Source organism: Schistocerca serialis, chromosome 6 (genome assembly GCF_023864345.2).
Source record: "Schistocerca serialis cubense isolate TAMUIC-IGC-003099 chromosome 6, iqSchSeri2.2, whole genome shotgun sequence".
NCBI classification, from domain to species: Eukaryota; Metazoa; Arthropoda; class Insecta; order Orthoptera; family Acrididae; genus Schistocerca; species Schistocerca serialis.
This window is the reverse complement of record NC_064643.1, coordinates 189733172-189855067: the sequence shown is the minus strand read 5'-3', so window position 1 is coordinate 189855067 and position 121896 is coordinate 189733172. Positions and strand designations below refer to the sequence as shown.

Below are 121896 nucleotides of genomic sequence, written 5' to 3'. Positions count from 1 at the left end.
TGAATACCCGGGGACTGAACAGTGCGGCTAAAGCTCTGCGGCGAGAGGTGTGCCGCACAGGGTAGCCGCGCGATCTAGGGCGTTTTGTTACAGTCCGTGCGGCTCCCCCCATCGGAGGTTCGAGTCCTTCCTCGGGCATGGGTGTGTGTGGTGTCCTCAGTGTAAGTCAGTTTAAGTTAGATTAAGTAGTGTGGAGGCTTAGGGACCGACAACCTCAGCCGTTTGGTCCCATAAGACCTTGCCACAAATTACCAATTAATGCGAAATATGTCTGTTGCTTGTGAAAATCAGTTTCGAATTGTGTTCTGACGAGGAAGCGTTGCATTTTGTTTTGTTATTGACGAGAAAGTACAGGCGCCAACGAAAGGATTGGATTTTCAGAGTTCCTAGCATCACGTTTTTCGATCTTATTGCTGTAATCCTTATTTTGTGAACCGCAAACTACAGGACGACATTCTGTCTCAATGGTGAAAATTTCTACGTCGAAAGCCACTTTTGCAGCGGGTGCACAAAATTCTTTAAAACAACGCAGGAGGAATTTCATTTCATTGCCTTGTAAGCTCATTTTATCTTTCTTTTTCATTACCCAAGATTCACTTCCATATGGTAATGTTGGTACTGACATAACTTTATGAAATTCCTCAGGTACATAGCAGGGTACACCAAGCTAGACTACAAAAGAAATATAGATATCAAGGTGTAATTAAATATTTTCGATACAAACGGTAAAGTTGACGAATACCGACAAAACTGGATATCCCATCTGTTACGAATGGACAAATCAAGGTTACCACTACATTTTTGGCGATATACTCCGCAAGGTAAAAGATACATTGGAAGGCCTGCAAAACGATGGATGGACCAGGTGTGCCTTCAAGAGGCTGAGTGAAATCCTAATGCATGACGGAAGAGGAAGAAGAAGAAGACACCGGAAATACACAGGATTTGACAATCACTAAGCGCAACAAGCGACAAACGCAAGCACAAAGTGGCGAGGCGGCAACTGTTTACCGCCGCCATTTGCAACCGCGCTGCAAGATCGCCAGGTGTGAAAGGGTCAAACGTGGCTAAATCGTCGTGATAAGTCGCGGGGAGCGGCGGGTGCACAGCGAGTCGCTCTGTCAAATAGCTACTGTGAAAGACCTTACGCCAATTGCGTCTCATATTAAGAATATTAAGTTGCGCGACCAAATCACGGAAGTGTTAGGAGCGTATGCGCACACACTGCGTCTCTATTTCCTCCGGTGCGCTGCCTTGCCCTTCATCGGCTCAGTCCTAATGTGTGCAAGGGTCAGGTCACGTGGGACGACTTTTCTCGTTGCTGTTTGAATAGCAGCGAGTAATCGCTTCATGTCGCAGAGTACTCACTACTGTTGACTCGACAAGCAGAAAATCAGGGAAGAAATGTGTGCAAATGGTGATGCAAGGATGGGTAAAAACTTTTGGACATTTTTCGGAAATGTGAAGGAACACAAATAGCGATAACTACATGGAGAAGAAAGGGCTCTAAAATAGTTGTAGAAGGTTACTTGTAGAAGTGTATGAAATTGGACTGAACATTCCCTCTAAAAAAAAAATTGAGAACATTAAGGACTTGCTTATTGACTATGTTGTATTACAGTCTGCAATATAACGAAAACAATATTTAGCTCTTGCGTAAATCATTCTACCACTTAATTTGACGAGTGTCTGTTGTCTGCAAGGAATCTTGATAATGGAGAGCAAATTAATACGTCGCAGACGAGAAAGCGCCACCTGGCGAAAATACGAACTTCTGAATTAATTGCAGCTACTTCCAGCAAAAGTTATGGACAGCAGCTTTATATCGGGTTATCATTATTGTCTATTTGGTATTTCGCAAGACACACAAAAAAACACGAATGAAATTATGGCAAAAATTAATATATTAGTAACACCAGAGTATGGTATCACAACTAGTCAACAGCATACCATATAACATAAACATTACTGAATATAAAATTCTGAGCTGTCACTTTCTTCGTTGGCCTTGTGGATGTTTCCCGGTCCTCACTTGATAGAGCCACACCTACACTAGATTTAGAAGTCATCATTTTCTGATGTATCATATGTCTTTTTCGTCGTGAAATAACCGTTTATTCTAGGCTAGAAAGGAAAGCACGCGATGAACTCCTCGATTTCAAAGACACATAGTTGCAGATAGGACTAATGGCATTTGAATTGATGCTGTTTGTAGTGTTAGCCACCGTTACGTCTGTTGAGCGTCACACGTTCGTAATCGAATAAGCAATTAATAGTGAAGGACCACCAACTATGCAGCATGCATGTTGCGTCAGCTCATTGTATGGTAATCAGGATGTGCGTCAGATAACAAAAGGTGTGCATTTAGACTTCCAAATTTAAATACATTGTGGAACGAAACAGAAGTAACTTATTACAATCACATAGTCGTGACCACATTTGTTTATTTTTGTGTTCGGTTTCGATCTTCTAAGGGATCATCTTCAGATTTCACATTCCTTGATCACCACAGGAAATGTTGGCGTGGAGCAGGTCCATCCGTGAAGAAATACACAGATTGGTCTGCTCTACGCCAAAGGTTCCTACGGTCATCAAGGAATGTGGAATCTGATGATGATCTCTTAGATGATCGAAATACGTCATCCAAAAATAAAAATTAACGACTTAAGTGCAACAGTATTAATAGATCGCTGTTTTTCCTGGAACAACTTTCTGAAAAAATTTAATTTCAAGAGGAAGTAGTTTGCCGGTTACTCGCTATTAAAAGACATGAATGTGAGGTTGTCCAGAGAACTTCAGCCAAAAAAACCCCGTCGCGCTCCTCACCAAAAGACATGGGTGACCTACAGCCATCGGACCAATATTTGGATGGTTTATTTGATAGAACTGAAAACACACCCCTACAAATTTTTGATCATTAGAAAACCGACTTACATTCAGAAAAATATACACTATTGTGTCTGGGCATTTGTGGGGATGTAACTATCTTTTTATTGTTCGGTTTACTATACACATATTTTTAATTCATCCCCCTGAACAAAGACGAAAAAGCTGAATGTCCATAATGATGCGCATATAGATACAACAGTGACTGTCTTTGCATAATCAATCTTCACCGGCCAGTTTGCCGAAGTAAGAAAAAGTATTTCCCATTCTGTCACCTGCAAAAGAATCATTTAAAATATTTCTGGTTGTTCTGTCGTGAATGAGAGTTTCATTTCAAAGGAAACTATTCACTGTCTTCTCTTTTTGGAAAATATGAACATGGCTAGCTTTTAATATCTGTGTACATGTCTCAGTACAGTACATGTCCTAATAAATTAAATGTAATGATTTCTCGTAACTGAAACACACACGTTTAACATTATTAGCTGCCCGTAATTACTGATCGTACACAGCTAGTAATGTGATATAATTGGGTACCTAGGTTTCTGTTGTTGATAATATTAATGGCACCAGCTAAAACAGGAAGTGAAAGAAGAAGGTGAAGAACTATTTCATAGTTTCTTTCAAGTAAGTAAATCAGTTAAAAGGATGGACTAAAATCTGTGGAAATGTTGTAAGAGTCTTGACAATATTGCTTGGAGAATGCATGAATGTAGTTAGTCATCGTGAAATCTAAGTCTTAAACATACTTTTCCACTTAACTCTAACGTCCTTCGAATTAATTACGTTATCATCTCAAAACAACTCATTGCTGTTATCAGGTGACTACCAAGTCTGTTCGTTCACTTATCACAAAAGCAAGAATGAAGTTACCAGAGGCAGTGCACTGAGATCCGGGATGTATGACCGAGTTCAGTGTATTTGTTTTCAGGCATCTGCGCAGACAGAATTTAAAAAGTGTGTCCTGAATGCACATCAGAACACAGAGTTTCAGGTAGCACGCAACACAGTGCAATAGACACGTATGTACTGGTCTCTCCATGTGGTGCTTATGAACAACAGCTCACAGAGGTTTTGCTGTGATTAATCTGGTTTCCAATACGTTTTCAGCTCATAAATCGATAAGAAAACCATCAAAACAGCCACAAAAGCTTGGGTTTTCCGTCCGGACAGTGCGTAATAACATCAGCAAAACGTGAGGGGACGCTTACTCCAGCAACAAAAAGGTATCACCAACTTAAACCCGTGTCGAAATACAGATTGATCTTGATCTTTTTAATAGCATGTCACTTCACAGTTGTCAGTTTAACAGTCTGTGGTTACAGTTTGTCTTCGATACAATTTTCTGCCTATAACACAGTGGCAACTTTAGACGTTTTGTAAACACAAAGCAGCTATAGTAGCAATTTTGATTATTTTCACGGCACTTTTAGCGCAGCGACTGTTTGTCAACAAATTTATTGAAAGTTGTAACTACTGAAAATACAGAACTATTTGTGGTCATAACAAAAATGTAGCTATTGCTTATCATGTGTGTTTCGTGAATCTAAAACCTAACTGTTTCCTTTTGTGAAATACATTTCCTCATGGACTGCTTTTATGTAAATATTGTTTTTTTGTTGTTATGGTGATGTATGTACTATTTATGCTTTGTGCTGTATGTATGATGATTTTAAAAGATATCCACGCGCAGCCGTTAGTATCCTGCAGGCTTACAGGGAATCTGCAAATTGTGGGAAGTAGTTAAATTACGTCTTTGGTCGTTATGGGGTTGTTTCAGCTATATTAACTCTTGCGCCAAATTTGCTAGCCATTAAGATTGTTCCAAATTGAGGATGTATAAAATCAGCAGTTGTGAAGGCACTGTTGATATTGAGTTGTATTACTTTTTTCTTTTCTTTTCTCATTGCAATATAGGTACATTCCACTTATCTTAGCCAGCTGACGTGTTCGTTTTGTAATAAGGTGTACTATAACGATTCATCACTTTAATTATGTGAGGGCATATATTGGTTATTAACATGTTTACTTTTGGCTGGGCAATATTTCGATTGCATTAAATATTTGTGGTAACTACATTAAGTTTAATGAATAAAATGAACTGCCATAGGAGGTGGAGAGAGCGAGTGCTAAATCGACAGTCGGAGAGTTGAACAGTAAGTGTGTGTGTGTGTGAGACTGAGCTCGCGTGAACGTGCAGAGACAGTAGCATGTCGAAGTCGTGTCGCAATGAACCGTATGCCAAAAAGAGCAAAACATCTGAATGCTGGATGGACTTAATATTGCTATGAACATTGTGTGAAGAAAATGTCAGATAGCTTCAAATCGTATGAAAGGCTAAAAGCTAAGCTCACAATTTATATGCGGGGTTGCATTCGCTGTTGTGACGTAAGTGGCGAAATACTGATGTTATGTATTTTTCATTTATAAGCTAATGCGGTTTCGCTCGCTTAAGACCATAAAAGTAGTTATTTAAAGGGTGTTCTCAATGTGAGTTCACGGATGTGACTTGTGAGGCAAAACGAGACGCAATACATTTTCATATCCGGCAAGTTGCCGTGGTTCTGCATACTTTAAAAACTGTAAACCTGACATGTGGCGGACGAATCTATATCCTTCGTACATCCATAGTTGAAATTGAGGACAGTGGGACGTCAGCTGATACAAATTTATATTAAAAACGAATACATTCCTCCAGTTGTATTTAAGGTGCCGATTTTATTTTGGCAACTAGTTTCAACGTTGTAACAACGTCATCTTCAGGCCCATACACTTGTTGACGTCAGCTGCGTCTGGCTGATACTAGTAGTCAGTGGTGAGAATACGGACGTGTTCCGTGTGGAAGGTGGTTAGTAACTAGTATGAAGTTTCACTTCACTGACTTCTAGTATCAGCCGTACGTAGTTGACGTCAACAAGTGTATGGGCCTGAAGATGACGTTGTTACAATGTTGAAACTATTTGCCAAAATAAAATCGACACCTTATATACAGCTGGAGGAATTTCTTCATTTTTAATATGAATCTATATCCAGCGGGAGTCAATGGAGGAATGTTATATCCACCGTATGGATTACGCATATGTCAAGGTGCACATGTATATTTTCGTATTAACGAACGATTTACAACTTCGCCAAATGGCCTAGCTCAGATGACGCAGGAAGACATCATCCAGCAAGCACAAATAAGCAACATTATATTTTCGCGTCACTATAAAACACTCTCTCCGCAAAAGCTCTGCAAACCGGCCAAGTAATTGTTAACGTAATTTTAATTACACTGACTTCATCAAATACGTGCCGTTCAAAAAATGTAGTTCCATACTAAACCAAGTATTTATCTTCACTTAAAACTTCCGGGCTGATAGGCCGTGGTCGAAGTACACTCCTGGAAATTGAAATAAGAACACCGTGAATTCATTGTCCCAGGAAGGGGAAACTTTGTTGACACATTCCTGGAGTCAGATACATCACATGATCACACTGACAGAACCACAGGCACATAGACACAGGCAACAGAGCATGCACAATGTCGGCACTAGTACAGTGTATATCCACCTTTCGCAGCAATGCAGGCTGCTATTCTCCCATGGAGACGATCGTAGAGATGCTGGATGTAGTCCTGCGGAACGGCTTGCCATGCCATTTCCACCTGGCGCCTCAGTTGGACCAGCGTTCGTGCTGGACGTGCAGACCGCGTGAGACGACGCTTCATCCATCCCAAACATGCTCAATGGGAGACAGATCCGGAGAACCTGCGGGCCAGGGTAGTTGACTTACACCTTCTAGAGCACGTTGGGTGGCACGGGATACATGCGGACGTGCATTGTCCTGTTGGAACAGCAAGTTCCCTTGCCGGTCTAGGAATGGTAGAACGATGGGTTCGATGACGGTTTGGATGTACCGTGCACTATTCAGTGTCCCCTCGACGATCACCAGTGGTGTACGGCCAGTGTAGGAGTTCGCTCCCCCCACCATGATGCCGGGTGTTGGCCCTGTGTGCCTCGGTCGTATGCAGTCCTGATTGTGGCGCTCACCTGCACGGCGCCAAACACGCATACGACCATCATTGGCACCAAGGCAGAAGCGACTCTCATCGCTGAAGACGACACGTCTCCATTCGTCCCTCCATTCACGCCTGTCGCGACACCACTGGAGGCGGGCTGCACGATGTTGGGGCGTGAGCGGAAGGCGGCCTAACGGTGTGCGGGACCGTAGCCCAGCTTCATGGAGATGGTTGCGAATCTCGCCGATACCCCAGGAGCAACAGTGTCCCTAATTTTCTGGGAAGTGGCGGTGCGGTCCCCTACGGCACTGCGTAGGATCCTACAGTCTTGGCGTGCATCCGTGCGTCGCTGCGGTCCGGTCCCAGGTCGACGGGCACGTGCACCTTCCGCCGACCACTGGCTACAACATCGATGTACTGTGGAGACCTCACGCCCCACGTGTTGAGCAATTCGGCGGTACGTCCACCCGGCCTCCCGCATGCCCACTATACGCCCTCGCTCAAAGTCCGTCAACTGCATATACGGTTCACGTCCACGCTGTCGCGGCATGCTACCAGTGTTAAAGACTGCGATGGAGCTCCGTATGCCACGGCAAACTGGCTGACACTGACGGCGGCGGTGCACAAATGCTGCGCAGCTAGCGCCATTCGACGGCCAACACCGCGGTTCCTGGTGTGTCCGCTGTGCCGTGCGTGTGATCATTGCTTGTACAGCCCTCTCGCAGTGTCCGGAGCAAGTATGGTGGGTCTGACACACCGGTGTCAATGTGTTCTTTTTTCCATTTCCAGGAGTGTATAAAACTCTCCCCTGACGTTTCGTCTCTGACTGCGGGAGACATCCTCGGAGATACAGCGGCGAACTGTTAGCCACGTAGTTCCCTACCACTACTATTTGTAATCCTTGCCTGTTTTTCATTTGTTTGGCATTATATGTACCTCTACGTGTTTTTCTGGGGTACGTGCACCGGCAAGTGTGTGTTCAATAATGAGGGGGAATTTTACGTGTTTGAAAGTTGGTTTTTATGAAACTTGCGCGAGTTGTGGGCTCCGTCATCAGGTTTCTGGCTCCGACCAATCAGTATAAATTATTTTTTTTCTAACTGATGCAACTGACAACGTTACGATGACAGGAACTTACGTTTACGTTCTGACCCTCATTATACTGCAACGTTGGCTTGAGTTTACTTAGATTTTGAATTACCTAGGGTCAGTGTTACCATCTGCTTAACTTATTTTACCAAAGGATTGCGATTTGTAATATTTTTTGGGTTTTGCTTTTTAGTTGTGAACATAACTTTTACAGTATCTGGTATCAAAACGGGCTTTTCCTGTTCTCGAGTGCTTAAAAGTTACTTCATTACAGTTCTGAGATAAATATTTTGGCTTATTCACTTTAAAAATTCGGTACTTTACTCACCATAATGTTTTTTTACATAAGACTCTGGAATAACAAGGCTTGAAGTTTAATATCGTCAGAGCCAGTTCCGTTACACAGTATTACAATGAATGACAATAAGAAGTAATACAATAACCACTGGTATAAACTATTAATTAGGTATTATGTTATTCTGAGATCACCTTTTTTAGAAAAAAGTCTATCTGAATTGCTTTACTTGAGATTTTGCAATCAGTTCAAGAACCTTTACGTCCATAATTCGAACCACATCGCAAATTGGATTGATTCCGTCGACTGAAGGAAACAAGAATTAAAATTGTAAGCCGAGCGTAGGAGGCTTTCAGTTCTAATGCGGACACAACTTTTTATACAGTCCGACGATGATTACTCACTAGTCGAACTGCTTGTGGAAATAAACCAAACTGAAAGTGGAGCTGCTGCATGATTAGAACATATTTGTAGAGTTGTGGAACTCCCATAAGTCCTAAAATAATCGTCCACCAAACAACTACAGTGTTATTTAGCGTTTAAAGGCCATCTTCACGGCCTCTGCCACAGTTAGATACAGCAAAAAACGAAACGGAAGGCTGAGAACAACGCCAATAACGCCTGCAGTAAGTCACGAGGAAAGTAAATATAGGTCACGAAAGCTTACAATATTACTAATTATTAACTTTATTTATCTCTTTTAATAAGCAAATTGATGCCTGTCACTTTCAGTCCCGTGCGCTGATTTTTACCTAATGTCTATAAAAATGGAGTCATTTTGTAAGAAAATACGAAAAACTTTCTTCAGTTACAGGCATATCTTATACACACTCCGCGTCGAAGTTAATAGTCCGTTTATACGTTCTGAGAACGAATAAAGTTACCTAACTCTCTCCTGTTTTGCGTAGAGTTGCGATATAAATGGTTTCCTACTCTTAAATGCATAACTTCCTTTGTTAGTTGTTTATTTATCCAGTTATCATTTTACATTAGTAGTAGGCGTGTCAGCTGAACACAGTAATGAAATGTAATTAACAAGTTGCACGTACAGTTGCAGTTATCTATTGAAATTAATGTTAAACTATTTACCGACATCTCACCAAGAGTTGCCATCATTGGACAACACTTTAGACACTTGATTTGGGACTGACGTAAGGTCCACAATAATATTCCTGCCTCACCATTTAATTATTTTTGTATTCAAACTTGTCTGAGAAACTGAGGCACCATTCCTCTATATTGAACAAGTTTTTAATAGATTGATCTTAACTGCAATCGACAATTTGCACTTTCGTGTACCTGTTGCATACAATACGTCATCTTAAGTGAATTTCACATTTAGAAGGCACTGAAATGAAATCTTAAACGCGTGAATAGTTACTTTCACACGCACGTAATTATTACGAACGAACTTCTGTCAACAGCAGTCATGTGAGGCCACATTCCGTGTCGCTGGACGCTACTGTTATCGCGCGAAATGGCTCCCAAACACGCATGAGTGCGTTGCATATGGCGGCTAGTGCATGGCGTTGTTTACTTCACCTCGCAAGATTTCGTCGGAATTCATGGTGTTTTAAAAGAGTGCCGCATTTCCCTACGAGTGTCAAGTACGTTTAGAGCGTTGTTGCTTCTCGTGTAACACAGTGACAGTGCTCTACCGCCGTCTACAGCGCAAAACTGTCTAAAAACAGCTGTGTGGCCAGTTGGCAACGCGCTGGCACCGTAGCAGACCTTGGATGACGTCAGTAGCTGTGGCAACGGTACCCACCACAGCGGACGCACCGGGATCTGGGTAAGTGCGGCCTTATGAGATCCACAAATGTCTGCTTAACCCTCTGAGTACTAATGATTTCTACAGTGGTTTCCACCTGAAACAACAATTTCATTATTTTGTAGTTTGAAGTACCTGTGCCTTTCACATGAAACCGCCGATGCTATTGCAAGACAGAGACATCTAACGGTACCCTGATACACTTCTAGGAATACAGTGCATTGTAGCAGCAACTTACAGTGTTCAAACCAACAGTCAGCTCGGAGATTGTGCTACGTCATTACAGGAAACTGTGACGTGTTTTTTTTTTCTTTTTGTAGTGATCATATTAAGGAGATGATTAGTATACCTAAAGTTATACAGTGAGTCCAAAAAGTATTCGAGTAGCTGCATATCTTTTAGAAAACAAAGTCTGTGTAACATGAAAGGAAATGTATACAAAATCTAAAGAACCAGTCACGTAAGAAGTACCTCGGTAAGTCATTTTTGCTGAAAAGCAAGGAAAGAAATACATCCAAATCGACTGCAATACAAGAGCTAGTTCATAAAGTATTCGTCCACCATCTGAACATGCCGAAATTCTGCGCGCAGTGATTAAACTATAACGCTGACCCACAGCACACACTAGAGTCAACCCTGCTCGGCCCCATTCTATCGCCTGTTGTGGTTCTGAAAGGCGCTGACACAGTGCAATTAGCGCTATGGGCCGTAAGGGTACTGAGACGACGCTGATCGAAAGGAAACTTACTCTGCGCTTACATAATGAGTTTGAAACTTCTTACCAGATTGGTAAAGTAGTCGATAAACCTAGGTCGACGGTTCAGTCGATAATAGATCGATTTTACGCAAATCATTAAGAAACCAACCACGTACCGGACGCCCTCACAGTTTGACTGATGCAGACGTGAGATTTATCCCGAGGGAAACGAAGAAGAAACCTAAAATAGCGTTCCTAAGTTGACTGGGGAGTTAGATTCTAGGGGAAAGAAGGTATGTGCCAATACGATCAGAAATAACTTCAAAACGTATGGGTATCAGGGCCGGGTAGCGCGCAAGAAATTTTGGGTCAGAGAACAGAATCGAAAGAAACGTCATCATTTTGCGATGGAACATAGATCCAAAAAAGAAGACTTCTGGAATAGAGTAATATTTTCTGATGAGAGTAAGTATAACCTATTCGGGTAGGATGGCAGGCGAATGGTGTGGCGTAAGAAGAATGTGCCAACGGTTAACAGTTCATGTCACACAGACTTTGTTTTCTAAAAGATATGCAGCTAGACGAATACTCCCTAATGGTGTGGGGCTGTATGAGTGCTGCAGGTGTTGGAAAATTACGTTTTATGGAAGGTAAAATGAATCACTGTATACATATATATATATATATATATATATATATATATATATATATATATATATATATATCAACATTTTAAAGGACAATCTGAATCCTAGCGCCGAAAAATTAGGTCTGCAATGAAATTAGATTTTTCAACAAGATAAAGACCCAAAGCATACGGCTCTAAATACAAGGCTGTGGCTCCTATACAATACACCAAAACAACTTAACACCCCTCCTCAGAGCCCAGAGATTAATCCTTTGGAAAGTACTGTAAGATAGCATCAGGATAAGGCACATTTCTAACAAGAAAGACTTAAAAGAAGCACTTCAAGACGAATGGGACAAAATTCCAGCCTCTCTGACGGCAAACTTGGTCAAGTCGATGCCCAGACGACTACAAGCGGTAATAGCTGCAAAGGGAAACCCCACTAAATAATAATTTTTGTAACTGAAATCATATTTTCAGATTGTAAATTTAAAAAAATGTGAATGGACGAATACTTTTTGAAGGAGCCTTTGAATAAATTCCCCATTTTCTCAAAGTTGTTATCGCTATTGATGTATTTATTTCCTTGTCCATCAATAAAAATGACTTACCAAGGTTCGTTGCATATAACTGGATGTTCACAACCAAAGTTCGTTGCATATGACTGGATGTTCACATTTTGTGTTCCCTTCCTTTCACCTGACATATACCGGTACTTAGTGTTTTCTAAAAAAATTACAACTAGACGACTACTTTTTGAACTCACTGCAAGTCCTAGAATGCTTTCGCGATGTCATGCTCTAGTAAAATATTCTTGGTTTACAAGCCGCGTCGCTCTAGCTTCCGATAGCTGCCTATGCCATTGTCTTCTCAGTGACAGTCACCACTGGCTGGGTGTTCTGCTTATATAGATGCAATGTCAATGTCTGGGACCTTCCAGAGAGGAGCCGGAGTCATACGTGCGCAGAAGGCAAGCTGGAAAAGTTAGTAGCGGCTCCGTCCCGTCGCGGCACTGAGTGACGTCACATGCCGCGAGGGGCCGGCGACACGTTTGAAACTGCCGCTGCTACGTCCCTACAAGCGTCAAGCCTACGTCTTTGCTTTCGCTCAATGTCCAGAGCCAGTCCCCATGGCCTGCTAAGTGCGTACTCCTGGTATCTGTTAAAACAGTTGCTGTTGATTCTTATTCGGACCGCTTCTTTTATAACAGAATCCCAATATGATGGCGTTTGAGCCAAAACTCTCGGTTTTCGAGTAGTATTTTATGCCCGGTTTCTAGACAATGTTCAGCAGAGGCCGACTTGTCAAGTTCCCTTTGTCTGATATGTCACGAATGCTCCGCACAACGCTTAGGAGCAGTGCGAATAGTTTAACGTTTTCTAACGCTACCACTTTCGCAGGGGCACTATACAGGGTGTAAATTTTAAGTTGACAAACCACAACAACCCGAAAAATAAGCTTCACACGAAAATATGTGTAGAATCCAAAGCTGATTATTTTCGAAGGGGACGAAAATGATTCAAATGGCTCTAAGCACTATGGGACTTAACATCTGAGGTCATCAGTCCCCTGGACTTAGAACTACTTCAACCTAACTAACCAAAGGACATCACACACATCTATGCCCGAGGCAAGATTCGAACCTGCAACCGTAACAGCAGCGAGGTTTCGGAGTGAAGCGCCTAGAATCGCTCGGCCACAGCGGCCCGCCGAAGGGGACATCTGCTGGTGCTAAAATTAGTCCGCCATCCCAGTCCCCTGGGATGGGGCGGGAGGCAACTTTAAAATTTCAAATGGGAACCCCCATTTTTTCTTGCAGGATATGCGAGGAACTCGAAAACCTATGTTGTTCAAATGGCTCATAGGGCTCTGAGCACTATGGGACTTAACTTCTGAGGTCATCAGTCCTCTAGACTTAGAACTATTTAAAACTAACTAAACTAAGGACATCACACACATACATGCCCGAGGCAAGATTCGGACCTGCGACCGCAGCAACAACGCGGTTCCGGACTATAGCGCCTAGAACCGCTCGGCCACAGCGGCCGGCTACGACGCCTTCCGATCTAGTTTTGTCGTAAGGCCATGCTCTCAGGAAATTGTTAGTTTTCAATTACTAATTATTAATTTGACGATATTATCAATGTAATATGTTCAATAAATAAATACATATATCATAATGGCATCAGTTTCTAACGTTACTTCGAATAATATAGGTACCCGGTGAATTATTTATAATCACACGAAGTAGAATTGCACTTGCACTTTACAAACAATGCTCATTCTGCAAGGGACACAACGTAGGAAACATAGAAATAATCTCACACGACGAGTCACTAAGATAGTCCAAGAACGGATTGTTTTAACTGACCTCCGCAAAACTCGGATGGAAAAACACGACCATTTATACTGTAGGCCTCTTGTACCACCCTCTACGGACTCACTAGCTAAACTGAGACATTTCTGGAGGTTTAGTGCAAGTGGGTGGTACCTGCAACATCAAGTTAACTTTGTGCATGGACCTCATTTTAACTTTTTTACTGATACTCTTGAAAAATGAGGGTTACTGAATCAACCTGAGTCGTACAGTGCTATACAAAATTTTGTTTCCGATCTTGTAGACAGAAAGCAATAGCATTAAAATGACAGGTAGCATACATCTGGGAAGGATAAAGTGCTGAACTCAACACACCCAGAATGAAGACAGATTTTTTTACAACATTTATTCGCTTCAGCTGCATTTAAGCAATATTTACAATAAAGAACTACTGAATTTCTGTGAAGATAATGGAAGAGCGATCTCAAAGTTACTAATGAATCTTCTAAACATTTTACTGATAAACAGTGTGAGCGTTGATAATGACAGAATTTACATGTACCACGAAAATTTTCTTTTTTTCGGCAGATGAGTTAATTACCAGTGTTAAACCTCAGTTCAAGGATGTGATAACAAATGCATTTGGTTAATAATCAGGCACTGACTTGAGGTTGTGGCGTTTATGCCACATCCCTCATACGTTTATTACATTTGTGTTGTTATGTTTTTAATGCACAGTATAGGAAGATTGGGTTACTGGAGGCTAGCGAGTAAGTAGGATCACAAGGCAGACTCGCTGAACGACGCGCCAGTTGGTCACATAGAGTGAGAATGATTGGGCGAGAAAAAGCCTTATCGCACTGGAGCAGAGAGACACGATAGGCATTCACCTACAACGCTGGCCGCCAAGTAGCGAATAGTAATATACAGCTACAACCGTTCTGATAACGCTGCTTGCACTGAGAAATTGTTAATAATAACTTCAATATCACTCAGATCACCAGGAAACGCTAATTACTGATCATAGCTACCGTTAAGTGCTTATTGATGTGAAGGATGGAGCAATCACAAACGCGCCCTGACAGGGCAGGTGTCAAACTGCTAAGATAGTTCACCACTAGATCACGATCGGTTTCGGAGCAGGTAATACATGAATCCGTGTACAAAATCTGCTCTCATGTAAAGACGGAACAGTTTGTTGAAAAATTGCTTCCGATGACGTACTAGTGTGATGTGTTAATCCGTGGCAGTCTACGACCGGTTTTCGAGGTGGCAACACGCAAATTAGTGTGTGAAGTGCAACTCCGCGCAAAGACGGAATTAATTGTTAAAGTTGCCTCGGAAAGCATATTTGTGCGATTTGATGTTGATTCTATGATCGCGTGGGGATTTGTACGGTGTCTTTTGAGAATGATTATCATGCGGAAAATTTGCCATGGGTAATGATAAAAGTATCTCAGAAATTTTTTCTAGAGTTTTTTTGCTTCTGTAAACAGAAACAAAATCCATTTACTGCATGCGCGTCAGAGCATGCGGCAGCGGAGTTAGAAACCAACTGTGACCACAGCTACATCTTTACAAGACGTGAGGTAAGCAATTTGCCTTTAGTTATGCTAGGGATAGTGTGTGCTGACATTATTTACTGTAAGCGCCGTGTTCGTTAATCGTGGCATATCGTTTTTGTGGAAAGTGTTATCTACATCTACTTCTACATCCATATTGATACTCTGAGAATCACGCTTTAGTGCTTGGCAGAGGGCTTATCGAACCACCTTTACAATAAGTGTCAATTATTCGACTCTCGGGACGGCGCGCGGGAGCTCTGATTTTCCTTAAAACTATGATGGTCGTTTCTTCCTATGTAAGTTTCAAGAAAATATTTTCGCATTCGAAGGAGAAAGTTGGTAATTGAAATTTGGTGAGATGATTCCGCCGCAACGGAAAACGCCTTTGTATCAATGGTGTGCATTCCAAAACCTGAATCACGCCCGCGTCACTCTCCCCTCTTTTTTCCGACAATACAAAACGCGCTGTTCTTCTTTGAACGTTCTTGATGTTCTCCGTTAATCCTCTCTGGTAAGGATCCCACATCGCGCAGCAGTATTACGAAAGAGGACGGACAAGCGTAGTGTAGGCAGTTTCTTTAGTAGATTTGTTACATTTTCTAAGTGTTCTGACAATAAAACGCAGTATTTGTTTTTGCTTTCCTAGCAACATTTTTCTTTGTGTTCTTCCCAATTTAAATTGTTCGTAAGCGTAATTCCTAGCTATTTAGCTAAATCTGCGGCCTTTAGATTAGACTGATTTTTTCGTGTAACCGAAGTTTAACAGATTCCTTCTAGAACTCGTGTGGATGACCTCACACGTTTCACTAATTAGAGTTAAGTGCCAATTTTCGCACCATTCAGATATCTGTTCTAAATCGTTTTGCAATTTGTTTTGGTCTTCTGATGACTTTATTAGACAATAAACGACAGCATCATCTACAAACAACCTATGACGGCTACTCAGATTGTCTCCCAAATCGTTGATATACATAAGGGACAGCAGAGGGACTGTAACACTACTTCGGGAATGCCATTTATCACTTCTATTTTACTCGATGACGAACTGTGACCTCTCTTTCAGCAAATCACGAATCCAGTCACGTTAGTGAGACGATATTCCATAAGCACGCAATTTAAGCGACCTAGTTGTTTCACAAGAACGATGTTTCCTAAATCCGTCAATAGACCATTCTCTTCGAGGTAATTCATAATGTTCAAACGCTATATGCACTATGTGATCAAAAGTATCCGGACACATGGCTGAAAATCTCTTGCAAGTTTGTGGCCCCCTGCATCGGCAATGCTGGAATTCAGTTTGGCGTTGGCCCTCCCTTAGCCTTGATCACAGCTTCCACTCTCGCATGCATACGTTCAACCAGGTGATGGAAGGTTTCTTGGGGATTGGCAGCCCATTCTTCACGCCATGCAGCACTGAGGAGAGGTATCGATGTCGGTCGGTGAGGTTTAGCACGAAGTCGGCGTTCCAAAACATCCCAAAGGTGTTCTATAGGATTCAAGCCAGGACTCTGTGCAGACCAGTCCATTACAGGGATGTTATTGTCGTGTAACCACTCCGCCACAGGCCGTGCATTATGAGTAGGTGCCCGATCGTGTTGAAAGATGCAATCGCCATCAACAAATTGCTCTTCAACAGTGGGAAGCAAGAAGGTGCTTAAAACATCAATGAAGGCCTGTGCTGTGATAGTGCCAAGCCCCCTCCATGAAAAACACGACCACACCATAACACCACCGCCTCCGAATTTTACTGTTGGCACTACACACGCTGGCAGATGCCGTTCACCGGGCATTCACCATACCCCACAACGTCTTTCCACTGTTCAACCGTCGAGTGTTTACGCTGCTTACACCAAGAAAGGCGTCGTTTGGCATTTACCGGCGTGATGTATGGCTTATGAACAGCCACTCGACCATGAAATCCAAGTTTCCTCACCAACTGCCTAACTGTAATAGTACTTGCAGTAGATCCTGACGCAGTTTGGAGTTCCTGTGTGATGGTCCACTTAGATGTCTGCCTACTACACATTACAACCCTCTTCAACTGTCGGCGGTCTCTGTCAGTCAACAGACGAGGTTGGCCTGTACGCATTTGTGTTGTACGTGTCCCTTCATGTTTCCTCTTCCCTATCACATCAGAAACAGTGGACCTAGGGATGTTTAGGAGTGTGGAAATCTCACGTATAGACGAATGACACAGCTACCTGTAATCACCTGACCACGTTCGAAGTCCGTGAGTTCCACGGAACGCCCCATTCTGATCTCTCACGATGTCTAATGACTACTGAGGTCGCTGATGTGGAGTACGTGGCAGTAGGTGGCAGCACAATGCACGTAATATGAAAAACGTATGTTTTTTGGGGTGTCCGGATACATTTGATCAAATGTTGTATGTTCCAAAATCCTGCTGTATATCGACGTTAATGATATGGGCCTGTAATTTAGTGAATTACTCCTACTAACTTACTTCAATATCGGTGTGAGCTGTGCAACTTTCCAATCTTTGGGTACGGATCTTTCTTCGAGCGAGTGGTTGCAAATTATTGTTAAGTAGGGAGATGTTCTATCAGCACACTCTGAAAGGAACCTAATTGGTTGTCAGTCTGAACCAGAAGACTTGCTTTTATTAAGTGATTTAAGTTGCTTCACTACTTCTAAGTGCCTCATTTTCGCAGCTGTTCTTGGTCCCAATTCTGGAATATTCACTTCTTCTTCTTTGGTGAATGAATTTCGATATGTTGTGTTTAGTAACTCTGCTTTTGCTGCACTGTCGTCGATGGTATTTCCATTGCTATCGCAGAGAAGGCATTGACTGTTTCTTGCAGCTATCATACATTACTTACGGTCAGAATCTCTTTGGATTTTTTGCCAGGTTTCGAAACAAAGTTTCGTTGTGGAAGCTATTATAAGCATCTCGCATTGATGTCCGCGCTAAATTTCGAGCTTCTGTAAAAGATCGGCAATCTTGGAGATTTTGCGTTCGTTTGGATTTTAACCCAGTGTGTAGTATTTGAGGGTGACAATTTACATCTTTTGTGAATTATACATGACGTACACTCATGAATGCTTTGCAAGGTCTGCAGGATGAGTTTAGTCCAGACATCGCTCGGTTTCTTTATTCAGCTCAGATTATGTTCTCTGAAACACGCACAGGGTAATATTTAAAACCACGTAGCTACAAGATAACAACTGAAACAAACTGCAGATCGGGCGCCGATTGATCTCATAAGGCCCTCTGAGATTTTAGCTATCAACAATATAACTTTTTATGTGTTTTGGCTCAGCAATCTTGAAAATAATTGTGGCAGTCTAACCCATAACTGTTTGAAAGAAGTCCGACACTTAAAAAGCAGTTTTAACACATGGATCTTTAAAAAGAAAAACACAGTTTAAAAAATATTAATTTTTTAATGGCCAGCCATGACTGCACCAATCAGTAAAAGATTTTCAAACAAAATATTGCCTTTTACAACTAGGTTTAAAGTAACTCAGGCATACGTTACTAGCTTCGAATGCTGATCCATATTGAGGACTCAGACCAATACGACGGTAACTAATGTAAGTTAGACAGCATAACGCGCAAGAACCAAAATTAAATCTGAATGACAAAGCATCGCTCAAAAAAGAAGTGTTTCCCAGAACACAACCAATGCTTTAGTCACACGTAATAAAAGGTGCTCACAATATCTTTCTACTCCGGTCCTTGGCTGCATCCACAAACCAAAGCAGTAGATGTAAGAAATGTGCCAACTCTAAAGACGTAAACACTCGACCACGAAGGCAGAGGAAAGCAGTAAGTTTTCAAAACTAGCACGCACACGTTACGCAGTTGAAGATCTCCATCCATAGTACGAGGAACCGTACTTTCAAATCTCGGCGAGCAACTCCTAGTTACCATGTGAAACAGCAAGAAACGAGCGAGTGCAGGATAGAGCAAACGTGCGGTTAAATACACTCACCATCGACTACGCTCGTTCTGGAGGGATTCGACGAATCCGTCGCTATAACATAACGTATAGAGAAGTTTAATGAGAAGCAGATATGAAGCACAGTGGAACACATTTCCATAATTATATTGTGCTCTAATTGAGGCGGACAATGTGAGTAGTTAGCTTATGAGTGGCCCGTCAGATCGTATAGCACACATAATAACAATGAAAATAGTGAAGGGTGCCGTATTGAAGACAAAGACTTACAGACATGGATGAACTTGGAACGCAGCTATTCGGAGAGAATATCGAAATACATCCGAGTGTCGGGACCTGTTAAAGTTAGAGACTAATACGATGTAGATGTTTACACATAAATACCCTTGTATGAGTGTTATCGAAGCTTTTTTTTTGGGGGGGGGGGGGGCAGCGTACGAGGCAATAGTTACACATGATACGCATTAGAGATTAGCAATTTGGCTCCAAAAAGGAGTTGAACGGAAAATACAAGATGTTCTGTTGGTCCGATATAGGGCTACATGAAAGGTTTAGATCAGGTTTTATTCATTAAAGAAAAATCATTTGATTGTGTTGACTTCACTATATACGAGTACTCTTGCACAAGTTAGAGCGTTAAGGAATTGGCGGAAATGTTCCTACCATATTTGTAAAAGAGAAAGAAAGTTTATCTCCATTATCAACAAAAAGAGATCCCGTTCCACTCTTCATCTTAGTCGGATTCTACAGTAATAAAATAAAATAAAATAAAATTTAGCATGTGGACCAGTGCAAACAAAGGAACAGTGGGAGCAATTTTAAATGGCTCTTGAAACGGGCACAAGAGACAGAACACTCACGAGCAGCAGAAATTAATAACTAAATAGCAAATGTGGTCTCACCCATCTACTCCTCAATTCCATCCCAGATGAATAGGTCGAGGGTAGCAGCACTTCCTCCTTCGCCTTTGCTTATTTCCTGCATTTGCTGAAGTGGATCCCGCCTCTCCGCTTTTCTACGAACAGTAAACCAGAACGCCATTATGTAAGGCACACGTCGATAGCAGGATTCAAACTTATTCGATGAAAAATGTAGTACCAAAGTTTGAAAGACGGAGTTTTCACTCTAACGCGATGCTACGCAAATTTTAGGAGAATGTGAAACAGTGAACATATTTGGATGTGGTTAGTTGGTTGTGTATTGTTGTGTATATGCCCCCCCGAAACGGAAAGCTGGATGAAAACAGAAGTAGAAAGCTCCGAAATGTTTAACGATTCCTGGAACGTATAACAGAAAGATGCCATAGACGGGGGCGTGTTCATTGCAGTGGACAAGAATATTGTCTCTATTGAAATTAAGTCTAACTCTGAAATTATCTGGACATGAGTAACCGGCGTAGATGAACTCAAGATAACCTACGAGTGTTTCTACTGGCGACTCGATTCCGCCGTAACAGTTGTAGAATCATTCAAAGAAAGTCTAGACTCAGTAGCGCGGATGTAGCCCTATCATGCAGTATTAGTTGAAAACGACCTTAACCTATCTAGTATAGCCTGAGGCATCTATGGATTCAGTGCAGGTGGTACATACTGATAATCTTGTATATTTTGAACACGTTTTCCGAAAAAGTCTTGACCAACAAGTTCGACAACCAACACGCAATGGAAATATTTTAGACCTTGTACCTAAAAACGGATCTGACCTCATCAACATTGTCAGTTTAGAGATGGGGATTAGAAATCATGATATTATTGTAGCGTCGCTGATTACTGTAGTAGATAAATCCACTAAGATGGCCAGGAGAGTAATTATGTTGGAAATAGCAGATAAGCAGTAGTTGGAATCCTACTTAGACAATGAGTGGGCATCATTTTGTGATCATGATTAGTGCTCATGATATCATTCTAACGATGCTGATTACTACAGTTAGTAAACCCATTAATATGGCCAGGAGAGTATTTGTGTTGGTAATAGCAGATAAGCAGTTGTGGGCATCCTACTTAGACAATGAATGGGTATCATTTTGTTCCAATACAGCGAACCTTAAGGAGTTACCAGTAAGGTTTAAACTGATTGTAAAGCTCGTTCCGGAAAAATGGGTGCCGAGTACTTGGGTTACGGATGGAAAAGATCTACCGCAGCTTAAAAACTGAGTTCGGAAAATGCTGAGACAGAGAAGAGTTTGTTACAACCTAGGGACAAAAGAGAACGAGGAAATGTCGACAGGCAAAATTTAGTAGAAATTTACGCGTCTATTAAAAGATCGATGCGCGAAGCGTACAACAACTTCCTCTGTAATACGTTAATGAAAGATCTTGCCGGGAAGTCGAGTTCTGGTCCTAAGCAAAATCACTAAGCGGGTCGAAGACTTCTATCCCGTAACTAATCGAACAGTCAGATATGACTATAGAAAACAACAAAACGAAAGCTGAAGTTTTAAATTTAGCTTGGCCGTCGCACAGACTTTCCTGCGGAGAACATAGCAATAGGCATCCCTGGTGTTGAGAAGCAAGTCAAGTAAAAGAATAAGCCACCCAGACCGAACGGAATCCCAGTCCGTTTTTAGAGAGATATCTCTACGGCATTGTCTCCTAACTTACGATGCATTTATGGCGAATCTCTCGCCCAGCGCACAGTCTCAAGCGACTAGAAAAAAGTGTAGGTGACCCATGTATGCAAGAAGTGCAGAAGAATGAACCTCAAAATTTTACAGACCCATATCTTTAATACTGGTATGCTGCAGAATTCTTAAACATATTCTAAGTCGGAATATAATCAATTTGTTTGAGGCAGGAAAGCATCTGTCCACAAATCAGCACAGAGTTAGAAAGAACTGCTCGTGCGGAACTCAGCTTGCCCTTTTCTCGCTCGTTATCTTGCGAACATTAGATGAAGCGAAACAGATAGCTTCCATATTCCTTGGTTTCTAGAAAGCGTTTGACACAGTCCACCCCTCCCCCTCGGACATAGTTAACGAAGGTCCAAGCGCACATTAAATTCCCAGATATTTTAAAGGCTGGAAGACGTGTTAAGTATTAGGACCCGACAGCGAGTGTTCACCAGAGACGGGAGTGCCCAAGGGAGCTGTTATGGGGCTGCTCTTGTTTTCTATATAGGCAACGGCCTTGCCACAGTATATACACCGGTTCCTGTCAGATCACTGAAGTTAAGCACTGTAGGGAGTGGCCGGCACTGGATGTGTGACCATCCGGGTCGCAATGCGCTGTTGCCATTTTTCGTGGTGCACTCAGCATCGTGATGCCAATTGAGGACCTACTCGTTGGAATAGTAGCGGCTCCGGTCAAAGAAAGCCATCGCAACGACCGGGTGAGCGGTGTGCTGGCCACACGCCCCTCCTATCCGCGTCCTCATCTGAGCATGACACGGCGGTCGGATGGTCCCGATGGGCCACTTGTGGCTTGATGACAGAGTGCTTGTTTTCTATATACTGTTTACAAATCATCTAACGTGTAGAGTGAGCAGGAATATGCTGCTGTTTGCTGAGAGCACCATAGTGCACAAGGAAGTATCGTCGAGTGACAGCAGAAGAATACAGGTTGAATCAGACAGAACTTCTGTTTCATGTAAAAGCAATATTTGTAGAGTGCTGCTTTAATTAAATTTAATATCTAGGCATTATGTTGTAAAGCGGTGTGAAATGGTGCGAGCACGTAAGGACGGTAGCAGTGAATGGTGAGTGGTGAGTGGTCAACTTCGGTTTGATTGCAAATTTTTAGGAAAGTTTAGCTCATCTGCAAAGGAGAGCGCGTACTGAACACCTTTGCGATCCATTCCTGCGTAGTGCTCGAGTGTATGGGATCCCCACCAAGTCCGAGTAAAGGAAAACACTGAAACAGTTCAGAGCATGCTGCTAGATTTGTCACCAGTGGATTCAGTCATAACGCGAGTATTATGGAGCTGCATCGTGAATGCAAATGGGGAACTCTAGAGGAGAGACAACTACACCTCTGAGGAACTATAGAGAGCAGGCATTTGAGGCTGAATGCCGAACTTTTTTTTTTCCTTTATTGTAATTTTAATCACCTATACAGGCGGGCTGGCAGCAGCACATTACGCTGCTCTTCAGCCTTAAGTGGAACAATAACATGACATAGAGGTGATACAGACAATACAAAAAACGGCGGGCAAAAAATGGAGATACAAAAAAAAAACAATAAACATGGAGCCGTTCACGTTGGACGATAAAAACACTAACACTTGTGGACATGGCGCACAAAACACGGAGAACGGCGATGGCACATGTGAACAGTGGAGTTGTAACTGCACGAAACACAAAACGAAGCACACACACGAGATACTGATGTCGATGATCTCCGGCGCGCGAATGTTCACTATGCGTGTGCGAGTCCGGGGACCTGCCAAGAGAGGAGGAGGAGGAAGGGGAGTGGGAGAGCGAGAGGGGAGAGCAGAGATGCCACGGGCAGGGGAGAAAGGGGGGAGAGAGGAAGGGGGAGGGGAAGCCCGGGGGAAGAGGGGTGGAGGGAGGGGACGTGGGAAGAGGAAAGAGAAGGGAAGAGAAGGGAGGGAGGGTGCGTAAAGGAAAGGCCACCGGAAGTGGGGGGTGGGGCAGGGTCAAAGCTGATGGAGGAGTAGATGGAGGGGAGGAGGACATCATCAGGGAGGGGGAGGTGGCAGAAGCCACCTTGGGAGAGGGTAAGGAGGGTGGAGAGATGGAGACCGGGTGGGACATGCAAATACAGGTGCGGCAGCGGGCGGGGGTGGGAGAGGATCGTGGAGACGAGCGGGTGAGGAGGATCGAGTTTGCGGGAGGTGTACAGGATCCGTATCTTTTCAAGGAAAAGGAGGAGGTGGGGGAAGGGGATGAGATTGTACAGGATCCGCGTGGGGGAGGGGAGACGGATGCAATAGGCGAGGCGGAGAGCATGACGTTCAAGGATTTGGAGGGATTTATAAAAGGAAGGGGGGGCGGAGATCCAAGCCGGATGGGCATAACAAAGGATAGGGCGGATGAGGGACTTATAGGTGTGGAGGATTGTGGAGGGGTCAAGACCCCACGTACGGCCAGAGAGGAGCTTGAGAGACTGAGTCGGGAGCGTGCCTTGGCTTGGATTGTCTGGAGGTGGGGACTCCAGGAGAGGCGACGGTCGAGGGTGACGCCAAGGTACTTAAGGGTGGGAGTGAGGGCGATAGGACGGCCATAGATGGTGAGATAGAAATCAAGGAGGCGGAAGGAAGGGGTGGTTTTGCCTACAATGATCGCCTGGGTTTTGGAGGGATTGACCTTGAGCAACCACTGGTTGCACCAAGCGGTGAACCGGTCAAGATGGGATTGGAGAAGGTGTTGGGAGCGCTGGAGGGTGGGGGCAAGGGCAAGGAAGGCAGTGTCATCGGCAAACTGGAGAAGGTGGACGGGGGCTGACGGCGGCGGCATGTCCGCCGTGTACAAAAGTTACAGAAGGGGGGAGAGGACGGAGCCTTGTGGCACACTGGCAGAGGGAAAAAGGTGTAGGAATCTGTGTTATGGATGGTGACATAGGAAGGACGGCGGGAGAGAAAGGAGCCGATCAGACGGACATAGTTAATGGGAAGGGCGAAGGTTTGGAGCTTGAAGAGGAGACCGGAATGCCATACGCGGTCATATGCACGTTCGAGGTCCAGAGAGAGGAAGATTGCGGAGCGACGGGCATTAAGCTGTTCGGAAAGGAGATGAGTGAGGTGGAAGAGAAGGTCGTCGGAAGAGAAGGACGGCCGAAAGCCACACTGGGTAACAGGAAGGAGGCGGTGCTGGCGGAGATGCTGGTGGATGCGTCGGGTGAGGATAGATTCCAGGAACTTGCTGAAGACCGATTGCCGAACGATTCTACTACCGCTAATATACGTTTCACGTGAGGACCGCGGAATGGACGATTGCTATTATGGTTGAGATCCGCCGCGGTCCTGGATCGGGGGGTGGGGGTGGTGATAGCTGTGTCACAAATACCGGACTAGCAATAGCACTTAGAGTTTTAGCCCAGATCACGGAAGAAACAGATTGCCCCATCGCTTGGTCTAGCAGGCAACCATTGTCAGGGAACGGCCACCAGGCGGCAACAGCGACACACCATTACTTGTGGCATCAACCACTAGATGGCACTCCGTTCTGTGAAATATGTGGCAACATAGTCCGAACGCGTGCAGCTCTCCACCATTTGGCGTCTGTAAAGTACAGCTGTTTCTGACGTACCGATGGTAGTGGATCAAGTCGTCTTGCTGAGGGCCTGAGAGTATATCAACTGTGGAAGGAGTAGACGGACAAATCCTGAACTAAAAATGTAATAGAATTGTCTCGAAACAGAAAATTATAAAGAAATGTATTGTATTTAAGTACCAAATAAAGATTCTCCGTTAGGGTGCACAAATAAGTTTCGTTGCCTTTCCTTGATCACTCTACTGCGTTTAACTGGAAAGATGTAATGTATTAAATCTGAGCAAAACAGTACTGCTTTTGACAATAGCAGATGTGCTGACCGCAAAGTTAAGATGTTTCCATCACAGAATTTGTTTTTTAATCACGATATTTAAAGTTTCAGAATATTTATTTTTTTCGAAGATATCGTTGTTAAGTGCGTACATGAAATTATATTCGTTTACAACTAACAGTAATCATATGCAAATGTGATTATACTTAAGAACGCTTACAGAAATACTTAGAAAGGATGCAAAATCTGTTTCTTAAACATATGTACAGTCTCAAAGTGAAAAATATATTGTCGTTATAACTCACCTAATCCCTATAGATACTCTATGCAAAATAAATAATTATGTCGGTATTGTCAGGACGCGAAACCCACTGCTAGGTGCAATACTTGTCAGTAAATTAACTGATTAAATTTCAAAGACGTTGAGAAGATTTTCATAAGCCATATGAGAAGAGCTGTATAACAAAGAGGAAATAGATGGCATGGAAGGCGAGTGTAAAACCTATGCGACTGCAATACAGTCTGCATTTAAACAGTAACTCGCGAGAAATGTTTCTGTGTTACTTTTCATTTATTTCATTTCGCATATGATTGTGAGAAATATCCCTACAGTAGGAATAAACTTAGTTTGTAGAATTACATAAGCTATTCTACATTCTTCGATTGAAAACTCGGGAGAAACCACAGCCGATCATGAGCTACAGTCAGCTGTGTGACGAATGGATTTCGCGCGCAGCGCTCTAGCCGAACACAAATCAGCGTCGTTCACGTCACCGAAGATACAGCGTTGCCAATTCCGCGACATGGACAGGTCAGTTAGCATTGTAGCGTCACCTGCGACATCTGTTGATCGATGGGAAAACTATTTTTACGGTTGCCTGTTTCACCGTAAGGACGATCAATCTGTTTCTTACGTGATCTGGGGTTTTAGTCTGTAGTAGCTATAGAATACAATGTAGACGGTAATTAGCAACCATTAATATGTTTGGGACAGCAGCGACGTAACGTAATTGGGCCAGCCCAGAGCCAGGAGTACGTCCAATGGGATTAGCTCGGTGGTCAGGCCAAAACTGTAGGTTTATAAGATCTGCTGGCACACAAATAACGCTGTAGAGGTCATAGCTTCTCAGTATACTTGTTGTGTAGATGAGTAGCAAATACTAACTTTGTCTATAGTATTAGCCATTAAGAAAGTATGCAGCTGCAATGGTTAATGTAGCCCCCCCCCCCCCCCCCCCTTCATGGCGGAATCAGTGTACCCCAACTCTCCTTGCTCCTTTCTTGATGGGTTATTTTGATGCCTAGTCAGCAGAATTCCTTAACATCGTTTACATCAATTCTAATGATAAGTGTCACGCTGTTCTCATTTGTGCTACTTATCATTATCTTCAGTCTTTCTTTGATTTCCCTCAACCCACAGACAGTACTCATTAGACTGCTCATTCCATTCAGCAGATCCTGTAATTCTCCTTCACTGAATATATCTATGTTATCAGCGAATCTTATAATGGATATTCTTCCAACTTTTAATTTTAATCTGATTCTTCAAATTTTCTTTCATTTCCTTCATTAAAACTTCGATGTACAGACTGAATAGTGTGTGCGAAAGACTACACCCGTCTTACACCCATTTTAATGTCATAACATCGTTCTTGGCCTCCCAGTCTTAGTGTTTCCTTTTTGCTATTGTACGCATTGTATATTATCCGTTTTTCCCTAAAGCTTACCCCTATTTTTCTCCGAATTTCGAACATCATGCACCATTTAACATTGTCCAACCCTTTTTCCAGGTCCGTAAATCCGATGAATGTGCTTAACTTTTCTTCAGTCTTGCTCCCATTATCAACCCCAACATGATAACTGCCTCTCTGGTGCCTTAACTTTCCTAAAGCGGAACTAATCCTCATCTGGTACATCCACAATTTTCTTTTCCATTCTTCTGTTTATCATTTTTCACAGCAGCAGTAATGCGTGAGCTGTTAAGTTAATTGTACGGTAATTTTCGCACTTGTCGGCTGTTGCCATCTTCGAAATTTTGTGGGTGATACTTCTCTGAAAGTGCAATGGTAAATTTCTAGTCTCGTACATTCTATATGCCAATGTGAGAAGTCGTTTCTTTTGCCCCTTCCACCAACTATTTTAGAAATTCTCGTAGACAGTTATCTATTTCCTCTGTGTCATTTCGTGTTAAGTCCTCCAAAGGTCTTTTTAAATCGGATTCTAATAATGGATCTCCAATCTCTTCCCTTTCTACCCCTATCTCTTCCTGTCTCCATTCATCAGAAAACTCCCCCCCTCCCCCCTCCTCGTACTCTTTACACCCATCTGCTGTCTCCTCTAACAGTAGAATTCCCATTGCACTCTTAATGTTCCCGACCTTGCTTTTAATTTTACCGAATGTTGTTTTGACTTTTCTGTACGCTGAGTCAGTCCTTTCGATAACCATTTCTTTTTCGATTTCTTCACACTTATCATTTAGTCATTTCGCTTTAGCTTCCATACTCTTGCTTTTTAGGTTATTCGTAAATGACTTGTATTTCCAGATTCTTGAACTTCCCTAAATATTTTTCTACCTCCTTCTTTTGTCGATCATCCGAAATATTTCTTTTATTACTCATCGTTTCTTCGCAGTTACCATTTTTGTACCTATGTTTTTCTTTGTAGCATTCGTGATTGCCCTTTCTAGAGATATCCATTCCTCTTCAACTGAAATGCTTACTGCAGTATATTGTCAAGGGGCTTCAAGCTTATCTCTTCACTCGTAAATACTTCCGTATCCCACTTCCCTGCGCATTCATTCTTCCTGGCTACTCTTTTAAACTTCAGCCTCTTGACCCTCTTGGCATCACATCCACGAGAATGACGCCATCACAGTCCCAGAAAATTGTCCACTTTTCCGGCAGAAGGGGTTGTCTTGTATTTCCTCTTTTGTAGTCAGTAAGGATGGTGCGACTTTAGGTAGAGGCATGTTACCTATAGGCCGCCTAACATATGTAAACGATTTATCAAAATTAACTCGCGACCGATCGTCAGCCCAACAAGAGACTGAACTCTTGAAAGAAACTGCAGGAAAAGTTTCGCTATATCTCTTGGAAAGTCAGAGATCAAGACCTGCAACAAAAAGCACCATAATTCATGGCAACGAAATATGATAAATAAAACGTTTTCCACAATTCAAATATGTCGGTGAAACCATTCAGGGAAATGGAACTGAGACAAGAGCTAACGAAAGCAGATGCCAAAAGACGGAAACCACAGGAGTATTTCCCAAAATATCTACAACAATGGATATATTTCCAAGCTCACAAAACTAAGACATTACAAAACAGTAGTTAAACGGGAATTCCTTTATGTATCAGAAACACTAATTTTGATCAGGGAAACACACACTGAAAACAATAAGAAAAAGGAAAGGGTAACTGTAAATAAAGATCTGGATTCAGATCTTCTAAATGAACAATATCGATTGAGAAGCTATTAGGAAATCAAACAAAACACAAGTATCCATAAAGACATTAGAAAACACAGATTAATATTCTAAGGAGACATTAAAAGAATAACCCCAGATGGACTTACGAAACAAACAGCCGATTTTTGTGATAAAAGCAGCAAAGACAATACCGACACAATGGAATGGGTTGTCGAGAACAAAACTTATATGAAATTAGTAGGTATTACTCCACAATATTTCCAAAACAGCGAAGTCTCCTGGTGCAAAATTTACAAATGTCAAGTTGACCATGAGGAAAAACCGAAGAAGACTGGCATAACTTGCTCTGTATAGAGAAGGAAAGCCCACAGGAGGAGAACTAAAGAAACATGGGCACAAAGGAGGACAGAAGTCCACCTCAAAGAACTTGGCTTAGTCCTAATGGGCTTATTCGCAAATAAAATAAACAATAAACAACAATGTAATAATGAGGTTTGCACACAGGGTAAACTTCAGGCAAAGAAATCCTTGAACAAAAGACCAGGAGGCAACATATTAAGAAACTGGAACTTTAAACCAGTGCTGCACTGCGAACGCACAGCAGAACATGAATTTAGGCGCCTTGTCACGGTCCGCGCGGCTCTCCCCGTCGGAGGCTCGAGTCCTTCCTCGGGCATGGGTGTGTGTGTCGTCCTTAGCGTAAGTTTGTTTAAGTTAGATTAAGTAGTGTGTAAGCTTAGGGACCATAAGACCTTACCACAAATTTCCAAATTCCATAAAATTCCACATACACTTCCGGGTGGCGCATTCAGGCAATTCAGTGTCAAAACAACGAAGCAGAGGGCTGACGTATACGAGTGTCTTGAAGGAAAGACCGACACCAGCCACAGTCGAGCATCGGATTAATCCGATGGTGAATGTTGAAAATTTGTGCTGGACCGGAACTCGAACCGGATCCCCCGCTTAATGTGAGCCATTGCCTCACCTGCCTTGGCCTACCTGGACGCGCTTTCCATCTGATCCAAATTCTCAACTTGTCACATGCTAACAGCGTTCTCTGTCCAAACACCTACTTGCTACAGCGACGCCTGGATTCTCGCAAGAGGATATCCCCGACAAATGGACACCACAGATGTGTATATAATATATCTATAGGTATGGTCGTCTTAGTAACTTCATTGCGGATGCACAGCAGGTTCTGAGCCGCGTGCGGGAATACAGGAGTCGTTGTGAGGTAATAGGTGAATGGACAGTGGATTCTGTTAGCGTGTGACAAGTTAAGAATTTGGTTCGGATGAGAAGCGTGTCCAGGGGGCCACGGCGGTTAAGATAACCGCTCTCATTAAGCGGGAGATCCAGGTTCGAGCCCCGATTCATCTGAAACATTCAACGATCACTATGGAACTATTTTGGTGCCCAATAGCGGCTGGAGTCGAAATTTTATACTTACAGCAACATTATCAATCAACAGATTGGTGTTTTTTCTGTCGGACATGTCCAACAGAACAGACGCCACACATACATATGAATAGTAAATACGAAAGTTTCGCTTAAGTGGTTTTGAGCCCAACGCACACTGCGCAACGTCTAGTGAATGCCCGTGCACTCCAATCACAGACTTCTCAAGCAGCAGTAGGCGCCGCTATCACCTTGTCGTCTTCCCACTCAGCTGCCAGCCTCCAAGCGCCTTCCTCGGCCGTTACTCCAACTATAGGACTTGTTCCGCTCCTCCAGCCCACACTACACTCGGTTGTCCCGGTCATCAGCTCGTCAACACCATATGAAGATGGTATCTGTTCTTTCGGACATGTCCGAAAGAACAGATATCATCGGTGACCATGCAGCGCTCTAGAATGAAATGATAATGAAATTAAGACCCTACATAGGCGTTGATATACATCATCGGGGACAGCTCAAAATGTGTGCCCCGACCGGGACACGAACCCGGGATCTCCTGCTTACATGGCAGACGCTCTATCCATCTGAGCCACCGACGGCACAGAGGATAGTACGACTGCAGGGATTTATTCCTTGCACGCTCCCCGTGAGACCCACATTGCCAACTTAATGTCCGCACACTTCATTCGTAGTGCCCCTGCCCACTATACTCATTACTCAAGCCAGACAATCTTACTGAGTCCCGTAAGAGTTCGGGCAATGCGTGTGCATCCGCACAGAAGATGAAGGTCAATGGTCTGTTAGTCTGAAGTATATGTAGATGGTATTAGTAAGTGTAATGCCGCTTAAATTTAGGGGGCGAAGTCGTTCGTGCCTTACAGTGTATAAAGCTTCATCTTATTACATGTCTACAATGCCTTTGGTTCTTAGGACAAGGAATCGCCGTAAAGTAAATAAATCAGAGTCTGTGTCCGTATGGGTTAAAGGTGCGCTGAATTGTGCCAAGATTAAAGTTGTAGTAACACATTACTATAGAAACTGAAAAAAGTACCTGCCCGTTCCATCTTCATATAGTCAAGGCTAACTGGCCATTGACCTTCTTCTTCTGTGCTGGATGCACACGCGTTGCCCGAACTCTCACGGGACTCAGTAAGATTGTCTGCCGCGAGTAATGAGTGTAATGGACAGGGGCACTACGAATGTAGTGTGTGGACATTAAGTTGGGAATGGGGGTCTCAGAGTGAGCGTGGAAGGGATAAATCTCTGCAGTCGCACTATCCTCTGTGCCCTCGGTGGCTTAGATGGATAGAGCGTCTGCCATGTAAGCAGGAGATCCTGGGTTCGAGTCCCGATCGGAGCACACATCTTCAAGCGTCTGCGTTGATGTATATCGACGCCTGTCGGCAGCCTAGGGTCTTGGTTTAATAATCGTTTCGTCGACACCAGTTGCGCTAGCAGCATGCTCCTTTGCTGCTCTCTGCACCCTCTCGCTGGCAGCGAGTAAGGTCCTTCAGCATTATCCTCATCTGCGGAGCACGGCATGATCTCAGCTATGCCGCGATAGTTACGGCACAATTTCCCCCTAGAAATTAGTTGCTAACCATTCTTTTATTCGCCTAAGAGGTTGGGTCGTCTTACTGTACTGCACCATTCTGTTACCATTGATAACGGCCTCAGGTCGGTGAAAGGCAGAGTCTACATGTTTCTGCATGTATTACATACTCAGCAGAAAGTATTGCATCCAGTAAAGGTGTTGCATTACAGGAATACTGGCTGCTTCGTATCATCGCTTTTCCTATTAGTTCCAGACATATTCCATGAGATTAAGATCAGGTGACATTAAGTACCACTCGATATGCAGTAGGGATCCTGAACGTTCGTCGAACCGGGAAGCTAAGCGTGCACCATGTGAACGTGGTTATTGTCGTTTCGTTGTTGTTGATTTAGGACGCAAAACGGATGAGTGTAATGACACAAAACGACTTAACAAATGTGCTGATTTAGAGATGGATTGTATTTATCACCTATGCTGACTGCTTCATGGCACAGATGGTAATTCAACGAATTTCGCGTTTAGCGCGCTTGAGAGTTAAGGTACTTGCGGCAGCCAAAGAAATTGATTGCGAGAATAAACTCTTTGTGGGCGATGCTACGCATTGCTGATAAAGCATCCCTGACCATAGATTTATAATACTTTTTATTATCGCTTGAGATGCTGGAATAGAAAGACGTGTTGTCGGAGTGGACCTAAGGCCGTTTCCTACGTGAGCAACAGAAGCGACCAACAGCGAGCGACTTCTGGATATGCGATACTCCAGCGACAAGCAGCAGCATTGAGCGAAAAGCTCGGGTGTCCTGCGTACGAGCGACCATGTCGCTCTACAAGATGGCTGCTTAGGGTCAACCAGCTGATTCTATAAAACGGCATCCTTAACCGTAGAATACTGTAGCTGGAGAGTAAGGCTACAAAATTAGGTTTACTTAAATATATAAAGGGAAAAGGAAAGCTGTGCATCAAATTTACAAAGGGAGGAATCTCCATGGAGAATTTCATAAATATCACCAATTCCGAAGATCACCAGACACATTCTTCGAATACACGTGAATGGGCAGAAGAGCATTCGACTTTGTCATCAAAAATTTAAATACGAATGCTTTGTACATGATCAAGAACTTTTTACGGCCAATAAATGCGGAAGATTGACTGACTACATGACTAACTACCCTAAATGGACACATTAACACACTGATTAGTAACAGAAATTAAGAGCTAGTTGTTGTGCAGCGGTTGCGATAGTTTACGGTTCTGCCTGTTGGAGAGGTCCTGGGTTCGATTCCAGGTTGTTTTTATACTTTAATTTGCTCAGTTACAATTCTGTATACAAAGTTTTATGTACGGTATACTGTTTAGACTGCATCGCTAAGTACACTACTGGCCATTAAACTTGCTACATCAGGACGAAATGCAGATGATAAACGGGTATTCATTGGAAAAATACATTATACTAGAACTGACATGTGATTACACTTTCACGCAATTTGGGTGCACAGATCCTGAGAAACCACCTCTGGCCGTAATAACGGCCTTGATACGCCTGGGCATTGAGTCAAACAGAGCGTGGAAGGTGTGTACAGGTACAGCTGCCCATGCAGCTTCAACACGATACCACAGTTCATCAAGAGTAGTGACTGGCGTATTGTGACGAGCCAATTGCTCGGCCACCGTTGACCAGTCGTTTTCAATTGGTGAGAGATCTGGAGAATGTGCTGCCACAGCAGCAATCGAACATTTTCTGTATCCAGAAAGGCCCGTACAGGACTCGCAACATACGATCGTGCATTGTACTGCTGAAATTTAGGGTTTCGCATGGATCGAATGAAGGGTAGAGCCACGGGTCGTAACACATCTGAAATGTAACGTCCACTGTTGAAAGGGCCGTCAATGCGAACAATAGGTGACCGAGACGTGTAACCAATGGCACCCCATACCATCACGCCGGCTGATACGCCAGTATGGTGATGACGAATACACGCTTCCAATGTGCGTTCACCGCGATGTCGCCAAACACGGATGCGACCATCATGCTGCTGTAAACAGAACCTGGATTCATCCGAAAAAAATGACGTTTTGCCATACGTGCAGCCAGGTTCGTCGTTGAGTACACCATCGCAGGCGCTCCATTCTGTGATGCAGCGTCAAGGGTAACTGCAGCCATGGTCTCCGAGCTGATAGTCCATCCTGCTGCAAACGTCGTCGAACTGTTCATTGTAACGGCCCCCTGCCTTAGTATGATGAAAATTCAGTTTTATGTTAGTAAATAAAATGTCACATGCTTTAGGAGAATATAACTTCTCATCAAAACATTTCAAAGATGTTTACAGGGTGGTCGTCACAACGCTGAATAATACTGTTTCAAAGGTAAAGTTTATAGCTCTTCACTTTTGTTGTCTAGGGTATTATATATTTATAAGAGGTCCGGATTTAAAAAAAAAAGGTAAGGCTGGAGACACCTAGTAGTTTTATAAAAGTCATCACACGTTTTTATTCCTCTTTAAAAAACACACGTAAAGTTTACATGGCATCTCTGACAAAACAGTTACATCTTGTGCATCAACCTCTTTGGTTCTGCGATCCAAATATGTTTACATACAATGGAATTAGCTGGCACTAAAAACACTGACCGACGTGACTTTCACAACTACACTGAGCCAACTTCCTACCAGTCTTTGACAGTGCTCGTATTAACCTTCCAAAGAGATCAACAAATTATCTCTTTTTTTAGAGTCAATTAAATTGTTATTAATTGAATTATTTACATGAAATAGTTACAAATGATTCTGGTGCTCAGGTGTTTGTATTAAAACCATAAATGGTGCATTTTACAAATAATTACAAGTGTCAACCAAGTGAAATAGCTGGATTACAAAGTGTTGAATATGACCTTTCTCATTTGCATAATAATGGCGTTAAAAAGTGCAAATCGGTAAATTACGTGAGTATACAGTACAAAAGTATTATTAAACTTATTTGTTTTTCATACTAAGTGTAGTGAATAATCAGGTTTTCCTGGCAAAATTTTGTAACATGCAATTTCTTAGTCACCTACGTTGACACTTGGAATAAGCCTATGTGAGCAAAACATAACAGTTCCTAATGAAATATTCGTCTTAAAACAGTTTAAATAAATGTACCTTGCTTTTTCAATCTCTCTTGGATCGAAATATTATATATTAATGACATTGAAAAACATTGCATCATAATTACAGCCACAAGAAATTTAACTAATTTGAGTTTAATTTACTGAAAAATCGTAATTTATCCTTAGTATCGTATACTTCCATACTTCTTTTCCCTCCTATCCGGATCATTACATCGTGCAGATGGTTGTTGTCTTGCAAACGTCCCCATCTGTTGACTGAGGGATCGAGACGTGGCTGCACGATCCGACAATCCTTGATTGTCGATATATCCACAGCCTCAAATAAGTGACAACTTTTCAGTGGATGGAGAGCCATGACATACCGCTACCACGGCAACGGACGCCGTGGCCAAGGCAAAGATAACACCATACGAACACACCAGCTGCTACCATGACGACGGCGTCCTCGCTGCACGAACTAGAGGGCACTTGATATACGCTTCATAATCCATGGCAACGGCGTCCTCACCACAAGGAGTAGAGGGCTCTGTAGTCCTTCCATATTAGCTATTTTAGTAAATTGACTCAAGCGTTTTCTACGTAAATGTACGAATAATTTAGTAATAAGAGATCTAATACATAAGTAGAACCTGCTTCCAAGAACGTAACAACACCAGTGCACGTGCGCTGCGGTTTCTGACCAATCATTGCGTTTGTGTTTGTTTAGGCCAGGTTTATTCTTATGGTGGACAGATTATAGCGCCAACTGCCGATTACGTCAGCATTTCCCTTCAAACGTCTCCGCCCACCGTAAAGACCACTCTTGTCATTTAGTTTATCATTTTCAGCAATTGTTTTCAAAGAATGCTGATGTGAAGAAATAGCACACTAGTTGAATTAAAAATGGTTTTTTTAATGCTGCTAGTGTACTATTTCTTCACATCGGAAACCTTATTATTCCATTCACACCTTCACCCCCCAGTGCAATCAGGCTTACTTTGTGCCACATATACTTGCTTCACACAGTCAAAGAGAAAGGTTGGACGCGATGAAAGTTCAAAAAGTACTAGGACTCCTTGTCATAGTGAAAGTAAAATTATGTTCTGCTAAAATATAAAATATTTACCAAAAATTGTTAAAAAAATATAAAATAAAGTAAAAATATCGGCATTCGATACTGCCATTCTGATATCGATATACTGGAGGAAAGTATAAAGACTATATACGGATACGCTTAAGGAAAAATATCGATATTTCATAAATAGCTCTAATTCGGAGGATGGAACATTCTGCGACGATGGGATTGTTTGATCTGCATTTGCTTCAGTTTCTACAACTAGTGTGTCTCCGAGTTTCTGTTTCAGGCCATCATCCAGTCGATCTACCTTCATATTCAGTTCCTCATACACATTTCAACAGCTACTTTGTAAGTATCGTTTAGTCCAGCAGTGGTACGTTCTACCACCAGCTTACTGTCACTCACTAGCACAAAACAACAAAAATTTTGTCATTTCGTAAGGCAGGTGTGACGCTACGGAATAAAGAGGAACACTTGGCCAACGCGAATGACGACATAAGCTTTTTGGTTCATGTTGACTGTAACCTGAATTGGTGGACTCAAGTCTTGGTACAGAAATCAACGAAAGATCATCGGACCATATCCAACCTGTGCTAACATTTCACACACTGCCGGCTGAATGCCTCATTGAGCTACCGGTGCACTAGACGTTTAGCACTATTGGAAGAGAGGCCAGATCGAGAGTCTTCAAACCAAGCTAAACGCCCACAGATAGCTCCTTGGCGCACTGCAAACGTTCAGCTTCAGTGCCGCTATGAACATTGGTCTTATGAAGGGTATCCGAGTCCAAGGGACCTTTGCAAACAGTTCTCTTGCTGATGGTCGCTCCGAAACTGGTTGAGATGGGCCTGCATTTATTGAGAACGGCAATTCATGTCGGTTTTGAAACCGATTTCATTGACAAGACGTGACACTCGTCTCCACTCCCCGTTGGTTGGAATCTCTTCACGACGACTTGTAATACGTCATGTTCCATGTCGTTAAAGACAAGTTGGACAGTTAATTAACTTCGTTCATAGGTAGTTTAAAACAAGTATGAAACGTCCCCTTAGAAAAATTATACAAGACTGTGCTTAAACTGACATACAATACTTTTAGCGCAACGCAATCTGACTTTCAAAAATCCCTACAAAAGAATAGCCCTAACTAACATTAACCTATACGTTTCACAAATCACTTACCTCACAAAAGTCTTGGTTACTGAAACTACTGCAACACAGCGAGCGCCACTACTACCAGCTAAATAAAAGATTCAAACTATGGAAGGCACTAACTATTGATAGGCATAGTTAGGAAATGAAAGATTTTAATAGAGAACAAACAATGTATTTACCTTAATAGTGTTGAAAAATCATAATATACATAGCAGTTCATGACATCCAGTCTTACAAATTTCAAAACTCCGCCATTTCTCTCCCCACATCCACCACTGCTGGGGGCTCACCTCCAACTGCCCAACGCTACGCGCTGTTAACAGCGAACTGCCCAACACTACAATGGCAGACAACAATGCAAACTAGCCACAGACTGGACACAGCACAGCCAGTGATTTTCATAGAGAGCGGTACGTGGCGTTACCAATATAAAAACCTAAACAGCCTACTTACATAGCCCCATGCTCGCCACAAAAAATTTTACAAATTGTTTTTGGGCACTGGCCAATACATATTTGTTAAAATTTTTCACAATTACAATGACAGAGAAATCAAATGCACACACTTATTGATACAATGTTGGTCATAAGCTAAAATTTTCTCACAGTCCATAAAGACAGTAAAATAGCAGTGTTTTTCTCAAAGTCTGAGCAGTAAAAGAAAATGCACACGGAAGTAATGGATTTCCATGCAGTCTTGAAGAAGTAGTGATGTCCTTCCAACAGAAAGACAATGCTGACTCTTGACATGCAGACAGGTAATGGGCCACAACAGAGCAAACCCACCGCAGAGTCAGTCGAAGCTTTGAGGAATATTGGTAGGTAGGTCATCACAGAGTAGACTCACTGTAGTCCTGGTAGAAATTACGGTATTCGTGGGCCATCAAAGATGCAGACCCACTATGGTCCTTGTAGAGATAATGGTATTGGTGGGCCATCAAAGATGCAGAACCACTGTAGTCCTTGTAGAAATAATGGTATTGGTGGGCCATCAAAGATGCAGACCCACTGTAGTCCTTGTAGAAACAATGGTACTGGTGGGCCATCAAAGATGTGGACCCATTATAGTCCTTGTAGAGATGGCCAACAGCCATCTGTTGCGACTGTGCAGGTGCACAATCACCATCGAAGAGTCTTGTGGAGAATATAGCAAGTCCATAAACCACCACTTGTGCACTCACAAAGTTTTTGAATTGTCCTTAGAACCAGCAATGCTGTTGACCAGTCCCTTGCTGAATTATCAACACATGTCCAAACACTAACAGTCCTCTTTTTTTCACATATTGTGCATATACTATGACCAACAGAAATGTGTGTAGCGAAATGAATGCTTACAAGTTACTTCATTTGATGAACTGGTGTCAATTACAATTTTAAATTTACGACATGAGAATACAATTACAAAGGCACTAAATACATCATTAAAGAACAGAACAGTACACATAACATTTGTAGTACAGAGGCTTTACAAAAGAATAGAAATAAACATGTACATCAGTGTTACAGGAATTATGACATAAGTAAATACATAAAAGATCAGAATAACTTTTGAAACATCAACTTCACACATGAGCATTAAAACAAAACAGAATAATTAATGTCTAAACATCTTTACAAAGTAAATAACATATTATCAGAAAAATTCTACAACGTAACTCTCATCAGATAAACACATAAAGACAGGAAGAACACAAATACCCAAGGGTACACAAACACATAGTGGGATAACACAAGGAAGGGACAGGGTTTGTTTTACTGCAGTATTTTGCAAACAAAACTTTCTTTACTTCTTGGAGATCTCCCTTCGTTCTTCATTATTTCCAAAAAGCCCTATCCAAACATGATTTCTGTGTTTTGTTCACATCCACTTTCAAAAATAGTTTTTCTCCACTGTACACTACTTTTTTTTGCCAAACCATTTTCTTATAGCTTCTCAATGCATTTCTTCCAATTCATCATAGTTAGTTTCTTATATAGTCTACCCCCTCTTAAGCTGACTTAAATCTACTGAGCTCAGATATATATACCAAGGGACGAGGCAATGCTGCAGCACATAACAAATTAACACAAACAGCAATGACAAAAAAATTCAAATTGGCAAAGCAAGCAGCACTAAAATAAATTAGCAGGGCAATTGCAATATCACAACTAATATAAGGCAATGTGCAGCAAACAATAAAAATAAATCAGTAGTAAAACTGGCTTAACCGAGTAAAACAAAGTCAAATTCAGTAACACTATGCCTGGCAAACAGCAGCAGCAAATGAAATAACTTATACCTAAACATGACAAAGCTCAATCATAAAAAATATTGCACTAAAAATGGCCATGTCTAATACCTATGACACATCTTAACACTAGAGTGATGCATCGCAAAAACTTACTCTGCAAGAAAGTTACCAAGTCATTAAAAAAATTATTTATGCAATTACTGTGAAGGGAAATGTCTATTTGTGCTCTCTTTTCTAAGAAAGTATATCATAAACGTATTCTTTACTGGGTCTGTAGACAGAAAATAGTTATATTAGTACATCTATTAAATTTTATAATAACCAATGCTGCAGTGCAGCTAGAAACTAGATATTAAAGAAAATGAGCAAATATGTACAAAGGAAGGCATGAAACATCATTCATTAGCCATATGGCATTTCATAAGGTAGTAAAAAAAAATCTCTCAACTAGAAAGACAGTAGTCATAATCAGGTGTATAGACATAAAAATATTTCTCATCATTTCATTAGGCATTTCAGTAAATATCATAAATTAAGAGCTCCACAGTGTTATCATATGTTTTCAAGTTTGAGCGTGTCGTATTTGCGATGCTTTCTACAAAGGAATGTCAATAGCGAGGATACTGGCCCTTTTTTTTCTCTACCTATGCCTCTGAAAGGCACACACTAATGGCTTTTTTCCAGGCAACTGTCACACAGCTGGGTGCCCACAACTCATTACGTGCAGGTGGTCACTTAACTTTCTTACTGAAATATTTACGACACCAGTTTGCATTAGAGTGAAAGTCTCATACAAAAAATTTCACAGGTCGAGAATTTGCGTTGCAAATGTGTAGAAACAAAATCCTATGAAAGTAACAGTATTCAAAACGTTTTCGTCGGCATTGTGATACATTCACGCATTTACACGCATTTCATAACTCTTAAAGCACGATTCTTGGTTTCTAACATCCTATTCCACAAATCAGAGTCCCTAACCACTACTCATTATTCATATACGTATTCGTCGACTCTTCTTCAATATTTCATCATAATAAATACGTAGCATAATCAAATTCCTCATATACAGTAGCATCTTCTTATTGATCATAAACATACCTAAACAGCATAATAAACATCGTCATCGTAAAAATAACATCATAACACCTCAGTCAAATCTCAAAAACGTCGTAGCGTTCCACAATAATGTCAAAGCCTAAAAAAAATCTCTGCCTATTTCAATAGTGTCATCTACCTCAAATGTACTTTAAAATCATGCTCCCTTACCAAATACATCATTGAAAGCTCTCATAGTATCACAATGGTTCCAAAAAAATATGAACAGTTCACAAGGTACAGACAAAATACAATTTCATAAGTGTGAAGTTACCCAACTGTGTAATTGCGTAAATATGTGTCACTGATGTAGTAAAAAATGTTTATCCCTCAGTTAAATGATCAGATAGCTGTGTAATTTGTGTGTTAGAGAAATATGGTACCGATGTGTAAAGTTGTATAAGCAAATACCATATTAGCTAGGGCTCCTTGTGCTTGCCAAACACATGGTACACAAAATAAGCGTGTACCCCCTGAGGATTAATGTAATTGTACCCTAAGGTGTTACAGATTACAGCAATGGAATGAAATGTATCACGGAAAACCTATGTATCATTGTACAAATATCTTTAAAAATAAATGATTTAAGTACAAAATTAATCACTCAAATACGTGTCCTGTAGCGCTAAATGTTCGTGTTGCTGTAAGATAATCTCTGTGGAAGTGTCGTAGTTATTGTCCTCCGAAAACTAAGTGCTGCAGAAGTCAATGTACTTACCTCATGATAAACAAAAGTGAAATGCTTTGCGTATAGATATCTTAGTTATTATGCTTATTGCTGTGATGAAGAAAGTACTGTGCTGTAACGTATTGTTGTGCTACGAAAAAGGCTGTCACATTGTAGCTATACCACAAAAGTTACTACTAAAACATGTTTTACTTTCCAGAATAATTCAGAAAACTGTGCAGATATGAAACAGAAACACCGCAAAAGCAACATTGTAAATTGTCACTCATTAGTAGCGCCGTGATAAAATCGTGTAGCTGTCACATAAACTAACCACTGTGTCATCTGGTATCTCACAGAAAGTACTTTAAATCCAGAATGTATTTTCAAGTAAACCAAAATGTTGCATTAAAATCTCATTAGCAGTACTGGTAAATGTTCTAAGTATGTGAGCCTTATAGACGTTACGTAATCGTGCAACTAACAAGCAAGAATGTACACACACAATGACACTGTGTATGTTGTTTCTAACCAGATAATAATGCCGAATCTGTGTGTGTGTGTCTTTTCACGCCATTTGCTTTTGATGTCTTTCCAAATCGGATCTTTATCTTGTTCATGAGCAATGCCCTTTAAAGATATGGAGATGAAGTTTTCAAAGGCGACTTTCTGAATGTAAAGAATACTAAAATTTTTCTCGAGGTTTCCTTCTGCGTTACTTTTCTCAAGCCCAGCCGGTGCACGTGACAGTGCGTCCGCAACAATGTTCTCCTTGCCGGGAATGTAGACTATTGTGAAGTGGAATTCTTGCAGAAACAATGCCCAACGTTTTAACCTGTCATGATTTAATTTTGAAGACATAAGAAATTGTAATGCACGATGATCACCGTATACTTTTATGTGCTTACCAGAAAGAAATAAACGGAATTTGTTAAATGCCCAAACGATAGCTAATGCTTCTAATTAAGTAATGAAAATTTTTTTTCAGATTTTGTTAGCACTCTGCTAGCAAAAGCAATGGTTTTCTGAACAGTAGTGTCATTTTCTATGGCTTCTTGAAATTAATGGGCACCAAGACCGACTTTAGAAGAATCCGTGCTAAGGCAGAAATCTTGTGACAGATCTGGATGAGCTAGTATTGGCGCGTTAAGTAAGGCTTCTTTCAAAGAATTGAATTCCAACTGTGCTTCTTCGTCCCAGTTCCAAATAGTATTTAATCCAGTGAGAGAACAAAGTGTTGGTGTAAGTAGAATTTGCATATTCAGAAAACGACGGAAAAATTTATGAGACCTAGAAAACTGCGGACTTGTTTTTTTGTGGATGGAACTGGAATGGCTCTGATTGCTTCTAACTTTTCAGGATCCGGCTGAATGCCTTCAGAAGAAATAATATGACCCAAAAGCTTCACCCTTGTCTTACCGAATTCATACTTTTCCAAGTTGACTGAAATTCCAGATTCTGCAAAAATATGTAACACGCTGTTGTGGATGCGATTGTGTGTTCCCATGAGGCTTCTGTTATCAGAATATCGTCCACATATAAGGTGATGTAACGTTTTAAGAACTTAGGTAATATGGAATTTAGTCCGCAAATGGATGCTGTCGAAGAAATGTTCAAACCAAAAGGAAGTTTCCGAAACTGATAACAAACGCCGAAACAAAGGAAAGCTGTGTATTTTCTACACTCTGGATGAAGTTCGATCTGATAAAAGCTGGATCTCAGATCAATGGAAGACAACACTTTTACACCATTAAAATTTTGAAGAAGTTCTTCCAACGTTTGCGGCCTGTCTGTTTCAGGAATAATGATAGTTTTGATTTGTCTCGAATCTAAGACAAGCCTGATCTATCCATTTTTCTTCTCAGCAACATCTAATGGATTGTTGTATGAGCTTACTGCAGGCTCAATAATGCCCTCATGAAGCATAGATTGTATTTCTGTTCTAATACGGTCCCTATAAAGCGTCGGAATTACGTATGGTCTAAACAAAATTTAGTATACTCACGAACATGAAATTGGTATTGAAATCCCTTGATTGTTCCTGTTTTGTGAGTAAAAACTGTGGAATGTGCTTGTAAAATCTCAAAAACGTCTTGCCTATCAGTGTCATTACAATTCTCAATTGTTTGAATTTTATTCAGAATTAACTCATTAGTATCAAATGTGCCGTCGATATCATCCCTGTCAGTACTTGCAGAGCGATTGTTAGTGTCAAGTTCCGTCGAATATTCCGAATTGTTGTCTAACAGAAGGAAAAGCCGATTAATTTCTTCGTCATGGTTTGAGAGCCAATCTTCAAATTTCACAGCTATTGACTTATTTTCTTTCTCTAAACTTATTTCAGCATCGTGAAAGTTTGAGATTGCTTTGTATTCATTCAAAAAGTCTACTCCCAATATAATTTCCGTCGACAATAATGGAACAATAAGAAAGTTCATAGAGAAGAATTCTAAGTTGGTTTGTTGGCGCACATCTACACTTCTTCCAAAGATTCCACCTTGTAATTTAATCTTACGTAACGGAAGTGTGGGACAATCATTCGATTTGTTGCATTTGATAAAGGCTGTTTCACTAATTACTGAAATGGGACTGCCAGGGTAAAGTACTGCCGTAAATTTTACGTCATTTACTGTAATGTGAATCACAGGATGTGCAATGATGTTATGTTTTACGTCGTGTTCCTGGAGTAAGATGTCCCTAATGTCTTCCATTTTTACGTAATTACTAGCTACGGCAGCTGTGTCGTCAGTTTCAGAAGTACGTTTTGTGGCTGCCAGCGGTATGAGTCATTGCCTATTTTCTCTTTGTTGGCGTGTGTCGTTATTGGGATTTGGAGACCTAACTTCTACAAATTCACCTTGTAGAGAGGGCCCCGCCCTGTTTGAATTCCGCCAGTTCTGATGCAATTCAGGTCTGTCGTTACGATCATATCGTCTGACGTCATGTCGGTAGATTCCATAGTTTCTTTCTTGTCGGTCACGTGGTGGAGAATTTCTCCCTGAATCGTAACTGCGGGCTGGACCGTTGCGTCTAAATTTATTCTGTCTCCCTTGACAATAATTATTTTGGTTCCCATATTGTCTGTTTCTCTGATTGTCTCTGCGATAGTCACTACAGCAGAGAGGTGATCTTTCCCTGTAATTATTACTAGTCTGCCAATTGTTGTCATATGTGTGGTGTCTGTTTTGGTCACGATTTGTGTTGTGAGAATAGTCTTTTCAGGTCCAGTTATTATTACTTTCATCGCGGAATTGTGACGGATGTGACCTGTAATTTTTGTGTTCCTGTTTTCGCGTTCTGCGATTGTCAGCGTCAATTTCCAATTCTTGTAACAGTCCCTGAAAAGCTTCAATGTCATCTTTGCCACGTCCTGCCAAAATAATATGTCGTAAATGTTCAGGTAGTTTGATTAAACAAATGCTGATGACTTCTGAGGGACTGTATGGGTTTGACAGGTACTGATTCTTGTGCAACATGTCTTCAAAATATTTGACAAGACTGAAAATTCAGATTGTTCGAAATGTTTCATCATTATGATGTTATGTTTTACTCGGTCTTGTGTAGCTTGAGAGCAATATGCTGAGAGGAAGGCATGATAAAATTCTACTTCACTGTGGCAATCGTGAATGACCGATCGCATTCTTTCAGCTGGTTCATTCTCTAAGTAGTCACACATAAATTCTAATCTGAGCTCTAATGACCAGTTGGGAGTAAAACAATGAGAGAATTGATGGAGCCAGGCTTGTGGATGAATGTCGTTGCCAGAATTCTTAAATGTTTTGAATTTACGTGTAGTAATGTACAGCTTGTAGTCAAAATCATCGTGTCGGTGAGTAGCATATCGGTCATTGTTACGTCGTGTCGGCAGTTCCATCTCAAAATTCGGTGCACTTTGCCAATTTCTTTCATAATTTCCGAAATGCCCTGTGTTATTATTTTGTGGCTTTTCCGTATTTCTAAGTTCCTCTGCCCACGGAGCGCGAGTGTCCTCTGAAATATGTAATTTTTGTATTATTTGTGCCAACTGATCTTGTACTTCCCGGATTTCTCTTTTGTATTGCGTATTAATTTGATTCTGATTTTGTTTGAATTTCTTAATTTGTTCATACTCTTCTGTGTCAGTGATGGCTACAGGTCTTGTGTCATTCAGATCATCATCTACCTTTGTAGATAAGTTAGTGAACTGATCTGAAAGTTCTGCTACTTTATCTGATAGTGAAATTATTTCCTCTGTATGTTTTTCTGAACCAAGTTTCAGAGTGTCCATTTGTGTTGAAATCGTATCTACTGTGTCCTTTAAGCTTTCCTGAGTGTTTGAAAGTTGCGTAACCGAATCGGTAGATGCAACTGAGTCAATTTTAGCTTACAAGGTGTCGTGATTTTCACGAACAATAGTTTGCGGTTTTTTATGGCTGCTTCGTGATTCTGTAATGCATTTTCATGACGCGAAAAAATAGGTTAGAAATGCTCACAAATTTGCGTTTTTACGTCATTACAGACTTTTTAACATTTCGATTCAATGTTATGTAACTCATTAGTTAAATCTTCACGTGTTTGTTCAAGTGTGGTGTCTAACTTGTTCCATTGTGTCTAACTTTTATAGCTTTTGCTGTGTTTGTCTCTGATTTTGTTCCATTGTGTCTAACTGTTGCTGTGTTTGTCTCTGGTGTTGTTCTATTGTGTCTAACTTTTGAAGATTTTGTCCCATTTGTTTCTGATTTTGTTCAAGCGTTGTGTCTAACTTTTGTAGCCTTTGTCCATATGTTGCATTAACTGTAATAACAGTCCACTGGTGTCTGAAACATGTTCCTCAGTGCTATTCGGCAGTGCATTTGGACCGGCAATATTCGCATTTTGAAAAGCAGAAAATGTGTCTTGACTTATTTGAGGAAACGGTGAGGACGCAAAAAGTGAATCTACTGCATTTGCAAGATTGTGTCTTGTCATTTCGGAATCCTGAGGCGAGCTGTTGCCGACAGATCGATCGATAATGCTTCCCTGTACACTAATTGTTTCACTGCCTACACCATTATTTGCAGCCCGTTCCATTTCCCTATGCACAATTACCAAATTACTACTTTGAACATTAGTTAATTCATTACATGGTGGCGCTAACACACTGCTTTTGTCTTGACTGTCATTTCTCAGTTTACTTTGGAGCCTAGTATTACGTTTTTCGCATGCCATTATTGTCACAATATTTCACACGACAACACAGAAAAACACAATATGAAGAGCAAAAATAAGAGAACACATTAACATAGCACTGAAAATAATATCTAGTTAATTGCAAGCGCAGCTGCGAAATACTTGGTGCAAATCTACATGCATGTGACAACTGTTTTACTGTACAACAATGAAAGACTGCAACTACAAAGGAGATTCTCTCTACAATTACGCGCTAGCAATAAACAATAGCTACACTTATTACACAAACTACAAGAAAAAAATCAAAAGATTCCAGTGAGGTATCCTCGGCTAAGGGTCGACATATGAAACGTCCCCTTAGAAAAATTATACATGACTGTGCTTAAACTGACATATAATATTTTTAGCGCAACGCAATCTGACTTTCAAAAATCCCTACAGAATGGCCCTGACTAACATTAACCTATACGTTTCACAAATCACTTACCTCACAAAAATCTTGTTTACTCGAACTACTGCAGTACAGCGAGCGCCACTACTGCCAGCTAAATAAAGATTCAAACTACGGAAGGCACTAACTACTGATAGGCATAGTCAGGAAATGAAAGATTTTAATAGAGAACAAACAATGTATTTACCTTAATAGTGTTGAAAAAATCATAATATACATAGCAGTTCATGACATCCAGTCTTACAAATTTTAAAACTCCGCCATTTCTCTCCCTACATCCACCACTGCTGGGGGCTCACCTCCAACTGCCCAACGCTACGCGCTGTTAACAGCGAACTGCCCAACACTACAATGGCAGACAACAATGCAAACTAGCCACAGACTGGACACAGCACAGCCAGTGATTTTCATAGAGAGCGGTACGTGGCGTTACCAATGTAAAAACCTAAACAGCCTACTTACACACGGAAGGTCCTTTCTTCTATTATTTATCTCCACGTCGACTCGTCTGATTGATAGTGCTGGTTCATACGACAGATTGGCACATACACAACACGTCACCGTCATCTCTTCCGTCAGCTGTGTAGACTCACATGTCCGCCCAATATCTGTCTCATACTAGCGCTCCATAGCGGACAGCGTCTAGTATTTTGCCTATTGAACTAAGATTTTATAGTGAAACGAGACGAAATGGGTACGCTTGTCTGAACATCTAACTGGGGTGAAATTACATTAGGTGTTCCACAGGGTTCTATCACGGATCCCCTTCTGTTCTTAATATTTTTGAATGACCTCTCTTCTTGTCTGAAACAAGAAGCTAAACTGACACTGTTTGCTGATGATACAGCCATCATTATTAATCCAGTGAAAGAACCTCCAACAGAAAATGATACAAATAATGTCTTTGGAAAAGTTATTGGTTAGTTTTCTGCTAATGGGCTTGCTCTAAACTTTGAAAAAACAAAGTAAATCCAAATTTCTACCGCAAGAAGTAAATTTCCTTCAATAAATGTAACACACCAACAGAAGTCAGTATCCAGGGCAGAACATACTAAGTTTTTGGGTGTATATATAGAAGTGAATCTTAATTGGAAAATTCATACTTTGGATCTCCTAAAGTGACAAGGTTCAGCAACTTTTGCAATCCGAATAATTCCCTATTTTGAGGATACAGATATTGGCAGTCTAAAATACTTTGCATACTTTCATTCTCTGATGTCATATTGAATAATATTTTGGGATAACTCAAGATTTAGGCAGCAAGTATTCACTGCTCAAAAGAAAGTGGTAAGAATAATATGTGTAGCTCATATTCGCACATCTTGTAGACGTCCGTTTAAAGGGTTAAGAATTCTTACAACAGCTTCACAGTACATTTACTCAGTAATGAAATTTGTTCTCAACAGCATGGATCAGTTTAAAAACAACAGTGACATTCATGATTATAATACCAGAAGAAAGAAAGACTGGCACTATCCTCTACTTAAGCTAGCTTTGGCACAGAAAGGGATAAAGTAAGCTGCTGTAAAACTTTTCGATAAATTACTAGATGAAATAAAATATCTGATAGATAGCAGTAATAGTTTCAAAAATAAATTGAAATGATATCTCCTTGACAACTCCTTCTATACCATAGATGAATTCTTGAATATGAATAAATGAATCTATAGGTATATTATATGCATTCTATGCCATTTAAAGGAATGGGGTAGGTAACACAAATTTTAAGCTTAAAAAATTCTTGATTTATGTGTGCATTTCTTATGCACCCGACACGTTCCACATCATAACGGTTACCGTTAGATTTATCAGTGGAACACTTAACGAACTAACTAACTCTGTGGGTGAAGGTATGCAAACAGGCATCGGCCATATCCCAGTACACTGGTCGTAACTCAACAGTGTCTGAGTGAAACGAATGTTTTCAAAGAGCATGGAATAATGGAAGACGTTGTAGAGACCACGGGTTGGAGAATTTAATTGTTGTCACATACAGGAAGATTCATCCTATGATGCTCGAATTTTCTCCCAGTGTCGAATTTGGACAGCAGTTTTATGAGTGTGGCACCATGCAAACTCGTTGCGCTGCGATTTTGTCGTTCACTGACGAAGCGACCTTCAACAGTGAAGGTGTGTCCAACGCTAACGACTATCATAATCATATGGGCTGGCGAAGAACCTCCACTCCCTTACGAAAGAGTTAAACTGGAAACATTTCAATTAAATTTATAGGCTGACACACTACACGTTCTAAACAAGAAGGAATACAGCTATACGCTGTCCTCGGTGAAAGTGATGGAAAACTACGACACCTACTTCGCGCAATCTGTCTGTTGCAGTGTGAAGTAAACTTACGTTAACGGTATGTACTATGGACAGTGAAATTTCACCGTACTATCGATTAGTCTCAGTGATCAAAGGTAATTATCGAACGTGTCACTTCAAGTGGAATCCGCGTTGATAACACGCAGCGAACTTTGCTTCAGGCAACAGAGTGAGCAGAGTCATCACAGTGGAATGGCGTCTCGAGAGCCCACGCTGATGTAGTCAGCTGTAAATTTACTTCCAGGTAAGATGACAACGAATTACCGTCGTAATTATAGCGTTTTTGCTGTTCCCTTCACTAGGCACTATATAGTCTTCCCTTGACATCTGTGCGACAGCTCAAGACACAGAAGAAAGAGACGATACTGGATGCGAAGAAATTTTCTTGTCTTACATTACAGATTTTGAGTCTGTCGTTAATCAGACCCCGCTTCCCGACATTAAACTCATATATTTACCTGTCTCCGTCATACTTAAATGTCTGTACCACTATCACGGCCGCACGATATTGCCCTGTACTCGTTTTAGGGGGTATTGTTACAATGTCAGCTGGAAAATAGTGTTTGAAAACTCACAAAGTTTCTCGCAGTAATTACAACGGAATCTGGGATGGTTTCTTCAACGCCATGACCAGTTTCTTCTCTCCTTCCTCGTCCAACCGACTTTATGTACCATATATAACGACCTTGATAGCCTCCCTTTATTTTCCTTCTTCACGTCCTATTTGTTCTTACAGTTTCCTAAACTGATGATTGCGAGCACAGAAGTTTTATTATAGTACTGCGAAATTTAGTGTGAAACATCTAACAAAGTCAATCTGTTTTTATTACTCGCTATCCAATTTTCACACGAAAAAGATCTGACTGTAGTACATGACTGGATCTTTGATGTGTTACAGTAACGCTATAGCCGGCCGAAGTGGCCGAGCGGTTAAAGGCGCTACAGTCTGGAACCGCACGACCGCTACGGTCGCAGGTTCGAATTCTGCCTCGCGCATGGATGTGTGTGATGTCCTTAGGTTAGATAGGTTTAAGTAGTTCTAAGTTCTAGGGGCTTATGACCACAGCAGTTGAGGCCCATAGTGCTCAGAGCCATTTTTTTGAAGTAACGCTATAGTACTCGATATATTTTAACGATCTAAATTATATCTTTGGGAGCTCCTTCACACTCTTCACGGATGAGGTACATAAGGAAACCATAAATCCAAAAAACTGTGATGTATTTTGGGACCCCCTGAACAGGATCGATACATGCCACTGTTGACCATCGGTCAGAAAATGAAACAACGGTGCGTAAATTGCAGGAAAGAATTATTATCATCATTCTATGAGCAGTCAAATGAAAACTAGACAGATGAAAATAGTTCGTAAAATGTTTGCTATTTCAACAATATTTTTCATAATTGTTAATACATTTATCCCACTTTGAGACGAGGCGTCCAATTTCTGAATCGAAAAACATTTCCTGCGTCCTATCGAACAGGATTGTACCCAGGTGAGCAACTCTTCGTCCGCTGCACATCGACGGCAGCCAGTGTCTTTCTTCAGGACTCTAAAAATAAGTAAATATTGCTTAGTGAGGAGTCGGGACTGTTTGGAGGATGCGTAAGGAAGGGCTTCCAGCGGAACTTCTGCAGCGCAGTCAAAACAATAGGCTCGGCAGCTCTGGGAAAGTCATGATGAACTTCTTTGACTGCAAGGACGTGCTTCTCATTGACGTTTTGGACCACGACGCCATAATTAAAGCACAGAGGTAGGTGCTCTCTTTGCAAAAGCTGAACCGTGCCATCAAGGTCATATGCCCAGGAATGTTGACGGAAGGCCTCATTCTGTTGCCGGCAGTGCCCGCCCACAGTGTCAAGATTGTATTGATTACATTGCAGAAGCTCTGCCGGGAAGCTCTTACACTTTCTCCGTACGGTCCCGATCTCTCCCCATGCGATTTCCATATTTTTGGAGCCCTGAACAAAGACATTCGTGGCAGTCAAATAGCTTCGCATGAAGAGGTGCACGCCCGTGTACATTCATGGTTCAGTAGGTAGCCGCAAACATTTTTCCATGAAGGCATCGGAAGTCGTGTCTCACGGTGGGATAAATATACGACAGTAACAGTTACGCAGATTAATTTTGAAATAATAAACAGTTCACTTATTTTTTTACATCTGTCTTATTTTCATTTTAATGCTCCTTATAACTTTGGTTAATACTGATCACTTAAAATAACTAGAAGCAGACAAAACCATAATATGTGTATGATTACGCGTGTTGCACGAGTAGTACGGCTATAAAATGGTAATTATAGTGGAAGGCACATGCCACAATAGGGCAATATCCAAAGCAAATGTAGGTTAGCCACGGACGAAGTAATTTCATACTAGCAACTCTCGAGCACTGGTATGCACTCCGATGCACTTATCGGGTTGGATTAATGGAAGAGACACTGAAGATCCAAGGCCAATGGTAGTTTAGCAAGCGGGAAACTATTAAACAAGTGGTCATCATCCCACAGTGGCAGACGCCTTAAGTGCTGCATGTCATATTACAGTGCTGTTAGCTAATGAAATTCAAATTCAAAGGTTCAAATGGCTCTGAGCACTATGGGACTTAACTTCTGAGGGCACCATTCCCCTAGAACTTAGAACTACTTAAACCTAACTAACCTAAGGACAGCACACAAATCCATGCTCGAGGCAGGATTCTAATCTGCGACCGTAGCGGTCGCGCGGTTCCTGACTGTAGCGCCTAGAACCGCTCGGCCACCACGGCCGGCAACAAGAACAGAGAAGCTCATATTACATCGTTCCACATATATCTCGTGAAATTAGCATGATTTATAGATGACGATAGTTTACTTCGCAGTTAAAGTACACTCAAACATCAAAAAACGACGCACCACGAAGGAATTACCCGAATTGGAAACAAACTGGTAGGCGTGACGTACTTCTACACACAAAGAAATGATTGCAGATTTAGGGAAATTGGATGACATATTCAAGAGAAAGAGATTCCGAAATTGAGGAACTCAATAACGTGTTGGCCCACGTTTGGCCATTATGCATGCAGTTATTTAGTTTGGCATTGATTGATAGACTTGTAGGATGTCCTCCTAAGAGATATCATGCCAAATTTGTTCAACTGGCGTGATAGATCGTGATAATGGTGGTTGGAAGACCCTGACCATAACGCTTCAAACGTTGTTATTCGGGGCGGGATCTGGCGAGACTATTGGATACGATAGGGTTTCGCAAGCACGAAAACAAGCAGTAGGGACTCTCGCCGTGTGCGGGTGGGCATGAAATGTAAGCCCAGGATTACCTGCGATGAAGGGGAAGAAAACGGAACGTGGAACATCATCGACGTATCGTTGTGCTGTAAGGGTGCTGCGGATAACAATCACAGAGATCCTTCTAGCAAAAGAAATTGCGCTCCAAACCATCACTCCCGGTTTTATCATGTTTTTTTTCTATCGGGACACCGTTGGGCTTAGCGACAGGATTTGTTTCAAATAGGAAAGGGTACAGCAGTCAGTCGCAGTGATGTTTTTTGCATATCCAGATTTTAGTCACTTACATTTACTGCACTGCAGGAGACCACACATTGACCGAAGTATGGATATGCAATAAACATCATTGCTGCTGACTGCTGTACTCTTTACTACACCGCTTCTGGTTGTTGGGCAGTATGGTGAGCAAAATTCAGGTTAGTATACTTCTGCTGTCCGGGGCATCCCCTGACACATCTTCGTTGGTCATCAGGCCAAGTTCGAAGCGATATTGAACACTGAGGACAATTCTATTGAAGTCAACGAGATTCCAGGCCCCGCCGACCAACGAAGACGAGTCTGGAGCCGACCGCGGTGGCCGAGCGGTTCTAGGCACTTCAGTCCAGAACCGCGCGGCTGCTATGGTCGCAGGTTCGAATTCTGCCTCGGGCATGGATGTGTGTGATGTCCTTAGGTTAGTTAGGTTTAAGCAGTTCTAAGTTCTAGGGGACTGATGACCTCAGATGTTTAAGTCACATAGTGCTCAGAGGCATTTGAACCATTTTTTTTTTTCGCTGTCGGGAGGATGATGGTTCAAACCCGTGTCCGACCATCCTGATTTAGGTTTTCCTTGGTATCCCTCTATCGTTTAAGACAAATGCCGGGTTGATTCGTGTCTGGAGACTCCCTGAACAGTGGTGGAATACCAACCAGACTGTCGCCCATCATACGGCCCGACAACGAGGAGCGATGGCCTGGGCTGCTATTTCACTTCATGGCAGGACCATTTGGTTGTCATCCGCTACACTCCTACAGCACAACGGTTAGTCGACGACGTTCTGCGCCCCGTTTTGTTGTTCTTCATGGCAAACCATACTGTGCTTACGTTTCACCACGATAGTGACCCGCCTCCGTACATCGAGATGTTCTGATACTTGTCTTCGTGCTTGCCAAACCGTACCCTCGCCACAAAGATCGTTAGATATGTCTCCAGTTAAGAACGTTTGGAGCTTTATGGGCTACCCTCTCCTACCAGCTCGGGATTTTGCCGATCTGACGTGCCAATTGAACAGAATTTGGCACGATACCTGTCAGGAGGATATCCAGCAACTCTGCCACTCAGCGTCAAGCCAAATAACTGCTTGCATAAGGGCCAGAGGTAGACGAACGCGTTATTGCCTTGTTAAATTTGTGAAGGTCTTTCTCTTCAATAACATGTCATCCAGTTTCCCTGAAACTGCAAACATTTGCTTGCCCGCATATGTATATATGTCTTTCTTTTGAGCTTATTTACTCTGCTAGAATAAATCAATGACTGAGACACTACGAAAAATTAGATAAACTACGTCTGTTATCGCAAGCAGATGATGGATTTAGTATCTGTTAATATATGACAGTCATTCAGATTTCCCGTTCATTCCGAGCGTTGATATGGAGGAATGCTCGGAGATGGTTGTGATTCAAAACGCAGCCATTACTTGCTTCCGCAGAGTGTGCTGCTGCCTCTTCTAACGTGTTACGTGGGCCCATCCACTGTGTCCATGGCTCCACACTTGCCCATAAAATCCCACTACTTCGTAAAGTCTTTGTGACGCCCCACCGATAGGGTTCACCTTGTCTGTGATTACGGTTTTCGATCCGGATTGCTCCCTGACCTGTTGGCGGTCAATTACTGGTTTCTGGCTAGCCGTTCTATTCAAGAACTCTGATAGCATTGAGTACAGGAACCTCCTGTTTGTTCCACCAGTCTCTACGTCACCGGCAGTTTAAGTGATCGTAAACTGCGTTTTGCACGTGCCAAGTAGGACAGAAAAATAGGTAGAAGTAAAAGATTAATCTACCAAAAGGCTGATAGTGTTTGGAGATATTAAGACTTACCAGTAGTAGTTCTTCCCTGCATATAACGAGACATCTGCTGTAGACTAACGCTGTGAAAATTGCAATACCTATGACGAACTGTGGAAATGAAGGAAAACTTACTGTGGAGAAAAGTTTGTCAAATGGTTCAAATGGCTCTGAGTACTATGGGACTTAACATCTGTTGTCATCAGTCCCCTAGAACTTAGAACTACTTAAACCTAACTAACCGAAGGACATCACACACATCCACGCCCGAGGCAGGATTCGAACCTGCGACCGTAGTAGTCGCGCGGTTCCGGACTGAGCGCCTGAACCGCTAGACCACCGCGGCCGGCAAAAGTTTGTCATCAATGTCAGATTTGATAGAAACAATACGCACATTCTCAGCAGTAGCTTCTGGTGTAATGCGTACTCGACAGCTGATAGAAAACATCGATGCACAGATCTCACTGCAGTTCGATTCTCTGAAGTTGGAGCGTATTATGAATTTATCACTATCTGTAATCGCAGTTGTATAAGCTGCTACCGGTGACTGATCACCAAAAGAGAGGCTCGTTATAGACTTTGAATAGCACCTGAATGATAAGTGTGAGAGCACGTGTAACAGACAGCGTGCCGCAACGGTTTGCAGTGATACTTACCCACGCTATTACGAGACTATTTAGAGCACAATCACCACGACCGGCAGCCATTTCGCAATTATTGTAGGCCAGCTGGTTGCTCCAGACTTCTCCACGATTTCCTGTTTCACGCAGTTATGTTTTTCTGCATGCTTTACAATTTTGTTTACTCGGTTTCCGCCATACTTGTTTAATCTCTTAGAATCCACCAAAGAACAATTTTCTTGGTTATATATCCCATACACATGATTTTTATTACATTCATAACAATGTCATTCACCACAGTCTCTTTCCTGATGCAGTTATTTGTTGTCCGACGCTCCTAGTATTTTCCAACATGCAACTCTCCATTGCTCAACTTCTAACGCTTTTCGTGTTAGTCTTGATCGCCGTAACTCAGAACTGATAATACATATCCTAATTAAAAACTCAGTTTCGTTCACCGAAACCTTCCTCACCAATTCCAATCTCACGTTTTTGCTGTCAGTCCAATGGTTATCTACAGCTGATAAGCAAATTTAAAATCTAATCCGAAATTGTTTCCTCTGGACATCTGATCTACTCCATAAATAAATATTAACATTTGCGTTTTTAAGCTCTGCCTTCTGCAGAGAGACAATGTATTTCCTTTCATATTTACCACAGAAATTTTCGATACTTGCTTCATCTTCTCTAGACCTCTGTTTAATTCTGAAATTACGTTAATTCCGAAACTCGTTTGAATTTAAGCGTTTTTATCTGTTCTGTCGTGGATCATTGGTACGTTTTGTGATTTTATTCTACGTTTTTATACATCTATTATACATCACCTTCACCTTTTATCGCACATTTTCATCCATAGAACGAAATGATCTCCTTCATCGTATGACAACATTTGATAACAGCTGACGGTGAAATATAAAAAGTGCTGGTGTCTACAATAAAATGACAAACTTTGTTGTAAAGTCCATGATTGTGAAACAGTAACAATGCCGTGTTGCTACTCCTCATGATTTGTGCGCGTAACATGCTTGGATACTCCTTAGAATGCTGTGTAGAATGTGGCGGACACCTAAACGTCTCACTCGTCGACGGCGGTGACCCTTCTTAGTTCGTACATTCTGTAAGGAGGGTTCGCACGAAGAAGTTCATTTGAAGACAAGCATACTGTTGTGTACATAGTTCCGCGTAGTCAGCGCGTACACAACTTTCCCACTAGAGCGCGCCCCGCTAAGCACAACAGCGCAGGCGCAGCGCTTGTGCGTCTCCGCTCTACGAGATGGCGCTGGCATAAAGACGGACCAAATTCTGCTTCCGCCGATCCGCGTATTAATATGTAACGCAGCCAATGAGATTGCTGCTAACGTAGAACCTTTTCTCCTCGCGGATCACACTCGCGCAGTGATACATGAACGCACGAGGTATTATAACGAGTGTACAGACCTCTGCATTAGTCTGTACGAGTCTGCATTAGTCTGCATTTGTCTGTACCAGTCTATAGTCAAGTTTGTCTGTGCCTAATAAGATTATCATATTCCTGTACATAGCCTTGAAGATAAATGTATAGATACTTTTGTCAAGTATCAGAGATGTGTGAGAATAAGATTAACGTACAAAGACCAAAGGAACCTCAGACCAACATCAATACATGTTACTGGCCCAAAACATGGGTGTCCCACCTCCACGCTGAATCCTTGAGACTGAATGCCTGAAACATGCAGTGGTGTGTGTCCGCCACTACACTATTCTACAACGATCATCAGGCGTCAGACATATCCCGCTTCCGTCGGCGATAAGAACTGGACACCATTGATCCAGCTTCCACTCAAGGTACTTCATTGCCCTCATTTTTTTGTACGGGTGTTGCTATGCCCCACTCGTGTTCTACGTGGTAGACGCCAAGGGGTGACAATGACAGCATTGATCACGTGGACACGATTGCATCCAAACAGTCCTTCCATTTTGCTCCAAAACGTAAAGTTCTGTTACAGTGTCCTCATTACCTACAGGTCGTGGACAAAAATACATCACATTACCATACCTAATACGATGTAGGGAACAGTTTGCTTTCAAAATAGCTTCAAGTCGTCACTGAATGGATAAATACAGGTCCTGTAAGGTTTGCAACAGAATCTTATACCATTTTTCCTGCAAAATGGTGGCACGTTGAGGCAAAGATGATGGAAGTGGATAGCGATCACGCACTCTTCTCTCCAAAGTAGACGAGATAAGCGAGTCAGTACAGAGGGCTAATGACTGTGGTGCCCAGGGTGCTGGCGACAATTCACCCCGTGCTCGCAAAACCAGTCCTGAATGTGAAACGTCCCCTTTGAACAATTATGAATGATAGTGCTAAAAAAACAGCTGAGTAAAACTAAACGTACTCAGAGATTTCTCTCTTTACTTATTCTCATCATCACTAAACTGACATACAATATTTTTTAGCGCAACGCAATCTGACTTTCAAAAATCCCTACAAAAGAATGGCCCTGACTAACAATAACCTATACCTTTCATGAATCACTTGCTTCACAAAAATCTACGTTACTCGAACTACTGCAATGCAGCGAGTGCCAATACTGCCAGCTAAATAAAATATTCTAGCTACTGAAGGCACTAACTACTGATAGGCATAGTTAGCAAATTAAAGATTTTGATAAGGAACAGACTATCTATTTACATTAATAATGTTCAAAACTCATCATATATATAACTGCCAATTCATGACATCTATCTTTACGAATTTCCTTTTTCTAGAGGACACACGCCCAGATCGTCCGCTTATAGTAACCTCTCAAAACTCTGGCATCTCTCTCTCCACATCAACCATTGCTGGTGGCTCACCTCCAACTGCCCAACGCTGTGCGCTGTTCACATCCAATAGCCCAACAATACACTAGCGAATATTCCAACAATGAGTCCAACCAACCACAGACTGCACACAGCGCAGTCAGAGATTTTCATGCACAGCACTACGTAGTATTACCAACATAAAAACCTAAACAGCCTACTTCCTAAACAGCGTACTTACAGCCTACTTACAAATGATACTAGTTGTCTGAATGGGGGCCCTGTCGTCCCGGAACACAGCTGCAACATTGCTGAACAAACATTGTACCAAGGGATGGAACTGATCAACCAAAATGGTCACATAAACCTGGGCAGTAAATTATGCAGAGTAACCGTGAGACTAATCGAATATTAACATATGGCTGCCCAAATCATCACTGAACCCCAACAATGTTTCAATCTTGAAACGTATACTCGGCCAGAAGATTGAAACAATGAGAAACAAGACACATTCGATCAAATGACATTCTTCCACTGGTCCATAGTTCACGTTTTATGGCTTCCGGGCACTACGGATTCCTTTTACAGGCTTGAGTATCAGTAATAACTAGTTTTGGATTCCAGTTCTCCTGCAGTTCTTTGCTTGTGGAGCATATATATATTCATATATATATATTCAAGAATGAGATTTCCACTCTGCAGCGGAGTGTGCGCTGATGTGAAACTTCCTGGCAGATTAAAACTGTGTGCCGGACCGAGACTCGAATTCGGGACCTTTGTCTTTCGCGGGCAATTGCTCTACCATCTGAGCTACCGAAGCACTACTCACTCCCCGTCCTTACAGCTTTACTTGCGCCAGTACCTCGTCTCCTACCTTCCAAACTTCTCAGAAGCTCTTCTGCGAACCTTTCAGAACTAGCACTCCTGGAAGAAAGAATATTACGGAGATGGTTGGTTGGTTGGTTTGGGGAAGGAGACCAGACAGCGTGGTCATCGGTCTCATCGGATTAGGGAAGGATGGGGAAGGAAGTCGGCCGTGCCCTTTCAGAGGAGCCATCCCGGCAATTTCCTGGAGTGATTTAGGGCTGGCTCTGAGCACTATGGGACTTAACTTCTGTGGTCATCAGTCCCCTAGAACTTAGAACTACTTAAACCTAACTAACCTAAGGACATCACACACATCCATGCCCGAGGCAGGATTCGAACCTGCGACCGTAACAGTCGCGCGGTTCCGGACGGAGCGCCTTAACCGCGAGACCACCGCGGCCGGCCAGTGATTTAGGGAAATCACGGAAAACCTAAATCAGGATGGCCGGACGCGGGATTGAACCGTCGTCCTCCCGAATGCGATATTACGGAGACATAGCTTAGCCACAGCCTGGAGGATGTTTCCAGAATGAGATTTTTACTCTGCAGCTGGGTGTGCGCTGATATGAATTCTTTTGTTGCTGACAAGATTCGCGAGTGGGACACACAGTTCTGCAGTGACTTCGGTAGCTGTCGTCCTCGTATTTTTCATAACAATCCTATTCAGTGGTACTCCATCGCTGTCACTGGATACAGATACATTTACGCGTTGTAACGTAGCAAATGGTGTCTATCCGAACTCCCTGTATGCGGTAGAAATCTTTGATTACGGTGCCTCTTGAATCACCAAACGCTTCGGCCAACTTGGTTACAGAACTAACCACCATAAGAGCAACGACTATTTGCCCACGTACGAATTACTTTGATTCCGACGTAATGGATCCACAACTACGCGGAAAACTGTTCTGACCCTGACTGACACTTGCAACGTGTTTAAGACATTGCATAGGTGCCACACATGGCCGAATACAACAGCGCAATGTGCAGTCTTGGCTAGTATCTGCACTTATGTTCAAATATGCATTTCTCGCTGTGCTTCCTGTACATACTGTATTTTGTAGGTACCGGTCATCTCTGCAGCTAACAAATATGTTCTTCCCTAGTGCCATGTGTCTCAGATTAACGTTCAAGATATAATGTGACGTAGCTGTAGTGTTCGCCAATTCGTCGGGCAACTTTGCGTGCAGACGACCCTTCTTGTACTAAGTTGAGAATGCGTGTACGATCTAAGCTTCAAACAACGTCTCAAGGCATGTCGACAGACTGAACAGTACACACAGCAAGCGTTGTCCTGTTCACAAGTATTGGGAAAGAGATTTACATAATAATAACAATAATAATAATAAAACGCATTCCGAGACATGTGGGTGGTGAAGTGCTCGTTTGATCATTCTAAAACTCTCTTCTTCTGGAGCTTATAGAACTCGGAATAATATTACACTACTGGCCATTAAAATTGCTCCACCACGAAGATGACGTGCTACAGACGCGAAATTTAACCGACGGGAAGAAGATGCTGTGCTTTGCAACTGATAAGCTTTTCAGAACATTCACACAAGGTTGGCGCCGGTGGCGACACCTACAACGTGCTGACATGAGGAAAGTTTCCAACCGATTTCTCATACACAAACAGCAGTTTACCGGCGTTGCCTGGTGAAACGTTGTTGTGATGCCTCGTGTAAGGAGGAGAAATGCGTACCATCACGTTTCCGAATTTGATAAAGGTCGGATTGTAGCCTATCGCGATTGCGGTTTATCGTATCGCGGCATTGCTGCTCCCGTTGGTCGAGATCCAGTGACTGTTAGCAGAATATGGAATCGGTGGGTTCAGGGGGGTAATACGGAACGCCGTGCTGGATCCCAACGGCCTCGTATCACTAGCAATCGAGATGACAGGCATTTTATCCGCATGGCTATAACGGATCGTGCAGCCACGTCTCGATCCCTGAGTCAACAGATTGGGACGTTTGCAAGACAACCATCTGCACGGACAGTTCGACGACGCTTGCAGCGGCACAGACTATCAGCTCGGAGACCATGGCTGCGGTTATCCTTGACGCTGTATCACAGACAGGAGCGCCTGCGATGGTTTACTCAACGACGAACCTGGATGCACAAATGGCAAAACGTCATTTTTTCGGATGATTCCAGGTTCTGTTTACAGCATCATTATGGTCACATCCGTGAGTGGGGACATCGCGGTGAACGCACATTGGAAGCGTGTATTCGTTATCGCCATACTGGCGTATCACCCGGCGTGATGGTACGGGTTGCTATTGGTTACACGTCTCAGTCAGCTATTGTTCTCATTGACGGAACTTTGAACAGTGGACCTTATATTTCAGATGTGTTACGACCCGTGGCTCTGCCCTTCATTCGATCCCTGCGAAACCCTTCATTCCAGCAGGATAGTGCACGATCGCATGTTACAGGTCCTGTAGGGGCCTTTCTGGATAGAGTAAATGTTCTACTGCTGCCCTTGCTAGCACATTCTCCAGATCTCTCACCAATTGAAAACGTGTGGTCAATGGTGGCCGAGCAACTGGCTTGTCACAATACACCAGTCACTATTTTTGATGCATTCGGGAGGACAACGGTTCAATCCCGCGTCCGTCCATCCTGATTTAGGTTTTCGTGATTTCCCTAAATCGGTCCAGGCAAATGCCGGGATGGTTCCTTTGAAAGGGTACGGCCGACTTCCTTCCCCTTCCTTCCCTAATCCGATGAGACCGATGACCTCGCTGTCTGCTCTCCTGCCCCACAACAACCCAGCCCATCCCAACTGCTCTTGATGAACTGTGGTATCGTGTTGAAGCTGCATGGGCAGCTGTACCTGTACACGCCATCCAAGCTCTGTTTGACTCAATGCCCAAACGAATCAAGGCCGTTATTACGGCCAGAGGTGGTTGTTCTGGGTACTGATTTCTCCGGATCTATGCACCAAATTTGCGTGAGAATGTAATCACATGTCAGTTCTAGTATAATATAGTTGTCCAATGAATACCCGTTTATCATCTGCATTTCTTCTCGATGTAGCAATTTTAATGGCCAGTAGTGTAGATGTTTTCGTTGCGTATCTAAGTGGCAGAGTACGCTAAATTTGACGCACAAAAACATCAGGAACTACTTGAAAAACTAAGCGTGAAATTTCAGGCAGGCAGTTGTTAATCGAAACAAGCTTGGTTGCTAGATGGGCAGTTCGTCAAGATTACTGATAACTAGCTTGTTTCAAAACACTTGTTCGACCTACGGTGAAATACTGTCCACTTGACAGCGCCATTTTGCTCGCAAAGTGGCTAGAAATACTGACACATAATAGAAGGTTATTGTAGTTGTGATTTCCAGTCCAAAGAATGGTTACATGCTGGTTTCAACACTAGGCTATCTTGTGCAAGTCTCTTCACCTGTGCATAACTATTGAAATCTTCAACCATTTGAACCTACTTACTGTGTTCTAGCCTTAACCTCCCTCTACTGTCTAGAAGAGGGGTCTCCAAACGTTTGAGCCTAAGGGCCACACTGGCTTTTCCACCAAGCTGCAAGAGCCGTGGCCTAGCTGCATTTTGTCCAAGTTTTCTTGTGGCCTAATACCCCAGTACCGCTGGGAACTTCGCGGTACAGTTGAGAAGCTTTTGTGGCGCTTACCACTTCTGCCATTCTTTACGAGCTGATGTTGAGTGGCACTGCAAGTAGGCATTACGCAGTGAATTGTTTTTTGTTTGATCTTGAGGTGTGGACTTAATTCATTTCAGTTACATTGGTACAAAGAAATACTATATAATTTTTTCATAATGCGGAGCCACAGTCATAACATATTTCTTTAAAGTCAGTACTGCGATTAGGCTGATGTTTATTTACAGTGTTGCATTTACATTTACACAATCATGTTTAGGCTTCAAAGTGCCATTATCAAGTGTTTTCTGAAAGCAAGTTAGATAATAACAGTGAAATACATAACAAGTGATATAATCGTATAACAATCCATATTTGTAAAGTTTACTTACCAGTGTTATAAATTGCCTAAGATGGCTTTCATATGTGGTAGTTGATCCAGTTGTTAACATTACTATGTCATCTTTACGTCATATAAATAAGATGTCACTACTATAACATGTAAATAAGATTTATAGCACCAGGATTACAGGCATATATATCAATACCACGGTGTACTCACGTCTGTAATTATATCTCATCAACCATTAACAAATACTGTGATATCCCCACTTTGTATATTACGTCAAATTTAAGTGTACTGTTTAACTTGGAATCTTTTGATTCTTTTATTTGCTTAAATGCTTTTATGTACATGACATGTTTCACCAACCTGTGTTATTTGCACTTGTTCCTAAGTAATGTTCCAAGACGTATAAGCCAGGAAGTTGTTTTTGAAATGATTATTCGAGACTGAAAAAATACCACTAAACAGATTCTTTATGCGAAGTAATGCTCGTTAAGCAGGTTAGTTTCTTCCTTTTTTTTCGCTCGTTGTGTTCATCACTCGTCGTGGAATGTGCTCGATAAGCAAGGTTTGAAAGTAATAAAAAAATAAATCACGACGGGCCGGATACCACGCATGTCTGGCCCATTACCGCGGGCCGGTTTGATGGTGTTCGCGGGCCGGTATTGGCCCGCGGGCCGTAGTTTGGTGACCCCAGGTCTAGAGTTTATATCCCACCGCCCACCGATACTTGTTACAGATGCCAAATTCTATCACGCCTCAGAATGAGTCCTTGGCCCACATATTTCATTTTTCAACAATTACATTCAGCGCCTCCTCGCTAATTGTCCAATTTAACTACCTAATATTCAGCAATCCTTTGTAGCACCGCATTCGAAAAGTTTCTATTCTCTTCTTGTCTGAACCGTTTATCGTCCACGTTTCACTTCCGCACAACGCTACCCTTCACGCAAACACCTTCCGAAAAGAAGTCATAACATTGAAATTTATATTCGGTAGTGTAGTGGAACAGGAAAATGACAGGGCTGGGTTGAGTCGTCAGTACAGATGGGTTTTGAACACACATCATTCCAAAAAATTTCATGCTTAAAAAAGTAGCACCAATGAAAAGAATGCTCAGTGCAATAACAAATTTGACTTGTACGATATTGCAGTGCCTGTGTTATTAAAAAGAACGATGAAATTTTCCTTTGAACATTCGTGCATGTAAAGCTGGAAATCCGGGTTCGGCTCCCGGCCCGGTACAAATTTCCATTGCCGCTATTCCCTTATACAGCTGGTGGTTGGTCGTATTCGCAACTGCGAATACATCTCGTGTATTTCATAACGGCTGTAGTCACCGCAGCGCTTGTTGCTTCGGACATGCATGCATGAAGGAGCATTGGGTATTACTTCTGAACAACTCAGACATTGCAATATCTTATTTATCCGCCCACGCCAGGTTTCAACATTCGATAAATTCAGTTCTACATAAAACCTAAAATACAATTTCAGAAGTATTATATGGTGTCTACGGAATCAACTACCCATCTGTGCTATTGTTATAAACATGTCTTACGTGTAAAAAATACGTATGATCAAATTAGTTTAGCATCAAAGAGTCTGTTGCTAGTGGTCGCGATCGGATTTGCTCTAATAATCGATAGTCAACTACGAAATTATATTATTCCACCTATTAAAAGACGTCATTGCTTTGTTACAGATTTCAGAGATACTTTACCTCTTTTTAGTAATCTATAACTACCTTCCAGTGAAAGACTAAAACAGGTACACAATCGGTCTTGAACAGTAAATCTGAAAACTCTTTAGGATGTAACTGTGGTGTAACGACCACTGGTTTTAATACGCGCAGACTGATGTTGTAGAGCATACTTATAAGTAACTGTTGTCATACTACATCCGCAAATGGAACAACAAGAGACTTTAAAACATGATGTAATGAATAGCGCTCTCTACCACTTCATAATGATCAGCGAAGAATGGATGAAAATGACTGCAACAGATATTTCAGCAAGTCAGAGCTCAACCACGTATGTCCTCTCCTAGGAATGTTTGGTGAATATTTATTTTCTTTTGTTTCAGATGCAGGGATGACGGGAACAGCGACTGTGGAATATGAACTAGTTCCACCCGATGGAGGGTGGGGCTGGATGATTGTTTTAGGGGCAGCGCTCTCCAATGTAAGTAAATAGATTTACTTTAAGACTGCATGACAAGGTCTGTAAGGGACAACTATGAAAGAATCTTTAATTCAGATAATTAAGGAGTAAGACCAATTTATTTACACACCCACCCACCCTCCCACCCACCCACACTCACACACACACACACACACACACACACACGCACCTACACACACACGCACCCACACACACACACACACGCGCACACGGAAGGCTTCCTTCCTACTGAAGGAAGGCCAAAATTTTGACTTTCCTGCTTTAAGCCATTGTTCAGTAAACCACAATTAATAGCAGTTTAAATTTGTTCAGTATTTTGTTTACTCTTAACGCATCGATTACACGCTAGCATGACACTGGGAGTTCGTTTCTCTTGTTTTTGCCTATTTCCTTCATAATTGTCGATCACTACAACAGCACGCAAGAAAAGCTCACTGGGGTATTGTGACTTGACTCTTAAATTCACTGCGCTTGTATTCTCCCACGTAGCAAAAATTTTCGTATCGCAAACCTGAAGGTGATGTGTGTCGGTAGGCGATACATCCAAGTATAAGTGAGTTCAGGCACAATACACCAACTAAGATCTCTCAACGTTAAAATTACTGCACTGATACTGAAAAAGTTACAATCGTGTTACCACTAGCATTTTATCAGAAAGCCTTCTTAGAAATATGTGCCCAGATCTGGAACAGATTGATTAACATCGGGGATAGGCTACAACCCTGTCTCACTCCCTTCCCAACCACTGCTTCCCTTTCATGTCCATCGACTCTTATAACTGCCATCTGGTTTCTGTACAAATTGTAAATAGCCTTTCGCTCCCTGTATTTACCCCTGCCACCTTCATAATTTGAAAGAGAGTATTCCAGTCAACATTGTCAAAAGCTTTCTCTAAGTCTACAAATGCTAGAAACGTAGGTATGTCTTTCCTTAATCTTTCTTCTAAGATAAGTCGTAGGGTCAGTATTGCCTCACGTGTTCCAACATTTCTACGGAATCGAAACTGATCTTCCCCGAGGTAGGCTTCTACCAGTTTCTCCATTAGCCTGTAAAGAATTCGTGTTAGTATTTTGCAGCCGTGGCTTATTAAACTGATAGTTCGGTAATTTTCACATCTGTCAACACCTGCTTTCATTGGGATGTGAATTAGTATACTCTTCTTGAAGTCTGAGGGTATTTCGCCTGTCTCATACATCTTGCTCACCAGATGGTAGAATTTTGTCAGGACTGGCTCTTCCAAAGCTGTCAGTTGTTCTAATGGAATGTTGTCTACTCCGGGGGCCTTGTTTCGACTCAGGTCTTTCAGTGCCCTGTCAGACTCTTCACGCAGTATCATATCTCCCACTTCATCTTCATGTACATCCTCTTCCTTTTCCATAATATTGTCCTCAAGTACAGCGCCCTTGTATAGACCCTCTACATAGTCCTTCCACCTTTCTGCTTTCCCCTCTTTGCTTAGAACTGGGTTTCCATCTGAGCTCTTGATATTCATACAAGTGGCTCTCGTTTCTCCAAAGGTCTCTTTAATTTTCCTGTAGGCAGTATCTATCTTACCCCTAGTGAGATAAGCCTCTACATCCTTACATTTGTCCTCTAGCCATCCCTGATTAGCCATTTTGCACTTCCTGTCGATCTGATTTTTCAGACGTTTGTATTCCTTTTTGCCTACTTCATTTACTGCATTTTTATATTTTCTCCTTTCATCAATTAATTCAATATTTCTTCTGTTACCCAAGGATATCACTAGCCCTCGTCTTTTTACCTACTTGATCCTCTGCTGCCTTCACTACTTCATCCCTCAGAGCTACCCATTCTTCTTCTACTGTATTTCTTTCCCCCATTCTTGTCAATTGTTCCCTTATGCTCTCCCTGAAACTCTGTACAACCTCTGGTTTCGTCAGTTTATCCAGGTGCCATCTCCTTAAATTCCCACCTTTTTGCAGTTTCTTCAGTTTTATTCTGCAGTCCATAACCAATAGATTGTGGACAGAGTCCACATCTGCCCCTGGAAATGTCTTAAAACTTAAAACTTCGCTCCTAAATCTCTGTCTTACTATTATATAATCTATCTGATACCTTTTAGTATCACCAGGGTTCTTCCATTTATACAACCTTCTTTCATGATTCTTAAACCAAGTGTTAGCTATGATTAAGTTATGCTCTGCGCAAAGTTCTACCAGGCGGCTTCCTTTTTTATTTCTTAGCCCCAATCCATATTCACTTACTATGTTTCCTTCTCTCCCTTTTCCTACTCTTGAATTCCAGTCACCCATGACTATTAAATTTTCGTCTCCCTTCACTACCTGAATAATTTCTTTTATGTCATCATACATTTCATCAACGTCTTCGTCATCTGTAGAGCCAGTTAGCATATAAAGTTCTACTACTGTAGTAGGTGTGGGCTTCGTGTCTATCTAGGCCATGATAGTGCGTTCACTGTGCTGTTTGTATTAGCTTACCCGTACTCCTATTTTTTTTATTCATTATTAAACCCACTCCTCCATTACCCCTATTTGATTTTGTATTTATAACCCAGTATTCACCTGACCAAAAATCTTGTCCCTCCTGCCACCGAACTTCACTAATTCCCGCTATATCTAACTTTAACCTATCCATTTCTCTTTTTAAATTTTCTAACCTACCAGCCCAATTAAGGGATCTGACATTCCACGCTCCGATCCGTAGAACGCCAGTTTTCTTTCTCCTGATAACAACGTCCTCTTGAGTAGTCCCCTCCCGGAGATTCGAATGGGGGACTATTTTACCTCCGGAATATTGTACCCAAGAGGACGCCATCATCATTTAATTATACAGTAAAGCTGCATGCCCTCGGGAAAAATTACGGCCGTAGTTTCCCCTTGCTTTCAGCCGTTCGCAGTACCAGCACAACAAGGCTGTTTTTGTTAGTGTTACAAGGCCAGATCAGTCAATCATCCAGACTGTTGCCCCTGCAACTACTGAAAAGGCTGCTGCCCCTCTTCAGGAACCACACGTTTGTCTGGCCTCTCAACAGATACCCCTCCGTTGTGGTTGCACCTACGGTACGGCCATCTGTATCACTGAGGCACGCAAGCCTCCCCACCAACGGAAGGTCCATGGTTCATGGGGGGAGGTCAGTACATAAAGGGATATGAAAATATAATAGTTGTGGGGGACTGAAATGCGATTGAAGAAGGAAGGAATGGTAAAAATGGTTACAGGAGATTACGGGATTCGTAGTACAAACGAGAGAGGACAAAGACCAATTGAATTCCACAATAAATTCGAGATGGTTATAGCGAATACTCTGTTCAAGAACCACAAGAGCAAGAGGTATACTCAGAAAAGGCAAGGAGATACAAAGAAGATTCCAGTTAGATTATATTATGATCAGGCAGAGATTTCGAAATCAAATACTGGATTGTAAGGCGTACCCACGGGGAAATATAGATTCAGATCACAATCTGGTAATCATGTAGAGCAGGCTGAGGTTTAACAGACTAGTAGTGAAGAATCAATGCACAAATAATTGGGATACGAAAGTGTTAAGGAAAGAAGTTCTCTAAGGCTGTAGATACTGATATAGTGAATAGCTCTTTAGGCAGTTCAGATGAAGAGGAATGGACATCTCTAAAGTGGGCAATCACAGAAATGGGAAGAAAAAACAAACGCAGATGGAAGGTAACTGCAAGGAAACCACGGGTAGCAGAAGAAGACGAAATCGCTGCGTGTGCTGAAGTCGAGAAAGAAATGATTGTCAGAGGGACCGACTCAGCATATACAACAGTCGAAGCAACCTTCGGTGAAATTACTAGCAAGGATGGTGATATTAAAAATGCAACGGGAATTCCCTCTTAAATGCAGAGGAGAGAACGGATAGGTGGAAAGTGTACTTTGAGAAGCTCTTCTGTCAGGTAAAGGACATATCTGAAGCGTGTCAGATGATAGAAGAAGAAAAAGGAGACGGTAGGGAAGAGAGAGGGGATCCACTAATACAATCAGAATTTAGAAGAGCTTTGGAAGACTGAAAATTAGATGAGGCAGAAGGGATAGATAACATTCCATCGGAATTTCTAAAATCAGTATGGATAATGACAAAAATGCGATTATTCATAATGGTGTGTCGAATGTATGGGATTGGCGATATACACCATCTGACTTTCGGAAAATCATCATCTTTCCGTAATTCCCAAAATTGCAAGAGCTGACAAGTGCGAGAATTATCGCACAAACAACTTAACATCTCATGCATTCAAGCTGCTGACAAGAATAATACATAGAAGAACGGAAAAGAAAATTGAAGATGTGTTAGATGACGATCAATTTGGCTTTAGGAAAGATAAAAGCACGGAGGGGCAGTCTTGACGTTGCGGTTGATACTGGAAGTAAGACTGAAGAAAAATGAAGACACGTTCATAGGATCTCCCAGCCTGGAAAAAGCGGTCGGCAGTGTAAAATAGCGCAAAATGTTCGAAATCTTGAGAAAAATAGGGGTAACCTATAGGGAAAGACATTTAATATACAATATGTAACATAAGCAAGAGGGAACAAGAAGAGTGGAAGACCAAGAATGAAGTGCACTGGTTACAAAGGGCGTAAGGCAGGGATGTGTCTTCCGCCCCTGCTGTTCAATCTATACATCGAAGAAGCAATGACGGAAGTAAAAGAATGGTTTAAGAGTGGGCTTTGAATTCAAGGCGAAAGGATATCAATGTTAAGATCCGCTAACGTCATTCCCATTGCCTGTGAAAGTGTAGAATTACAAGATAAAATGAACAGAATATAGAGTGTAAGCTGGAGAAAGACGAAAGTGCGACGGTCACTGATGTGAGGACATGAAGCGAGTAAGGAGACTCGTGGCTGGCTGTTCGAATATGTGTTGTAAATACATACGAACAATTTAATAAACCAGAGTTTGTGTACAACTCTCGTTATTTATGTTTATAACAATACGAAAGCGTTGTAATTTGTAGGAGACCGGTTAAAAAACCCTTTGTGTTTTAACTTAAGCTTTCCACTACTGTTCGTCAGCGGTTGCCAGAAATGTCCTGAAGCAACCACAATGAATATGCATTTCGCTTTATCGCTGAATAAATAGTTATCAAATTGATCTTGTGAAGTGCTGCTTCAGGTACAACAGTGAAATTACTATGACTATAAAATTCACTGTCCTTAGGACTTCCCGCGGAAAGTCATAAATTAAACGAAGTATTTTCTTGAATCGACTGTGTTTTCTTCCAGCTGAGAAAAGGTAATTATGGAGTGATGTGAACCCTTAGATGATGAAGGAAGGAGGGAATGAAGATTTGGCTTTAATGTCCCGTCGACGACGAGGTCAATATAGGGGTAGCAATCTGAGACGGGGGAAAAGATGAGGAAGGAAATCGGCTGTACTCCCGTATTATTTTCAGAATTACTTTCACGGTTTGTAGCTTCAAAGCTTTAGAAACTATGGAAAACTTATCTCTTTTGGCCAGATGAGAAGCGTGAACATCGAAAGGACATGCGTTCTCATTATAGGAGCAATCTCACCGAGGGGAATTTGTATACTGCCGCTAATCGATCTCTGACAGGTCTTCGGCAGTAATCGGGTGACACAGACCCTCTTCATAGTTAATTTTTTCCGTCATTTATGACATTGTCGTTTCCTGGCGTCAAGTGGAATGTAAGACATTTAATTTCAATGAGATATGAATCGTCAGTTTCTCATGGTATAGCCGAGTAGATTTTTACTAGGTTTTTACAAAATATTACCGATCTAGATGTGAGTAAAGGAATTCAAAACTAAATGCTCAACACCTGTTGAAATTTTTTTAACATGGCATTCCCTGAACAATTTGCATACCCGTCCACCAGTGACAACTTTTCCATTGTTTTGGGTTAATTTTTTTAGAAAAACTTATATGACTGACATGATGCGAAGGAAGTATGATTGTACAAGCGCTACATGATCAAACCAATAGTTTGTAGCGACGTTAATTATCCCAATTGTTCTTCAGAGACAATTAGCAAAAGATTATGGTGTAATGTCGCCTGAAGTAACCTAATACGGCAGTTTCTCTAGGATAATTTCGGATATAAACTACCTAAATTATGGATAAAATTCGCATTATATCGTGACATCTACGTTCCCTTCAGTCAGAGGCCTTAAGCAGTTGGAAGCAAGTTGATATCACGAAGAACGATAACTTCCACACTCAATTTAGATTAATGTCTCAATAAGTCTAGAACCCTTGATTTGTAGTACATTCTGTGATCTACAGCAAATTGTAAGGGGTGCTCAAAGGAAGAGACACGGAACAACGCTATGATAACAGATGAAGTCTTTATTCAAAATTAATCACCAGAAACCTGTGTACAATTATCTTGCTGTTTCACGAGCCGAAGTATTGGCTGGTCTCATACTTCCCGTGGCTGTGACAGGAGCCAGTCCGCGACAGTGTCCAGTTCTTCGTCCGACTTGAAGCTCTTCTCATTTACAGGTTTTTTTCCTTCTTCTTTTGCTCACGAAACAGATTGAAGTTTCAGGGAAACATGTCCGGGCTGTTGGTGGATGCTCAATCTGCTCCCTCTAGATCTTGACCATTACACTATGTGTCACATTCGAGACGTGTGGATGCGCGTTATCGTGGAGCAGAATAACCCCTCCCTTGTGCAGCCCAGCCGTTTGCTCCTGATAGACTTGCATAGGCTACGGAGACTCAAGGAGCATCGAACCTTGGACATGGAAAAAGACGGGGAGCGTCACCTAGCCTCCTGAGTGCACAGTTTCAGATTTTTCAGTTGGTGATGACGACACCACAGTTGCATCTCTAGATGTATAACTACGTCATCCGAAAGTGGCACACGCAAATTTCATCCGATTTGGATGTTACTACGTTTCGAAACTTTTCATTTGAAAACTACTTTTATCTTAACGCTGGAACTGCGTTTCAGTACACTAATCAAGACAATCACCGCAGGCTGCATTCTACGTCCGCCGCTTCCCCTCCCCAAGTTAATAATAAAATGCAGACGATAATAATAATAATAATAATAATACACCCAGAAACTGAAAGGATGCCACGCTGCTCCCATATGCAGAACGTAGAAGCCGATGGAGGGAGGGGGGGATGGGGGGATACTAAAATGAAAATAATAAACCACTCTCCAGAAAAAGTTATAAAGTCCCAGTTTAAGGAGGGCCTGGACTCCTGTTTAGTAGTATATACTCGTATTCCTTAAATGTGTTATTTTTCTCCTGTATACTAAGTGAAGCCAACGGCCTTGCTGCAGTGGTAACACCGATCTCCACCAGATAAAATGAAATGTCGTGTGGCTAGGGCCTTCTATCGGGTAGACCGTTCGCCATCCAAAAACGACAGAGCTTAACTTCGGTGATCTCCACCAGATCACCGACGTTAAGCGCTGTCGTTTTTGGGTAGCACATAGATGGGTGACCGTCTGGGTCTCTTGGCAAGTGGAGAGCACTCAGCCTTTGTGAAGACCATTGAGGAGCTACTTGACTGAGAAGTAGCGGCCCCGGTCACGAAAACTGACAATGGTCGGGAGAGTGGTGTGCTGACCACATGCCCTACGTAACCGTATCGCGAGACGCCTATCGGCTGAGGATGACATAGCGGTCGTACTGTACCTTTTTGCCTTCCGAGACCTGATCGGGTGGATGACATGAATGCAAAAAGTCAGTTCACTAATTTAAGCCTTATCAGATGCTATATACTTTCATCTTTGAATCATTATCTCACGCACACAAGAAAGGTATCTGCTGTTACAAGTTTTTAACATCGCTCGAATAATCGGCAAGCGCAAACGACAGACTTCTGCTATCACTGGTGCTGCCTTGTACTGTTTGTCTCTTAACTTACTGTAAACTGTTACAGTCCACGTTGTAAGGCTAATTGTGTTTTATTATAAACTTATTTTGTTTATATCTCTGGAGTGTCCAAAATTTCGCAAAACGTTCCGTATGACTCTGTCACTGGTCTACACTACTGGCCATTAAAATTGCTACACCACGAAGATGACGTGCTCCAGACGCGCAATTTAACCGACAGGAAGAAGATGCTGTGATATGCAAATCATTACCTTCTCAGACCATTCACACAAGGTTGGCGCCGGTGGCGACACCTACATCGTGCTGACATGAGGAAAGTTTCCAACCGATTTCTCATACACAAACAGCACTTGACCGGCGTTGCCTGGTGAAACGTTGTTGTGATGCCTCGTGTAAGGAGGAGAAATGAGTACTATCACGTTTCCGACTTTGATAAAGGTCGGATTGTAGCCTATCGCGATTGCGGTTTATCGTATCGCGACACTGCTGCTCGCGTTGGTCGAGATCCAATGACTGTTAGCAGAATATGGAATCGGTGCGTTCAGGAGGGTAATACGGAACGCCGTGGTGGATCCCAACGGCCTCGTATCACTAGCAGTCGAGATGACAGGCATCTTATCCGCATGGCTGTAACGGATCGTGCAGCCACGTCTCGATCCATGAGTCAACAGATGGAACCGTTTGCAAGACAACAACCACCTGCACGAACAGTTCGACGACGTTTGCAGCAGCATGGACTATCAGCTCGGAGACCATGGCTGCAGTTACCCTTGACGCTGCATCACAGACAGGAGCACCTGCGATGGTGTACTCAACGACGAACTTGGGTGCACGAATGGCAAAACGTCATTTTTTCGGATGAATCCAGGCTCTGTTTACAGCATCATGATGGTCGCATCCGTGTTTGGGGACATCGCAGTGAACGCACATTGGAAGCGTCATCGCCATACTGGCGTGTCACCCAGCATGATGGTATAGGGTGCCATTGGTTACACGTCTCGGTCTTCTCTTGTTCACATTGACGGGACTTTGAACAGTGGACGTTGCATTTCAGATGAGTTACGACCCGTGGCTCTACCCTTCATTCGATCCCTGCGAAACCCTAAGTTTCAGCAGGATAGTGCACCACCGCATGTTGCAGGTCCCGTACGGGTCTGTCTGGATGCAAGAAATGTTCGACTGCTGCCCAGGCCAGCACATTCTCCAGATCTCTCACCAACTGGAAACGTCTGGTCAATGGTGGCCGAGCAACTGGCTCGTCACAATACGCCAGTCACTACTCTTGATGAACAGTGGTATCGTGTTGAAGCTGCATGGGCAGCTGTACCTGTACACGCCATCCAAGCTCTGTTTGACTCAATGCGCAGGCGTATCAAGGCCGTTATTACTGCCAGAGGTGGTTGTTCTGGATACTGATTTCTCAGGGTCTGTGCACCCCAATTGCGTCAAAATGTAATCACATGTCAGTTCTAGTATAATATATTTGTCCAATAAATATCCGTTTATCATCTGCATTTCTTCTTGGTCTAGCTATTTTAATGGCCACTAGGGTACATTGCTCTTAACATCTAAAACTGGAAAGCAAACACTGCGACATGGAATGAGAGAGATTGAACACACCGAATTATCTGAAAGTGTTAAAAGCTGAAACACGAATAAATACTTTAGAGTAATGCTTTGAATCAATTGTAGACAAACGCACTGTAAAGGGAGATTGCGGCAGATATCTAAATTATTTAAAGCAAAGCAAAATAGGTCTACAAACACAGCACTAAGCCAGGCACTAAACAAATCCGGCTCGAAATGAATAACTGTCAAAGAAATAGTCTGGTGGTCCAAGTGTTGCTTAAACTGGAATTATTATATGTTCTTCAAAATTATCGAAAATACATACTGCTGTTATCTCATTGATCTATTACTTCACATGATTTGAAAATATTACACTCTTGTACGCAACCAATCCTAAATAGTACTATTAGCTACGGTTCTAAATTTCTAACGCATAATTATCTCCTTAAGAACCGTCCAGTGCGGTGTATTCCGCAGACAGCTCAGGGACTATCGTATAGGGTATGGCACTTAAAACCGGCCCTTAACATAACTGACACTCACATTCCGTTAAAATTAAAATAAACCCCTCCACGATTCCCAAACAGAGGTCACAGTTCGCTGTCATCTCAAAGAATGTTGGCCCCATAACACATTTATCGGAGATGACACACCAAACACCAATCTTCTCGTTAAGCAAGGGTACCTGGTGGATCGCGTGTGGATTTTCTGTCGACCAATACCGGTTCATTTGGCAATTTATGCACCCAGACAAGTGTAACCATGACTCGTCACTCATGACGAGGATTACTGTTACGTAATTGCTTGCATTAAGGCATGTTGCTCTTCACTGACAATAATCGAACAAATGTTACCCATTTAAATTTCTGCAAGTATTTGTGTGCAGGGATCTGAACCAACCGCGCCAATTAATTTACAAGCAAGCGTTTAATGGGAATGCAATAACCCATCAATCATGGTTGTGACATTTCGTATTTATCTAATTAATAGGGTTTTTATAACCGATTTTCAGAATCTATAACATAGAGCGTGTTCTCTCTGTAATAGCTGCTTCTATTACATCTCATATCCTACGCTACATAACACCGTGTATCACACGGTGACAATTCTTGGCAGTGATTTGATGCAGCAAATACTTTAATAATTTTCTATATGTCATCACGCACCTACAGTAAGAGGAAAGGAAATATTTTACGATTCTTTGGTTTGTTTTGTATTCTTAACTTTAATGTGGGTATGTATTGTAATGTGAACGTTCTTTCAACCGAATAATGCAAATGGCGTGGTTACGTAAACTTCATCGTATGAAAAAAATAGCCAAATTCATATGAAACTGTGCTACTATTTCCAGTTAACTTATATTAAAAATAATTATAAAACCAAAAATTGTATTCTAAAGGAGTTATAATGCAATGCTTAAAGGTAAATAATTTTATTGCGTCCTAACAATGATGTTGAAATGGCCCTAATAAACTTTCGTGGCACTGAATTACAAAATAAATTTGGTAAGGTTATGGTGAAAAGTTGAACCTTCAGAATGGTATAAAAAGACTAACATTTAAAATCTAAATTATAAAAATGATTTTCATCATTTGCAACAAACCTTACAAAATTCATTTCTAATAAAAATATAGCTCTGTCATGTAATTCGTTAATGAAGTGGTGTAGGAGTGGTGAATCTAAAGCTCACAGTCAAAGGCTCCCGTACCAAGAGGCAATGGAGGCCGTGTACCCCCTCCTTTCCCCACCCCTGGCTCTCACGGATTGGGAAAATATACTGCAATCAGGTGTTTTTCCTTTCAAGAAAATGAATTAAAAATTGGTATTTCGAAAATTTTTAACAGGGTCAAAACTGAGTTTTTTTAATGGTTACTTATAAGTCGATATTTTTCTTCCCAAATATTAAAAGTACTTCATACTATTTCATAGCCATAGGTTTGCCCTCCCCCTCCCCCCTTCTAAAATATCTTATGGGTGGTACAAGCCGCGTGAGCAGCTAATTCGTGAGCAGCTAATCATGTCTCGAAAATCAAACTAACCGTATTGAATCAACAATGAAAAATCACCGAAAATTTACCTATCTCAAACTTATCATAAATGACGCAGGAGCAAGCAGCAAGCAATGCAGCGATATCGTTACCTGAATATCTTCACATTTCTGAAATCAGTCTTTACTAAAACTTATTTCCAAAAATCAACATCCTCTATGATTGCATCTCCGTCTTCTGCAAGTTATTCCCAGACCGCTAAGCAGCGTGACCAAAACCAGACTCTCTCACTTAACACTCGCGAATGCTGCACAGGCAACGACAGTATACTGACAACCAAAGATCACATTGCTTGTACGCGGAATCTCTGTGGCGTAATGTACAGATTATTGAAAACTGCTGTTTGAAAAAAACATCCCTTTGATATTTTATATCTAGGAAACAGGATTAAAGAACTTCCTACGGCGTGGACGGGTGAGGACAATATCATCCTCGTCCAGTGGTACTGGGAATTGCGTATTATCTGCATGGCATCGGATATTGTCATCACGCCATCGCCAGTGTTAGTTCGTTATCGATACCCTGGGGGAGCTGGAAAAAAAGGTGAAACATTATACTATGAGCGATTCTGAGAGGATGTACTTCAACATTTTTTTAATAGCTCTGTTGGTTTATCGATATACCCCTGTATACTAATGAGTATTAGAGTATTACTTTCGTTTGTATCCATTCCTCAACTATTTACTTTTCTTTCTGTGATGACATAAGCGCTAGTGCTTTCTTACTATCTCTCTTTGTTTTTATGAGTTTCCTTGCTTTTGATGATGCCATTTACTTGTTTTCTATCAGTTTCCTGATTAAATCTCAACTATATTTTCATTCTTGTGCTACATTATCTACTTTTCCTCTCCCTCAGCATTTGGTAATCTATTCTTCTTAATATTTAATATCTTGCTGTATTTTTTTTTTTCAACTTCATACATTAGTGCGTGAGTGAGATTCATTGTTCTCGGGTAAAATGTGTGTGTCATATGTCTTGACTATATGGATGTGTGTGTGAAATAGTTCTCCTTCAGCACTTTTCTCATGAGGACAATGAATTTCGTCTTTTTTGTTTTTTGTTTATTCTGTTTTCTGAGGTGTCTGTTCTGTTTCATTTAACATGCACCACTGGATTGTAACCTTTTTGCTATCTGCAAGTGCAAGTTCTATAGTTTTCTGCTTCAAATTTTTTGCATACTGCTTCGTAATTTCATTATCTAACCAAGATCTCTGTGCTTATTAACTAGTTTTATGTGCTTCTGGAGAAATGTTACAGAAGTTATAGCTACAAAAAGTGATTTTTAGTTACATGATCTTGAGTACACTGTTGTTTAATTTTAATACGTTTCTTGTGCTAAAGAACTAGATGATTTCTTTCTTGCATTTGTTTAGGTCAGGGATGAGAAAAGCGTGACCGTCCGCAATAATATTGGTAGTATAAGCAACTATTGTTCCTCTGTCGCTACTTCAATTATTTTTACCAGGTATATAAGAACAAATGTTAACCTCAAGTAGACCTACGACCGAAACAAACAAAAAATTTCCAGAATGAAATTTTCGCTCTTCAGTGGAGTGTGCGCAAATATGTATCTTTCTGGAACATTAAAATTGTGTGCCGGAACTGGAGAAGTACGACTCACGATCTGTGCCCACAGATTTACTGCCGCAGTAGCTCATCTCCTACCTTCTAAACTTCACAAAAGTTCTCCTGCGAAATAAAAAGCTATGTTAGCAATTCAGCAATACCTATTACGTTACTAACGTAGAACATTATGCATTGCCATCTCCTATCTGAAATGTTGGTCGATGCAGTGGTATCAGTCCTGAAACGTTTCTAAAAATGCCATACGACGCTAGATCAACTTCTGTACACACAGTTTATTGATCAGTATTTGCAACAACATATGCTGCCAACATCGTAGACAACACAATGATCAAAATTCAGCCTGTTTTACTTGTTATATATTGGCTTCACATCACATAACTGTAGTAAATACTAAGTAAACAAACGGTTTTACATTTTTCTCACAAACATCTGAAATTCACTTCCAGATATAGCACCAGTTTCAAGCAATCAAATAGAATATCGGTTTAGCTGTCGACAGGACTAAAGACTAAACCTTCTTTTCATCGAACGTCAAAATACGAAATAATCCTACTACCTGTTTGTGACGCCTACATTGTCAACATACATATGCTTAGGTACACGCTGTTCACAACAGCTTTATCGAAAGGAGAAAATCTAGCAGAACAGCCAATTATATTTACTCATAATTGCTCGTAGTATAATATTTTACATTTGTATCTTCCTCCCCCCCCACGTACTGAAAACGAACCAACGTTGGCGATGCCTACTTGGACGAGTTACTATCTACATCTACATCTACATGGTTACTCTGCAATTCACATTTAAGTGCCTGGCAGAGGGTTCATCGAACCATTTCCATGCTACTTCTCTACCATTCCACTCTCAAATGGCGCGTGGGAAAAAGGGACACCTAAATCTTTCCGTTTGAACTCTGATTTCTCTTATTTTATTTTGATGATCATTTCTCCCTACGTAGGAGGGTGTCAACAAAACATTTTCACATTCGGAAAAGAAAGTTGATGATTGAAATTTCATAAATAGATCTCGCCGCAAAGAAAACCGGCTTGGTTTCAGTGACTGCCACCCCAACTAGCGTATCATATCAGTGACACTCTCACCCTTATTGCGCGATAACACGAAACGAGCTGCCCTTCTTTGCACTTTTTCGATGTCCTCCTGGTAAGGATTCCACACCGGGTAGCATTATTCCAGCAGGGGACGGACAAGTGTAATGTAGGCTGTCTCTTTAGTGGGTTTGTCGCATCTTCTAAGTGTTCTGCTAAGAATGCACAGTCTTTGTTTCACCTTCCCCACAATATTATCTATGTGGTCTTTCCAATTTACGTTGCTCGTAATTTTAATTTCAAGGAATTTAGTCCCACTGACATCCCTTAGATTGGTGCGATTTATCGTATACCCAAAATTTATCTGATTACTTTTAGTACCCATGTGGATGACCTTGCACTTTTCTTTGTTTAGTGCCAATTGCTACTTTTCACACCCTTCAGAAATTCTCTCTAGATCAGTTTGTAATTGGAACTGATGGTCTGATGATTTTACTTGACGGTAAATTACAGCGTCATCTGCAAACAATCTAAGGGGGCTACTCAGATTATCAATTAGACCATTTATATAAATCAGGAACAGCAGAGGGCCTGTGACACTACCTTGCGAAACGCCAGATATCACTTCTGTTCTACTCGATGATATACTGTCTATCATTACGAACTGTGACTTCTCTGAGAGGAAATCACGAATCCAGTCACACAACTGAGACGATACTCCATATGCAAGCAATCTGATTAACAGTCGCTTGTGAGGAACGGTATCAAAATCCTTCTGGAAATCTAGGAATATGGAATCGATCTGAGATTCCTTGTCGACAGCACTCATTACTTCATGGGAATAAAGAGCTAGCTGTGTTGCACAAGAACGATATTTTCTGAATCCGTGTTGGTTATGTATCAATAAATCATTTTCCTCAAGGTGATTCATTATGTTGGAGTGCAGTATATGCTCCAAAATCCTACTGCAAATTGAGGTCAGTGATATGGATCTGTAATTCAATGGGTTACTCCTATTTCCTTTCTTGAATGTTGGTATGACCTGTGCTACTCTCCAGTCCTTAGGAACAGACCTTTCGTCAAGTGAACGGTTGTATATGATTGCTAAGAAAGGCTCTATTGTGTCTGCATACTCTGAAAGGAGCCTGATTGGTATACCATCTGGACCGGAAGACTTGCCTTTCTTAAGTGATTTGAGTTTCTTCGCAACACCTAAGGTATCTACTTTTATATAACTAATGCTACAGCTGCTCTGGTTTCGAATTCAGGAATATTTTCTTCGTATCCTTTCGTGAAGAAACTACGGAAAACTGTATTTAGTAACTCCGCTTTAGTGACGGCATCATCGGTAACATTTCCATCGCTATCGCGCACTGACGGTATTGACTGTTTTTTGCCACTGGTGTACTTTAGATACGACCAGAATCTCTTTGGGTTTTCCACCACATTTTGAGACAATGTTTCATTGAGGAAACTATTAAAAGCATCTCGCATTGACTTCCGCACCAAATTTCAAGCTGCCGTGAAACTTAGCCAGTCTTGGGGATTTTACGTTCTTCTGAAATTGGCATGCTTTTTTCGTTGCTTCTGCAACAGTGTTCTGACGTGTTTAGTGTACCATGGTGGATCAGTCCCGTCTCTTATTTACTTATGCGGTTTGAATCTATCTATTGCTGTCGATACCGTATCTTTGAATGTGAGCCATATCTGGTCTACAGTTACATAATTAGCTTTCCATGCCATAGCAAATTCTGCAATCCTGTTTCTACGAAGTAAAATAGGGACTGGAGAAGTGATGCAGGAGAAGGGGAGACGTGAGACAGAGGGAGGAATGATGACTGGAGGGCATAGTTGGGGGGAGTAGAACGGAGGAGGAGACGTCATAGACAAATGTGATCAAAGTCGCTATTGCCCTCCACTCATGATCAAAGTTTCTATTGCCTTCCTAGTATTATCTAGTAAAACTAATTGAGAAGCTGCAGAAAGTTTCCTATTCTGGCTGCATCAGTGCATCCGAACGAAATTCAAACATAATTAATCTATTACCTTACAGTAACATAAAAGTAATAAAAACTGAAATTAATTACCAGTTTCCAATCTACGTACACACTGTTGTTGCATATTTTTACGCCTCACAATGTATTCTGTTATATGTCATTAACATTTCCCGCCTGGGACCGTCCTATTCATGCTTTTTATGTTTGCTTTTCTGTTATAGCACCTAGTTTTCATTAAAGCTTTAACTTAAGCTACAAAGCTGCGAAGTACCCAAATTTCTTCTGGCAGTATCCTTTCTTGTAACCAATGGTTGTCTGATAAAGTCGTCGCACGTCTGTTTGCTTTTTATTGTGCATTTCTTATGTTTCCCGCTCTCCCTTCCAGTATTTTCTGTTGATGGTCAGCCGGACGTCACCCACTTCATTATAATGTGTTAAACATCTATGGATACATGGTTTTTAAAGTTTACCAGCAAAATTTCTCACATATACGTGTTACCTCTAATTTCTTTCATTCAAGACTCCTATTTCGTCATAGGTACGCTCAAATTAGGATCTATACGTTTCTTGACATCCAGAAAGCTTTTGGTGCAGTTATGCATCGTCGTCTAGTAAACAAAACACGCCCGTACAGAATAACGTAATGCCTACAAATAAGGAAAGGAAAAAAAATCTGTATGTCGTTTGACTACGCAATCAGTTATTAGCAACCGCGCTCAGCCATAACCGTAAAGTATCTAAGAGTAATCGAATCGGTAGTTAGAAGAAGGGAAGAGATACAAAACCTCCCTTTGTGGGGAAATACGAAACACACTCTCTTGATTTTATTCAAGATCGTTTTAACCAAATACTTATATGAAATTCTTCACATAAACCTACTATCTCAGTATCTCGGAATGATGAACTGGATTGACCTGAAGGACTCACTCACCCCTGATTTTAATCAAGTTTGTTTTAACCAAATACATAAATGAGATTTTGCGGTTGGATTCAGAAGCATCCGGCCCGCCTTACATTTCAAGGCGGTCGGTTACTCTGTACTGTCAATTAAACAAAAATAAATTAATTACTTATCGAACGACCCTCGTATTCTATGTTCGTCTGACCACAAATGGTTGCCTTCTTTCCTTTTGGCATGACCGATGCCCACTACAGGGTGTTCCAAAAAGGTACGGCCAAACTTTCAGGAAACTTTCCTCACACACAAAGAAAGAAAATACACTCCTGGAAATGGAAAAAAGAACACATTGACACCGGTGTGTCAGACCCACCATACTTGCTCCGGACACTGCGAGAGGGCTGTACAAGCAATGATCACACGCACGGCACAGCGGACACACCAGGAACCGCGGTGTTGGCCGTCGAATGGCGCCAGCTGCGCAGCATTTGTGCACCGCCGCCGTCAGTGTCAGCCAGTTTGCCGTGGCATACCGAGCTCCATCGCAGTCTTTAACACTGGTAGCATGCCGCGACAGCGTGGACGTGAACCGTATGTGCAGTTGACGGACTTTGAGCGAGGGCGTATAGTGGGCATGCGGGAGGCCGGGTGGACGTACCGCCGAATTACTCAACACGTGGGGCGTGAGGTCTTCACAGTACATCGATGTTGTCGCCAGTGGTCGGCGGAAGGTGCACGTGCCCGTCGACCTGGGACCGGACCGCAGCGACGCACGGATGCACGCCAAGACCGTAGGATCCTACGCAGTGCCGTAGGGGACCGCACCGCCACTTCCCAGCAAATTAGGGACACTGTTGCTCCTGGGGTATCGGCGAGGACCATTCGCAACCGTCTCCATGAAGCTGGGCTACGGTCCCGCACACCGTTAGGCCGTCTTCCGCTCACGCCCCAACATCGTGCAGCCCGCCTCCAGTGGTGTCGCGACAGGCATGAATGGAGGGACGAATGGAGACGTGTCGTCTTCAGCGATGAGAGTCGCTTCTGCCTTGGTGCCAATGATGGTCGTATGCGTGTTTGGCGCCGTGCAGGTGAGCGCCACAATCAGGACTGCATACGACCAAGGCACACAGGGCCAACACCCGGCATCATGGTGTGGGGAGCGATCTCCTACACTGGCCGCACACCGCTGGTGATCGTCGAGGGGACACTGAATAGTGCACGGTACATCCAAACCGTCATCGAACCCATCGTTCTACCATTCCTATACCGGCAAGGGAACTTGCTGTTCCAACAGGACAATGCACGTCCGCATGTATCCCGTGCCACCCAACGTGCTCTAGAAGGTGTAAGTCAACTACCCTGGCCAGCAAGATCTCCGGATCTGTCCCCCATTGAGCATGTATGGGACTGGATGAAGCGTCGTCTCACGCGGTCTGCACGTCCAGCACGAACGCTGGTCCAACTGAGGCGCCAGGTGGAAATGGCATGGCAAGCCGTTCCACAGGACTACATCCAGCATCTCTACGATCGTCTCCATGGGAGAATAGCAGCCTGCATTGCTGCGAAAGGTGGATATACACTGTACTAGTGCCGACATTGTGCATGCTCTGTTGCCTGTGTCTATGTGCCTGTGGTTCTGTCAGTGTGATCATGTGATGTATCTGACCCCAGGAATGTGTCAATAAAGTTTCCCCTTCCTGGGACAATGAATTCACGGTGTTCTTATTTCAATTTCCAGGAGTGTATGTTATGTGGACATGTGTCCGGAAACGCTTACTTTCCATGTTAGAGCTCATTTTATTACTTCTCTGCAAATCACATTAATCATGGAATGGAAACACACAGCAACAGAACGTACCAGCGTGACTTCAAACACTTTGTAACAGGAAATGTTCAAAATGTCCTCCGTTAGCGAGGATACATGCATCCACCCTCCGTCGCATGGAATCCCTGATGCGCTGATGCAGCCCTGGAGAATGGCGTATTGTATCACAGCCGTCCACAATACGAGCATGAAGAGTCTCCACATTTGGTACCGGGGCTGCGTAGACAAGAGCTTTCAAATGCCCCCATAAATGAAAGTCAGGAGGGTTGAGGTCAGGAGAGAGTGGAGGCCATGGAATTGGTCCGCCTCTACCAATCCATCGGTCACCGAATCTGTTGTTCAGAAGCGTACGAACACTTCGATTGAAATGTGCAGGAGCTCCATCGTGCATGAACCACATGTTGTGTCGTACTTGTAAAGGCACATGTTCTAGCAGCACAGGTAGAGTATCCCGTATGAAATCATGATAACGTGCTCCATTGAGCGTAGGTGGGAGAAAGTAAAATGAGCTCTATCATGGAAATTAAGCGTTTCCGGACATATGTCCACATAACATCTTTTCTTTATTTGTGTGTGAGGAATGTTTCCTGAAAGTTTGGCCGTACCTTTTTGTAACACCCTGTATACCATTACCTTCAGCCCATACACTGTCATGCTAAGGATGAGTATAGACTTAAATATTGTCCATCTCCTTATCTTCCATAAGCACACAGCAAATTACCAGTAGCCCATATAATATTTCTCTTGATGGATTGATATTCACGATTATTTGAGGTAACAATTTCGGGAACAGTGAAGTTATCACTGATTGTAATTGTATATAGGAATTCTTTCGGTTGGAACGTTATACAACAGAATACATACTGGGGTATAAAATGCACAAGAACAGCGAACACACAGAACTGATGGGAAATGGTTATAAATTTTTATTTTTATCGTCTTCATGTTGGTAACTTTCTTTAATTACAGTGCTTTCATACTAGTGAAAAGTATTAGGAAAGAGATTGTAAACTCTGTGACTGGTGGTCTCTGTGTCCCACACAGATAGTTACAGAGATAGTTACCCTTCCAATTTACATCTCTATAATACTTACTTGTTGTAACGTTAGGTCTTTATTATCTGAGTAACTTTGGCTATGTACATTCGTGTCATGTTCAGAACCAGATGATATTTCTTGTTTTCTTCCAGATGACTGGTCAGTGCCTGGTAGCCATATTCAGCATACTGTTTGGTGACAAGATGCTGTCCCTAGGATTCAACACAACGAGCGCTGCCGTCATCATGAACACCATGATGGCAGTCATGCAGTTCTCTGGTGAGTGTGCAGTCAGCTTCCAACACTGCAGCCATTGTTACTTAGTGGCAGAAATTATTTTGGAAAGCTGTTTCACTGAGTCTCCAGACTGACGATACTACGGCGATATCTGAAAAGAGAAAATGTGAAATGTCAATCTAAAGGCATTTGACTAATCCACGTTGATGAACATGGTCAGTAATGTGGAAAAGCAAACTTCACTTTCCATGATATCTCTATTTGTACAGATTGTGTTTTCATAAAACGATATGACCTATTTCGATTGTGCTAGCAGTCGTCTTCAGATTATAAAATAATGTTACGGGGTATTCTCCGACTCATCTTGTACAATCAAGTAAATTGTCGTTAGATAAAGTCGCTACTAGGATGCACAACATGTAACAGATTACACTCTGTAACCATATTTTATGATCTGAAGATGATAGCTAAAAAATTAGAAACCAATCATATAATCTCATAAACTCTCGATCTACATAAATGAAGGTTATATTATGATAAATGACTCTTGTTAGTGAATATTGTATTCCATGGAGACAATGCGTTACAGTGAGTTCTTGGTGAAAAAGCTGTGAAAGTTGTCCAACTTCCTCAGATTTTTGTGATGATGCCATTCAGTAGTATATTCTATGAACTAATGGGAACTCTTCCCACATACCTAGTGCCCGGGAGAAAAATAATTGTTGGCTATATCCAAGGGCCATGACGTCATCAGTGGCATTGAATACGTGACACAAAGATGGTGGGTGGCAAGAGATTTAAAAATCCAAGATGGCAGACGGTGGGAAATTGAAAAAATGAAGGATGGCAATGGTGAGAAACTGTAAATATTCCAGACGGCCATAGTGTGTAATTTTAAAACTAAGTACACTACCGAATGGAAAATCAAAAATTAAGGTGACAGAACTACAGCAGTTGTGGTATGCATCCGGTGCCCTTTCCTACCTACCCTCCTCTCCTCTTTGACGAATCACAGTGTACTATTAAAATCAGCGTCACGGCTTAGTATTTTAGATGTCATTAAAATGAAAAGTCAATCACAAAGTAGCAAAAGTATTTGAATGTTCTCATGTTTTCGTCCCATGTACTTATGTAAGTTTCAACTTACCTGCGTATATTGGTGGCATCAATACATGGACACGTATTTATCCAAAAAATAACGTGCAGGAGGTAACTTGCAATATTCCATAGTACTGCAAGGGATGCTCAAAAGTATCCAATCGCTCTTAATTTTTTTTCTGTGTGTTGCTCAAAAGTATACCAAAATTTATATAAAGGGCATAATTTGCAGTATTTTTCGCTACGCTCGGAAGAATTCAAACACTCTGGTTTTTATTTGCGTTATATTCAAAGAATACATCCAGAACTTACGTAAAGGATATAGCTCGCAGTATTTTTGGCCATGCTCAAGAGTCTTTGAACACACTGATTTCTTTTGGCATAATGGTAGAGTGAAATTCATGGATATTTTTAGGATATTCGCGGTCTACTTCTATAATGTAATCTATGTCTGAGTCATCCCTAGTATCCTCATTACATCGAAACTATCAACTATTTTGGCAGACAGCCACGCAGAATTAGAAACCAGAATGTGCTGCTTCATTGTCTAGCTGTAGAGACTATTAATGTCCAGGTATATAACATACGATCGGCTGTTATTTTCATTATAGTAGCAATTCAGCTGTTGCTTATTGTTTTCAGCAGAATGCCTCTGAAAACAATGAAAAATAATATCCAGTTCAAGTGGTTTTGGACAGAGTATGCGGAATTTTTCAAAGACATCGGCCTGTAGCAAGTTATTCATTTCAAATAACGGCCAGGGTAATCTTCTGATCTCCTGCATTTAAATAAACGCCAAAACTTCCATGTAATAACAATATTCCTCATCCTTGCAGTAACAATACTCCTCATCGTCTTTAAAATGAACTATGAGCTGTGTTTGAGTCCCATTCATTCTAAAGGGAAGTAGGTTGCACATCTATTTGATTTTTAGCAACTAAAACTAGACAACAGTATTGTGACCATACTTTAATGTCAAGGCAAATTTTGACAGGTGTAGTAAGCTACACTACTGGCCATTAAAATTGCTAGACGAAGATGCAGATGATAAACGGGTATTCATTTGACAAATACATTATAGTAGAACTGACATGTGATTACATTTTCACGCAATTTGGGTTCATAGATCCTGAGAAATCAGTACCCAGAACAATCACCTCTGGCCGTGATAATGGCCTTGATACGCCTGGGCATTAAGTCAAACAGAGTTTGGATGGCGTGTACACGTACAGCTGCCCATGCAGCTTCAACACGCTTCCAATGTGCGTTCACCGCGATGTCACCAAACACGGATGCGACCATCGTGATGCTGTAAACAGAACCTGGATTCATTCGAAAAAATGACGTTTTGTCATTCGTGCACCCAGGTTCGTCGTTGAGTGAACCATCGGAGGCACTCCTATCTGTGATGCAGCGTCAAGGGTAACCGCAGCCATGGCCTCCGAACTGATAGCCCATGCTGCGGCAAACGTCGTCGAACTGTTCGTGCAGATGGTTGTTGTCTTGCAAACGTCTCCAACTGTTGACTCAGGGATCGAGACGTAGCTGCACGATCCGTTACAGCCATGAAGATAAGATGTCTGTCATCTCGACTGCTAGTGATACGAGGCCGTTGGGATCCACCACGGCGTTCCGTATTACCCTCCTGAACCCACCGATTCATTATTCTGCTTACAGTCATTGGATCTCGACGAACGCGAGCAGCAGTGTCGCGATACGATAAACCGAAATCGCGACAGGCTACAGTCCGACCTTTCTCAAAGTCGGAAACGTGATGGTACTCATTTCTCCTCCTTACACGAGGCATCACAACAACGTTTCACCAGACAACGCCGGTCAAGTGCTGTTTGTGTATGAGATATCGGTTGGAAACTTTCCTCATGTCAGCACGTTGTAGGTGTCGCCACCGGCGCCAACCTTGTGTCAATGCTCTGAAAAGCTAATCATTTGCATATCACAGCATCTTCTTCCTGTCGGTTAAATTTCGCGTCTGTAGCACGGCATCTTCGTGGTGTAGCAATTTTAATGCGCAGTATTAAAGCTACTGTTTGTCATACATACAGAACTGAGTGCAAATTACAACCAAGTGCTATTGACTATATTCAAGTGCATGAACAATATAATATTGGTTTTTACATGAACTGCACTGTGACATATATCGAGAGATTCAGTTTTACTGGGGTGTAATTAGCATCGTAGGTTTAATGTTGTTGTTGTTGTGGTCTTCAATTCTTTCAATTGGACATGATTTCAGAAAGCTGTGTGTTCCTAATTCAACTCGGTTATTCAACTGGGGAAAGGTGACCTACAATTTAACACGGAATCCAAGCCACATATCGTTCTGGACGACTCCTAAAGTAATTGAGAGGTAGAAGCTAGATCATTAGCAGACTGAAAATCTCAGTGAGCCGATCGGTATTCAGTCCATCAATATCCCTGTTTTCTGGCACTCGTCTTACTGCTATACCACTAGGCTTACAGAAGGGTGCTAATTGATAGGGAAAGTTATTTAACAGGCAACTTTATCCTGTAGCCGAATGCTTAAAAAATTTTTAATACGAAACAAAGGTCTGAATACTAGGCTCAAAGAGGCAGTACCGTTACGAACACCAGAAATTTGCAGCATATGCAAGGAATGCTGGAAGTAAACTGATTTGAAACAGATAGATCATTATCATGTTGGTTGCAGTTTCCAAGGAACTGCACATGCTTACTGTTATTTAAATCACGGACCCAATTTTACAATGCTAGTTGTGTTTCATAATGTAAGGAATTACGATGTTAATTTTCTAATTACGAACTTATGTGGGTATGTGAAAGAAACTGAGCGTAATGGAACGTTCAAAATAAATCCAGTCCATGTTTCTGTGATTGCCACGAACATGAAGAAGTATAATTCGTTTATTCAAAGTATCACAGCGTAATATAATTGCGACAAAAAATTTCGGTTTGTAATTCTATGAAGTTTATGGCGTGTTCTCTAGAAAAGTGTGTGAACTGAGAATAACAAGAAAAAAATTCCGCACCAATGAACAGTTTAATAATGAGAAAGATTTGATTCCATATGACTATGTTACTGAAGGGTCGGTATTGTTGGACGAACAGTCGCTGTCAATTGAAACGTTCAGACTGATAGAGCCGTTATAACAGAATTTGAATAAATAATAACACGCAAGGTGCGGTGTTTATTTGAATCCAATAACTATTCCAACCTATATTTGATAATCAATAACTTGCTACAGGCCGAGGCTGTTGAAAATTTTCGCTCAATCTGTCTCAAAACTTAGGAACCGGATCCAACCCGTTATGTGAGTTCAACTGCTGTAGCGTGGGGTGGTATGCTGGAAATTTGTAATATAAAATTCCAACGTATTACAGACATGGAACAATTACAATTTGGTGAGTGTGAAGTCAGAGTCGAACATTAATCGCTATTTACACAGACTGTGTTAGAGTACTGTGTCTGCTGCACTGTAATATAAGGGATTACAACTAAAATTTCTGCCTGCGGAAATGGTGCATTGTTTTGATGTCATGAGGGTACCAGATTAACCAGATTATTGACACGTCTTACATTATCGAAGAAAACCTTGAACATCCAAAAAGTCTATCAAGCTCACGGTGATTTATCGTTATGGTAGTCTGTTGCCCAGCAGTAAGATATCATTTCAAAAAAATGGTTCTGAGCACTATGGGACTCAACTGCTGAGGTCATTAGTCCCCTAGAACTTAGAACTACTTAAACCTAAGTAACCTAAGGACTTCACACACATCCATGCCCGAGGCAGGATTCGAACCTGCGACCGTAGCGGTCTTGCGGTCCCAGACTGCAGCGCCTTTAACCGCACGGCCACTTCGGCCGGCAGGTGTCATTTCAAAGAGGCGTCATGGACGTGGGAGTTGCATGATTCTTTCGATTGGCATGTAACTGTGATTGGGAAAATAATACCTAACATCGATTATACTTGTGCTTGAGGTGCATCTGAAGATAGTGGTGGAATTCCCGAAATCTGTCATGTAACAAAAACCATCCTGCAGTCGGAGGCCATTTTATATTACTAATCACATACTGCTGTGTTCCCACCAATGCTTCAGATGCAAAATTAAAATTCCGGTACTAACCTTGTCCTTCAAAATTTTCCAGAAGACTGGAAGTGATGTTGCCAGGAATTCACTTACGGCAGTGGGTCGAATTCAAAAAGCACAGGTGCCGTTACATTCATGAAAATCATATCAAACATATGATCCACCGAAAGGCATTTCTTAAAGGCATTATAGTTTCATTTAAACGAGCGTTTATACTTAGCTGTTAATATAGCAATAATTTCTGAAATACAAAGCACTTGCAGCAGATCACAATGCTATCTTTCAGTATATCTACATTTCTTCTACTCCTTAAAGTTCTCATAATTTTCCTTTTATTTGACTTTTTTGCAGAGATAAATTATACTTTCTTTTTCTTACGTTATACTTAGCTTCTCAGGCCATTCATATTGTTCTTAAATTTCTAAATCTAAGGTTCTCACTGCTTCCTAAATCTAAGGCGCACCTGAAAAATGAAACTCGAAATCAAGGAAAAATAAATTTCCCGAGTCTAAGCTGCACCTCAACTTTGAGACTCGAAATTCAACGGGAGAGAAGAGTTTTAGACCTCACCTCCAAATCGACACAAAGTTGGTCCATTGTAACATGAGACACAATTTAGGTCGAATGGATGAAGATAAAGCTACAGTAGTTTGGTTCGAGTCGTAAGCTTAACAGTTAAGTTTTACCAAGTAGCCATTGCTATGTGTCAGGCGCTCCGTCATGATTTGTACGGGTACCCTTCCTTTTTCACGTGGTTCGTCTGGTTTGAATCGATTGCTTATTTTGCTTTGATCTGATAAGTGCCGTCCTCTTTGTTATAGGTGTTTACGTCACTCTAAGCTGAAACTGCATTATTGTACTGTGTCATGCATTGTTTGTCGCATTCTGATAGTGAGTGTTTACGACCTGTCGCCGCTCACGGCATGGCTTGATTTTGTGCGCGCTACCGCGGCTTACAATATATATACAGGGTGTTACAAAAAGGTACGGCCAAATTTTCAGGAAACATTCCTCACACACAAAGAAAGAAAATATGTTATGTGAACATGTGTCCGGAAACGCTTACTTTCCATGTTAGAGCTCATTTTATTACTTCTCTTCAAATCACATTGATAATGGAGTGGAAACACACAGCAACAGAACGTACCAGCGTGACTTCAAACACTTTGTAACAGGAAATGTTCAAAATGTCCTCCGTTAGCGAGGATACATGCATCCACCATCCGTCGCATGGAATCCCTGATGCGCTGATGCAGCCCTGGAGAATGGCGTATGGTATCACAGCCGTCCACAATACGAGCACGAAGAGTCTCTACATTTGGTACAGGGGTTGCGTAGGCAAGAGCTTTCAAATGCCCCCATAAATGAAGGTCAAGAGGGTTGAGGTCAGGAGAGCGTGGAGGCCTTGGAATTGGTCCGCCTCTACCAATCCATCGGTCACCGAATCTGTTGTTGAGAAGCGTACGAACACTTCGACTGAAATGTGCAGGAGCTCCATCGTGCATGAACCACATATTGTGTTGTACTTGTAAAGGCACATGTTCTAGCAGCAGAGGTATGAGGATTGACACATTGCTGGATGAACCATTCGCAGACGTGTACCCGTGGATGCCAATCAGCTGCCGTTTGTGCCTCTACACGCTGTACAACTGGTTCTCTCGTAGCACCCTCTGTACAGTGACTTGGTCAACGTTACCTTGTACAGCAGCAACTTCTCTGACGCTGATATTAGGGTTATCGTCAACTGCACGAAGAATTGCCTCGTCCATTGCAGGTGTCCTCGTCGTTCTAGGTCTTCCCCAGTCGCGAGTCATAGGCTGGAATGCCCCGTGCTCCTTAAGACGCCGATCAATTGCTTCGAACGTCTTCCTGTCGGGACACCTTCGTTCTTGAAATCTGTCTCGATACAAACGTACCGCGCCACGGCTATTGCCCCGTGCTAATCCATACATCAAATGGGCATCTGCCAACTCCGCATTTGTAAACATCGCACTGACTGCAAAACCACGTTCGTGATGAACACTAACCTGTTGATGCTACGTGCTGGTGTGCTTGATGCTAGTACTGTAGAACAATGAGTCGCATGTCAACACAAGCACCGAAGTCAACATTACCTTCCTTCAATTGGGCCAACTGGCGGTGAATCTAGGAAGTACAGTGTATACTGACGAAACTAAAATGAGCTGTAACATGGAAATTAAGCGTTTCCGGGCACATGCCCACATAACATCTTTTCTTTATTTGTGTGTGAGGAATGTTTCCTGAAAGTTTCGCCGTACCTTTTTGTAACACCCTGTATATAAAAAAGAGATGAATTGTCTCATAAGCGAAACAATGGCAAGAGACTGCTGTTTGTTGTTACTTACACTGCTGCTTTCTTTGATAATGATCAACAAGAACAAAATAATAGACTGCGTATGATAGAAGATGTTCTGAACGATAGTTTTGTGAACATTTTTCTCCGTTTGAAAATCTTTGCAGACGCATCTTTAGTACATTACATTCTGCACAGAAATTAGAGTAATCTTAGATTTAAAAATCTAGTCTGTTGCCGTGCTTCATTTCTGCCTTTATCACTATTCAGCATAAGAATAATACGAATATAAACATGACATGATATGTATATTCTTCCGCGTTTGCTGTTGTCTCACTCTAGTTTTGTAGTTTATTAGGCAGACAGGATTTAAATGAGATAACAGCAAACACGAAAGAATGCTTGGCATAATGTTTACATTCTTCTACCTTTTCTTTTAATTTACACTCCTGGAAATGGAAAAAAGAACACATTGACACCGGTGTGTCAGACCCACCATACTTGCTCCGGACACTGCGAGAGGGCTCTACAAGCAATGATCACACGCACGGCACAGCGGACACACCAGGAACCGCGGTGTTGGCCGTCGAATGGCGCTAGCTGCGCAGCATTTGTGCACCGCCGCCGTCAGTGTCAGCCAGTTTGCCGTGGCATACGGAGCTCCATCGCAGTCTTTAACACTGGTAGCATGCCGCGACAGCGTGGACGTGAACCGTATGTGCAGTTGACGGACTTTGAGCGAGGGCGTATAGTGGGCATGCGGGAGGCCGGGTGGACGTACCGCCGAATTGCTCAACACGTGGGGCGTGAGGTCTCCACAGTACATCGATGTTGTCGCCAGTGGTCGGCGGAAGGTGCACGTGCCCGTCGACCTGGGACCGGACCGCAGCGACGCACGGATGCACGCCAAGACCGTAGGATCCTACGCAGTGCCGTAGGGGACCGCACCGCCACTTCCCAGCAAATTAGGGACACTGTTGCTCCTGGGGTATCGGCGAGGACCATTCGCAACCGTCTCCATGAAGCTGGGCTACGGTCCCGCACACCGTTAGGCCGTCTTCCGCTCACGCCACAACATCGTGCAGCCCGCCTCCAGTGGTGTCGCGACAGGCGTGAATGGAGGGACGAATGGAGACGTGTCGTCTTCAGCGATGAGAGTCGTTTCTGCCTTGGTGCCACTGATGGTCGTATGCGTGTTTGGCGCCGTGCAGGTGAGCGCCACAATCAGGACTGCATACGACTGAGGCACAAAGGGCCAACACCCGGCATCATGGTGTGGGGAGCGATCTCCTACACTGGCCGCACACCGCTGGTGATCGTCGAGGGGACACTGAATAGTGCACGGTACATCCAAACCGTCATCGAACCCATCGTTCTACCATTCCTATACCGGCAAGGGAACTTGCTGTTCCAACAGGACAATGCACGTCCGCATGTATCCCGTGCCACCCAACGTGCTCTAGAAGGTGTAAGTCAACTACCCTGGCCAGCAAGATCTCCGGATCTGTCCCCCATTGAGCATGTTTGGGACTGGATGAAGCGTCGTCTCACGCGGTCTGCACGTCCAGCACGAACGCTGGTCCAACTGAGGCGCCAGGTGGAAATGGCATGGCAAGCCGTTCCACAGGACTACATCCAGCATCTCTACGATCGTCTCCATGGGAGAATAGCAGCCTGCATTGCTGCGAAAGGTGGATATACACTGTACTAGTGCCGACATTGTGCATGCTCTGTTGCCTGTGTCTATGTGCCTGTGGTTCTGTCAGTGTGATCATGTGATGTATCTGACCCCAGGAATGTGTCAATAAAGTTTCCCCTTCCTGGGACAATGAATTCACGGTGTTCTTATTTCAATTTCCAGGAGTGTATTTACTGACGTAGAGGTTTTGGCGCCAGTATTTATCTTTGTGCCTGCAAAGCATGCCTGTGTAGCGCTACATGTATTCAACGGCAGAAGATAGTTGTGGCGGCACCTACCAACATTTTTCAGAACTTCCGCTTACTTTGCACTCGATTCTAAGCCGCAGGCGGTTTTTTGGATTACAAAAACCCGGAAAAAAGTTCGGCTTAGATTCGAGTAAATACGGTAGGTGTTCATTCCTTCCGCGCGCTATACAAGACTAGAGTAATAAAGAATTGTGAAGGTGGTTCGATGAACCCTCTGCCAGGCACTTAAATGTGATTTGCAGCGTATCCATGTAGATGTAGATAATATCTAATTTCCAACAAGTGAAAGTACCTACTGCAACTGCAATCGAAGTTCTGTTTCAGATGTAACCTTGTTCTAGATATAACGTGTCTCGGTAACATGAAACATCAATTAAATATTTGTTTCAGTGCTAAGCAGTAGGGCAGTGTGGTATTGTATTGGATATTACCGATTAACATTTAACTTGGTTTCATGCAAACAAACAACAATACTTAACGTCAGACTAACTAACTAACTGTTGAACACATTTTTCTTTGGAGCGCTTTGCAACGTCTCAATGATTGAATTTTCAAACAGCTGTAGGATTAGTATGTTAAGAGCCAGCCCATATCGTCATAGATTTATAGGTTTTAGAACAATCCGTGGTCTAGGCTGTGGCTGTGGCTAAGCCATGTCTCCGCAATATCCTTTCTTTCAGGAGTGCTAGTTCTGCATGGTTCGCAGGAGAGCTTCTGTAAAGTTTGGAAGGTAGGAGACGAGGTACTGGCAGAAGTAAAGCTGTGAGTACCGGGCGTGAGTCGTGCTTCGTTAGCCCAGTTGGTAGAGCACTTGCCCGCGAAAGGCAAAGGTCCCGAGTTCGAGTCTCGGTCGGGCACACAGTTTTAATCTGCCAGGAAGTTTCAATCCGTGGTCTGCATGCGGCGCGGTGCAAAGCCAAGTAGCAGTGCGACCCAAGAAGTCAACGTCTATTATACGACTGGGAAAAAATGTGATAAAATTCCTTTTATGTAAAGGTATTATTAAATGAGCGTTTTCAATTTACAGTTCCTGCCATACCGCCGAGCATCCCTCTCTCTCTTTCTCTCTTTCTTTCTTATTCTTTATTTTATGAGAATGTAGCAAAGTCTTTCATAATATATTGAGCTGCATATCTCAGTGTTTTGCTTGTGGTCCATACCTGTATTAGCGACAGTTCTTTCATACATTATGCAACTGCTAGTAAGAGCGGTCATCAGTGGGAGAGGTCACGGGAAGGTAAAGTGAAAGGGCGATATGAGGCACAAGAAGACTGGTGTGAAGAGGATGGGAGAGGGGGTGTATTTTGGGAGAGGGAAGGGGTATGGTGATGTCACGTGTTTGTCCCTGTAGGTAAGTCCTCTTGAGCGATAGTCAAGTGTATTTGGTAGCGAATGTCCATTGAACTTTTCTCATGCCACTGTATGTCAATTACATGTAGTATTCATTAGTTCTCAATCCATTATTTGTGCTTGTACTGTATTAATTTACCTAACATACTTTTCTTTTGTGAACTGTGATGACGTAAGTAGGACAGAGTGCATGCTTCCCAGAAGTATGTCGCACAAATTTTCCATATACTCGAAAGTCTGACTCCCATTATTTTCCTTTACCCTTCCACATCTGAAACTTCTGCAATGGTATTATGATGCAAGTCTACATTCCGCTACTGTCACAGATTCTGTATCTGAATGATGAGTGTCCAGTACGTTCTCGTACATTAGGTGTGCCGATTTCGAACTAAATGGTCAGACTTGTGTGTTTTGACACCATACCTAACCCTGGGTAATGGTTTCTCCTAATTACACTCAACACTCAAGTATGGAGCATTAATCACAGAGTCAAATTGTAGTATCCCACTGTGTGCACTTAAATACCCGTCGCGTGAGTAACTAGTGGGGGCACTTACCTTGCGATCATGCGCAAGCCCATTTTGCGCTAGATTGTCAGGCGTGAGTATCTAAGATGAATACTTTCAGAGCCAGAACAAAACAAAAGTCAGCCAATGTTACATTGGTAGCAGTTTGCGCATAATCTAGGGAAGAACAGGATCGAGTTTGCTTAGCAGTAATGACGTGCGAAGAGATTTATGAACTGCGAACATGGTAGGGTGTGGAATTATTAACGAATCTGTTAAAGTAATACCGTTAGTGAGTCGCACTTATTAATCAATTAATACGTTCCACTCGGGACACTATTAAATTTTTAATATTTTAGGGTACATTTTTAATATTTTGGGGTTCATCTGAAGAAAAGCGAATTTCGCTGTTCACCTTGTTTCTGAATAAGAATGAGAAAATTATTTACTTTTTATTACAATTTTTCTCTTCTTGCTACTAAAATTTCAGTAATTTCAAACAAATCAATTCTATTGGTACGTTGTTGCTGTAGTAGATAGCTTTAGAGTTCCATCTCGCAACTTTTTATGCACAGATAGCTCTGTGCGGTCACGGTGCTATTCGCGTGCCTGTAACGTATTCGTTCCTTCTCAACGTTCTGTCAACCCTTTTCATTAATACGTTACCCTGGGAGGATGTAGCTAGTGCCTGGAATATATTCGTTCTTTGGGTAATAGTAAATGTCGAATGCGAAGTGCTTCCACTGGAAAAGCAGTACCACCGTTCCAAAGCGCAATCAGTGACACGTTACGGCAACAAGTGTGATGTGCGTTCTTTTGTGCATATTTTTCTGTAGGAGAGGAATGTAATAAACTTGCACTGCGCAACATCTCCACATCTGTGATCAAACATTTTGTTTCAGAACGACTGTGAGGTACATGTTATGAAATGCACTGTCACAGACATATAACGTTCATCACTTGTAAGCGCCCTTTACGTCGAAGCGAACACGAGTGAAAACAAGCGAATGCACATTCGCAAACAATGCGCAGGATGTTCACTTTCTGGCGCCATCGTTGACTTGTACTAGCGAATAAGCATTCACACTAGAGCGAACGCAAGAGAATAGTATACAATGTGCTTTGTTTTCTGGTGCAAAAACGCTGCCGTGATACAAAGTTGCTGAACTTATAATCAGCACACCGGAATGGAGAAAATACACATACAACATGATTTATTTTGAATAGGGGGCACGCTGTTGGTAGTGGAAACAAAACGGTGTAGTCACAGAAAAATGAGTGTCTGAATTTTTGCACAGGCGTGAAAGACCTGGTGGCTTGCCTCCGATTAGTGATTTGCATCTGCAATCACGGATTGCTTTACTCCAAAACTATATCCGCATCTTGACTGACTATTTTCGCCCTTTCCTAGTAACAAATGAAACCGAAGATTTCAGAGCAAGATACAAATTGCAGACGATCCATATCAGCAGAAGAGAGGGGAGCACTAACACTACGATTCTTAGCAACAGGTGATAAAATAGCCTCAAATATCTATTTCGTGTACCAATCGCATCTCTTCCCAAGTAATTAGTGTCATGTGAGAAACACTTCAGTAATTTATGAAGGTAAACGAGTAACGTAATGTAAAACTATACAGAAGTACAGCCACATCTTTATCGGAAGAAAAACAGTTTTCATTTATTCTGTTCCGACATTTAAATTGTCTATTTATTTTGATGACATTTATCTCTCTTAAAGATATTACGTGAAACAAATAAATGGGCATAGATGATACGCTAAAGTTTATGCACCACATTCTCTGTCACTTATGTAGTATCTATAGATGTGGACGTGGAGGAAGAATATTTCACACCACAGAGACTTATCTTTTTTCACTACACCCATTCCCGATGTTGTACGTTGTTTACTCCTTTCACACCTACAAGATAGCAGTGAATTAATATCCTCCCTAACTTGCCCTGTTGACGCTACCAGAACTTGGACAGTTTCTTGCCAAGCATAAATTTTTTGTTGAGTATTTTATACAGGGGATCTTTAGAATCATACAAGCACCTGTGGAATCTACACTTTTCTGTCAACAGAAGTACGCTTCCAACCAACACAAAAAACTCTTACACCAAAGAATACCAACAATAGTTCGCGCGGGAAAACGACACACTGCAGCAGAGCGAGTATACTGTGTGTATCGTCGAAGGTAGTGGCAAAGCGGAAAAGATGCGAACCACCTTCGATGGTTCGCTCTGAAGTCGACAACCAACGTCGAAGGTAGTGCCGAGGCGGAAAGGATGCGAACTACCTTCGATGGTTCGCTCTAAAATCGACAACAAACGACGAAGGTAGCGCCGAAGCGGAAAGGACGAGAACTACCTTCGATGGTTCGCTCTAAAATCGACGAACAGCTATCACAAGCGAACACTTGCGAATGTGACCCGTGCACGGCCGAACACCACGCGCCAAGCATTTACACCAGAGAGAATTATCGTTCCCTACTGCACGTTTGTTTGTGTTCACTTTGGTGCCGTCCGTGTTATTTGTGGTCAAAGAGACGCTTGTAATAGGAAGTCGTTGTTCAGTATCCATACATTTTTCGCTTTCTGCTTTGGTGTTTCGCAGGTTACAGCATGTTTCACGGACTACGAGAAAGTTTTTAAATAATTAATAGGTTTCTGGAACTTATCACCTGGTTTACCTGTAACGCTGTAACCTGTTACTCTTATTTTGTAAAATGAAGAAACCCCACAACGTCCTGCTTGTGTTCCCGGGCTTGCCGCGGTGGCCGAGCGGTTCTAGGCGCTACAGTCTGGAACCGCGAGACCGCTACGGTCGGTTAATTAGCATATTTCACTGCTATTTCACTACGTCTGTCGTCACTTAATGAGAAATCATGTCCACAAATTTCTAAAAACTGTGTACGTCTTTTTCAGGTCTTCTCACGGGGCCGCTGCTGAAGAAATTCAGTATACGTCAAGTGGCTTTCAGCGGGGGCTGTCTAATAGTGTCGGGGCTCCTTCTCACCAGTTTTGCCAATTCGTTCATCCACGTCATTATCACCTACAGCATCTTCATAGGTCAGTGATTCAACTTATCAACATTGTCAATACGCTTCTCCCACGATTATTCTCGTTCTTTGCAGTTGGATCTGTCCCATTAATCTTTCCCTGCAACACTCTCCTTTCCTTCTTTCTTTCTTTCTTTCTTTCTTTCTTTCTTCTTCTTCTTCTTCTTGTTATTGTGTAGCCGTTGTCGCAATGCGGAAACGAGGCTATTTATCTAACGCCCAAAGGGGCATATCATTGGCTTTCAGGTCAAGGGTGGAAGCATTTCTGAAACGACTAAGTTTCAAAACAGTTCGGGTGCCACTGTGATTAAAATATACCGTGCATGGCAAAATGACGCCATCCAAAACCATCGTCAGGTCACGTTGAGGGGTGAACGACGATGTGTGTACAGGCGAATAGACGTGCAACTGTTGACTAACAGTCCACCCAGATGAACTGAGGGTCTCCCAAGGATACATACACATTTTTGTTGCTCAGTTGCGACTTCCATAATGACGAGACCACCGAGGTAGTGCCACGAAAGCATTTCCCAGACGAAAATGTTCCATCCACTGACCTGGACCAGTTACGACAACTTTTGCAGAACCATGCTCGCCAACAGATATCTCTCTGAGTGTAAAACATGATTCAGGTAAAATGGCCACATGTCACCACTCAGTGAACGTCCAGTTACGGTATTAATGAGCAAATGCCAGTCTTCGTCGCCAGTCAACCGCAGTCAGCATGGGTGCATGAACCAGGCGCCTATTGTGGAGGTCCATACGCAGCAGTGTTCGTTGACTTCTCAACGAACACTGCTGCGTATGGACCTCCACAATAGGCGCCTGGTTCATGCACCCATGCTGACTGCGGCCATTTTACCTGAATCATGTTTTACACTCAGAGAGATATCTGTTGGCGAGCATGGTTCTGCAAAAGTTGTCGTAACTGGTCCAGGTCAGTGGATGCAACATTTTCGTCTGGGAAATGCTTTCGTGGCACTACCTGGGTGGTCTCGTCATGGAAGTCGCAACTGAGCAACAAAAATGTGTATGTATCCTTGGGAGCATGTTCAGCCCTACATGCAGTTTTTTTTCTTCAGCACGAAGGCATCTAGCAGCAGGAAAGTGCTATGTGTTACACCATTACCAGTATACGTGCGGTGTTTGGAGAGAACCAGGATGCGTTTACGGTACTCCCCTGTCACCGAACTCTCGACATTTAAACCGAGTCGAGAACCTGAAGGACCACGTCGATCAGGCTGTTCGACCGCCCAGGTGCCATGTCGATGACTCCACTCCAGACGTTCCTTCTGTGAAGACGCGTCAGGGGCAGACATACAGCAGGACTCCGGCAGTAAAGGCCACTCTGCCGAGCGAGGGTTGATTGAAAGTTGGCAGCATTGTATGCGGCAGGTACTGGCTTGTTCCATAGCCTCTTCTCTACAGCTCCAGTTGGCGGGAAGCCTTATCACGGAACAGTTGTTACAGTGTAAAGTATGAAACCCTGCGCAGACGGTCGGTCAATGCGATTTAAGCAACGTGCAGTCACTGAATTCTTGACAGCAGAAGTTGTCACCCCAAAGGAGATTCATCAGAGAATGAAAGCAGTTTATGATGATTCTGTTGATTTGAGTTCTGTGCGTCGTTGGGCGACATGACAAGCAAAGAGTTGGACGTCCTGTGACAGCAATCACCGAGTTTCACAGGCAAAATGTTGACATATTGATTCACGACAATCGTCGTATCACTCACAGAGAAACCGCATGCACAATCGGCATTCCACAAGAACGTGTGGGGTCATATTATTGCTTTGCTTGGTTATCGGGAGATCTGTGCGCAATGGGTACCCCGGATGCTGACTCCTGAAATGAAAGCGCAAAGACTTGAAATTGGCAACGAACTCCTCTCACGTTACGAGAATAAAGGTGATGCCTTTCTCCATTCAATTGTGACAGGAGACGGAACGTGGGTTCACTATTACGACCCGGAGACGAAACGTCAGTCTATGGAATATCGACACAAAGACTCGCCCCAGAAAAGGAAATTCAAGATGCAGCCGTCAGCTGGAAAGATTATGGCCACAGTGTTCTGGGACGCAGATGGTGCTATCCATGTTGACTTCCTTGATCGTGGAACAACAATAAATTCAGAGCGTTACATCACAATTTTGCGAACTCTGAAACGACGGCTAACAAGGGGCCGAAAGGAAAAGGGAAATGTTTTCCTGCAGCATGACAATGCAAAAACACACACTTCACGTGCCACCACAGCAGAACTCCAGAGACTGAATCTCAACACCTTGCGGCATCCTCCATGCAGTCCAGATTTAGCACAGTCTGACTACCACATGTTCCCGATAGTGAAAGACAATCTGCGGGGACATCATTATTCTTCTGATGAAGACGTTGAGAGAACTGTGAGATTGTGGTTGCGGAAACAAAGTGTCGACTTCTTCCATGACGGCTTCAGAAACCTTGTTCATCGTTGGCAGAAATGTATCCAATTAGCTGGGAATTATGTGGAAAAGTCAATATTGGTAATTAAAGATCACATTCTAAGGATTATTTCTGCGTTTGATCTATTAAAATATTCCTATCCAAACCCCAGTTAACGAAGATCGAGGCATTACTTTTTATTCAATCCTCGTAATGATACACTGAGACCTACTCTTTTGCCGTTTCATTAGTGTGGTGTCACCGCCAGACACCACACTTATTAGGTGGTAGCCTTTAAATCGGCCGCGGTCCATTAGTATACGTCGGACCCGCGTGTCGCCACTGTCAGTGATAGCAGACCGAGCGCCACCACACGGCAGGTCTAGAGAGACGTACTGGCACTCGCCCCAGTTGTACAGCCGACTTTGCTAGCGAAGCTACACTGACCGATACGCTCTCATTTGCCGAGACGATAGTTAGCATAGCCTTCAGCTACGTCAATTGCTACGACCTAGCAAGGCGCCATAATCCTTTGCTATATATATATATATATATATATATATATATATATATATATATATATACCGTCAAGAGAGATGTTCTACAATTGTGGATTAAAGTTCAGTATTACATCATCTACGTACTTTATTTACAATTCTCAAGATATTGTCCTGTTCCAGACCTCACGCCAGTCTGCGTGTAATTAAACGCGTGCATTTCGGCCTCCTCTAGAAAAACAGTGTTGGCTCTTCTGCCAACACTACAATTAGTAATTTCTATTTGTTTTTGTGTTGTTTGAATGTCTTGACGTAGGATCTCCGCATCTTTTTCAAGAGACAAGCAGTCTCATGAATTAATAAAATTTCGTGATTCGATTCGTTCGTTGATTCTAATCTCTAATTTTAGTTTCTCCGGCGCTTGGACTACCTTCTCTAAGATTGTGCTGAAAAATAATGGAGAGAGTTTGCCTTTGCTGGCTCCTTTTTTAATTTTAAAATTTATCCAACTAAAATTTACCTTTCATTTTGTGCCATGTAGTGTTTCACTGATAACTACAGAGGTTTCCAAGTAAAGGCTTCGTTCTTTTAGAATTTGGAAAAAAGATTTGTGCCCAACTGAATCTAAGAATATTTAAAAAAAAATTACAACTGTAGAAACTGCTTTATTATTATAAATTTAAATGTCTGAGAGCTGTAGATAAGATCAATTTGGTCCGATATCTCTTTCATATTGACCTACTGTGCGTTGCGTTTGTTGCAGAGTCTCTGTGAGGAAGAATGGTAATTTTTCTGTCATTATCATCAGTTCTGTGTCCCTTCTTATATTGTTGATCTTTGAATGCAATTTTCCTTTCTCTATTTACTTAACATCCTCTGTGCTTCTTTCTGTTCTCTCTCTTTCTCTTTCCGTACTTCTCTCTCTCTTCTCCCCCCCCTTTCCCCCCCTCTCTCTCCCGCAGTGGTGTGTGTGTGTGTATGTGTGTGTGTGTGTGTGTGTTTGAGGTTTGCAGTCTCCGCGAATCTATCGATGTTTGCCTGCTCTGTCCTGAAATTTCTGTTAATCTCTTCATTTGATATCTAAAAGGATGTTTGATTTTCATCTTACTACTGTCAGTTACGTATGACTGTTAAAGTAAAACCACCATCTACGAGGGTTTAGTGTGTTGGACCACTATTAGTCTATCACATGTTAATCCACATTTATTTTGACAGATATCTGGAATACATTTCTCGGTAAAAAATTTGAAATACACTTGCGGGATATATTAGTAACACCAGTTTCATGTAATTCGTCACACAGTAGAGTAGTTTGTTTGCTTAAAGATGATTCTAAATGAATGCAGAGGAGTTTATCCTCTAAAAGATACTGAGAGTCATCGAAAATGATGCATTTGGTGGATAAAGTGCCAGGGACACTGTTTAACTTCAACCACATGTTCATTAGACGACAAGAAGATATGTGAATTCCGACATCAAAAGCTTAGTAGAGAAAATTTTTCTTGATAATTATCTCCCGAAGCTTATAATACAACAATGCATATTACAAGTCCTTAGCAGTAGTATTATTTCGAAAAGAGTTATTACTACTGCTGGATACCTATGGATGATTGGGTCTCTACAAAATTCTTGCTGTAATTCGACCGACATGTAACCGTCACCAAGACACTGCCACGTCTAACTTTAGTTTTCATTTTGATCGTGTGCGATAGATGTGACCTATCTGTTGTTGGAAACAGGTTGAACGATGACTCACTGGGCCACGTTAGTATTTTCCGATTGTAATTGGCCTAAGCTACATGTCCTCGGCACCATTTGCTTTTACTAATGCGTTCTTCGTAGTCATGTGACATTCTCAGACTGGCTTTAGTTTGCAGATTTTTAAGATTAGATGCTTAGAGAGTATTATAAGAGCAATAACGGGCCTTAAGTATTACATGCGTATTTATTAGATCGATGATCTCTCTCAGAAGTGAGGTCTTTTGGCTCAAGTCTAAACGATGTTCCGTCTTGGATTGACAGCATGAGGTATGTTACTTTCAGCTGGTTTGATGCTGCTTTCCAGGTTAGTCTATCCTGTGCAAGTCTTCATCTCAGCATAACTACTGATACATACGTCCAAAGAATCTGCACACTGTAATCGAGTGTCGACTTCTTTCTACCATTATTAACCCACACACTTCGCTCCTTTACCAAATTTACTGTTATACCTTGCCTCAGGTGTACTATCCAACAAACCATAAATTTCTTTTTCCTCAATTCTGTTCGGTAACTACATGTCAGTTACTAAATCTACCCATCTAATCTTCAGTGTTCCTCTATACCACAACATTTCCAATTATATTCATCACAGTGTAGTAGTCCGCCCCTGGTAGCTGGTCAGCGCGATGGAATGTCTTACCTAACGGCCCGGGTTCGATTCCCGGCTGGGTCTGAGATTTTATCCGCTCAAGGTATGGATGTTGTGTTGTCCTTATCATCATCATTTCATCCCCTCGACACGCAAGTCGCCGAAGTGACGTCAACTCGAACGACTTGGACCGTGTGAACGCTCCACCCGACGGGAGGCCCTAGTCACACGGCATTTACATTTACATTTTACAGTGGAGTAGTCTGTTTCCATTCTCCTGTAAGTAATTCATGTCATTGTTTGTGCAACCAATTGCAAACCTCCATTAAAGGCCTTCTCGGTTTATATTCTGATTTATTTTGAAACTTCCTGGCAGATTAAAACTGTGTGCCCTACCGAGACTCGAACTCGGGACCTTTGCCTTTCGCGGGCAAGTGCTCTACCAACTGAGCTACCGAAGCACGACTCACGCCCGGTACTCACAGCTTTACTTCTGCCAGTATCTCGTCTCCTACCTTCCAAACTTTACAGAAGCTCTTCTGCGAAACTTGCAGAACTAGCACTCCTGAAAGAAAGGATATAGCGGAGACATGGCTTAGCCACAGCCTGGGGGATGTTTCCAGAATGAGATTTTCACTCTGCAGCGGAGTGTGCGCCGATATGAAACTTCCTGGCAGATTAAAACTGTGTGCCCGACCGAGACTCGAAATCGGGACCTTTGCCTTTCGCGGGCAAGTGCTCTACCAACTGAGCTACCGAAGCACGACGCACGCCCGGTACTCACAGCTTTACTTCTGCCAGTATCTCGTCTCCTACCTTCCAAACTTTACAGAAGCTCTTCTGCGAACCTTGCAGAACTAGCACTCCTGAAAGAAAGGAGTGCTCCTATCGGACTCTTCTATATGAGTTCTATTTAGGGAAAACGCTTCGTTACGAAATAAACACGACCATATGCCTAATACGAAACGTGTAGAGATGTCTGTGCATTGGCGGAGCTGCCATTTATACTTAGGTGATTCATTTGAAATTGTTTCCGACGTGACTGCGGCCGTACGACGAATTAGCGGAGTTGCAAGCGGAATGGTAGTTGCAGCGAGACGCATGGGACGTTCCATTTCTGAAGTCGTTAGGGAGTTCAGTATTCCAAGATCCACTGTGTCAAAAGTGTGCCGAGAGCACCAAATTTCAGGCATTTCCTCTCACCCCCGACGAAGTGGCCGACGGCCTTCACTTAACGACCGAGTGCAGCGGCGTTTGTGTAGAGTTGTCAGTGCTAACAAGCAGTCAACACAGCGTGAAACAACCACAAAAATCAATGTGGGACGTACCACAGAGGTATCCGCTAGGACAGTGAGGCGACTTTCGGCGTTAATGCGCTATAGCAGCAGGCAAGCGACGCCAGTGGCTTTGCTGACAGCACGACGTCGTCTGCCGCGCCTCTCTTGGGCTCGTGACAAGGTCGGTTTGACACTAGACGACTGGAAAACCGTGTCCTGGTCAGATGAACTCCGATTTCGGTTGGTAAGAGCTGATGGTAGGGTTCACGTGTGGCGCAGACCCTACGAAGCCATGGACCTAAGTTGTCAACAAGGCACTGTGCAAGCTGGTGGTTCAAATGGCTCTGAGCACTATGGGACTTAACATCGATGGTCATCAGTCCCCTAGAACTTAGAACTACTTAAACCTAACTAACCTAAGGACAGCACACAACACCCAGCCATCACGAGGCAGAGAAAATCCCTGACCTCGCCGGGAATCGAACCCGGGAACCCGGGCGTGGGAAGCGAGAACGCTACCGCACGACCACGAGATGCGGGCGCAAGCTGGTGGTGGCTCCATAATGGTGTGAGCTGTAGTTGCATAGACTCTGTCCTCTGGCCCAAGTGAATCGTTCATTGATTGGAAATGGTTACATGCGGCAGTTTGGAGACCATTTGTAGCCATTCATTGTCTTAATATTCCCAGACGAGATGGTCAGTTAGACTGTCAGCGAGATCGCATCGATAGTTCCTGCTACTACTAAGGCGAGTACACCGTTCGCTTGTTACATATTGTTACGAGCTTCAAACAGGAGGAGTGCAGTAATGGATAGGAACTGTGATTGTTGTGTAGAGATGCGAGCTGAGCTGGCGACCCATCGCTCACAGCTGCAGGCTGCGTTGGCTTCCGTCACACAGCTTTAGACTGTTGCCAAGGAGCGTCACTGTTGGGGGATCGGACGCGGGGATGCGAGGGACGTCGAGCAAGTCCCACGTGTCCTCCGATCGGTCCACTACTGTGACCTCCCCGGGTACTGCCTGCACTGAGGTTGGCCCCTCACCCGTGGTCGAGTGGGAGATCATTCCAAAGTCTGGCAGGCAGCGAAAAACTTTCCGAGGGACCGATCGTAGGGCCTCCTCGGTTCGTTTGTCGAACAGGTTTCGGGCGTTAGCTGTGGCTCACGATATCTCTGAGCCAGATGCAGTCGTCCACCCCATTCCAGAGGAAGCTTCTCGGCCCCCAAGGTCTAGGCATTCACAGAGGGTGGGTTTGCTGGTAATTGGGAGCTCCAACGATAGGCGCGTAATGGAGCCCCTTAGGAACATGGCTGCCAAGGAAGGGAAGGCAGCCAGTGTGCACTCTGTGTGCATTCCGGGGGCAGTCATTCCGGATGTGGATATGGTGCTTCCCGGAGCTATGAAGAGTACACGGTGCAACCAACTGCAGGTGGTGGCTCATGTCGGTACCAATGACGTGTGTCGCTTTGGATCGAGGCAGGTTCTGTCTGGTTTCGGGCGGTTAGCGGAAATGGTAAAGGCTGCCAGTCTTGTTTCCGAGATTAAGGCGGAGCTCACCATCTGCAGCATCGTCTATAGAACTGACTGTGGTCCTTTGGTGCAGAGCCGAGTTGAGACTCAGGCGGTTCTGTGACCGTGTAGGCTGCAGATTCCTTGACTTGCGCCATCGGGTGGTGGGTTTCCGGGTTTCGCTTAATAGTTCAGGAGTCCACTACACACAGGAGGCGCCTACACGTGTAGTGGGGGCGGTGTGCAAGGGACTGGGCGGTTTTTTAGGTTAGAGGGCCTCAGGGAACCACAGAAGGGGCGTCCGTCAGAAAGTGGGCAGGTAAAACACAGTAAGGTAGTTGTAGAAACGATTGGTTTTGTAAGTTGTTGTAGCTGTGTTGGGAAAGAACCAGAGCTCCAAGCCCTAATAGAAAGCACTGAAGCTCAAATAGTTGTAGGTACAGAGAGCTGGCTAAAGCAGGAAATAAGTTCAGCCGAAATTTTTTCAAACGATCTAACAGTGTTCAGAAAGGATAGATTAAATACAGTTGGTGGTGGAGTATTTATTGCTGTCAGAGGTAGTTCGCCTTGTAGCGACACTGAAGTAGATAGTTCATGTGAAATAGTATGGGTAGAAGTTATGCCTGACTGTCGAACTAAACTATTAACTGAATCGTTTTACCGACCCCCGACTCAGAAGACATAGTTACTGAACAGTTCAAAGGAAACTTGAGTCTCATTTCAAATAAGTACCCCACTCATATAATTATAGTCGGTGGTGATTTCAATCTTTAATATTTCTTAAATTTAAAGAACCTCTCTCACACCAGCCTGATTTAGCTTCACTGATCAGGATAGTAAAAACATGCGTATATTAAGGGAATTTTCATTGACAAAGCAGGCTTATCACATTCACACAGTTCAATACTGTTCTGTCCTGATTAAATTAAGCTTAACTTAAATTCCATAAGGCAGTGAAGCAATTTCGAAGTCTCGGCGCGACGAAAATTGTCAGTCGATCTCATGGAAACATTTGTAATAATTATTATCTTTCGGTGATCACATGGGGAAGACCGGAGATCTGCTGGTAAGACCGTGTTAGCCTATTTATTTGAAGTAACTGGATATCTTGAGCATTCAAAACGGCAGGTTCGTCCAGTGTAAATCAGACTTTCCCCACTGATCCCGTGCAACACAGCGTAGTAAGCAGACACTGTCAATAATAATAATCCGTTAAATAATACGCAAACACCCTTACTTTAGTTTAGTTCATGTATTAAATTCCTTCTCATACAGAATCTCATCAAGATGGCGACTCGCTCAACAATACGTACATATAGATCCTTCTTTTACGACTAATCGGCAAGAAGTTTTTATTCATTTCATAAGAGAAAACATAGATAGCAGAGAAGCTATTCCATGGAGTAAATGGACGCTCCAAGGAATAATTGGGCTTGAAACTACTTTGCATTGATAATCGGTAAGATAAGAAGAGATATTTCGAGATATGTACTGAGTTATATAATTTATAAAATTTCTGAAAATATCGCGGAGAGACCGCTGCAAGAGACATTACAAATCTACCCTCGATATGCTAGAAAAATTATACGTTTAAAGCCGGCGGCAGGCATAAAACATCATCCGAAATTGTACATAATGCTTTCTCAGAAAAAAATTTGTTCATGAGCCCACACGAAGCGTAAATGGTTGCGAAAGCATACTTGACCTCTTAGCAACAAATAATCCTGGACAAATAGTGAGTGTTGTGACGAATACAGGGATTAGCGACCGCAAGGCAGTTGCTGCTAGGCTGAATACCGTAACACCAACAACCATCAAAAAGAAACGCAAAGTATATCTATTTAAAAAAGCTGATGAAAATGCTCTTAATGCCTTTTTAAGAGACAGTCTTCATCACTCCTTCCGATCTGATCATGAAAATGTAGAAAAGTTGTGGAATATTTTCAAAGAGATAGTATCAACAGCAATTGACAGATATATACCACATGAATTAATAAGTGATGGTACACAAAACGGGTCAGATCGTAGTTGCAGAAGCAACGACAAAAGCATGCCAAATTTTAAAGAACGCAAACTCCCGAAGATTGGCAAAGTTTTACAGAAGTTCGAAATATGGTGCGTACTTCAATGGGAGATGCTTTTAATAATTTCCACAACGAAATTCTGTCTCCAAAACACAGAGAGATTCTGGTCATACATAAAGCACACCAGTGGTAAGACACAACACCTTTACTGCGCGATAACAACGATGAAGTCAATGATGACAGTGCCACTATTATTAAGTTATTAAACACGGTTTTACGAAACTCCTTCACCAAAGAGGACGAAGTAAATATTCCTGAATTCCAATCATGAACAACTGCCAAGATGAGAAACATAAAAGTACATATCCCCGGTGTAACAAAGCAGCTTAAATCACTTAATGAAGGCAAGGCCTCCGGTCCAGATTGTATACCAGTCAGGTTCCTCTCAGAGTATGCTGATAAAATAGCTCCATATTTAGCAATTATATACAACAACTCGCTCACAGAAAGATACGTACCTAAAGACTGGAAAATTGCTCAAGTCACACCAATACCCAAAAATGCAAGTAGGAGTAATCCGCTGGATTACAGGCCTATATCACTAACGTCGATTTGCAGTAAGGTTTTAGAACATATACTGTATTCGAACATTACGAAGTACCTCGAAGAAAACGATTTATTGACATGCAGTCAGCACGGATTCAGAAAATATCGTTCTTGTGAAACACAACTAGCTCTTTATACTCATGAAGTAATAAGTGCTATCCACAAAGGAGTCAAATTGATTCCATATTTTTAGATTTCCAGAAGGCTTTCGACACCGTTCCTCACATGCGTCTTCTAATCAAACTGCGTGCCTAGGGAGTATCGCCTCAGTTGTGCGACTGGATTCGTGATTTCCTGTCAGAAAGGTCACAGTTCGTAGTAATAGACGGAAAGTCATCGAGTGAAACAGAAGTGATATCCGGCGTCCCTCAAGGAAGTGTTATAGGCCCTCTATTGTTCCTGATCTATACTAACGACATAGGAGACAATTTGAGTAACCGTCTTAGATTGTCTGCAGATGATGCAGTCATTTACCGTCTTGTAAAGTCATCAGATGATGAAAACGACTTGCAAAATGATTTAGATAAGATATCTGTATGGTGCGAAAAGCGGCAATTGACCCTGAATAAAGAAAATTGTGAAGTTATTCACATGATTACTAAAAGAAATCAACTAAATTTCGATTATTCGATAAGTCACACAAAACTGAGGACAGTAAATTCAACTACACACTTAAGGATTACGATTACAAATAACCTAAATTGGAACGATCACATAGATAATATTGTGGGTAGAGCAAACCAAAGACTGCGATTCATTGGCAGAATCCTTAGAAGGTGCAACAGGTCTACCAAAGAGACTGCTTATACTACGCTTGTCCGCCCTATTCTGGAGTATTGTTGTGCGGTGTGGGATCCTTATCAGGTGGGACTGACGGATGACATGGAAAGAGTACAAAGAAGGGCAGCTCGTTTTGTATTATCGCGAAATAGGGGAGACAGTGTCACGGACATGATATGTGAACTGGAGTGGCAATCATTAAAACAAAGGTGTTTTTCGTTGCGACGGGATCTTCTCATGAAATTTCAATCACCAGTTTTCTCCTCCGATTGCGAAAACATTCTATTGACAACCACCTACACAGGGAGAAATGATCATCACTATAAAATAAGAGAAATCAGGGCTCGCACGGAAAAAATTTACGTGCTCGTTTTTCCCGCGTGCCGTTCGAGAGTGAAACGGTAGAGAGACAGCATGAAGGTGGTTCATTGAACCCTCTTCCAGGCACTTTGTGAATAGCAGAATAATCACGTAGATGTAGACGTAGATGTAGACGTAGATGTAGATGGATGACAATGCACCATGTCACTGGGCCAAAATGTGCTGCGAATGTAGTTTGTAGTAAAGAAATAATAAATTAAGTTAAATTAAATAATCATTTCCGATGCTGAAGTTTTGCGGCATGAATAGCGAAAATGTAGGAGGGTTTCCTAAAGGTTTCAAATTATATGTATCTAGCTAATACTCGCAGCTATGCTCGCATATGAGTAGTACTCTTATGACGAGTGATGGTAAGCAAATAAGCAATCTCTTCGCGAGATATGCATAGGAGGGAGCAATATACTGCTTGACTCCTCGGTGAAGGTTTGTTCATTAAACGACTGTGGGGAACTATATCGAACGCCTTGCGGAAGTCAAGAAACACGGCATCTACCTGTTAACCCGTGTCTATGGCCCTCTGAGTCTCGTGGACGAATAGCGCGAGCTGGGTTTCACACGATCGTCTTTTCGAAACTCATTCTGATTCCTACAGAGTAGATTTCTAGGCTCCAGAAAAGTCATTATACTCAAACATAATACGTGATCCAAAATTCTACAACTGATTGACGTTAGGGATATAGGTCTATAGTTCTGCACATCTGTTCGACGTCCCTTCTTAAAAACGGGGATGACCTGTGCCCTTTTCCAATCCTTTGGAACGCTACGCTCTCTAGAGACCTACGGTACACCGCTGCAAGAAGGGGTGCAAGTTCCTTCGCGTACTCTATGTAAAATCGAACTGGTATCCCATGAGGTCCTCCGGCCTTTCCTCTTTTGAGCGATTTTAATTTTTTCTCTATCGCTCTGTCGTCTATTTCGATATCTACCATTTTTTCATCTGTGCGACAACCTAGAGACGGAACTACAGTGCAGTCTTCCTCTTATAGTATGGAAGTATGGATAAAACACCTTGAGGACAGATAAGTATTGTATACATTATATTGGAACTTACTGTGTAGCACATACCAATCATCAAATGCGTTTTCACAAATATGATGAAGTTCAAAAGTGAAAGAAGAAATAGCTTTTCCAAAGATTAACTATATTTGCCTAATTCGTGTAATATTCTAGAAATCAATAAATACCCAATACTGCTTTCTTAAGTAGCCTATGATCTTCGTCGGTGTTCAAGCAACATCCGTACTACGTTTTATCAAAATCGTTTCCGCGGTTAGACACGAAAAGGCACAAACAAACACACATTCATGTATATTTTTTTGCGTGATCCGATTTTGAAGAAGTAAAGCCTGTGTGTTGCCTCAAGCTAAGCTCCCGTTAACTGTGAAAACCCCATGAAAATTCGAGTAGTACTATTGGAAATTAGCTTTTCAAACAGACAAATAGACAGACATGATGTTTTTAGATACAATTTTAAACCACGGTATCTGCTTTCGCAGTCCAGTTTTGATGAAATAAAGCATATATGCTGTTCCAAATTACTCTCACGGTACCTGAAAAAAACCCACAAAAATTCGTCAGTTAATTTCGGGGATCAGCGTATTCTAATACACAAACAGACAGATACGACGGTTTTATAATTTTTTTGTTAGTGTAGACTGAAGCCCTTATTCACATACGGTAGACTACTTTTAGCGATGAATGCCATTTTTTTCTGCGCTAGTCAGCTTCTTATATAATTCTTGCTCTTTGACAACAACTGAATCGTTTATCCTGATTATTCGCTCTTAATTTTATAAACAACATGACTGATTTTGTGTTTCAGGCTTTCATGAAATCTTTTATGGCAAACAGAATAGATCAATATTAGTTACTTCCATCTCCTGAAGTAGCGATATTGTTTACCCTTTGGATACCAGTGGTTTTCGCTTGAAACTTCCATTTCATTTTTTGTTGAAGTACTCGTGCCTTTAACATGAAATCACCGACGCCGTTGCAGTAAAGAGACATCTAGTGGTACGCTGAGGTACTCTTATGAACGTAATGTGTTGTGGGAGACACTTATAGGGTCGGCTCAGAGAATGTGCTTCATGATTTTAGGAGATCATTGACAGTGAAATTATGTCTTAAAAAAAAGCACTCCGTCTTCAGGCCACAATTGGCCCATCGGGACCATCCGACGCCGTGTCATCCTCAGATGAGGATGCGGATAGGAGGGGCATGTGGTCAGCACACCGTTCTCCCCGTCGTTATGATGGTTTTCTTTGACCGGAGCCGCTACTGTTCGGTCGAGTAGCTCCTCAATCGGCATCACAAGGCCGAGTGAACCCCGAAAAATGTCAACAGTGCATGGTGGCCCGGATGGTCACCCATCCAAGTGCCGGCCACGCCCGACAGCGCTTAACTTCGGTGATCTGACGGGAACCAGTGTATCCACTGTGGTAAGGTCGTTGCCAAGTATGTCTAAAGCTATTGTAATATTAATTATGCACTACTGCTCTTATGAGTAGTTTCGATTTGAAACCACTGGGTCAGTATATAGTTTTGACAGACGATTTATTTAAAATTTAGAACCATTTTTGCTTGTTATTTTGGACTATAACTTGTTTTAGGCATTATAAGTTCACAGCACCCACGAGATGTGGAATTATGTCTGTGCAAAAGAAGATTATGCTTTCAAATGTATAGCATGAATTGATGGGTAGTTCAGAACTGTATATCCCAGAGGTTCTGAAGTGAAACCACCTCCTTAAAACATACTGATTGTTTACTTTTTGCCAGTTTCATCTCACATTCTTTGTTCGTTATGGTAATATTAGTTTTGAGAAATAAATTTTAAAATTATATTCCAAAATGAAATGACCAACTTAAAACAACTGAGTGCTAAGGTTTTACCAATTCTTTCTTGTATGGTTTGCTTACTATGATGTTGTTGTTGTGGTCTTCAGTCCTGAGACTGGTTTGATGTAGCTCTCCATGCTACTCTATCCTGTGCAAGCTTCTTCATCTCCCAGTACCTACTGCAACCTGGATCCTTCTGAATCTGTTTAGTGTATTCATCTCTTGGTCTCCCTCTACGATTTTTACCCTCCACGATGCCCTCCAATACTAAACTGGTTATCCCTCGATGTCTCAGAACATGTCCTACCAACCGATCCCATCTTCTAGTCAAGTTGTGCCACAAACTCCTCCCCAATTCTATTCAATACCTCCTCATTAGTTAGGTGATCTACCCATCTATTCTTCAGCATCCTTCTGCAGCACCACATTTCAAAAGCTTCTATTCTCTTCTTGTCCAAACTATTTATCGTCCATGTTTCACTTCCATACATGGCTACACTCCATACAAATACTTTCAGAAACGACTTCCTGACATTTAAATCTATACTCGATCTTAACAAATGTTTCTTCGTCAGAAACGCATTCCTTGCCATTGCCAGTCTACATTTTATATCCTCTCTGCTTCGACCATCCTTACTATGATAATGAGCGTTAATTATGTCAAAATTTTGTAAATAATGTTTTTTGATATTGGTGGGACTACAGGGTTCGGGAAACGTACTTATGTTCAGCTCACTTTCGACAGGTCTCGGCTTTGGGCTAGTCGCTCCGTCCGGCTTCATGGTAGTGAAAACGTACTTCTTGAAGGCACGAGGGCGTGCCGTCGGCATGTACATGTCGGGCGGAAATATGGGCCAGATGGCGATGCCGCACGTGGTGCGTTTTCTGCTGGAGAACTACGGCTTCACCGGCACCATGATGGTTCTGGGAGCCGTGGCCATGCACGGACCCATGGGCAGCCTCCTCTTCCACCCGCTGGAATGGCACGCCGAGCGCCGACCCGTCGCCAGCGAGTTGAAGCCGCTCAAGGGCGAGTCAGACGGGTCCACGGACGGCGCTACAGTGGATGTGGATCGCACTAAGCTGCGGCAGCCGAGGCATTTCACCTCCGTGACCTCACTGGCCAACTCCGAACTGGGCGACGTGAACGAAGCCGTGCCTGTACATTACAGCAAGCGTCTGCCCACCACTAGCGAAGAGGACACGCGTTCAGTTCGACAGAGTGAGTACCAACGAACAGATTCCTGTGAATTACTAGAACTTTCTTGAGCATTCAGTCTCATTCAGTGATCGCAATTCCATGAGCTGTCCCTGAGAACAGCTTGTCAGCTGCAGCCATAGGTAACTCTTCCCTACATAGCCATTCTGGAGACAGTACATCTACATCTACATGGATCATCTGCAAAACACATTTAAGTGCCTGGCCGAGGGTTCATCGAACCACCTTCAAAATTCTCTATTATTCCAATCTCGTATAGCGTGCGGAAAGAATGAACAGCTATATCTTTTCGTACGAGCTCTGATTTCCCTTATTATATATATATATATATATATATATATATATATATATATATATATATATATATATATATATATGTGTGTGTGTGTGTGTGTGTGTTCAAATGTGTGTGAAATCTTATGGGACTTAACTGCTAAGGTCATCACTCCCTAAGCTTTACTTAACCTAAATTATCCTTAGGACAAACACACACACCCATGCCCGAGGGAGGACTCGAACCTCCGCCGGGATCAGCCGCCCACTCCATGACTGCAGCGCCTCAGACCGCTCGGCTAATCCGGCGCGGCTTGTTTTATCTTGGTGATCGTTCCGCCCTATGTAGGTCCGTGTCATCAAAATATTTTCGCATTCGGAGGAGAAAGTTTCTGATAGGAATTTCGTGAGAAGATTCCGTCGCAACGAGAAACGCCTTTCTTCTAATGATTTCCAGCCCAAATCCCGTATCATTTCTGTGACACTCTTTCTCATATTTCGCGATAATACAAAACGTGCTGCCTTTTTTTGAACTTTTTCGATGTACTCCGTCAGTCCTGCTTGGTAAGGATCCCACAGGGCGCAACAGTATTCTAAAAGAGGACGGACAAGCGTAGTAGGTCTGTTACATTTTCTACGTGCCCTGCCAATAAAACGCAGCCTTTGGTTAGCCTTCCCCATAACATTTTCTATGTATTCTTTCCAATTTAAGTTGTTCGTAATTGAAATACCTGGTATTTAGTTGAATTTACGGCTTTTAGATTAGACTGGTTTATCGTGTAACCGAAGTTTAACGAGTTCCTTTTAGTACTCAGGTGGATGACTTCACACTTTTCCTTATTTAGGGTCAACTGCCACTTTTCGCACCATTCAGATATCTTTTCTAAATCGTTTTGAGGTTTGTTTTGGTCTTCTGATGACTTTATTAGTCTATAAACGAGAGCGTCATCTGCAAACAACCGAAGATTCTCTCCAAAATCGTTTATATAGATAAGGAACAGCAAAGGGTCTATAACACTACCTTCTGTTTTACTAGATGACTTCCCGTCAATTACTACGAGCTGTGACCGCTCTGACAGGAAATCGCAAATCCAGTCGCATAACTGAGACGATATTCCATAATCACGTAATTTTACTACCTGTCGCTTGAGTGGTACAGTGCCCAAAGCCTTCCGGAAATCCAGGAATACGGAATCGATCTGAAATCCCTTGTCAATAGCACTCAGCACTTCATGTGAATAAAGAGCTAGTTGTGTTTCACGGCAACGATGTTTTCTAAACTGTACATTTTGTGCTGTCTATAACTGTCATATTTTCAGCCCACTCTCTGAATTGCACAACAGGCTCTCACCAGTATACGCCGGCCTGGGTGGCCGAGCGGTTCTAGACGCTACAGTCTGGAACCGCGCGGCCGCTACGGTCGCAGGTTCGAATCCTGCCTCGGGCATGGATGTGTGTGATGTCCTTAGGTTAGTTAGGTTTACGTAGTTCTAAGTTCTAGGGGACTGATGACCTCAGAAGTTAAGTCCCATAGTGCTCAGAGCCATTTGAACCATTTGAACCCAGTATAAACTGAAGAAGCAAAGAAACTGGTAAATTTGCCTAATATCGTGTAGGACCCCCGCGAGCTTGCAGAAGTGCTGCAACACGACGTGGCATGGACTCGAATAAGGTCTTAAGTAGTGCTGGAGATAACAGACACCATGAATCCTGAAGGGCTGTCCGTAAATACGTAAGAGTACGAGGAGGTGGAGATCTCTTCTGAACAGCTCCTTGCAAAGCATCCCAGATATGGTCAATAGGTTCACGACTGGGGAGGTTGGTGGGCAGCGGAAGTGTCTAAACTCAGAAGAGTGTTCCTGGAGCCACTCTGTAGCAAAATCTGGACGTGTGGGGTGTCGTCGGAATGCTCGATGGACATCAGTGGATGCAGATGATCAGAAAGGATGCTTACATACATGTCGCCTGCCAAAGTCGTATCTAGACGTATCAGGGGTCCCGTATCAATCAAACTGCACGCACCACACACCATTACAGACCCTCCACCAGCAATCTGCAGCAATTTCCGAAAGGGTTGCGCTTCTGTAACGTTGAACTATTCTCTTGAGTCGTCGTTGGTCCCGTTCTTGCAGGATCTTTTTCCGGCCGCAGCGATGTCTGAGATTTGATATTTTACCGGATTCCTGATATTCACGGTACACTCGAGAAATGGCTGTATGGCAAAATCCCCTATTCATCGCTACCTCACAGATGCTGTGTCCCATCGCTCGTGCGCCGACTATAACACCACGTTGAAACCCACTTAAATCTTGATAACGTTCCATCGTAGCAGCAGTAAGCAATTTAAGAACTGCGCGAGACACTTGTTGCCTTATGAAGGCGTTGCCGACCGTAGCGCCCTATTCTGCTTCTTTAAATCTCTCTCTATTTGAATACGCAGGTCTATACCAGTTTCTTTGGCGCTTCAGTGTAATACCTAGCAGTTACGTATAATTAAGTTGTACCTAATTAATCCTTCAAATTTCCTTTATTTGTTTCTTGGGTTTATGTAAAAAAAGTCATATAAATCTGTAATGTTAATTTTTCAGTGGATTATAGTTAAGTTCCATGAATTCATTGGATCTTTCGCTAGGAATGAAAATTTTTGTCTATATAAACAACGGTGTCGGCAGGGAACTAACAAAACACGTGTAGTCAGCCTACGCTGCGACTCGGCTGTATTCAGATGGATGGACGTGGTTCGTCTGGTCATGAGTGGAAAATCAGTTGCATCTTGTAAAAATTAATAGTTCTTTTGGAAGTATCGAGTGTAAGGTGAAATTTATAGAAGAGAATTTGAGATATTGCTATGAAATCTTGTCACGGTGTGATTTAGATGTGTTTGAATGGACGAGAGTGAGGACGGACGTAATTGGTGGAAAATTACTTTTTTGTGGAAGGCTGACGAGGTTTAGAAGCATAATACAATGAAATAACTGCAGCCGTCCTTTTGATACTACTTCATTGTGTTGCAACCAGATTCGGTGGCTCAATAAGCCATCTTCAGGCTCTAACTGACGCTGATAGGGTGAACACCAATCGTATACACGATACTGTCAGTGGTCAACATCTATGAAGTGGCTTCCGTAAAATACTGTAAAGCGATGTTCTGTCTGCAGTGTTGTGACTGAAGCAGTTGGTAGTTGATGGGGGCAAACACAATCTTGCTTTTACAGTACTCTACGAAGCTAGTTCATAGATACTGGCCACTGACGGTATCAACGTCAGTTAAGGCCTGAAGATGATGTATTGATCCACCGAAACTGGTTCCAATATAATAATATAACATGAAAATGACAGCTACAAGTGTTTCATTTTTAGCGTAAATGAACGGCCGAAGTCATGCAGATCGTAAATCACAATGATGGGCATAAAAAGGAAAATAGCAGTGGAAAGTGAAAGAGCTTACGATCTCGGACAGTTTTTGTAAAAGGAAAACGCATTTATAGCGTGAAAAGATGAGAAGGCTTCAGAACTTGTAGAGTATCATTTCCTCGCCATTGCTGCAATAACTTACCAATATTTCGACAAGAAAATTTGTTCCTAAGCTCGACGCAGTAGAGGATTTTACAAGAGCTGAAGAGCCTTGAAGTAAAAAAAGAATTGCCCGGGAGAAGAGTTATTTAAAGTGCATAAGATACCGAGAAGAAGAAGCAGAGAGTACCTCGAGCAGCCTAGAACCAGAGGCAATCACATCAAGAGAACGAATACATACCATGATTGCTTCAAGCAGTTGGGCAGAAAAGAGACTACATTTTACTCGTTCCGTGGACTGTGTTACGATCAAAGAAGGACAGCTGTTGTTTTGCGTCTTGAACAAAGAACTACTTCGAACGTTAGCTTTATCTGTGTAAGGGCCAAACATAGTGTTGGTGAAAGTAATAGTTAGATGATTCGGTGTTTAAACGCATAACCACACAGTAGCCATTGTTCAGAGTGTAAAACCTGCTTGCAGTATTTATCAGATACAATCCAATCCTGAATCCTGCACCGAAAAGGTTTTAAAACTGCTTTGCAGATCTGAAAGCAGAATTTCGACAAGTTACTAAATAAATTTGGAAAGGTAGACAGTGTTAGCACCACCTAAGAAAAGTAACTAATTGAAATTCGTTGCAAAATTAATTAAATTAGCAACATGTGACTCTCTCTTGCAGTATGACTTTGCAACCATACCGTCTAAACAAACCTTGGTAGATATTGGAGCAAGTGTATAAGTTATCACATTGTTTTTCTACGTTTTAGAAGTTTAAACTGAAAGGATCGACATTAATTTTCCTTAAGAAAGAAAGATTAAGACAATATTTAACAGGTCCTACTACATAAATTATCAAAAATATGACTTCCGCTTGCCAGCAGCTTTGATATTAGGTTTTTATTTAGAAGTGCTTTTATAATTGTGTTATTTGTGTTATTAACTGCAAAAATCTAATACTTGTCAAGATTTACACATTCATGCACAACCTGCTTGTGAGTGTGTGGGTTTTATTTTGTCAAGTTGCACAATGGATTGATCCAACAAGTACCCTTTGACTCCCGCAAGAACAATTTCCACCTCACACTACTACAGAAGTCAGACAGACGCTCCTGAAGTACCAACAAGAACTGCTTGAAAAACATTCAGCAACAAATATCTTGTGGAGTCGTCCGCTGTAAGGAAAAGACACAAAAATATTCTATATTTTTACATAACTAGTGGAATAGTTGGGTACTGGAGTATTGCTAGTTAGTGTAAGAAAAACATTAAACAAACGAAAAATATTATTTATCGCAAAAAATTCTGAGAAATCAAGTGAAACTTTTTCTTATAATATAATAAATTTCCAGGTTCTTTTCAGAACAGTAGATTCCCTCTTATGGATAGGAATGCTATTATTTTAAAAAAATATGGAAAGGTTCTTTTCTCCCTTTTCTTTAAGAATGTTATTTACTCAGTAGAATGGCTGAGAGCCACACCTACTCAACTTGAATAACTTTTCTAGGTACGGTCAAGACTGTCGCGTGAGAAATGTAATGGAGTTGCTATGACTGCTGCCTGCGTCGCTCGCTGCTGCCAAATAACACAACTATCTCTTTCTATCTGGATTAACCTTCGCCAATCAAACTCTCCCTATGCCTTGATGAAGTCAGGGACTCCTATCCGTGTGGTACACCGGTCAGATAACCAGTCCACTGCGATGCCACTAAATATTCGCTCACAGGCATTTAACTAGTACTGTGTCCGTGTTCACACCACACAATAAGTGTGATGGCCAACACAGTGAACAATGCTTAATAGCAAGCGACTCAATATAGAGTATTGCTCCGATTCACTAACAACAGAGGTGCTCTCCCAGTGAAGTACTGAGGAGAGACTTTGTTCCTCGCTCTTTGCATACACATACGAGCACATTCGCTCTTGTTACGTGTTCCTGCTCCAAGAGCGACAACGAAACAGCCCCTTTTTCTGGAAAAATTGCAAGGGTATATCATTCGCTGTCTTCCCTCACTTCTCTGGATCTTTGCATCAGAAATATTCTGCCAATCAGCGCTGCTCTTTTAAACGGGAGAATGACGTTTCGTTTAAGTCGAGCAATGCGGAAATATGTAGCATCTCCATTAGGCATATACTGTTTTCCTGTGAGAACTCCGTAACTATGCAGTCGGTCCATCAAAAAATGCATCTTCTGGGCGCTCCCACACAATGTAGTGGAATTTGATTTTAAGTCGAACACGGGGGTCATTATACCTTCGCTCTGGCAAAGCTGTCCTCTCTCTGAATGGTCGCTCTGGCTGAAGTAGCTGTGTGTTGACTCACCCCTCTGAAGGGACTGGCCTCCCAGCGGGCTGGTTACCTCTTTTCGAACGAAAATTCCTGTGGCCGTCATGTTGTGTACACCAGCCTCGACTTTTTCAACCTCTGTGCGCACTTGCTATTTGCTTATTTGATTTGCATATCGCTTACATGAATTCATACAAAATTGAATCTACCTTATCGATTATGGGTTCGAATGAAGTGTCTTGATGTGCAGAATACGATTATGAGGAAGGATTATGTAAGAAATGATGGCCAGGAGGTCACGCCACCTTAGATGCTTTTTCATTAGTCAGTATTTTGTCATTTAATTTTGATCTGAATAGCTTACGCAGTACTGATCACCCTATGCAAGCCAGTGGTGCATATTCCTCCACTTCCTCTTTTGATAATACTACATCAAGCATAATTGATGTAAATGGCCGAATAGCTGTTTTCAGTAACAGATTTGAATAATTGCCATCAGACCTTCTGACGTATGTTTATGTAAGTCATATGTAAAGGAGTTGGT

General features: G+C 42.3%; 1 long non-coding RNA gene and 1 pseudogene across 1 annotated transcript; one reads left to right on the top strand and one right to left on the bottom strand.

Annotated features, from left to right (window-relative positions):
• The first annotated feature begins 9810 nt into the window (after nt 1–9810).
• On the top strand, nt 9811–85015 carry LOC126484620 (uncharacterized). The gene is made up of 3 exons (XR_007587890.1): nt 9811–10065; nt 64867–64964; nt 84938–85015. It is a non-coding gene; the product is annotated as an uncharacterized LOC126484620 (long non-coding RNA).
• A 28544-nt stretch (nt 85016–113559) lies between these two features.
• LOC126485429 (5S ribosomal RNA) lies at nt 113560–113677 on the bottom strand (annotated as a pseudogene).
• Between the last annotated feature and the right edge of the window lie 8219 nt (nt 113678–121896).